The following is a 144,179-nucleotide window of genomic DNA, read 5'->3' on the forward strand; positions in this document are numbered from 1 at the left end:
AGTTTTGCTGTGCGCATCTGTATTTAATGAGGATGTGGCCCTAAACTATCACCGGGGGCCAAGGGAACCAGCTGTACAAGAGCTTTTGGTACCCAGAGCTGACTGTGATAAGCTACAGATGTCTTTCATTTGTCTCATTAAATAATTTCTCCAAGGTAGTAATCAAAAGCAGTAAACAAAACTTCTTGTTTTTATTATTCTGCTACAGTACTAAGGGACCAGAAATGTGAAGAAAAATCAGTGTGGGGAAAAAAACCCAACCCCTTTGTGACTTGAAAAGTTGGCCTTTTAACCTGTATTTTCAACAGGGAGCTTTAGCGAGGCTTTGGTGCTGGCGGATCCTTGTGCCGTCGCTGATCTGCCCACCGGGCACGAGAGAGGCAAAAACCTCTGCAGGCTTGTAGCTTTTGAAACTGGTTTGACTCCTAGTTTACAAAGTGCAGCTTAGCGTTACACACAGCGTTAAAGGGGGTGTGCGTGGAACACTTGACGCTACAAGCTGCAAGCGGGAACTGGGAGCTGTATCGCTATGGGAGCGTTTCTGCGTGTTCCTTATCTGACCTCAGGGCGGTTTCTCTGCAGAGATTGGATGGAAAGCAGCAGGCGGGCTGTTCACTGCCTTGGGTTTGGGTGCTTTCTAGTAGCATTTTGTGGTGCTGCGTATGCTGGAATCGCAGTGTTTGGATTCCTAAAACTCAGGGAACGGCTGTTCTGGGCTTACACTTGATCAGCTTTCCTGTTTCTGAGTCAACTTAAAATTCATGACTCGCCCTTGTTCAGAAATGGTTTTTAGAACATACACATGGGCAGTTGACCCAAATGTAAAAACACAGATGTGTTGTTTCTGAGCAAACAAGGCATTTTCTTTGAGGGTATATTATCTTCACTGAGAAGCAGCTTTACTGTAGGAGAGAACCGATCAGCTGGATACCAGCTCATTCCATAGCCCCTCTGGCTGGTACTGCCTGGAAATGCTCACCTGTAACAGAGCTGGTTCCGTGGATTATAAAATCCCCTGTTGACTTAATGGTGTAATCCGCATTCCTAAATAAATCTCGTTAAGGTCACTGGTGATTTTCCTTGGACAAAGATCATAGAAGACCCAGGTCTTAAGGCAGCTTTAAGGAAATCATTTAAATGTTAGATAATGATGCTCTCTTTGACTCTCTGCTTCATTCTGCAAATAGGATGCTCAGAATAGCCTGAATTGGTTTTGACCAGAATAAGCGTTTTTATAGTCAATATTTCAATTGAGAACTGTAAAACAAAATAGGTGTGGGTTTAGAATAAAATTAAACAGAGAGGAGAATTGTTGAAGCTAAAGGAGAAGCACATTTCTAACAGCTTTAAAAAAAAAAAAATCAATTTCCAGCAGTAGCAATTAGGGAATGGCCACTAGAACGTGACTCCAGGCAGAGAGTGACAGTGGATAAAGGGACCCGGGCAGTTTTTAGCTTCATCCATCCCTGAGCAGGTTATGAGAAGCTTCTCTGCGAGAGCTCAAGCCGGACCCTGATGCTGGGGCTCCTGTGGCTTTGAACAGAAATTTAAACTCAGAACGGCCCCGGCACCTGCAAAGGACACGGCTCCCAGCACCTCCAGTCCCTTGCTCATGGTCGTGCTCCATGGCTTTGTTTTCTTTTCAAAGCAGCCTCCTGTATTTTGGTCATATAGAATTACACACCGTTTGGAGCCGAGGTTGAGCTATTTGGGCCTGCCGCAGTTCAAGGAAATGCAGGACTGACCAAACACGCATCACTTCTCTACGCTTTCTCCGTGATACTTTTTGTGATCACTTAGTAGAAAAAGACTCTTAATGATGTGAATTTGCAGTGATTTAAATTAAGAAAAAAAATCCCGAGAGTTGTCTCTCGTGATTAAAGAGGCTATAAATCAAAGCGTGCAGGAAACTTTCGAAATCTTGGCTTTCTGCGTAGGTTCTTTGATCTTTAAATGCAGATGTTCAGGCTGGTGCCACAGCAGGGCCCGGCATCAGCTGACACCTGAGCCCGTGTCACCTTTTCTAGGTGGGTTTGGCACCCTCCAGCCCCTGCCCCGAGCTGGGGGTGCTGCCCCCAGCCCCCTGTGCACCCCCTTGGGCTTGGGCTTCAGTGGCACTTCATGGCTTCTTATCTTCTTTGCGCTGGTTTTGCCTCTTGAGGTGTAAGAGTCTCTCTGATCTTCAGCAAACTGATCACACCAGGGAAGCAGTTGTTAAATTTCAGCAGCCTCCATAGCTGGAAAACTTGTAAAGTATTTTAATCAAATAGGTCCCACTGATCCAAGCGCCTGTTGTTGCAAAATAATAGAAACGGCGCAGTGCTGAACACACATATTGTGTTTTATGCTTCACCAAAGTAAAATAAATGACATGTTCTGTGTAAGCAGGTAATAACATCTCCCAAACAGAAGAGTTCCTGTGTTAATCATATTTGACTCTCTCCCTGGCTTGCTTCCTTCTCCTGACCAAGAAAGCAGGTTGCTGAAATTGTGACAAATGCTTGCACACTTCATGAAATAAAAATTGTATTCAATCTTTTTCCCCAGTCTGCTGTGCCAAGAATGCTTCAAATGAATTCTATGGCCATGTTTGTAGGCTTCCTCCATCAAAACTTTTTAATGGAATTCCATTTAAACTCATCTCTAATATGTGTCTTGTTCTTTCTCTTTCCTTTGCACAGTATAATGGATTCTTTAAGCTTTGAAAGTGAGTTGTTGTGGCCTAAAGTAACAAATCAGTTTTGGAATGCATGCTGTCTGTTGTAAATGATTTGGGGGTAATAAATTTTCTGGTACAAAGCAATAGGCAGAGTTTTCATAATGTTGAACAGTTTAGACTTGTCTTGAAGGGAACAATGTCGCTAAAGCAATGCGCTGGTTCCAACTATTTGTTATTACAAAAGGCAGGTTTTTTTTCCTTAAGGTAGAATCCTCATCAGATTTCATGCTTTGCTGTAACTTGTTTTATTTCATATATTAGACAAATAAAAATATTTGAGCATAGTTGTGTATCTTTTACATCTTTCAATGTAAACTTTTTTTTTAGGCTACTTAGGAAAGCTTATACATGTTACCCTTTCTGCTAAAAGCCCTTTAAAGCTGATGTGATTACTCTTGGAACTTCTGATATGCTACATTGGAACCTTGGAAAGTGAAGATTAAGGCAGCAGTGCAGAAGCTGCATGTGTTACCTTAAATTTAACATGATTTTTTTTTCAGCACTCAGCAGGTTCTCTCCTTGAACCATAACACAGATGGTGATTTCTACAACTCCCTTACAGGCAAATGTGGGAAACTGACTGCTGGGTGCTCCCAAGTTAGAACTGGGTTTTGCGAAGCCTAGATGTGCAATAACTATCAATAGGCAAGACTCTTTCACTTTTCCACGCCAGTCTCTGTCTCGCTGGTTCTGGGTGTTACACAAGCCACACGAAGCCTGGAGTCTTGGTCCGAGCACCCAGTTTTAGTGACCGCAGTGCAGGAAAAATGAACCTTCTTAATATCCAGCAGCCCTGAGAGGAACTTTCCTGACACTTTCCCTTCCCTGCAGCCTTTCGTGCTGCGATACTGCAGGGTGCCGGCCCAGGGGGACACAGTCGAGGTCCCTCCTTTGTACAAACAAGACAAAACGAGTTTAGGGTTCTCTTGTGTTGGGTGCTCGCGTCATGAGTCCTGGTGTTATTCTCACTTATCTACAGTCTTGGTCTTCTAATTTCCCTTCTACATCCAAAACCTTAATGGGACTGACTCCACCAGATGAGAAGTAGCAACTGTAAGCCGAAGCCACTGAGATAAAGCAAGCGTTTGACACAAAAACCTCCAATTAATAGTAGGGAGTTGTTTAACGATATTTTACCAGGTGTTTACAAAGCCACTAAGTTGTTGTTGAGAGAAAAGACTTGTGATGTGCTGGTTTTTCCCTTTAAAGTGCAGAGAAATCCTGAGCTGAAAGGGAAACGAAAGCGGCTGCCAAAAGGCTGATGCTAGTGAACAGTGTTTGGATGCCTGCCGGGGCAGAACAAGGAGGCAGGAGCAATATGGGGCCAGTGAGAATGAAGTCGACTCCCTTTTTCCAGAGAGCAATAGGAAAAAAATGAATTCTGTTCATACTTTAGTCTGATACTACAGTACTGCTGTTGAATCATTGACAGTCCGGACAGGTAGGTCATAATTCCCAGCAGGAAAAATAGATGATGTGTTGGTGTAGTGGGGCAGTGGACTTGTTGTTCTAATGGGAAACAGCAATGGTGCTAAAAAATTGAGAATAATGTAGTGCCTTTAGATGCTACACATCCACAAGCATTCAAAGAGTTAAGCAAGGAAGTCTGTGACCTGTTATTATTGGGGAAAGGGATGTAGTTTCCTGAATCTCACACCCCACCACCCAGCTCTGGGAAAACTGGGAAATGCTGGAGTTGCACCAGGACTTTATATTAAAAATACACAAACTGAATGACAAAAGAAACTGTAGACCTGCTAGATGGAGCACGTGACAGACAAAATACATGATTTACGTATTCGAATAGATGTGTCAGCCAATGAATGTGGCTTCAAGGAAAATCACACTGAGGTATGAGCTTTGGATGTTCTAACAAGCTTTGTTATTCAGGTATCTTGTAGGAAATACCAGTTTGTTCTGGGTAGGATGTTCCTTGGTTCAATTGGAACAATGGAATGAATTCATGCATTCCAGAGGGATTAAAATCTGCTCAAATGAGACATTTGACTATAAACTGGGAAGTAATAATTGAGCGAATGGGTTCCTAAAGCAATCGTCCTGGACTTGACCCGTGCTGCTTTGTTTTTATCATTAATCTAGAAAGAAAAGGAATGACACTGAGACACGTTTGCTAGAGCTGGTTCCCGAGAGCCATTCCAGCCACTTTGAGACCAGGCCTGTAACTGTGAAAGCAGCTCATGGTTCGCTGGCAGTTGCATTAGGTTCCCCGTAAAAGACAATTTTAAAGAAAATGTCACTGTCCTGACATTATATCTTTCACTGATCATGAAACTGAAATTTGTCTGGGAAGCTCACTGATTAAACGGAACGGTGAGACCTCCGTCAGTCACGGCAGCAGTTGTGCGACCAGTGTCCTCTGGTGACAGCCGCATCTGCTGGTATTGTGCTGGGTTTACCATCGAAGGGTTGCGTAGGGAGGCTCTTCACTGGGGATGGACAAGAGCAGCTGGTTCATAGGGATGGGAAAGCTCAGGAATATCTCCATCAAAAGGATCTGACAATCGTCCTCTTTTTTGGTATGCTTCCCTGTTTGTGGTCTGGCATGGGGACAGCGGAGTGACTGCTCACCGGAGTGATCTTTCCCTTTTTCTAGGATGAGTTTTGTTTTCTCCATGGCCTGTTATTCCTAGGAGGGAAAATAAGTGTCGGTGAGGGCAGGAGTGAGTCTGACCGGGAGGAACGTGGCTGCTGTGCGGTGCGGGTGAGGTTGTATCACCCTGCCGGGGACGTCCAACTCATTGTCACCGGGGGCCGCATCAGCCTCGCGGTTGCCTTCAAAGGGCCGAATGTAATTTTAGGACTATGTAAATGTAACTACTCCTACAAAACGAGTTGGACACCTCTGTGCCACGCCAAGGGGAGCTGGGAGGTATAAGTTGGGGAACGAGCTGTTGGAGAGCAGTGTAGGGGAAAGGGAGCTGGGGGTCCTGGGGACAGCAGGGTGACCATGAGCCAGCACTGGGCCCTTGTGGCCAGGAAGGGCAATGGGACCTGGGGGGGATTAGAAGGGGTTGTTCAGTAGGTCAGAGAGGTTCTCCTGCCCCTCTACTCTGCCCTGGTGAGGCCGCATCTGGAATATTGTGTCCAGTTCTGGGCCCCTCAGTTCCAGCAGGACAGGGAACTGCTGGAGAGAGTCCAGCGCAGCCACAAAGATGCTGACGGGAGTGGAGCATCTCCCGTGTGAGGAAAGGCTGAGGAGCTGGGGCTCTGGAGCTGGAGAAGAGGAGGCTGAGGGGTGACCTCATTCATGGGGATCAATATGGAAAGGGAGAGTGTCAGGAGGATGGAGCCAGGCTCTTCTGGGTGACAACCAGTGATAGGACAAGGGGCAATGGGTGCAAACTGGAACACGGGAGGTTCCACTTAAATATGAGAAGAAACTTCTTCCCAGTGGGAGTGCCAGAGCCTGGCCCAGGCTGCCCAGGGAGGTTGTGGAGTCTCCTTCTCTGCAGACATTCCAACCCGCCTGGACACCTTCCTGTGTAACCTCATCTGGGTGTTCCTGCTCCGGCGGGGGGATTGGACTGGGTGAGCTTTCAAGGTCCCTTCCGATCCCTGACATTCTGGGATTCCTCACCTGCTGCCCTTCCCTCTTCTTCCTCCTCATCCCCCACCACAGATCCCAGAAGATGCTGCCCCAGGAATGGGACACTTGCTGCTTCTCTCTGAGAGAAGTGGACATGTCTCAGTGTGAAGGGAGAAGGGACTCAACCTGCCATGCGCATCCCAGGGTCTGCATTTGCAGGGAGTTGGATTTACTCTTGGAATTGTCTCTCTCTGGGCCCAGGTCTCTGTGTCCTTCAGTCCTTTTTCCCCCTCTCACAGCCCCAGGAGCTGTATGGCCACTCAGGAAATTAACTTACTTATTGATCTTGCTGAAGGCCTAGGGATGTAATTCTGTCTTTATTACATCAGATTTTAGAAGCTATTTTTGAACAGTGGCAAAAGCATAAAAGTCACAGGAAAAGAAAAAGCTTGCAAAAAAAAAAAAAAAAAAAAAGCAGCAGCCATCTATTATGTCTCAGCCCCAGGTTTGTGGAGATAATCAAATCAGCACACACACATGAGGAAGAGAGAGAAGATTTTAGCAACTTTAGGAGCTTTCTATCAGCAAACCTAATATCAAAATCAATTTACAATCTTCAATTTTTCCTCATTTCAGCTCATAGGAAGAAGTACATGGTTCATTCTGCAGTTTTTTATCTCCTCAGCCTATTTTCAGAACTACTAATCTTGATCTTTCCCGTTTGTAGCCAAAAAACCTGGCTTGGCAGCTCATGATGTTTTCCATGAAATTGCTGAAGGTGTTCCCATAACAGCCCGTGCTGATTGTCGTACAGCAAACGTCGTCCTCTTTTCCCAGGAACACCAGTGGAATGTATGACTCCCACAAACGGCCTCAGCTAAAACGTGCCCTAAATCTGCAACAATCAAATGTAAAACAATTAAGATAGATCAATTGGGTTATATCATGAGAAAAACGAATAATGCTGATATGTTCGTTGCAATTTATACTCTTGACTTTTTTCCCAAGTTTCCAGGATCTTGTAGTGAGAATTTCTAATATCTAAAGCAAGCAGTGTACTGCAGACGTATGATTTTGCTGGGACAAGTGTGCTAGAATGCTGTTAGAAGTAGCTATTTGTCAATTAAACTAGTTTGATGAGGTAAAATGAGAGCAGCGGTTCATAAAAGAAAAAATGACTGAGTGCTCTACTTGGATTTCCTACTGACTTCGAGGTAAACTCAGGTCATCATTTAATCAGATAAAGAGATCAAGACATATAAAATGGAATTTTCTTGAGGATTTTGTTTTCCAAACTTATTCTAGGTTTCTTGCAGTACCTTCTTCTATGCCCAGGAACTAAAGTTAGGTCTGGCTCAAATAAAGGAAGCATCATAAAATGTTTTCATCACGTAGCAATTAAAATTTACTTTGACAAGGCAGAAAATGTTGACGGGGCTCACAAGAAATGAAAGAACAAGGTGTAGTGCTGGTGACGAGTTGAGGTTTTCTTTGTCTTTATTGAATCACCAATAAATACATGTGCTACCCCAATAGGTAAAGGATTCCAACCTTGCTATAATGTAGCTTCAATTTCTCACTCTCAGGAGGGAGAAAAAGCCGGACAGTCTGTCAAGCTGGCATTTCTGTTTCCATGTTTTCCTTATCACCAAGTCAAAAATGTATTTTTTTTCACCTATACCTACCTGCAACTTTATGTAGCACAACCAGCCTTTCATGCATTTAAGAGGAGTAGAGGTGTCATGCTAATGAAATTTCCTTTTTCTGCCTTTTGAAGGGCAATTTAAATTGTCTCCCTGCAGCATGGTTTGCATTAGCGATGCTGAAATGTGTGCCTGTGATACAGTAAATGGTTCCAGTGTAGGAGTGAAGGTATTTCTTTCCTCAAGACTGAACAGCGATTTATTTTTTTTTTCTTATTGAAATACAAATTGCCATGTCTGTTTAAATCTGAAGTGTGGGCTGTTCTTATTAGCACCTCTGGCTTGAAGCCTTTTCATATTCAAATGAACATTAAGTGTCTCTAGGATTAGACATCAGTTGCATTTTAAAAGAATGGGCTGAAGAGCCTCTTTCAGCTGCTTATTGTGCACTTGAGACTATATTAAGTATGCTCATTTTTAAACCGTATTTCATCATCTTCTGATATTTTGGAAGAGAAGCAGGAAAAGACAGATGAAATGTAAGCCTTGTGTTAGCTTATATGGATTATCCTGCGTTTTGATGTTGCCTTTTGGCCAAATATTTCAAGAATTGAGCAGGAGTGGCTACTTCATTTAAGGATTGTCTTTTTAAAGCTGTTGATTGTCTTTTTAAAGTTATCGATGCTGTCCACTTGGCTTTAGAGAAGAGGCTATCTGCAAATTGATATTTGATGCCTGACTGGCGTCTTTATAGATTTTTCTAAGTGTATGTTTGCACATTAAATAAGTTTTTTCTCTTCTCAAAACACAGGCAGTGTGGCTTTAAAAGGCAGGATTCTGAAACCGCATTCGGTGTGTGATTCTGGAGGCCACCAGCAGCGCTGGGACCAACTATTTGATTAAACGCTTCAAGAAAGCTTGCAGGTGCGCAATAGCTTCATGCATTACAGTTATATATGGTCTACATACAGTGCAGAGAAAGTTGGGGCTACGGAAGCCCCTAAAAATGTCAACTTACTCCACGTTTTTGGATGAAGTGTATCATTGTGACCCTGTGATTTAAGGGTCTTTGAATACCAGCAACCCTTCAGAGGATTTGGAGCACAAACATGCCATGCAAAGAGTTTCTAGTTGTGTCCTTTTCCTACCCAAATCTGTTGAACGTTCGTCACCTTTAATCTTTAATTTCAAAATTAGCGTACGTGTTAGAAATGTTTTCAAGGAATCGCTCTTCTTCCATTAGCGCTGAACTTTTTGTACTCCCCAGACTTTAGAAAAAGCAGCTCTGTCCTGCTAATAGCATTCGTTATAAAGCAGCCAAAGAAAACTGTGTGAATTAGAAGGGAAACTTAATCAAATGCAGTGACTTCCCTTTTGCGTGCAAGGTTTTTTTTCCAAATAAAGCAAGGTCAAAGTGAAGTGGCTGCTGTTTTCCTGTAGATGCTACTCAGACAAAATTCTGTTGGAAATGAGTTTCCCTGTTAGTGGATTGTTTCTTTGCCAATGCTTGAAATATTTCACCAAATACCTTTCAAGTAACCATAAAACATCATTTTACCATGATGACTCTGAGGCAAGCTGGAGAATAGAGATACAAACCTTTGAAAATCAGCACACGCTATTCCTGTTTTCCCATTTCCTGGGCTCTTATTATTTATTTTCTCCTGGGGAAATGTTTCTCATTTAGGGGAACGTCCCCACTGAGGGTTCTTCACTGCTCCCATCAGCTTCACCAGCTCACACAGGTGGCTCTAACAGCTGCTGCTTCTCCTGGACCAGCAGGTCAGGGAGGTTGTTCCTGCCCCTTACTCTGCCCTGGTGAGGCCACATCTGCAAAACTGGGTCCAGTTCTGGGCTCCCCAGTTTAAGAAGGACAAGGAATTACTGGAGGGAGTCCAGTGGAGGGACACAAAGGTGCTGAGGGGTCTGGATCGTCTTATGAGGAGAGACTGAGAGAGCTGGGGCTGTTCAGCCGGAGAAGAGAAGCTGAGAGAGGTCTGATCAATGGGAGCAATATCTGCAGGGTGGATGTCAGAGGATGGAGCAGACTCTGCTCAGTGGTGCCCAACGCCAGGGTGAGGGGCAACGGGCACAGACTGAAACACAGGAGGGTCCATCTGAACATGAGGAGAAACTTCTTTGCTGGGAGGTGCCAGAGCCTGGACCAGGCTGCCCAGAGCGGGTGTGGAGTCTCCTTCTCTGAGACTTTCAAGTCCGCCTGGACCGACCTGTGTGATCTGCTCTGGTGACCCTGCGTGAGCAGGGGTCGGACTGGGGGATCTACAGAGGTCCCTTCAACCCCACCAATCTGTGGTTTTGTGATTTCCTGCCCCAGCCGCCCGTGGTTGCCCAGCAGCACTGCCCGGGTCCCTGTCTCATCAGGGCAGCGGCACAAGGAGCAAGACGTGGCTGGGAAGCCTGGACAACATCTGAGATGATAAAGATACAACAGTGTTTTTCTAACAGCCTGGTGATGTGTCCTGGGAAGGCTGGGAACAGGGTTGAAAGAGTCGGTTGATAAACTCTGGGTGGTGTGTCCGCTTCGAGTGGTTTAAGCAGTGCAATAGAGATGACGCTTGTGATACAGCATCGCAAACATGTGAGTTCCAGAGATGAGGATCTATTAGATAACAATCCTAAACTAATTGTCTGTTCCTAGTACATCCTCTCCCAAAACTACTCAACACTTGCTTCTGGCTATCTTTAGAGACTGAATATTGTGCTGGTTGGGGTTGTAGTGTGAGAAAGCACAGTTAGAAAGTACCGGGAGGAGAGACAGAGCTGCTTTCCCTACTGATGGCATTGCGTTAACTGGGAGAACAGATCTGCAGCAGAAATATGATACTTTTCTAAGTCATTGGAGGAAAAATATCCCAACGAATGTTCTTGTTATTTTGAGAGCAATTATGTGGTTTAAGCACTGAAAAATCTGTCGTTATCTCTCTGCCAAGAGCATGTGCTTTAATATCACAGAACTGGTGGTAGTTGGACGTGTCGCGTGTATGAACATTTTTCTTGTTAAAGGATAGGCAGCTTGTACTTCCAGAGGACTGGAAGGAGAGAGTAAAAAACAAAAAAAGTGGAGCTATGCACGTGTACACCCTGAGCTGCTGCTGACAAAATTCCTTCTTATCTGATATTGCCTGCATCTCCTCATTAAGATGTTTTGAAAACCATTCTTTTCTTCCCACTTTTTAAAGTTATGTCATAATCTTATCCAGAGGTTCCTTGGAAATAAGGTCTGAAGTGTCACTAGGTGGCTGCAGAAGATGAGATAGAGGTGGCGTTGTGATTCGGGACCAGCAATTTCCAGTAACCTGACTGGGCTCTGGTCGCAACCAAACCCCTTAAAACTGGAAAACCGGGAGACTGGAAAGGAACTACAGGGTTTACAGGACTGTCAAATTGAAGCAAAACATTATTTGAGATCCTAGCACATCTTCTGGTTTCACCAGGAATTGCAAAGAGCTGCTTTTGCAGAAGGGGAAGCAAGGAAAAAAAGGAAAGGAGGAAACCGACCTCCTAATATTGGTTTTAAAAGCAAGGCTCGGGTTCAAACCTTGGGCAGAGGTTCATGTCAGTTCTTTATCTAAACCAGTTCACCTAATCCTGGTTATAAGCTCTTCCCTCTCCCGGAGGCGGGAGCTGCTCTGTAGCCAAAGGGAAGAATCTTCCCAGTTAAAAAATTCCAAGGAACTTGCCTCAGCTGGCTACAGTTCTTGGAAGATTTTTTTTGCCTCTGTTTGAGATTTCACTGACACTTTTCACTGAAGCCTTTTAAATTTCTCTTTCTTTTTAAATTTTTTTTTAATGCCTCTCACAGGTTTTAAGGGACTCTTCAGTCTTTTGGGTTTGGACCCCTGATATTTTCAGCTTTCCTAGTTGCTTCTTTGCCCCAAGAACTCCCACAGCTTGTGCTGTAGATATTCTGTGCAAAGGCACCTACCTTGAGTGCTTTAGTGACCTTGCAATTTATTGGTGGACTCTGGTAAACTCTTATTTGTGTAATTCATGGGAAACACTAAATGAAAAGGGTGCTGTAGATTATTTTCTTTCCCGTACAGCACCCTGCCCTGAAAAAAACAATAGAAGTGAAGCATTTATAGAAAAACTATCCATCTGTCCAAACACAGCTCAGCTTTTTGTCCAAAGGCTATTTTATGGAATTTGGTGCTGAGTGTTTGTCCGTGCACCTGTGGTTGCACACAAGGACACTTTTTCTTCCTTAGATAAATATTTATACAGGAGATACTTGCACTTAATACTGCTTATTTTAATTTTGTTGTAGTGAAAATATTACTATTGAAATAGACCAGGAGAGAAATATGATGCAGCTCATCCATACATAGCAGGTCCATCTGCTGCTTGAGATTTAACGTGTTTTACAATCCAGAGGAGCCTGAAGCTTTGGGCTGCGGACGCGATCTCACCGTGGGAGAGGTTGGGGAGCCACAAGGTGCTGAGCAGGTCACGGCTCCTCTCGGTTGTTCCTTCGGCGCTGCCGCAGTGTAGAAAATCAGAAATTAAAAAAAATCTTTATTCCTCTGGTTGCTTTTATTACAGAAATCTTATTAGATCCCTTCTAGGGATAAAGGACGTTCTTCAAATAAATGAGTTGTAGACGGAGTTTGGCCTGATTTTTAATGAGAGATTATATAACAGCAAAGTGAAATTTGGATAAATTTCACTTCGGTGCTTTAAAATTGAATTGCTAAACCAAAAGAAAATCTGTACTAGAAGAAACCTTAAATTCTGTGATCTGGTTTTGGCGGTTTGGAAAGTTCTGTTTCATTTGCAATTTCACTGTAATATGGTTTATCAGGACATAGGTGAATTTTCTTGCACTGCTTTGCTTTGTGAATTAGGTGATTCTCTGGTTGTGCAGAATTAAGTGTATTGCAAATAATTGAAGTCCTTTTTATTGTAGTGCAGTGTTAATTCTTGGAAATGCAAACCAAATTGCATATCTAACAGTATAATACTTTTGTTGGGAATAAAGCAACCTCCGTACCATTATAAAGTATCAATGCTTAATGATTATTTCTTTTACGTTCCATGAATTTCTCATTTTTTTCATTGCTACTCGAGCCTGTATCCAGTTTAGTCTAAATATCTAACCTGCTATTCCCGTATAGCAGCCTGCTTGTAAGCAATTCTTAACCTTTTCTGTTGCTGTCAGCTCTGAGTGCTCCTCCTGCAGTGATGAGAAACCTTCTTCACCCTTGAAGAACGGCCCACGCTCCCAAATAATGTATCGAGATGAAAGGGAAGAGCCTGAGCGGCGTGTCCGAGCGGCTCTTTGATCTCCCTGTCGCCAGGCGAACAGGTGAAACACACTCTGGTTGGGGCAGGGGGCTCTGCAGACTTCACACAGAAAGGAAAACACCTTCTGGATAGTGCGCGGGATGGAAAATGGAGAAAATAAGATGTGCTAAGGGAAGAAAAAGAAAGTGTGTTAGCCAAGCAGCTGTTAATTAATTGGCCAGCCAGCCCTAGGGTATGTGTGTGTGTAGGTATTTACGTATCTGTGTATCCAAAAGATATATAGATTTCTTTGACGAGAAAAACATTGCTTTTCTTGAACTACACTGTCAGAAAACAGAACATTCAGAGTGTAACCTGAGATGGCAACAAACGGCAAAATGATGGAAAGGTCTCAACTTGAGGTGCTATCTGGCTTCATTTTGGAACCGTGCTGTATGTACGAGTTTAGATTTCAGTAACTGATTGAGGAATGTTATTTGAAGACACAGCAGAAGCTTCTGGTGGTCAGCCCACCCAAAAGGCACACAGCTATTGCTTCACATGATGTTGAATTCGTGCTGTGGTAGCTTGTGCATGAAGTGATTCCAGAGTATTTTATGAATATTAGGGTGGTTTGCATGGTTAAAATGTGTGATGTGTCAAGGACATAGACATTGTTTCACTTGACAGTTGGTGTCAGCACTAAGATATGGAGTCTTGTCAAACCCTCCCAACATTGAAACTCTTCAAATTATTGGACTTAAATTTAAACCTGAGTGGTATGGTCAAGGTGATGGGCAGGAAACCACGTATCCTGGTTCCAGGCTCCTCATCTAAAGTGCAGGCTTATGTGGCTTTGAGAGAGACTTGGAATTATCGTTCTTTAAAATTGCAACTGGCCAAACGCGTGAACCAAACAGATCTGGCGGAGCATTTGGCAGGCAATTTGCCAGCTTCCCTTTCTGTTGTCTCCTATAATGTGGGAAAACCAGGGTTTCATTCCCTGTACAGACCCCAGACTGCAAGCTTCTCCATCTTGAGTTATGTGCAGGGGAGGCAGAATTCTGTTTTTTCCCCCAAACCTATTTGACGGAGGCTGTCTCACTTCTATCCATTGTGAAGTGCTGGTTACACTGACAGGGAGCGAATAATAATTTTAGTGTAATGAATACATGCTGATAGACAGATAAATCTTTTTCTAGGATTTTTGCATACTTAAAAATCTGGCCCCGCTCCCATTGCATTGAGAGCAGATGAGATGCCTTCAAGATTAGTCCCATATTAATGACTATAGAACATTATGTCATATAGATGTATAACAAAAGATTGTGTCATATAGGTGCTAAAAACCCCACGGTTACCTTCCTAAGGCAGTGTTTAAAAACCTGTTGGTTCAGCAGATCTTACACCAGCATAAACAACTTTTTTCTGCTCTCTAAAACGCTTGCATTACTGAAATGCTGATTGATTTCTGCTGCGCTATTGTCCAACGTACGACCTTCAGAAAACATCGGGTGAGATTGTTTTCCCACGACTTCTTTTGAAGTAGTTACAAAATGTAGAGATGAAACGAGATATTGTCAAATGCAATTTAAATAGATTCTGCCTGCTCCCTAATGAAAGGGACACGGTTTATGGTCTCGGGGGAGACAGAAGCATTTGGGCAGTATTTGTGAGCAATATCCGAAGCATCAAATAGCCAAAAGCCAGTCAGAATGACTCAGCCCATCGGTGGTTCTTCCAGCTCAACGTACAACAGATACCCTAAAGCAAAGTGGTTTTGTATAAATGTATTTGTTAACGTTTTCTGTGCACTCAGGCACACAAAAGAGAAGATTGATTTCTAGAAGGGCTTCAATGTATAGTTATATATAAGATTAGTGTTCGTGATGGATGCCTCCAGAATATTGATATCACGTTACTCTCTCCATCAATCACATTTTTGCAACTACTTTGAAAATGAAGGGCTACCAATTAAAATGACAAATAGGGGGTAAACAAGTCTTAGGGGAGGTTGCTGTGGAGCTGATCGGGTAAGAGCAAGTGGCGTGAAGTTTGGATCCGTTGTGGACCCGGGGTTTGCACTGTGGTGGCACCAGGGACTGGAGGTTCGGGGACTCTTGTGTCGAGTTTGAGATACCGCATCCGTGAACTGAGCATCAGACAGGACAAGTGAGGGACTTTAGTGGTTGCAAACCTTTAGGCCACTCTTTGCAACCCTTCAGAATATGTTTCGTAATACTAAGCCATTTAATTTCTGCAAGAAATTCTCTCAACTCGAATCCTGTTAACCTCCTTTGTTGTGGAAATGATCAGGGACTGCCTTATTGGAATCATCCAGACAGCTGCTAGCAACTGCCTGTCATCTCTTGTAAAGTTGATATTGGCAAGAAATAATTGAATTTCATGTATTTTACTACATAATTGCAACAAAAAAACCCCAAACCCAACACCCTACCTTAAAAGATGGGGGAGGGCAGAGAAGGTGCATAATTGAAGAGACAATCCCTGTCTCACACATGTAGTGACAAGCTCTACGAAATTTTTATTGCCATAATTACTGTATCCTGCTGATCAAGAATAATTATCATCACCATAGCAACTTCATATGGGAAGAGGGGTTGGGGGTGGGATGGTTCAACACGCTCGCTTGGTGTGGTTTTGTGTGTCTGTGTGCGCCTCAAAATATTAACGCTCACGCTCCACGTTTGGTTTGGCTTCCATAGCAGGTAAGGAAATAGGGGATGTTGCACCAGCATAAAAGTCCAACCGTGGTGAACACACTTGTGCTTTAGAGTTTGGAAGCACAGAGCCTGAAGCATCTGGATTCGCCTCTGCATGTGCTGCCCTTCCACTCATTGCCATAGACAAAATGACATTCTGTGCATATCACTAATTAAGGGGTAGGAGGGACTGAGCTGACTTTTTTTCTTGCTGTGCATCTATACTAGATGCCTCGATAATGACATTCATGTACCTTTATTTATGTATTTGGCCAGTGTTTGCTGTTTCGAAACCTTCTGCCCTCATGGTTTCTTACAGCATGCAGTGCGTGTTGATTTTTGCGTTTCTTCTTTCAATAGCATTTCACCTATGCAGTGATGATACTGTTCCAAAAGTGCTTTTCAGACTCTCTTAAAATGAAAAATAACATTTTGAGGAATACCAGGTGACATGGACATTTGTGATCCATTTTCAAAAACTAGTCTTTAGTTTTATTCTTGTCATATAACACACAAAACAGCCATTTTAATGGCTTTAATAGATGCTGAAAATAGTTCATGAAGTTAAGTTTATGCTATGTGAGTTTATAAAGAGGACTTACGATATTCCAGCACATCAATATACCTTCACCGAAGTTTCCAAATTCCTCGAATCAAGAGTTAAGGTGACACAGACCTAATGTTTTGGAGGAACTAGAAAAATAGTTTTAAGACACATGACGCTAAATCTTTCCAGTCCTGCAGGCATAGTCAGTTGGACTAGTTCACTTAGAATAACTCCTTGTGAGGAAGGACTGGGACGATGGCATTGTTTGGCATTCTGAAAATCTAAATTCCGAGATTTTGTCCGTGTGGGTTGCAGGTTTCTGAGGCTTCCTTAATGACACCGGATTGCATGGGGCAGCGATTTATTGGTGGCTGTGAAGGAGCTTTTTCCCTCTTGCTCAGAGAAAGGCTCTCCCTTTTTGCGCCGATACACCTGCCCGCAGGCCCACGTGAAACTGCGGCAGTTTTGATACCATGGACCAAATTCTTTTGGGCAGGTGGTGAATGGCATCATCTCGCCAGTCTGAAACATGGACCATTTGTAGATCTGGTTCAGTAGATTTGTCATTGCAACCTGCTGTGATGATTCCAAAGCATCTCTCTGTGATGGCAGAATCTGAGCAATGTACCCGCTGTGTCCAGGTGTGCGTGAAAGGGTGAGTTAGGGCAGCACTGCAGGAGTTGCTCATTTTAAGAGTTCGTTGTTTTCTTTTCTGCCTTGTTTCTTCACCCTCTCGATTTGTAAAGAAAGATGTGGTTTGAGGTACGTATCTACCCCGAGAGATCAAGCGTGCCTTGTTTCTGGACTCACTTTCATAGCTTGTCTTGGGGAAGGCGAAATATGGTATGTAACTCTTAGTCCAATAGCTGATAAGTGAAAGGAATGTTTTAGAAGGATTTTTGAAAGCAGTGATTTTTCAGAAGTCTGCAGTAAGAACAGGCCAGGTCTTCATGGTCCTTCTTTGTTATGCTGCCGTGAACCTGACTCCAAGCTCCCAGCTCTTAAGTGCTTGGAACACAGGGTATTTTTAGTCGGCCCACTGGAACATTGCATTAGGTATTGACTTTTTTCTTAATTTTAAAGCATCTATGTACGTGTGGCCCAGTGTCCTCCTCCTCCTTCCTCTGGTTCCTTGGCGATGCCCGTATCTCTGAGAGGCGAGGCTCAGTGGACAGTGTTCTTTCGCTGCTGGCGTCCTTTCTGTCTCCAGTCTCTGTCTGAGGGTGTCCCCTTGTCCCACTAACAAATACTCCTACAAGCCACGAGTTGGACGGGGGATGTAGGCACCAAGAGGGACGTCCTCAGGAGTGGGAATCTGCTAAAGCTCAGATAAAAGCGACGGGGCAGAGCTTCTGTATCCATCATTTCTCAGCTGTTCATTCCTTCTCCCCAATATGTTCTTTTCCTGCCCTCAGTCCTGAAGAAGCAACAACATGGGGAGCGAAGATGACCAAAAAGATGGCAACACTCAAATCCGGTAACCGTTCAGCACCGAGCACCCACCCGCTGTTACCAGCCCACCTCCCCTTGCTCTGCTTCCTGAGACTTATTGGCAAATAATAATTTGCAGACCGTCAGGATTCAGACTCCTGGTTCTTTTTCTGGCACCCAGTTCTGCGGCCAAGAAATGACTGGTGGGACTGATTCAAAATTGTACTGTTCTCCAATGCCCATTAAAATCTTTCATCTCCTGCTCAGTTAATTTTCATTGTACTGCTTCCAAGTTTGCGCGGCCTTTAGGGCATTTTAGTGTTTGATTTTTTGGGGAGTCCCCTGTGTGCGGTTCGCTGTCGGGAGCAGCGGCTGGGCCACGATGCGCATGTGCTGCCCAGAAATGCCGTTTGCAGCCTGGAGGTGCCGCTGGTCGGACAGGACGGGCCTGAGCACCCCAGCTCGAAACACCGAGTGTCTACGGCAGTGCTCTGCTTTTGCCATTTTAAGCAATGAAAGAGCTCTTGTGTTCCGTCGCGATACAGGTTGCTATAAAACGGGAGTTAACAGCTTGAAAAGCTTGAAACAAACACCATTTTCATCAGAAAATTTGAAAGCAGTTGCTTCTTCTAAGGGCTGTTTTCCTGTCAAGACATAAAAATATAGTTACTGGAGAAGACAAGGTGAGCCATGGGCTGCTTTCTTTATATTAAGGGTCTTATTTGTATATGAAACAGTGTCCTGTGGAAGTTTGGGTGCTCTGAACATAAAGTATCTTTAGCATCTTTCTTATTTGAGGAGAGACTGAGAGAGCTGGGGCTGTTCAGCTGGAGAAGAGAAGCTGAGAGGGATCTGATCAATGGGATCGATATCTCATTGTCAAGAGGATGGACCAGACTCTGCTCAGTGGTGCCCAACGCCAGGGTGAGGGGCAACGGGCACAGACCGAAACACAGGAGGCTCCATCTGAACATGAGCAGAAACTTCTTTGCTGGGAGGTGCCAGAGCCTGGACCAGGCTGCCCAGAGCGGGTGTGGAGTCTCCTTCTCTGAGACATTCAAACCCGCCTGGCCCGACCTGTGTGATCTGCTCTGGTGACCCTGCGTGAGCAGGGGTTGGGCTGGGGGATCTACAGAGGTCCCTTCAACCCAACCAGCCTGGGATTCCCGATTCAGTTTTGATAAAAGAGTTAGTTCTGATACTTAAGACTGTTCTCTCTCCAGTCCAGGAAAATATCTATAAGGACAAAGTTAGGATCACTTATTATCTCTGTTACTCATTACAGGAGCATCTGCTCATTACCACACGCAGTTTGCTGTACGAGCGTCCCTGCTCGCCAACGCTGGTATCGCATCACCGGGGCGGGCTGTCCGCTGGGCTGGAGCGGTTTCTGCGGCACGTGAAGTTACTGAATCGAGTTCGGAGGGTTTGAAAGGAGCTGTGAAAACACGGGCAGAGCCGTGGGGCGCAGGCCAGGCCGGCGGGATGGGCGTCGGGGAGCGAGACGTGGGGACGTGGATCCGCACCGGCCCTCCCGCTCCTGTCCTGCAGTCACAGGAAGCAATTTCTACATTTAGCTACTGTGTCTCTGACAAATCATTAATGGTTTCGCTTCTGGTTTTTGTAAGTAATGTGGCTAGGAGCTGACACAGTTTTGAATGGGAATTATTCTTGTTTCTGCACTTTGTCTTGGTTTTCTATTTGTTGTTCTAACTACCGGGCACTAGAATGACAGCAGGAATTGTCTACAGAGTGTGACCAAATATCACATAATTAAGCAATTTGACATTGGAATGCAGAAAACAAAAAGTAACAGTAAAAGACTGGTCTAGATTTCATCTGCTCAAAGTAATAATAAAGACATCAGCAGGGAAATCAGTCATGCACATATATTATTTGTGTGCACTTAAGTTGGACAGATAGGATAATGGATGTGGTATACACCAGATGTTACATTTCCTGAAAATAGATATGTTAAAGGAGCTCACAAGTGGTTGTCAATGCCCCTTTCATTACCCCATCAGTCTAAATTTATCCAGTTGAAATAAACATCTTAGTTTGTCTGAACTTGGGCTTCACCTTTAAATTTTCTGTGCTACTTTTATGTGCGCAAGAAAATAGTTAATAAACTCTGCCATGCCATGTCATACTGTTTCTTAAATCCTCTAAGAGGTTAAAAAGATAGCAACTTTCTTGAAATCTCTTTTTAAAACAAGAGCAACAGCCAGATAGGCACAGAAGTGTTAAAATATTGGCAAGGCCCACGTTTGCACAATATTTTTATCTCGTGCATCACGACATGCGGAAATAATGTTCTCAACTGCACGGATACCCAGCTCGCAGGTGTAGTTATGTCTGCACAGAAATGGCTGTTACAAGTAAGTCATTTGCAGAAATTCCTACTGCGAGTATACACGGATCTGGAGCAGTTAGATTTTCACAGGGTGGTTTGTTTTGTTTTTCTGTGGAGCTTGCGCTGGAAAATTTCACTGTGTCTTTGATGCTGTGTATGAGGATAAATCTCCTGCCGAGCTGGTTTTTTTAGGTACCTTTTCTGTTTCGTAAATCGAGTGCAGCTGAAACAGGCTTCAGCGGTGGCTGGCGTGGTACATTGTGTCGTGTTGGTGGGACCACGTAGTCCCTTCCCAACCCAGTTATTAATGGTCGGGGCTCTGTCTGCCCCGTATGGTTCAGTACGGTCGTCACAGAGCGTGACACAATGTCCGTGTGTTATCTTCTCTGGCTCTTCATATAAAACTAGTTCCTACATAGGTAAGTTCTTAGAGAGAAATGGACAAAAAGACATAATCCTCATTCCCAGAAGGAAGTGTAGAAGGGACTGAGTTGGAGAGAAACAGATCATTCAGATAAATACATTTTTGAGGAAAACGTTGTCTTTTAGAGTCCATTAATAAAGAATTGGGTTATAGTATTCTGGAATGTAGCACTGAGCAGTTGAGAGGGGCTTCTTCATAAAACCATTTAGGTTGGAAAATTCCTTAAAGATCAACAAGTCCAACCATTAATGGACTTTGAAACTAGACAGTCTTTTGTTGAAGTTTAGCACACACAAAAAAATCGAATTGTTTTTAGATATAATTTCTTAAAAGGAATGAGAATAAATTCTTCCGAAAGGACAGGCAATCTTAAAGGTAAAAACCACTCCATAATGTGTTAAAATCTCCAGCACTTCCAGGAGATTGCGATCTCCTGATTCAACATGTATCTCTGGAAGTCACTGTTCCTCTATACAATCAGACACTTCAAGGGCAAGTAACCAAAGTTTGTGTTTAGTGGCACCAGATTTGACAGTTACCAAGGTGGTAGGTGACCGTGCTTTTGCATACAGTTAAAAAAAAATTAAAAATCCACATAATTGAAGAAGAAATAACAAGGTGTGCACACCTTCGGCATTATGTGAACACCAACCCAGTGCACAGGGTGCTGGAAACACTGGTGCTTGCACAGGGAGTTGTGCAAAAAGTTGTGCCTTAAACTGTATAGTTGCTCCTTTATGTAATTTATTCAGTAAAAGTGAGTTTCAGGCTTTCACAGCTGAACATACTCATTTCCTATGGTGCCCGTTATCCCACTGAACATAGTGAGACCGCGTTAATTTCTATGAACACAAGGTCCGACCTCAAATGTGGAGATCCTTCCAGTCTCATCTGGGTGAGGGAAGGAATTTGTGTTTCTGTTGACCATTGTTTTCAACACCAGGGTTCCTTTATTAAAAAAGCTGGCCAAGAGGGGCAGTAAGCTTAGCTTATTTGACCTTCTGAGGAATGGTCTTCTCAGCATTTAATCTGGTAAGGACTGGCCTGCCGCTGACATCAGACTGATGGGACATGCAGTACTTGGACATTATTTCCATGTGTTTGATGTCTGGATGGCATTCAACCCTAGTCCGAGGAAAAAAGTGCCGTTAGAGCTGAATGCTGGTGATGTTGGTGTTATCAGGGTCTTCCAGGATGCTGAGAAGCATTTCACTGAAATAAGGAATAGGGTCTGAATAAAGGAGAGCACTGGAAAAGGACATAGGTTGGAGCTGGACGGGGCCTTTGGAGTGTGTGGAATGCACTCGTCAGCGGTTATTTTTGTGCCAATCGGTTAGATAAGTGTTACTGTTTACATACCAATTTGCTCTGTTATTGAATAATTTCTGGAGTAACCAGGGCAACAGTTCCATCATGCGGTAAATTCGTTACTCCAGAGATACACATCTTCATAAAGGAACTTCATATCATCAGGTTATGTAGACGCTTGGAAAACTTGCAGCATTTCTTAGACAGGAGACAAGTCTAGTAAATAAATAAAATCATCCCAGACTTAAGGCTTGGCCACAACCTATGTGTGGTATAAAAAGTACTCCCCCTGACTAGGCTGGGGTTTGGATCTAGTTTAAACATCTGCTTAATAAAAACAAGCTCCTGGATTTCTTTGCTGCTGCTTCCATTTATATATATCTGAGCAGAAGCACCCAGGCAAGATAAAACTTTCCGTGGGATGGGCATAACAAACGAGAGGAAGATTTTTCTTTTAAACCATTATAAAGCCCACGGTACGGGACGAGGGGAAAGTCAGCAGGACTTCTGAACTTTGGTTTTTCATGGAATAAATGAACTCTGGTGCCAGTAAAATCAAATTTTGGTTACTTGCCCTTGAAGCATCCGATTTTCTAGAGCGATGGTGACTTCCAGAGATACGTATTGAATCAGGAGATTACATTCTGAAAGTGCTGGAGATTTTAGCTCTTGATTCATTTCTACAGCAAAACCCAGAAGTTTGGCACAACCCTTTTCCTTGCTATTTTGATTTTTTTTTTTTTTTTTAGAAAGAAAAGCAAAGCCAAAGACATGGCAGGAGAGCAGATTTGACCTGAAGAGTATTAATAAAGATGCAGGTCTGTAGTTGGAAAAAAATTGGCTGCGCAAGTCAGGGTGAGAAACGCTGCAGCTGGAGAAGTTTGTAGGTCAGGGGATTTAATTTATCTTAATTCAAGGTGGCAATGAATGGTGGACTTGGTTTAGATTTTGTGCTGGAGCTTTTGTGTTGATGTGTGACCCGTCTAAAAGCGTGTGCCATGGCAGCCACAGCTCCGTGTGCGGATCCCTGTTCAATCCCTCACTGACGTACCGTAGATAGATATCTCCCAGACAGCTGCAGCTTGATTTCAGTGTATCAAAGCAAATTAGCAAACTACTTATATTAAAGAGATAAGCCACTTAATAGGTCTAAGCCTTTTTTTTTTTTTCCTATGTGTGATAATTCTGGAAGTCAAAAGCTTTTATAAAATTAGTGAAAGAACTTAATGATTGAAAGCAAGCACTTTTTGTAGCGTGTACAGTGCATAGCATGGTGGGATGCTGAAAACATTTCAATAGGTGTCCTCACATATGGCAATATAGGCAATATTCTGTCCAAGTGAAAAAAGGTAGGAAACAGGAACATAAAAGCTAAAACCAAGAGATTCAAGAGGCCAAATTCTATGCAATCTGTGAAGAAATATGTCTGCAAAATCTTCAGAGCCAAAGAGAATGGGGAGGCAGCTCTGTAATTACTCCAATCAGATAGTATGCCAACAAAAAAGGAACAATTAGTGATGTTTCCCAGTCAGTAGGTATTTCTCCTTAACTGGGTGATCTATTGCAGAGATATGTAATTAGGACCTCATAATAATAGGTTTGGGAACTCTATCCCTGTCAAAAAGGGAAGAAAATCCATCCTATTGATAATTGCAGGTTTCTCTGTGTCTCAGTTCTTTCCATCCTCCTTTTCTGCTCATCAGATTCTTTAAGCGTACCTGGCCTTTTGCTCACCATATTTTAGTGCAAGTCAGTGAACATGTTCATAGATGGCATTCAATGAGTTAATAAAAAAGAGGCTGTTAGCCATATAATTCAGAGAGAGAACTTCCTACCTTGTAAAGTGTGAATAAATAGAAGCAAAACGAAAAAAAAAAAAAGAAAAAAAAGAACCAACCTGTGATAATTTTGAAAGTCCTGTTTGGTGTCCTTTAAATGTTATTTTTTTCATATCAACATTACTTTTTGATAAGCCAAGCAGTGCCGTAGGTCCCAGGGCGTTCCAATGGCAGCAATGCTCCATCGGGGCCATTCGCCTGTGTGCTGGGTAGGAAACTGTCCCGCGCTTCAGACCGCAAGGTTTCTTGCAGATATAAAGAAAATATTTTCTCTGATCTCTTGCCGTCTTACCAAATGCTTTGGTTAAACATGCAGTGCTACCAGTGAAATATTCCTTCGGCAAAAATGTAACAAGATTTCAAGTAGAAAGTAGAAACCCCGGACCCAGTTGGGGCACAGCCAAAGACTCCATAATTGCGTGTAAATTAGCGACATGATGGCAGATATTTCATTGCTTGAAAAAAAGAAATCCTGAGTGACAGGTGACATTGGCCATACAAGAAGTGTCTTGAAGCCCGCTGTGAACAGGCACACACGGAAAGAACACCGTACGTGATTTTTACAGGCTGGATGTCAACAGAGCTGACAACTTTAGCAACCGAATGTGTCAGTTTGTAACGATCTGTAAATGCTGGGATAAGAGTGATGCAGGTCTCTCAAGTTGTTGGCTTCTGTCGTGTTTGAGCATTGTGGCTAGGACTCTGTCTTTACCGGGATTTCACAATTAAATCTCCAGGTTAAAAACCCAGAAGGATGATTGTGATTGCTGGGAAGGAAGAACAACCATTCCACTGTGCTAGACCCAATGGCAGGACTGAACTTTATGGCATCTTCAGTCATTCTTGAGCTCAGACAGACACACCGTTGAAAAAATTGACTTCTAGAAGGAAAATTTTGTCTTCTCGCTGCAAAAATACCTCGCCCCCCCAAAAGTTACACAGCCTGGCACTGGTATTCTTTTGGAGGAAATGGCTCCTGCTGCACATTGCTGAGTACTTGATGGGCATCAGTTGTGAGCAGGCAGGTTTACACGTGCTTCTGTTGGGGTTCTCGGCACCAACTAGGTGTTGGTTCTTGTTTTTTGGAGGAGTTCTTCCAATAGTGCTCATGAGAGATGGGCCTGAATGCACCAGTTTCACACCCGAATTAATCCAGTGTTGATGATGTGCAACTGGTGAAGTGTGGTGAGTTGTGCGTGCCTTAGTGACACCTCTACGCTCGTTGCCTGCAACTCCACCTCCTCCCAAACCGCTCTTTGGGTGGCACTTTGTTTTAGTGGTTCGCAGTAGCTGCCGCTTTATTTGTTTCAATAATCCTGATCTTAATAATCAGCTGAGACCCATGTATGACCTAGGTAGGTCTCACCGTGACCTGGGTGGTAGGAGGCGCTCCCAGGTGTGAATCTGCTGCTCTGGGCAGTGCTAACGGTGAGTGTGGGCTGCTCACCAAACGTTGTCCGCTCTAACACTGGTGGAACAGTGATTGTTCACTTCTCTTGGCATTCATGGAGAAAGGTGTCAGAGGAAGCCATTCGTGGGGCACGGGTCGTGTCTGGGCTACAAGTCCCCTGAGCTGGGCTGGGTATTCTTGAGCACCATCTGCTGGTTCTGTTATTGGAATATCAATAGATATTGGTGAGAGCGTGTGTTGTTTGCCTGCGTCTAAAACCTTGGCTGCGTGGCATATGCAGCTTTCCCAAGTGAAACCAAGTTAGTAAAATCTGTAGCTGCTTGCATTGTAAACTAGAAATCTGACTTCGTTACTTGAAGGGGAGCAAGACAGAATGACAGAATGTCAGAATCACAGAATCCCAGGCTGGTTGGGTTGAAGGGACCTTCGTAGGTCTCCCAGCCCAACCCCTGCTCACGCAGGGTCACCAGAGCAGATCACACAGGTCGGTCCAGGCGGGTTTGAACGTCTCAGAGAAGGAGACTCCACACCCGCTCTGGGCAGCCTGGTCCAGGCTCTGGCACCTCCCAGCAAAGAAGTTTCTCCTCATGTTCAGATGGACCCTCCTGTGTTTCAGTCTGTGCCCGTTGCCCCTCACCCTGGCGTTGGGCACCACTGAACAGAGTCTGGTCCATCCTCTTGACAATGAGATATTGATCCCATTGATCAGATCCCTCTCAGCTGCTCTTCTCCAGCTGAACAGCCCCAGCTCTCTCAGTCTCTCCTCATATAAGAAAGATGCTCCAGACCCCTCAGCATCTTTGTGTCCCTCCGCTGGACTCTCTCCAGTAATTCCTTGTCCTTCTTAAACTGAGGAGCCCAGAACTGGACCCTCCCTTTGCATTACACTTACCAGCAAGTTCCTTCCTTTCCCAGAAATAACATCTCACTTTTGCTTTATGAGGATGACATGAAGCTGCCTTTAAATAAATAAATGAAAACCTCAAGCAATGTCACTCGTAGAGCCAATAGTCAATTTTCACTTTTGCAGACCCACAGACAACTGGTAGCGCAAGGGACCTCAGGAGGCCACGTACTGTTCTTTCAGAAGATCGGTCTTCATTTTCAGCCTGGCTGCGAGATCATGAGCAAAACAAGGGGTTTCCCGCACGACCTCCCGCGTTAGGAGCCGAAAGCGGCTGCTGCACAGTGACCCATTCTGCCGGGGCGGCGGGTTTGCCTCTTGGGTGCTGGAACCGCAGCGCATCTTACTGCTGTTTTACTTGATAAAATCCCTTCTGTAGCACCGATTGCAAAACGTGCGGGCAATTCTGCGTTCCCCGTTGTATTTATTCACATCATCCGGTCTATTTTATATCTGTTGTGCAATCTTCTTACTGAAGAGTAACGACTGACATTACATTTCTGCATCTAGAAAACAGGTATGAGATACAGGCTGATCTGTCTAAAGGATATTATTGGCCATTATAACTTGCTTCCCTCTTTTTAATGTGCTAGTAATAACAATATGTAATGAAAGGGAATAGATATTTTCAGTCTTCTGATTTGCCATTGACTTGGGTTTATCCCAATGTGTTCTTTTAACTAGCAGTGTCATCTGTCGTCATCTGAAATATTTTTTCACTTTACAGAACAAGCAAATGAGTGAGTCTGTTTTCTAATGCTAATATAGGAGAGCTTGTTAAAGAAGATACTAGCATTAAAACAAAAATCAGCTTTCCAAAAATATAAAGAACAAGATAGACTTCCAACCACATGCAGTCTTTTTCCTGGAAATATCTGTTACCAATAAAAGATTTTTAAATTGCCTCCTAAAATAAGTCACCCAAAGTATAACAAAAGTTGTATTCAAGTTACACAAAGTGGCAGATAAAAATAGAGAAGGGATTTTTATTCATAAATTAATTTGCTGTTTGTTTCTCTTACCTTTACATTAGGAAAGAGGCTGTTAGTCCAAAGCCAGTGGCTGGCAGCAGTTTCCAGGTATTAGACGTCCTGTTATGTGTCCCAATAACAAGGATTTTCCTTTGGGGGGCCTCCATTCCCAGAGAAGTACATGGTTGCACTGGACACTTAAAAAATATGATTTCAGATAAGTATAGCAATGGAGACTCAACGGTACTCTAATATCCAGTAGCACTGAGATCGTTGCTGCCTGAAAGCAGTTCAGGACTTCCTAAATTTGTTCAAATAAGTAAGCATCATCTTTCAGAAAATTACCTACAGAATTCAATATAGATAATTAGAAGACAGATCGTATAAACAGTATAATAGTGTACCTTTCATCCCTATAATCTTTGTCCCTCCGGTGTTCTTAGATAAATGACTCGAAAAGAACATAACCTGACTAAAATATTTTCGGAGAGAACCAGGATCTTTGTTCCGAGGGCTATTTCTTCCTCTTTTTTTTCCCCTTTTCTTTTGTCACTAAAAAAAACCAGTAAGCCAAGAATTTTATTCTTCTGAATTCCCAAACTTCTTGCTATGGATGTAGTTTCTTCTGTTACTACAGGATAACGATCTGTACTTGCTGTCCCACTGTCAGCAGCAGCGCTGAAGTTCTGCAGCCCCCGGAAAGAATGTTTTGCCATCTCGCTCCAGCACTCATACTTTCTTTCTCCAAACAGCAAAATGGCTCGTTCGAAGATGCTGCACGTTCAAGTGTGTTCGTTTTGGTGTCGAATTTTTTCCTTCTGAATTATTCGTGGTCTCACAAAACCGATCTGACTAGTAGTTCCGCTTGCAAATTCAGTTCCACCTAATGATGTATTGACCTTTGCTTTTCTGTGTCTACCCACACATTTATCTCATACACAAACTGGCCCATTCTGCCTTCTGACTTTGGGATTAGACTTAGTAGGTTAATTCTAGTGGTTCTTCTTGACTGGAAGATCTTGCACTGATGGTGTCTCGTAACAGCTCACAAGGAAATTCTGGGAGGAACGTTTGGCAATGAACAGAGTGTGAAAGGGAGTGGAAAGATCCAACAGAGTTCAAAGAAAGAATAAGGTGGTTACAGCTCATTCAAGTTCAGCTTGAACTGTCTGTCACCTTCTGGTTTCTGTTTGTTGTGTACTCTCTTCTTCTCTTTTTCCCTGGTTTAATGTAAAAGTTGCATTACCTGCAGAAAATAATGCAGAGGTGTTTATAGAGAAGATGCTCTGATAAAAATCTAATCAACAGTTTGTCATCATTTCCTTCAGCTCTTACTTAAGCCTTACAAGTGCACTACTCCAAATAAAACATGCTGTGGTAAAGTTCTCTTCTGACATACCATCATAACGTTTAGTTAATTGTAACACAATAAGGAAATCTTATAGGAAATCTATAGAACAACAAAGAAATCTATAGGACATGTAATCTTGGAGTACTGGGGAAACGCTTTCTAACACCCCGTTGGATGAAGGTGTTTTTAATCTGTTTTCACATCGGCTGTACAAGCAGAAACTGAGTTAATATAAATGTTGCTTGTTAAAATGGAGCTCATGTGTCAAATCTTGCTGTGGCACAGGGAAAACCATCTTCCAACTCCAATGGATACTTCATTCTTGTAGCCCAGCTGACTTTGGTGCTATTTTCTAGGGAGAAACAGAGGAGAAAAATGCAAAATTTGCAGACAGAGAACTAATGCAAAGCAACGCTGGAAGCCTCAAGGCAGACAGCAGCTGTAAAAAGCCTGTGACCTTGCTGGTTTTTTGAGTTTTTCTGCTCTTGCTTCTGTGCAGGGTCTTCCACTTCCACTCGTCCATTTTTTCCTTTTGACTTCTCAAGACAAACTCTGGAAGGACTCTGATCTTTTTGTGGCTGGATCTGATTTTTTGTGTGTGCCAATACCACGTATATGGAATGACTCGCAACACGATAAGAAACCCACCGGTGTGGGGGTGAGCTGTAGAGAAAGCTGCTGACATCAAAGAAGGGTTTGTAGACCTCAAGTTTCACAGGTCAGGCACTTTTGTGCTGTCGCTTCTGGATGTCACGCACTGAAGTTTGCAGCGGAAATAGCTGCCGTGAAACGTCCCCAGACCCTCGTGTCTTGTTGGAACTGCAGAGTGGATGTTATGGTAGAGTTAATGTTGCACATGCATTGAGGCTCAAGAATTAGGTGTACTCCCTGCTGCTTCTCCTCAAAAGAGAACATGTAGCAACTGATAGTCTTTCCTAGCTATTGATGGAATCCCAGAATGTCAGGGGTTGGAAGGGACCTCGAAAGCTCATCCAGTGCAATCCCCCCGCCGGAGCAGGAACACCCAGATGAGGTTACACAGGAAGGTGTCCAGGCGGGTTGGAATGTCTGCAGAGAAGGAGACTCCACAACCTCCCTGGGCAGCCTGGGCCAGGCTCTGGCACCCTCACCATGAAGAAGTTTCTTCTCATCTTTAAGTGGAACCTCCTGTGTTCCAGTTTGCACCCATTGCCCCTTGTCCTATCACTGGCTGTCACCCAGAAGAGCCTGGCTCCATCCTCCTGACACTCCCCCTTTCCATATTGATCCCCATGAATGAGGTCACCCCTCAGTCTCCTCTTCTCCAGCTCCAGAGCCCCAGCTCCTCAGCCTTTCCTCACACGGGAGATGCTCCACTCCCTGCAGCATCTTCGTGGCTGCGCTGGACTCTCTCCAGCAGTTCCCTGTCGTTCTGGAACTGAGGGGCCCAGAACTGGACACAATATTCCAGATGCGAATGTTATTGTCCTTGCTGCCCAACGTTTCTTAAAGGTGAAAGTATTTACTGCAAAGTGAACATAGAATCACAGAACGGTTTGTGTTGAAGGGACCTTCCCAGCTCCCCCAGTGCCCCCCCTGCCCTGAGCAGGGACATCTGCACCAGCTCAGGTTGCTCAGAGCCCCGTCCAGCCTGGCCTGGGATGTCTCCAGGTATGGTTCAGCCACCACCTCTCTGGCCAACCTGGGCCAGGCTCTCAGCACCCTCAGGGCCAACAATTTCCTCTTCATGTCCAGCCTGAATCTCCCTCCTTTGGTTTAAAACCATCACCCCTTGTCCTATCGCAGCAGGCCTGGCTGAAAAGTCTTCTCCCACCACCTATATGCAACTATAGACAAAATAACGGCAAGTGCAATAATTATAGCTGCCGGTGTACTTCAGGTTGTCAGGTGCCAGCTATGGAGTTTTGTCAATGCCAAACTCTTTGTTTACACAAAAAAAGAAAATAAATAAAGAAATATTTGTGTGAATTTTAACCTGAACCTCTGAAACAATTAAGTAGAGCTGAACAAGTTCATAAAACAAAGACTAATGACATGTCCCCCGCACAGCTTGGCTGCGTGCCCCCATTGATTGACTTGTAGAATGTTACAGGTGTTAAGCTGGTATTTTTCATTAGTCGCGATGAAGTATGAGACTCTCGTATCATTCCCTCTGTTCAGTTCTGCCTTATTTTGTGACTAAAGTTGACCACTCGTTACAAGAAAACGTTATTTATTTGTGCGCAGGAAAAAATCAAGGCTACTTCCCAAGTTCTAGTCCTCCCATAACACCTTGATTCCCATTACCATTCACCTTTTCGGTACATATTGCTGAAGTTTGTGTCAACTGTACAGGAAAGGCTAATCATGTAATAATGCATTTGTGGGCTAGAGGAAAATACCGGCTTCGTTTGCAACAAAAGTGTTTCTTGAATTGCTTCTCACTGTTTTCTTCCCTGTGTGAAACAAAAGTAGGTTGTGCGCACGTACCAGTTACAGTGCTCGGTTTTAGCAAAGCCTGTTCTACTGTCCACCTTAAATTTTATTAAGGATAACATGAAACAATGCTGTGGATATAACCCTGAAGGCAACTACATGTGAAGTCATTTATCACCAAAAAAAAAAAAAGTGAGGAATGTTGAAAATAAAGTCAACGTTCATAGTCGTATTTTCATTTTTTTAACCTGTAGTGCTAAAGGCATTTTCTTTGTTCTCTAAGTATTTTCCTTTCTTTTTATTCTTTATTTGTTTGATACCCAAACTGCTCCTGTATCAAAAAACAACTCAAAATTATTTCTCAAAACGTGAGAATTGTGTAAACTTAAGAATATAAAGAACCAGCCATGTTCTCATTTTCCCCTCGCCTTCTCCCAGCCAGAGATTTTGTTGCTGCCTTGTGATACATCAAAAATAAGCTCCTATGCCAAGTCTCATTTTTGTTTTTGTTTTTCATGTGGTTCTGCTTGCAGGAGTTGCTGCTGTACGTGGCTCAGTGTTAATAATGACGATATTCTCCATGTATGCGTGTCTAGTTGTGCATCCCAGGTTACTCATAAAACACGTCCTTGCCTTTAGCCTCCCAGATCCTCTCTTAGCTAAATGGAGAACTACATTTGAATCTCCTTCATATATATACATATAGTTGCCAAGTATATTCTGAACTGTGTGTGTAGAGGTAGCGTGGATGGGAGTAAATTCAATGGCAGGAGGGGGCGTAATATCGAGTTGAGTGCGGCAGGAGGGGGAAAAAACTTGTAACCTTGTGAAACTGCAGTGATTTGGTTTGAAATATGCGTGAAGAGTAAGCACGGGCACTCAGCTGCTTTTCCGAAGCGATGGCTCTTCCAGCCGGGCACGAGGTTTGAATGGAGTTTCTGCCGTGTGTGCTCCGGGGCTGGTGGGGAAGGTCCGAACCGAAACTTGGTTGTGCAGCTGTGAAGGTGGGATCGCAAATCAGAAAGGAATTGGGATTAAGATTCCAAAGGAGAAGAGTTTAATGACAACAAGCCCTCTCAAGCATTGCTACACAACTTGCAGCGATGTGCACACTACTATATGTGCTACTGGGCTGCTATACGAGTTGTCCCACCGTTTGGCAAGATGATTGCTGTCTACAGCTACCTGAGAGGAGGTTGGAGCATGGAGGGGGTTGGTCTCTTCTCCCAAGTAGCAAGTGATAGGACCAGAGGAAATGGCCTCAAGTTGCACCAGGGGAGGTTGAGGTTGGATCTGGGGAACAATTTCTTCCCCAAAGGGCCGTCGGGCATTGGAACAGGCTGCGCAGGGCAGTGCTGGAGTCACCATCCCTGGAGGGGTTGAAAAGGCGTTTAGGCGAGGTTCTTAGGGACTTGGGGTAGTGCCAGAGTTAGGTTAGGTTGTGGTTGGACTCGATGATCCTGAGGGTCTCTTCCAACCAAAAATGATTCTGTGATTTTAGAGCCGTGTTTTCCTGAGCCATCTCCGGCAGAGCCAGCGCGGAACAAACGTTGTGCGGCTCCGAGGAGCATCTTGGCTGTGAATCATTGTGGGAATGGAGCTCACGCACAGGAGACCCTGAAAACCTCTGGAATCGTCTCTGTTCAGGATTCCTCGGTGTGTCTGAAGAGTGTGAAAGCAGTAGCTGAAAAAGTGGTGCCTTATAGAAAGCTTAACCTGACTGTGTTCCAAGTCAAACACAATAAGTGGTAAACCTGATGGAATGCGAAAGAAATTCATACCTTAGTGAACCATAAACAGAATGGCTGATGATAAAATTTAATCAAAATGAAACTTTGCCTTCGGGATTCAGATCCAGTGTCTTTTGATGATTAGCAGGATTATCAAATGTAGATGCTCTGTTGAATACCATAATGTTGTCATGTTGCACTCTATGGAACATCAATGCCAGAAACAATTTAACACCTGCACATAAATCATTTTGCAATTATCTTTTGGGAATTATTTTATCTTAATCTTTTTATTTTGTTCCAAATAAAATTAGAGAGGAACACTGAAAGATGACACTAGGTGAAAGAGAGGAAGGATAGGAGCACTGTCAGGTTATATAAACTAAGCTAAATGTCTGTTTTCCATTATTTAATTTTTAGATTGACATGCAGCTTTGGCTAAGGATTGTAAAACAGAATTGGTTTTTGTGTATGTGCATATAGTTAATTAAATGAAACTTTTAGCAACAGCAATATTGAAAATATATGTTCTGCACACCTTAGCATTAAGAAGAGGGGTATTAAGAGTGGAAAACCTTGAGCCTGTTGATCCTCCTTTCCCTAAAGCAAAACAGCCAGAAGTTACAAAAAAACTGTTCTCTGATCAGGGAGCAGAAAAGAGACAAACTTAATTCTTCCTAACGTTAAGAAGAGCTGGGGGTATAAAACCCCGTGCGATAAGCGCAGGAGAAGCGCCCCGGGTAACCTTTCAAAGTGGTGCTGAGTGAGGCATTGATGTTAATGGCAACTCTGCGGCTAAATCCCGTACGCAGTCCTTTGAAAGCCTAACTCCTGATTTGGGAAGGATATAATGATGGGCCGGATTTACAGAACTCTGGAAGATGGAAATAAATTAGTACATTTCAGTGCACTTTGATTATCTTTCAGTATTTGACCGGCTTTGTTTCGGCAGCGTTTTGAAAGCGAATTCTTGAAACCTTGTTGCAAGCAACTTTATTTTCTGCTCTGAATAATCACTTTGTGGTAAAATCTACAAGTGTTTAATAGTCACATTAATGATAAGAAAGCAAACCGGAAAAGCAACGATGTAGATGTTGCTTTATATTAGGCCCGAAAGAATGACAAAGTGCCTCATTCTGAAAGCGTCAATAAATAGCAGAACAAACTCTGCCCCAACATATTTTAATGCATGCTCACGGAAACAGATTTAACACCAGCAAGTGGCTTTTTTATTTATAGAAATTCTCCGTAGCTTTCGGTACCTATTTTCAATAGGCAGGTTTTCCGCGGAGTGTGAGCGGCTGCACAGAGGGAAGGGGACTGGCTGTATCCCAAAGAGAAGGGAAAAACTGAGCCTTGGGGACAATTGCCCTTTGAAAAAGAAAAGGAAAAAAATTTCTCTGGCCTGCTTACTGATCTTCAAATGGTGGAATGGTGAAATTAGCTAAGAAATGCTGTGAGTTCTTTGAATGAAACGTTCTCTCTGGAAGTGAAGAGGAATAGCCCTCCGTGGCTGCCACAGCCTTTATCTTGAGACTGTATTTCCAGTTGTCAAAATTTGACCAAGCTTAGAAATTCTCTAAGGTGAAAATAACTACGCAACTCTTGTGCCGTTCAATGATTGATTTTGTTATTATTTCTTCCTGGAATATTTCCATACAAATGCCTCAGTCTTGTCTGGGAAGAATTAAATATTTCTGCTCATGTTAAAAGCTTAAATTGAGACATTTCAGCATGTCTGAACTTCGAAGAAGACATTTTTTTAAGGCGAATGGTAAGAAGAGTTTTGGTGTAAACATTTGGCAGGCTTGACAAAGTTGTGTTTAGAAAACATTCACTTAACGTGTCTCTGTTGGGTCTATACAGAGTTCTAGCAAAGCCACACACTGAGCAATGACATTTTAAAAAACGCAGAATAGTTTGTTGGATGCATATAATTTATATCAATTTATATAAATATAATTTTCCCCAACATTGGACACTTCTAAGATTCAGCAGGACAGGGTGCTGGGCCACTTGTCTAGACTGGGCTTTTCGCAAAAAAGGTTGGACCGGATGATCCTTGAGGTCCCTTCCAACCTGGTGTTCTATAGTTCTCTAATTCTATGAGTAGAAGCTATGCTACGGACTAAACAAAAAAAAGATCCTACTGTTTTATTTTGGGTTCTTGGGATTTTAAAGTATGTTTAGATTCTGTGTTTGTAAAGTCTGTCCAGCCCTGTGATGGACGTGGCTGGAATTGTCCGTGTGTCCTCGCTCCCCAGCTTGCTGCTGGGCAGGTTCCAGCCGCTCTTCTTTGCAGCAATGGCTTTCGACTCCTAGTGAGGTGCAAAGATTGATGTTTCTATGTGTTCAGACTCTGAGAAGGGATTCAGTGCTTGAGACCAGCAAAAAAAGGAAGCTTTAAGGAAGGCCATTGTAGTACCGAGTCAACGTGTTATGGAATGAAACATAAAAATTCAACCAAAATCGTCAGAAGTGTAAAAAAAAAAAAAGGTTAATATCTCTTATTTAAGAAAATTAAGTGGGTTTTTCTTGCGCGTGTGTTGGGGGGTGGTGGTGGTGGTTTTTCTCTTTTTTTTTTCTTTTTTTTCTTTTTTGTAATTTGTTTTTAAGTGACACGATAAGAATGTCGTGATTGCCAGCGCAGGCTGAACAGTCAGTGACCAGCCCCTCTTGTTACTTGTCTCCACACCCCTCTTGGGAAGGGGATTGAAGCATCTACTGAGCATTTTTCCTTAGATCCCTCATGGAAATATTGTAACGCTGAGAACTAAAGATTGGGTGACCTCCTTATATAGAAAATTTAATGTACACCTAATTTACTTACTCTGTGCCTTCACCATATAATACGTCTGTGGCAGTAAAATTCAATGTAAAAAGAAGGGAGAGTGTATTAATATAGTTCATAATAGTGATACTCTTTGGTCAGTTTTAGATTTTGAAATGAGTATAACATTGACCTAACAACTATTAACATAGCTTATGCAAATCTATGATGAGTGATGGAAATATCATACCATGCTCAGTATAAAGTAAGAACAGAGCAAAGCCTTTAAATTTGAAATGGGGATTAAATTGAAGAACATGCTCTGTACCCATGGAATTTCGTTGCTCCAAATTTTTCTATATCCCACTAGGATTTTGACAATTTCTTAGTTTATTACAAAAATGCCTAGACTGGACTTCTAGCGTGGGTTTCATTGTCAAGATTTGATTTCCCCACCATCATTTACATCTTCACTAAACTTTAGGGCCACTGTAGTACAGAAAAATGGTGGTTTAGGTTTGAAGGATGTCTGCCTGACCTCTGGAATATCTTGGAACAGAACTTGGAGTAGACCAGATTTTAAACCACCAGATGAAACCGGAACATCGGAGGCAGTAGTACGTGTTCTCTTAATGTTTTTGATGAAAGCTTTCTCCTGAGCTCCCAGTTTGCAGAATTGCGGTTTTGATTCCAGTTTCCCCTTGTGAAGGGTTCAGACACTTCTCATGGTGACTGTGGCTACAGCCACGTCTGCTCCACCCGCTGGAAAGAACTGAAAAGGTGAGGGAAGAGAGAAAAAAGAATAGAAAATAATCTCCTCTTGATAACAAAGGGAAATGTTAGAATGTAAAGCCAATTTTGAAAATGTTGATCTAATTGCTTGTCTAAAAAGTGGTCATCATAGACAACTGATTCATGAGATGTTGTATAAGTGGTCTCCCAGGTAGCCATTGGATGAAGTGTTTGGGTTTTTTATTAGGTTGGGATGAGGTTTTTTGGTCTATTATTAGAACAAAGTAAATTACACAGAAAAAAACATGTACAATCGTGACTGTCCTGTTTCTGTTTTTATGCAGTTCTTGAAAGATGTTCTAGTCAAGTAATGTGTAAGTTAGTTGCCAGGACTCCAAACAAATAAGCATTTTTCTCTGTTTTCAGCTAGTATGTGCCTGTTTTACTGCTTAATTATTTTTCCAATCAAATAGCAGACAAACTCATACTGAAATAACATTATGAAACAATGAAGAAAAGTTTCGGCTAGTTAAGCTGCAAGGTTTCAGCACCAGTTAGACCCTGTTTCCAGTTTAAGAGTGTTTGGATCGGAGAGGTGGGCGAGTAGCGGTAGCGACTTCTTAAGTACTCAGTGAAGTTTTAGATGCCTGGAGTTTTGTTGGAAATGACACGACATCGCTTTAAAGCCTTTCATGGAGGTGATTTTCCCGTAGCTGGTGGTCTCTTGTTGAAATCGGCGGATAATTGGGGGCTACCATTTGGGAGGTTGTTGTTCAAGCTGGGTATTTCAGTGCGCTTCTAATTGCAGTGGTATTTCTGCCACAAATATCAAAGTTGAGAGTTGGGGAAAGTTTCTTGGCATTTGTTTAGATTTCATTGACTTTAATATACAAGTTGTTCTTATTTTATAGCTGGAAATGAAGGCATAGGAATATCGCTCAGTATCATTCATGGAAATGACTCTTGCTGGACAAAAGGAACACTAGGGAAGTCACCTACCAGATGAGCAGCAGAACTCTGTGCCTGTGCTGAGGTGTGAGCCCGACCCTGTGTTCGTGTGTTGCGCTTGGATCCAGCAGCTGTTGTGGTTCAGGCTCAGGTTTATGAACCCAACCGTCAGTTCTCACTCTGCGTTCTGTGCCGCGGCCAAAGGCTGCGGGCTCCTCTTGACATACCAGCCCTGCAGAGCCGTGTCCTCGGGCAGCGCTGGAGTGTGTTTGTCCTGATTTAGCAGGTATGTGAGGCAGCGGCCGAGCGGTGAAGGGCTCTCCAGAGCTCGAGTGTTGTACAGAGGAGATGGAGTGACCTCGCTTCGCGGTTCACCAGGACACAGAATCCCAGAATGTCAGGGGTTGGAAGGGACCTCGAAAGCTCATCCAGTGCAATCCCCCCACCGGAGCAGGAACACCCAGATGAGGTTACACAGGAAGGTGTCCAGGCGGGTTGGAATGTCTGCAGAGAAGGAGACTCCACAGCCTCCCTGGGCAGCCTGGGCCAGGCTCTGGCACTCCCACTGGGAAGAAGTTTCTTCTCATATTTAAGTGGAACCTCCTGTGTTCCAGTTTGCACCCATTGCCCCTTGTCCTATCACTGGTTGTCACCCAGAAGAGCCTGGCTCCATCCTCCTGACACTCCCCCTTTTCATATTGATCCCCATGAATGAGGTCACCCCTCAGCCTCCTCTTCTCCAGCTCCAGAGCCCCAGCTCCTCAGCCTTTCCTCACACGGGAGATGCTCCACTCCCTTCAGCATCTTGGTGACTGCGCTGGACTCTCTCCAGCAGTTCCCTGTCCTTCTGGAACTGAGGGGCCCAGAACTGGACACAATATTCCAGATGCGGTCTCACCAGGGCAGAGTAGATGGGCAGGAGAACGTCTCTGACCTACTGACCACCCCCATTCTAATCCATCCCAGGTACCATTCCCTTTCCTGCCCACAAGAGCCCAGTGCTGGCTCATGGTCATCCTGCTGTCTCCAGGACCCCCAGGACACCGTGCTGGACACAGAGCTGCTTTTGCAGACTTCCTAGAAAACCCATTGGGGACCTACCAGACTTGTTTTGTGGCTGGTACCTGCCTCCCGAGACAACTGGTCCAAGGTCTGCCCTACTTTATTATAGGACGTTACCATTTGTCAGCTCCTCCAGCCTAAGATTTTTGCTGAGAATGTAGAAGGGGAAGGGAAAAGATCATGTAAAACATTCACCGCATGAACTGAAAGCTTTAAAACTAGTAATGATCCTCTACCTGTGCTATCTGGTGTCTAAGAAAAGTTGTATCAGTGTGTGCACAGGCCATGGAAAGTAGCTATAAAATATCGCTGTCTGCACTTGGGTTTTTTCCTGTGTGTTTTGCTTCAGGCAAGTGGGTACATTAAGAGAACCACAGAAAATTATACATAGTAGATAGGATACATTAGGTTCTCAAATGATTAACACTAAAGGCATTTTAAAGTGTTAGTTTCCAACTTAAGGAAAAATTTAAGTGAATTGCATGTAAAATATCTCCATGTTTATTCCAGGCTGAAGTGTAAAAATGCACTTCTTGAAAAAGAAAGCTCGACTGAACTGCTTTCGTTTATCATATCTGTGAGAGCGTATCACCTTTCATTCTTTCTTTCTCTTTTCCTAGGAGAAAACAGAAGGAAAAGCCTTGATTGCAGGTTAAGTTAAATATCGTGTATCCTCTAACTGTTGCACCAAATTGTTTCTTATGTACTTATTGCATTTACTTTGAATCCGAAGCCTGGAGGTTTAACTTTGGATGCCTTGAAATGAAAGTACACTTTGGTGATGAAGAAGGCATTTGCCTTCGGGTTGGGAAAAACTTAAACTCACATCATCGCGGCATGATTAGAGCTCGTATGTACTGCTGACCCAGGGGCATGCGTCAACAGGCAGGAGTCGGCAAAGACAATAACTTCATTCACTTGCTTTGGAGAATGCAGTTATGAAAAGGTGAAAATCCCTCTAACAAGAATAATAAAGGTCGTAATTATTAAGAAATCAAAGGATAAAAATATTTGGGAGCGTCATCGCAGTGCTTGCAGTATTCAGTGTCTGAGGTGTGTGCAATGACATAAAAAGAAATTATTTTAATCAATACAAAATTAAAGGTCAGTCTTAGGAGTGAGACTCAGTTTAAGGGCATTATACCGTGCTTACAGGCTTGCGGAGTTTGCATTTCAATTAACCAGTATGTCTGAAGAATCAGGCTTTTGAACTGCAGAATCTAAATCCTTGTTCCAATTATTAAAAGCGGTCAGTTCAGCCTTTTTAGCTTTTCAAGGAGGGACCAGTTTTTTGTCTGGTGGCTGTGTTCACACTTTCTGGCCCTCTCCCTAGCCAGGCTAATTAGCCAAAGTAACAACACTGTGTTATTTCCACAGTAGAGTCGAATCGTTGGGATAATTTCTAGGCCCAATTCTGTATACGTAGTACATACCTATGTACTGCCCTTATTCTTTTTCTGTTCCTTCCTCTTTCTTTCCTTCCCAGCAGTTTCTAGCAAGCTTTAGAACAGCTGGAGGTGGATGGTGATGCATCTCTTCCCTATCAGCAGGGTGAAGGTGACTTCTTGATTTTCAAATACCTCCTGTGCCGGCTATGCAGAGCAGTGAGCCCGCAGAAACACCGCACTTCATTACTAAACTTAAACTGATTTTCATACGGTTGGTTGCTGTAGGTATATCTTTAGCATCTTTCTTATATGAGGAGAGACTGAGAGAGCTGGGGCTCTTTCAGCCGGAGAAGAGAAGCTGAGAGGGATCTGATCAATGGGATCAATATCTCATTGTCAAGAGGATGGACCAGACTCTGCTCAGTGGTGCCCAACGCCAGGGTGAGGGGCAACGGGCACAGACTGAAACACAGGAGGGTCCATCTGAACATGAGCAGAAACTTCTTTGCTGGGAGGTGCCAGAGCCTGGACCAGGCTGCCCAGAGCGGGTGTGGAGTCTCCTTCTCTGAGACATTCAAACCCGCCTGGCCCGACCTGTGTGATCTGCTCTGGTGACCCTGCGTGAGCAGGGGTTGGGCTGGGGGATCTACAGAGGTCCCTGCAACCCAACCAGCCTGGGATTCTGTGATTCTGTATGTTGGCGTATTTCCTTTTTATGTGCATAAGATGTGTGTAGATCCCCATCATGAAGGGCATGATGTGATATGAAATCCTTAGGTCTTTACACCAAGCACTTTTAGAGTGTGTTTTGGGATTGAAAAGTGCTCTTTGGAAAGAATACAATTCTCGCTGGTGCAACTAAGGAATGGCTGCGCGTTCCATGTATAAATGCACTAACAGATCTGCATAATGCCTTCAACACACATCTGTTTTTATGCTCAGTGATTAGGAATTGGTCTTGTAGTTTTAGGTGCCTCTATAAATGAGAACATGCAGTTTATAACTTCTAAAACTTCCTTGAACACAGTTTAAGGGTATCTTATCAACAACTTTACAATTAAGAAAACATACCCCTCATTTGATTTGCTGGTTAAATACTCAGTAGTTGGTCTTTCGACCAGAAGAATAATGGGGATTTTTTTTTTTTTTTTTTTTTTTTTAATTCAATGGTACACATCTCTACCTTTCAACAAATTGGAATAGACCAACCTTCAGGTACCTTTGTAGAAAACCAGTAAAGATGATAGTCCAGTGCTTTTTACTGTAAAATAAATGCTTCCAGTTTGTTCTTTGTGTGTGGAAAAGGGACAGCGAAACTATAACAGAGGCATCCTGAATAGTGAAGGAATGACGGCTCGGCACAAAACTTCTCAAGATGCAACAAATGAGAATAATAATACTGATCCTTTCTAATCCAGACTTAAAATTTTCAGAGAGAGGTTCGAGTGAATGCGGTGCAGAGGTGTCTCGGTGGAGAACTCGTGAGCTCCCAACGCTGAGCGTGCGCTTTGCTGTCCCTGTCTGCCTGTGGGGATCTCCAGAGACCTCACCAAACGCCTTTTGAAAGAGGGAAAAAGAAATACCAGTTAGATGCTCTACAAGTATTTTTGCTGGGGTAAAGCTAGAGTACGCAGTCACGCTTGTGAATTGCCCAGTTAGTGTTTACAAAGGCATAAGTGAGCTGAAGTTGATTAGTAGTAATTTAAGGTGAGTTCAAACTCAAGCCTAGCAATACAAGTGATGAAAAGGGAATAAGTCTTGGGTCTTCCGTGGGGAAATTGATTAGCGAAGGAGAAGGATGCTGAAGTTTGATCTCTGTAGATGAAATATCTTACTGTAGCAAATAATTCCCTCTTCAGAGGAAAACGCAGCAGTAGCTGTTCAGTCCACCAGTAGCTGCTAGTCTTGGGGTTAATTTCCATGGGGAATACACTTATATATTATACTGTGGACAATTTTGTCATAAAAATCTCCCTCATTTGTCTTTGTCTTGTTACGCAGTTGGCCTTGGCATCCCCCGTGCTGAGCTCCGTTCTGCCCTGTGCTGCACCGCGTTGGTTGTTCCCCGGGGAGCTGTGGGTGCATCTCCCAGCACAGCAGAGCTGTCCGGGTGTCCGCTGCCTTCTTACCTGCCTGGGCCTCAGCCACGCTCATTTCCAGGGTATTTTAATTTCTCAAGTCAGATCTTTGCCCTCTGTTTTGAGGTTCTGTCCTTTGGAATTCATCCCCACCCCAGACGGACCTGTCTTTTAGGCTCCGTTCTCCATAAGGGGCTGTGAGGCCCTGTCGTGAACCAGGAGTGGATTTTATTTCCTCTGCATTTTGCTAGGAGAATACGATGATGACAGCAGCTCCATAAGACTGTGGCTACCTGGGCACCCTGACTGATACTGTTTGTCTCGCTGTCACTGCGGGTACCTCATTCCGCAGATGCAGAAGACGGTAATTTTCTTGCAGGTTGTTCATATTAAATAGTTGTCTTTCAAAGACGCCTAATGTCTTCAATCTGGGAGGCCATTTCGAACAAACCAGCACGCCTCACCAAACCCCGGGGTGTTTTGGCTCCTCTGCGGATCATCTCCCTGGCCAGTGGTGCCGTGTCCACTGTCTGCTATGGGCAGTTGTCTCTGTTTCAGTCGGATGTGTTTAGTTCTTGCTTTTCCCAGCTGAAGGGAACCTTTGAGGAGAAGTGTGTACGACTAGCCTTGGCTAGGCATGTAAAAATAAAAATATGCTTCTGCTTTGCATTCACTGGGGCTGTCAATGAGTGACCTGCATCAAAAGCAACTTATAGTAGCTTTATTGGAGCAGATCAAGTGGGTGTTTTCTTCTGCTGGAAAGAATGAACTGATGCACAGCTTTCTCTTTCAGAAAGTTCTTACTTTTATAACTTACCCAAGAGTCTTTAAAGTGCTCCCGATTATTTTTCCTTCAGTTTGGTGTCACGGAGAGCTCCTTCAACCAGGAGTTGTTCTTGGTCCCACGCGATGGAGCAGAATCCTGTGGCACAGACCCCCCTGCTGCGGGGCCACGTTTGCTGGACGTAACATTGGCGCACAGCGTGGAAATAGTGACAGTGATCTGTAAGATCCAGGTTGGAAATAAACCCATAAATTTGGAAGCTTTCTATTACCTTTAACTAGTAAAAGTGCATCATGCAGAACCTGAGGTATAAATCCTGTTGCTATACAATAGCGTCTTATGTATTTCTCCAGGGTTTTTATTTGTGCACTGGGAAGATTAATGGCATATCTCTGTGTCTCTGTGAGGGTTAGGAACCATAAATGAGCTGGAGAAATAAAAAGCAGAGTTGTGGAGAGAAGGTGGGTTTTGGTGCCTCTGCTCGGATAGCCCGGTGTGCTCATACAGGGGAATTTCACTGATTTTTCTGCCAGTCTTTGATGCAATGAATGTTTCTTGTCATGGAGAAAAATATACTCTGCCCCCATCTTAGCCAAATACAAAAATTTGCCAGCAGGTGGCATGCAAAGGGTGCTGTTGCTGGTGGCTTTTTGCTTTGGTGGGGTTTTCCCTTACAAGTAAAATAAAATAGAAACAGGAGCTTAAAAGATGGTGAAGTGAGAAATGCCCTCTTTGCTGAAAGACTGGTGATTACTGCTTTGCCATCAATAAGGAAAACAGGCCTGCCTTCCTTCTCCCTCCAAAACAGCGTTACAAAGCACTTTCCCATTTTGGGTGTCTCTCTGGAGCCCGCGTCCGTCTGTCCGTGAGGCCTGTTCCCGCTCGGGCTGTTGGCGGCAGCGCTGGCGAGAGTGACACAAAATACAAGGCACTTTGTTTTGTGGTGTCATTCCGAATTTTCCTGTGACAACAGGTCAACAGGCTGGCCCGCTGCCATTGGGAAACTACATTTGGGTGAAAGAAATACTATTTTTTGTTTGTGGCCTTATTACAAACGTCTGGGTTTAAGAAACTTCTGCTTCTCCCACATTAGCGCTCTGGACAAATCTTGAACCACCTTTGTGGCAAGGCCTAACAAACGCTGTCACTTTGACCTAATCCACTTTTCTGCACAGCTGTGCTAAAGTCACCTTTAGTTTTATCACATTTTAATGCAAACAAGGCCGGAAGGCTGCTTGTTTGGACTGAAGAAGCTGTGACAATTCCTCTGAATGGGAACTTCAGTAACTGGGAAGAAAAATGTGACAGGGAGCTTTATCACTGCATTGTACACAACAATCTGAAAATTATTGCTTCTTTCGGGGCCTATTCTCTTCCTGAGGCCGAGCACAGCCTATGCTAAGCAGCTAGACAGAACTTTGAATAGTTTGCCAGGCCTAAAGACAGATTTTAATTCTATTGTTTGTGGGTATCCCTGACTTTCCTAAGAGGATTCAAAGACAGGCTTCAGAACAAGGCAGCTGACATAAGACTTTGGCCAATCTTTAAGATTCAAATAGCCAAGGCGCCTTTCCTCACTGCTCCAAAATTGGTCGAACTCCAACGATGTTTGCTTTCAAAATTTGTCAAGTTCATTCAAAACTAAGTGAACTCGCAAAACATGCTTTGTTAAGCCTTTTAAAAACAGTTTGCATAACCACTAATTTCCTGTAACAGTGTGAATAAAGCAGGGAGGAAAGTTTTTTTTTTTTCTTTTTAAAACTTTAAATTGCCATAGTCAGAGGAGCTTTTCAGAAATTATACATGTAAACATTTACCAAATATGGGCAAATATTTATATAGGCATAGGTCATGTTTGTGCTAATTTTTTTTATACTTCAAGTAAATTCCAAGTGAAACTGGACGAGTACTTAAATGTTGAAAAGCTTTATCACAGACTTCGATAAAGCTATTACAAACTGAATATTCAAAGTATTTGTGGAACAGTGTTGAATGAATCCTTCTTGAGGCTACAGAGTAAAATGTAGGTACTGGGAAATAAGGGATTTGATCTCCTAGGAGACAGCAAACTGGGGTGAACTGGGATTGCGGTCGCTGAGCTGCAAAGTGCAACCAGTGCCGCTCCAGGAGCTCCCGGACCCACCTGTCCTGCTGGAAAATGTTCCATGAAAACTGCTCAGGAGCTGCACATCTTCGGCTCGTGCTGTGAAATGGTTTATAGAGATAGGAACGCACCACTTTGGCACAAATATTAGCAATATAACTGTACTTAGCTGATACTAACTCCTGGCAGATGGAAACACATCGGGGATGCTTTATAACAGTGTGGACAAATACCTGTAGCTGAGACCTGCCTCCCTCTTAATGCAAGCACTTGCCAGTGGACACGAGGTCAAGGACCAAAATGTTCCCTGTCCCCGTGACAGCTCAGCGCTTGCTGAGGAAAAAATGACCGGAAGATAAGATTTGTGCAGGCTTTTCTCTCCTCCCTCCCACCCCTGTTCCTAACATTGCAAACCATGCTGAATAGTGGCAGCACCAAAAATCAAAAGTGATCTGCTGTCAAACAGAAAGGGTGGCATCTCTTTTTTGTAACCCTGTCTGCTGGAAAATAAAGAGCTGTCAGATTCTGTCACTTTTCTTTAAAGATAATCCGCAGATTATGCAGCGGCTGTCAAATATCTCACTGTGAAAAGGTGATTTATTGCTTTTTTTAAGGGAATATGTATTTTGAACTTTTGTAGTCTGTAAGAACAGCAACACTACAGCAGCATGATTGTCCCGGTTGTTTGCAGAAGCCAGGTACTTTTTGGGATGCGCAGGAGACCGCGGGCTGGTCTGGAACCCCGCGGGTGCCTCTGCCCCTGCCAAAGGGAAAATCACAGAATCCCAAATGTCAGGGGTTGGAAGGGACCTCAAGAGCTCATCCAGCCCAATCCCCCCGCTGGGGCAGGAACACCCAGATGAGGTTACAGAGGAAGGTGTCCAGGCGGGTTGGAATGTCTGCAGAGAAGGAGACTCCACAACCTCCCTGGGCAGCCTGGGCCAGGCTCTGGCACTCCCACTGGGAAGAAGTTTCTTCTCATATTCAAGTGGAACCTCCTGTGTTCTCTGGGAATTGCATGCGCTTCAGCCCTGCCTAAGATGTATGTTAAACTGCAAGACTGCTTTCAATATATTTGAAATGCAATTAGAATTTTCTCTAATGGTTATAATTTCTATGCTAAGACTTGTCTGCAGCACTGCAGCGGCTGCTTTGTAAATGCCTTTCAGCTCTTTCCATTAGATCCTTTGTATCTTCTTACCACTTTCCCTAATATTTTCTCATCACCTGTTTGAGACAGCACATCCTTAACTTTCCACCTGGTAAAAAAAAATATATATTAAACTGTCTGCTAATTACTTGCAGGGTAGCTCAGGTATTTATGAAGTGTAGAAATTGAAGTCTGGGAACCTACAAACCCCTATGTCCTTATGCAGGAATTTCAGGTTGTTCTCACCTTAGCACTGCCATCCATTTATAACCAGGCCCTTTCCAGGGAAGGAAAAAACAAATGATCTTTCTCTTCCCCCTTCCATACCTGCCCGCCTTATGCGGACAGTAATGATACTGTGTGAGTTGGTAAATCCTGAAGCTTTGGTCTGCTCCTGTACTCAGCGAGACTCTAATGGGTCTGGTTATACCCACAAGAGCTCTACACTCAAACCACTGTCATGGGCTCCAGCGCAAGATAATTAACCACAAAGTGAGTTATATGTCCCAGGCTGCAAACGTAATGAAAATCAAGGTCAGTTGCCCTGGTGGAGGAGACAGGAGGAGTCCGTATTGGGCTCCCCACTCTCTTTAAGATGGTAGTTTTTAATAGTTAGTAAAATTATCTCTTTACAAAATAAATTTTTATATCTGTTGACTTATTACGAAGTAATGAGTGGTCTTCATGCCAATTTTTAATTTGATATTTTCCTTCAGATTCTTCATAACCCACTGGAGCTAGACTGCAGAAAAAGGAAGAATAAAATTCTTCTGATTCATTAGTAGATAATATACCAGCAATTTGAACTTATCCCCAGGATTCTAGGGATGTAGAGGGAATTTCTGATAAATCTCAGTGGTTCAGGGGAACGAGTAGATCTGTGGGCAGTGCCAGAGCTGCTGCTGAAGGTCTTTCTTTGATGTCTTGTAGGTAAGGCCTGGGGGTTTTGGCCAAAACCAGAAGGATAACAGAAGTTGCATCCAATGATATTTGAGATTTGAGGCAGATCAGATAAGAGAAGCATCTGTATGTGTTGTATCAACAAGAAAACTCCATTTAATTAGAGGTCATGATCTTTTTATTTGTATTTTGTTAGGGATTATGTTTTAGATTTCATTGCATTAATATTATCAAAGGGAAAAAAATAGCCACTGCCTACGTAGTTACAATCTAACACATATAAACGTGTTATTTTTCAAATTGCTAGTCGGTCATGATATTCCTGAAGATGAGCGATGCGCTCTGCAACTCTCACTGGAATACCAGAAGCAACGATCTTGCTTGGGGTCAGGCGAAATTAATTTTTTGTTTAGAGGCTGAAATATTCTCAGTCCTGTGCTCTGTGCAACTCCAAATGAATGACCCAGAAATTCATCTTCGGAGGGTGGAAGGAGACAGCAGACAGCGCGTCAGCCGCTGCTGTGTTAACAAACAAAGCCAGCAAAAGCAGGAGGACGGGCGACTCGCAGGGTTGTAGCAGCTCTGCTTCATGAAACACCTCCGCGGTGCTGCCACAAAGCAATTATTTCATTCATCCTGCTTGTTGAGACTGAGGGTGGCTGAGACCTTGTTCGTTTTCTGCGAAGCTTTTCGGGTGCCGTTGTGTCAGTTCTGTGCTGGGTGGTGTGTGGAACTCCGGCAAAATACGCTTTTCTGAGATATGGGCAATACTGTGTCACAGCACGTGTGTCTGCACGTTGGCAGACGCCTAAGATGTGCTCCGATTGCCTGAATAATCTTTATGCTGTCTTCCTTGTCGTAGATCTTCCCTCCAGCAGATTAAAATGAGGTCTATCTTAGCTACTTTGGCCATGGCTGGAGAGGAGCACGGAAAAAAATTTGCAATTTTTGTCCGTCTCTCTCCAGAAGCTGCAGTTCCAAGGGAGACCTCTCAAATGAACAGCAGAGCTTGGCCTGCTTAACACCTCCCCCAATCCAAGAAGCTGCTTATCTGAAACACATGATCAAAAGGAATTATTGCTTGGATGAGTCAATAAAAGCACATCGTGATAGCCCTGCTTGCTAGGAGAAGCTGTCAGGTATTTTCCGTTGTCTGCTGTACCCACCAGTGCGTGACCGGCCCTGGGTTTGTCCATCATGCTGAGGAGCTCTGCCAACCACGACGCTTGTGCTGCTCCACTCTTCCCACCTGGTACCCTTGCACAAGGGTAAATTGGATCTCCTGTCCAAGCTTGCAGAGCAGTTTGGTTGCTCAGAACAAGCGAGAAATAAAAACCCGCTTGCTTTCTTAATGTTGTGAACTGCCTGGAGGGAAGCATGGGGTTTTTCAGTAAAACGAGATGTGAGATTTCTGTGCGCTGGAACGCGTTGCTTTTCCAAATTAGCATTTTTCCATAGTATCATTCTGTCTATCTGGGGGTCCATTAGGCTTTTGAAGTTATGGGTGGAACCTCCATTGCAGAGCAGAGGCTGAGTACACGAGGATGGTGGCAGAACCCCCAAATTAATAGACAGGTCAGTAAGAGGAATGAGCATCATCTGGGTCATTAATGTATGAGAGGACTGTAGTGAGCAGCACCCCATGCGTAAGGGAATATGTACAGTTAAAACCTCTCCTGTCACAGGTCTTGTGTGCTTTTACCAGGGTCTTAAAGATGCCATGAACAAAATGAAGCGGCCTGAACACAATAAAGTGAGCTAAGGAATAGAACTGTAAATCAGGACAAGTTAAGAGGAAAAGAGTTCAGTCTGGATTGCAGAGCCATTACCGTGCCCGTTTTTTTGCAACTTTCTTCCTTCCCGGCAGATGAAGAACACGAGCAACTTCTTGGCTCGTGGTACTGCTGCTTTTACCGTTACGGAATGGCTCCGCTCTGAGATTCGTGCCGTTGTCTTTCCATCTCTCGCAGCCTTTCTCACTAATTCTGCTTTATCTCCGGCATCTCCTCCCTTCGCTGCTGTACCACCGGGAAGAGTGAGCATGTTTGCTTTGCCCATTGCCCCTTTCCTCTGTCCCAGGTAGGTGGGTTATCCCACGCCCGGCAGACCCATCTTATCCCTCACTCACAATCCACACTGGCCCTTGTGCATTTTTCCCCCCCTAGATCCAACATTGCAGCCTTACTGCGCTGGCAAGCTCTCGCTTTTTACTGTCTGAATGCCCTTATCTATTTCATATTCTCCTCATCTCCAAATGTATCAGCTAATTCTGCTTCTTCCCGCCCACTTTTGCCCTGTTCATATTTTATATTTCCCCCGCTCCCCATCTCCTTGTCCCAGCAGGAGCATCCGCTTTTCTCTGTCGTGGCAAAGAATCTGCCTTTGATTTCCTTTTGCTTTGAGGTGCTCCCATTACACCAGAGTTTTCTCAGGTGCTTCAATCACACATTAGTACTGTAACAACTGACGTGATGAGCAAAACTCCTGGTTTTGACCCAGCATCACTGTTGCTTTCCATCCACAACCTGTTTCTCCAGTTAGGCCCCTCTGCACCCGTCTGCTCTTCATTTGGGAAACACGACCCATGCACAAGTGGCCTCTTCCCAGCCCCTTCCACAGAGAGATTTGGAATAAAATGCCAATTTGAAGATAGGTAGGTAGGTAGGTAGCTGACTAAGAACATTTACACTGTTCACCATGAATGTGGCATAAATACGTCTGTAGCTATTCAATTCAATCCCTCCATGCGCTTACACCTGACTTTGAGATTTTAAACTGTCCTGAGGGGAAACTATGACCTCGTGTGTTTAGAAAAATGAGGCTGTTTGCTGCATTATAATGTACATTAAAGCCTGCTGGCTTATTCTACGTAGTTTTATTGTATTTTACAGCATATAAGCAGATGGAAACAGATGCCTTAGTTGGCTTTCCCTTCAGCCATAGTTCAGTTTCAGGCCACTGTGCTGGTCTATCAGCCGTAGGATCCCATGCTACATGAAACGTTCTCTACACGTGCAATAGATTGTTCCCTGGAGAGTGAGAAACTACACTCAGTAGCTATTGGACTGTACGATGTTCTTTGCTCATCTCCTAATATTTGAATAGAAATGAAACCATGACTGTACATCTTGCCTTCATTCCATATTTGACTTTTAGAGATGAAAGTGTGGAGGTGTTGGGGTGATCGTGAACATTATTAGTGACAAATGCAGCCCTGGCAGGTGGCTAAATGCTGATCAAGGCGGGTTTTGGAAACACTTTTGCAGAATATTCGAGGAACCAAACATGAACTCTTTACTGAATTGGCCAGGAGTTCTTGTGGGAAACTTTTTGTTGATGAACTCTGTTCCGATACTATTGTATACTCACTTACTTCAACTCTTTATGCTTCTGTTGAAAATAAGTAGCATGTTTTTCCCACAGTTTGGAAATTTAGTTCCATCTAGTATGTCTTATTCTTCTATCATTGATTCATGGCCTGGAATCCATGGGCAAAAAAATTTCCCTTCAATAAGTGATGTAATTTAGTTATCACCAAAAAAAAAACCTGTCACAAAAGTGATAGCTAGATGCAAGTCACAGAGGGATAAATACTAACATTCGCACTGTTTTCTTTTGTTGAATTTGCTTAATGCTTTTTAGTGTGGCTAAATCTTCTTACCTTTAGTTGGACACAACTAACCCATGGCTGAAGTGACCTACAATATGGTGTACTGACAGAGTTAGCTTTTAAAACCCTGTGTTTAGTGGTTTAAGAAGCGTTTTAATAGATATACAACAGTTCGATCTCAGAAGGCGCTCATCTGTTCTTCAGTTATCTGTTAAAGTTTTTAAAGTAGGGTTGTGATACATATGCTTCCTTTAAAGCTTAAAAAGAAAAGAATGGTGTGCCTGGGACTTTTCTGAAGAAAAATTGAAGCTTTTAATGAATAACGTAAAAATTAATTTGAAATTTCAAATAAAATTGTGTTACATCATGTCGTTAAACTATGTTTTCTCCACGTACTGAGAAACTGGAATGAAGCTGTTTTGCTCAAGGTCTTCTGTCGTAATGGGAGCCGTATTTTGCCTGTCATCTCCATTACAACAAGCGATTAGATTTGCATGTCAAGTGAAAGATTATTTTTTTTCTATATAAAACACAGAAAATAAATGGAAAATTAGGCTGATAATGCCTAGTAAACGGGGCATGAAGAACTGGATGATCTTCATCTCTCTTGGCCTTCGTGGGCTGGATTGCTACATCTCCACTGTCTGCACCGAGAGGGCAAGTGGAACTTGTCGTATTAGCCTGTTCTTGCTTTGCTTTGGTCTTTTTGCTTTTAACTTTTGAAAGCTCAGGGTGAAGCAGTGTCTGAGGGAAGTGGTCTTGTTGGAGAGTTGTTGGAGGGGTTTTTTCCTGCGGATCTGTCTGTCTCCGCACCGCGCACTTGTGTGGTAGTTGCACAGTGTAACCGGAGATTAATATTCTGGAAACCACAATTTATGATAGCTGCGATCGCACAAGTATCAGCTGACGGTACTGTGTCACGTTTTATTTCAAAGAAGTAGCGGTAACAATGGCTTATAGTAATAACAGTAATGCTGCTTCCCCCGGGGAGAGGCAGAGAATGCTATCTTGCCACATGATCTCATTTCTTTTAAGCTTTGCACTAACCGCTGACATATCGCATAAATGCCTCCTTTATTACCTGCCAGTGATTGTCTTCTGTGTTGGGAACGGCCCCCGGAACCCACGTCCACATGCCAGCAAAGTGCTTCGCTTACCCCATGTGAATTTGTCTCTGTCTGGCGCTCCGGGAGGCCCCTCGATACACCTGAGCATCCCGACGAACTCGGGGAGCCCAAATTACAGGGGCTGTGAAAGGCCTTTGTTCAGGTGCCTCGGCGCAGCGGGGACTGGGAGCTGGCACAACCCGGGGCTGTGTTTCTCTATTTGCCAAGTAAGTAATTTGCCATTTTAGTGAGGGGTTGGGCTTTTTTTAAGTCGTGTCCAGCTAGTAATGTAGCCTGGCCACACATCTCCGCAAGGATTCTGGTTCTTATCTTTTCAGTTGCTTTTAAACAAAAGCAGCATTCAGTCACATCACTTCCCTTATCAGCTTGCTAGCAGATAAAATAGTTATTTTTCAAATTGCCTCTCTCTTTCCAGTTCTAAATAGACCTATGTAGATACTTTTCAGTCATTTTAGTCCGTAGATACTTGTTTCACATAAGCAAGAATACACATTCTATTTTATACAACTATTCACTCAAACTCCATTCCCATTTGATCAAAGCACATTCTCTTTCATTATATTCTGCTTGAATCTGTTCTGTCCAGCCCTGCTTAAACTAAATGCAGGGGAGAAAGTAGCGTACGAGCCAGATTGACCCGTTTTCCCCAGCGGTGAATGCCAGTCTACAACACACGCACCTACTCAGACTAGTACGTCACTGCTGGAGTTGGCAGATGGTACCTTTTACCTTCGGGTTTTTTCCTTTATTTTTCTGCGATGTACTATTTTGAAAAGGCTGCTAATTTTTAGGGACTCTGAATATAGCAAAGGACTGAGCTCTTCTGTGAGTTTGCACTTTGCAGATAAATATGTTGATGAGTGGTAATAAACACAGCAATGGCAATAGCAAACACGAGATGGACATGTCCTTCTCCCTGTTCCTGCTCTTCCAGCCAAGCAAGCTGATGTCAAAATATTCTGTTAGCAGCGCTGGAGCTCCACTGTCTTTTCTCCAGGCTGTAATTCTCCATGAGCTATTTGGATGGCAAACCAAGCAAGCTAAACAGCGCGGTACCACTAAAAGGATAAATTGTCCCGATGCTACTTTTTAACATTTTGGGATAAAGCTTTCAAGGACGTATTTTTCCCTCAACATTATACCCATTGTAACTCTCTCTGTATAATCTCTTCCTGCTGAAATTAGGACCAAAGATGCACTTGTGTGCTGTAGTTTCAACTGCATAAATATCTGCTTCACTTCTGTTGCTGCTGCTCAAGCTGTCTAAACAACGGCTGTGAAGGATGGTAACAACTAGCATGGAATAGCCCTGGGAAAGTATAATAATGCAAACTTAGGATGGGGGCGAGGGAAATTGTCTTATTTTCTTTTCTTCAGAAACATGAACTTACTTCCCACATTTGTTTGCTTTAGTTTGCTGATTTGCCAGGTGCACGGATCCAGTAGGCCAGGGCGCACCCAAGACATTTGCCTGGATGGTTTTCTTTCCTTTTACATTGCTCTTCAGATCCTGTTGCATAAATTAACACGTCATTTTCCCACATTTGGTAATACAGAGTTAGCGGTTAACATGGTTTCATTCTCTTTTGCGCTAGTGTTGAATCAACAGTGTTCAGTGTTGGGTCGGAAGCGGGTCTCAAATTTGATGAGTTTCATCAGTTACCGCATATTCATGTTCTGTTGTGTGTGAAACAATCTCCGTTTCTTACTGTTTGCTCACAACTGTGATGGCAGAGAGTTCTTAAGTCTGCAGTTTGTACTTTAGTTTGGTAGCTGTATAGATTTTTAAAGAAAATGTTTGCATGCTCTTAGCAAATCTCAGTTTTGCACTGACCAACCAGTAAGCTTTTTTGTTTGGTCCAAGTCCTGCGAAGAGTAAATACCACAAATTATCCCCACAGTGTGGGAATTGTTCTGTCGTTCAATCTGTGCAGAAATAGAGATGAGCATAAATCACGAAGAATGGCACTTCCAAACACAGCGTCAGCAGGGCCGGCCGTCACAGGCAGGTTTTGGTTCAGTGATTTCAGAGAGGGGCCGAAAGCCAGGACTTCCAATTAGTTTTGGGAAAGAAACTGAAGCTCTCTTGGTTTTATCTAAAATTCTGTTAATTTGCACTCTGAAGTGCACATAAAGGACAGCTGATTTTTACGCGGCTGGCTTTTCTTGTTTCAGCCCTTAGTGGTACTTCGCATTTATAAATGCTGTGAACCGATGTAAGTATTGTCAGCATTTAAAGCGACGGCAGCGCAGTTCCGTAGCAGAGGACGTGTCCCTTCCCCGGAGCCTTCGCTGGCCTCGCAGCGCTGGACGAACAGCTGGAAGATCAGAGCGTCTGTCCCTTTAGCTTTCAAAACGAATTTTCATTCAGTAGTGGCTAAAGCTGGTGGACAGATGGCTTCAAAAAGCCCTTTAACTAATACGTGTTGCCAGCCCTACATCCTCTCTTCTGTTAAACGTTTCATTCATTATGCAGTTTGAAGAAACGGTGAGAGCCAGCTCTTTCTGCCAGTGTCACCCCTGCGCGGAACTCCCCCTCCGTTCCAAAGAGCTGTCAAGAGGCATTTTTCTTCGAAAGGGGCAGCAATCTGAGTCTTGCCACAATCGGCCTCTGCAGAGGACGGGCCTCGCGTTCAGCCAGAGCGCTAGCGATCGCTGAGATGCATTGAAAAAACAGAAGAAATAAGAGGAGAGAAAAATCTCCGAGGGTGTTTCCCTCAAACAGCTTCGTTAGATGGAGAGTGTCGTACAGACTTTACAGATCCAGCTCAGTGTGCGCAAAGCGAGCGCCTCAGATGCCGCGCGGGTTACCAGCCAACGAGGGAAAAGAGAAATGAAAATGACACTGCAGCTTTTCCATCCTACAGGAGCTTCCTAATGGCTTTGAGTAATTAGAGGCTGCAGAGCAAAAGTGGCTATTTTTCATTCCAAGTCCCATTTTAATTCAGCTCCAAGTCACCTGTTGGTGGAAAAGGAGAAACAACCAGCTGTTGGTTCTGCGTCTGTGAAGTGTCCGAATTTTTTCCTTGAAAAATGCCAGGAATGAGAGCTGCTCGGGGCTGCAGGACCGTGGGCTCTCCAGATGCTCTCAATGGCCGGGAGGGACCCACACTGTGTTTCACTTGAGGGCAAAGCAGTCATGAAAACTTGTCGTGAGGATGTGCTAATTTGAACTGAAGTGCTAAAAGATTTTCCTGGTCTGTTCAACTCCGAATAACCTGGGACAGAAGGTGGGGCTGTGGAAGGACCAGGTTTGGGGCTCTGGTCTCCATCAGGCACCCAGGCCCATGAGGTGGCTGTCCCAGTTTCTTGAGGAGGTCACTGGATTCACCAGGACTCTGCTGCCACACACGGGAAGGAAAAATTACTGATTCTATCCTAAGAAGGAACGAGAACCGCGTTTCCCTCATATGTTCCTTCTCCTTTCCCATATGCACGATTGGTGTGGTTTGTGCTTTCTTCATAACACGGTAGCCCCGCGTCCTTTCTTTTAACTGACATAGAAGCAGCTGAGAAGGAAAGAAAAAAACACACTCTGAGTTCTGAAATTCTCTGTGTTTGATCTCTTTTCTGTTGATTTTTCTGTTAAATATAAAACGTTTTTAAAGGAACTTCAGTCATTCAGAGCAAATGGAAATTGAGACAGGAAGAACGAATACATTTCTCATGTCAAAGTACATCTCAAACTCCTTTAAATTCAAGGAATTTAAAGCATCCTGGTTTTCCAGCTGCCTGGTATGAGGAGAAAGGATAGGAATTTTCTCCAATCATAATAATATTTCCTTAAGTTGCAAGAATTTTTTTAAGTGTTTACAAATCCGAGTCACTTAACAACTGCTCCCATGAAGAACTCTGAACAGTTCGATATCACTAGTGCAGAGATTTTGAATACATGTGAAAAGTAGTTCAGCAGATTGATTCTGACTCCAGTCATGACTTGCAATTAACCTCGCTGAAATTTTGGCACATGGGACTCTACAGAGACAACGAATGTATTTTCTGCGGAACTTTGCTTTGTCTGGTTGAGCACTTCCCTTCTTCTAGCAATCAGCGTTGGGTCCTTGAGCACCAAATTTATGCTTCTATAGGTGTCACAAAATGTAGAACTTAAATCTAAGGCTTTATACATCACTTATTTTAGAGGAGATGTGTATATGTGTTCTCCACTGATGAATTTATCCATCTTTCCTGGGTGTTTTAATGAATATATAAAAAACGACCAACTCCTTGGCCCAAACAGAATGAACCTTGATTAGTATTTGTGTGCTCAAGGAAATAAATAGCCAAACTATCCAAACAGCCTGTTCGTCATGGAGGAGCACAAGCCCGGCCAGAAGCGTTCTGATCAAGCAAACTGTGAACATCAGCGGCAACAACAGCAGGTTGGAGTACAGCAGCGTGATTTGAACGCATCAGTCGCCACAGAGTTGTTCTCTGCCCAGTCCTTTAGGTAGGGAAAATACAGAAATTTTGGGGAGACTGGGGGACAGAGATGCCAGAAGAAAACGTTCAGAGGAAAGGAGGGAGAACCCGAGATACTCTGAGGGGACTCCAACATCCTGCACCGTGATTTGGGGCGATGTTTCCAGCACCAAGAGAACGGGGAGAACCTGAGGTGTAACCCACAACCCTGCACCAGGACCTGCTGGGCTCTTTTCCATCGCCTCTCCTGTGGGAAATTCATAAAATTGGATGTATCTGTGATTAGAGTGTTTTGGTGTCCAAAGCCATTTAGTCTTCGCGCTTTATTTTGGTCTCAAACAGTGGAACGGGAGAAATGACGAACCAACAGAGTAATTCCACAGAGACCGCAAGCAGCACCGTGGACATCTCACAGATGCTGTTGCGATTCGACAGAATTATTAGTTACTGGTTAAAGACTTCAGCGAAACCAGCAAGGGTGTGCCGAGGGGGAAATCTGAAAATATTTAAAGATGTTGAAAAAAGGGTAGCAACCCACACAACCCATGGAATTCAAGAAAGGCTTCTCTGTCTTGTCACAAGCTAATGGTTTTTTGCCTCTGCTGAAACTCAAAGTTGTCAGTGTGATCTGTGAAGATGGGATGTATCCATTCCTCCTGTCCCTGGGAATCTTCTGTGCTGCAAACCGGCTTAAGTCTGAGTCTAAGATGCAATTTGGGCAACAAGCAGAAGGAGGTGCCTGTTATTGAAATGCATGTGGCCAGTGAGATCAAAAGGTGTTTTTAATGGTCTCACAAGTGACAGGGTGAATAGGGAGCGATGTCGCCAAGGAGCCATCGGAAGGGGCAGTTCCAAAGGACTCAGTCACTCCCTGTTCCTGGATTAAATCACAACAGATGAAAGACAATGAAATCCAAGAAAAGGCTGAAATGTTTAAATGTTGGAAGATAAGCTGTTATGAGCCAAATCCTGCATTTCAAAACACCCTGACAGAATCTGAATTTACTTTAGTTCACAACAGCATTAGTCAAGGATTTTATCCGTGTCTCAAAGGACAGCCTCAGAATTTGAGCTGAAATGCCTTGGAAAGCTCAGTTCCAGGACGGACAATAACTGTGACATGACCATCTGTGCCAGTTTGGTCTGCAAAAATTGAGTTGGAAAATCCAAAGAGCTTCTTACCCTGTTTGAATACTTTGGCTGCTGTATTCAAACTCACAAGCACAGAAGGAGAGTTAAATGATTTTTTTTTTAATGCTTCCGTGTGAGACTACATCAAATACATGGGTCTACATCACACCAGAGCACAGTCCAAATCACTCTTGATTAATTAGAAAATGAGATTCTGGCACATCCGTATGACAGGACGTACCAGAAGTACGTGATCCAGTATGAGTGTCTTGCCTGCAATCATTAAGCCGTGTTTAGGTGGACACAAGGGCCGTGCAGAACGAAATCCCCGCGCTTGGTCTCGATGTAGCGATGGTTCTTCAGTGCTGATCAGCATGACCTTCGCCATTGTAGAGAATACTCATGGTTTTCCTACGCAGTCTTATGTCAGAGGTGCATTTCGCTGAGGAGGGGTTTTCTTTGGTTGGTTTGTCTTCAGGCAGTGTCTTTCTACTAAAGAATTCTGTAACCTGAACAAATAGTCTAACAGGAGTCAGTTGATTGTGGTTATACCCTACTTGTCACCACTCTTCCCGCACAGGCATACAGATCTTCCTTTTACCTGCTTTATAACAAAGTTTTCATTTAAAAACTGAAACACCCACCCTGCAAATCCTATTTGTGATGCTTTATAGCTTTGAGAATGAGGCAATGTGCTCTAAATCATGAAATAATAGGGCCCCCACAAATTGCAAGCCTAAGTAGTGTAATTATCATGTAATTGTAATGACATTTGGCTACATGGATTCAGCTGCCCTGAAAAATACACGCCTTGATGTCTACCATTGTAGACAACTACCATTGTAATGTAGTTTTTAACTCCATGTGTTTTGTAGGGATCTGAGTTTTGGGGGTTTATTTTTCCATTATTGCGTCATTAACTGTATTAGAGCATCACTTGATTGTGTTCCTTAACTGTTCAAACTTGTGTGTGATTTCAGTGCACTTAGTTGAGTTGAACTACCCATGCGTTGATAACCAGTTGTAAGGATGGACTATGGAGGTATTCCAAATACCCCACAGAAGAACAGAATAAAAGTGTTTACTCTCCTATGTTGATATGAATTCCCCTTGAAGGAAGAAAATTATCTCATTACGTTAGAATCTGATAGGAGGATGTGCTCAATGTAATACATTAATGTACCTTATAATAGATGTTCTTGGAATCTAAGGAACCATTTAAAGTCTGATATACTTGTAAATATCCAGTCTTTCAGTAAACCTAAATAAACTGGCAGCATAGTCTGACCTAGCACGCTTAAAAGCAGAATGCTTTCCTTAACTACGTTGAGTTGATGCCAAATATTTCCAGAAAGTACAAAAAGGAGAAAAATCTTTTCCAGGAGAATCGCTTGTGTAGGAGTGCACACGCTGCAGTGTGGGTGCGTTGCTGTGTGGGATTAAGTGTTGTTCTAGATCTGTCAGGTGCCAGCATCTCATATGCGAGTGACTTATTTTAGCAATAAGGAGCAGGTGTATCATTTGCATGATCATAAATCTCACTGGGAGGGTTAAAAGTTATTTGGATGCTCAAACTTACTATGACACAGTGAAGTTGTAGTGTTTCTTTGCTTGGAAAGTATAGGAACAATTATACGATTATTTTAATTGAGTGTCTCATTTAAGCAAGTATGAAATGCTAATGTATGAACTGACTCCATCTCTGTTCATCGTTTCATACTGCGTAAATCCAGTTCATAACTTCAGCAAGATGCATGTCAGACAACAGAAAAGAATTTCAGGAGTCCTGTCCCTGGCAAAGCAAAGACAGATCTTGGTAACAAAAGCAAGCTGGTTAATGACAAGCTTCCAATAATTAACATTCTTGAACAACCTATTGAGGAACGACGTGAATGGGCAGATCTGTAGCCAATTCCATAATGACTTCTTGTTTATGTAGCTACATCAGCTTTTAGAAGATCTGGGACAATTCTGGCGCATAATTGATTCAGATATGATGTATTGGATGCAAAGAGCAGATTTGCCTTACGGGACTGAATTTACCTGGTTCTGTGTAATCCCGCAGTAATGCTGAGATGGTACTAGTGAGAATAAAGAAGTAAGAGTAGGAACCAGTGCATGGAAGACAGAGGTACTGGTGTGGAGAGTAGAAGGGAATGGAGAAGAATCACACTCGTCAATGAAATCTCTGCATGGATTGGTACCCGTTCCTTTTGTTTTCTGTTTGTCAGCAGGAAAAGCTTACTTTCAATAGCTTTTTTGCTTGTTAGACTTTTAATGTGTCTTCGAACAAGGTAAATGATCTAAAACTTGTTTAACATCTTGAGGGGCGAGAAGCACCTTCTTTCCCTTCGGTCGCAGCACACCAGAGTGAAGGGCAGCTCTGGATTATGTGTGTTGACTGAACTGGAAAAGAACAGCCTTGGTTTAATAAATAAATAAGATAAAATTACGATTCCCTGAAACACTGGGGTAACCTGACAGCTGTGCTTGCGTTTAGTGTCAAACTTAGAACTCCATACCGCAGGTATGTGCTGTGTGCCAGAAGAACTGTTACTTCCTGAGATCTGGACCATGGATTCGACTCCGATGTGGAGTTTGGGTTTCTGTGAGGAAGATTCTACCATTCTTAACATACAAGGCTAAATTTACTACAGCTGCACGCCACCACTAGTTGTAAGAGGAAAATTTCATTGTCTGCTGAAATCCTGTGTACATTTTTAGATACTTAGAGGTCGAAGTAGCTATAGATATGATATAGCCATATGAAGTAAACTGTAAGACCTACTGAGTATTTTGTTCTGGTATTGAATATCCTTCTGAGAAGCAGAAAAATCTGTCTAACTCTATTTTGACTGTTGCTTTTGTTTGAAACCAACCCTCCTCCAAAGGTGACTAAAAGCCCACGCAAGTATAAATCTCTGGTCAGTACAGCTTGTGGATGCTACCAGTTTTCCTCCTGAGAGTGCCGTTATTGAGCAGAAATCCAAAGCTGACTGAGATGTCAATGACAGCAAGAACTCCCATGGATTAACCCCAGCATCCAGAAATTGTGGTTTGTTTTTCTCGTGAAAACAATGTGTTTTTGATGAAGGTAGATCTCTTGGGATAATAGGAAACGGGCTTTGGGGAGCAGTACTGAAGAACAGTGTGTCCTGGGCTTTTGCAGTGGAAAGTATTGCAAGTTTGGGTTGGGTCATCCATGTGTCCCGTATCCATTATAAAGCGTGGTATATTTGTTTCTGCAGCTTATTACAATACACTAATGGGACACAGCTTTCTTTGTAGCAACCCAAATTCCACGTTCTTGTCCTTTTGATTGGATTAATGTAAAACCGTCAGGTTTTATGTAATAAGAAAGAAAATTATATTCCTCAGTAGAGGGAGGTGTGCTGGCTTCAAGAGTGGTAGAGCTACCGAAGGGCCCTGTCCAAGTCTCTCCACAAAGGCTGAGGAGTTTTATCTCCTTGTTGGGTCTGTTGCAGCTTCTACACTCGGGCGGGCTGGTCCGCAGCTTTCTCCAGGGGCTGCGATGCCGACTGTCAGCGCCTTGTGACAGGTCGCAGGGAGGCTTCGTCACAGCCTGGCGTTCGCTCTCTCGAACCAACACGGAATTAATGGCTGTATAATGTGCCTCCTGACACGCGGTGCTGGTTACCGCTGCACGACGTGGGTTCCTGGGGGTGTTATTGCGAGAGAATTGCAGCGAGGAGCAGCCGGCGTGCTCCTGATGGGCAGCAATGAGCTTGCCAGGGTTGCGGCAAAGGTTGCTTGGTGTCAGGTGCTGAACGTTGAAATGCATGTGTGTGTGTGTGAGAAATAGGGATTCTGACTGCAAAACACAACACTGTGCAACTCCCCCAAATTACAAGTGGAGCTGAGTTTCACGGATTTTCTTAATGAGGTAGCCGACTCTGTTCAGTGGTGCCCAACGCCAGGGTGAGGGGCAACGGGCACAGACTGAAACACAGGAGGCTCCATCTGAACGTGAGCAGAAACTTCTTTGCTGGGAGGTGCCAGAGCCTGGACCAGGCTGCCCAGAGCGGGTGTGGAGTCTCCTTCTCTGAGACATTCAAACCCGCCTGGACCGACCTGTGTGATCTGCTCTGGTGACCCTGCGTGAGCAGGGGTTGGGCTGGGGGATCTACAGAGGTCCCTGCAACCCAACCAGCCTGGGATTCTGTGTGTCTCAAGTTCTTGAACACAAAAATCACACCCCCGGTCCCGTTCTCTTGCTAGTGGTGTTTATTTATCCAGTAGTGCCACTGGATGTGGTGAGCCTGACCAGATTTTACGTGGTGATTCTGCCCACAAATCCTTTCGGAGGGTTTGAATCAGATAGCAGCAATAATAGTTACTATAGAATGTGTCTAATTGGAAAGCATTGTGCCAGAATACCTGTCCTAAGGCGGCGTAAATGTCTTCGTTGCTGCTGGTGTTCCAGAGCACTTGTAATGCGTGGCCTGGCTGAAACGGGAGCTCGGCGCGGAAAACTGCTCACAAGAAAGAGCTTGTTGGCTGCATTTCCCTGCGAGGAACTCCAAGGTGCCTTTGTAATGTAACCCTTTTTTAATGACAGAAATTGAGTCAAAGTTTCGCGAGCCACCGAGGTTAACCAAGATGCCACTTAAATATAACTGTAGTTTGTGTTATCTGTAACTGAAGAAGGTCATGGGATCTGTCGTTTGCGGCGGGAGTTTGCAGTGCCAACAAATTAGCATCAAAAGCCCACGCTTGGCAGACAGAACAACTTCTCAAGAGAGCTGCGAACGGAGAGGAACAGCCTCCCTCGAGCTTGTGATCTTACTGTCATTTATTACAACAGCCCCGCTCTTGGTGCCAACCCGAATGCGCTTGAGAAGCTGTCGGCAGAGCCTCGGGAAGCCAAGGGCAGCGGTGCCAGCGCGGCCGGTGGGAATCGGGGCCGCGGGAAGCGCCGGGCTCGGCGGGGCGGCTCACGGCCGCTCGCACACATCTCGCCTCTTTGTGCTTTGAGGATGAGGAAGGCAAGAACGGGATAAGCCTGGAGAAAAAAAGGACTTCTGAGAGGGTAGAAAAGAAAACCAATTTACTTGGAGAGCAATGAATTTAAGTGCTTTTGCCCGTTCTTAACAAGACTGGCAAAGAAGGAGAAAAAAGGGAGAAAGCAAAGTCTCCTTCTTCCCCTCCCCCTTGCAAAATCCTACATGCCCTTTTGGCAGAGATCCATTATTCGCTTAATGTGTCCTGCTGAAATCAATTCACATGTCAGGATTTGGAGAGCTAGAACAAAATTTGTTTGCTGATCCCATCCACAGATCACTCAAGAGGATTCATAAAGGTTAGTAAAAAAAAAAAGAAAACACACAAACCCACATCCAATTTACTATGTAATGCAATGCATTAGAAAATGACAGATTTGAATAGGGAGGAGAAAAAGTCTGATTGTACAAACCAGTTGGCTTAAAGTCTGCGAGCACCTTCAAGAACATGCAATTACACAAAGGAGGATTTGCCTCCTTTGGCAATTGCACAAACTGCCCTCTTGATAGCGCAGGCGCTGCTGAGCAGAGGTGAGGGCTGTGGGAGCACGTCCCCGGGGCTGGGGACAGCCGGGGACCCGCACAGGGGCTGCCCGGTGCCAGGAGGGGACGCCGAGTGTGGACCAGAGCGGCGGCAGGAGCAGCTCCCTGGTGCGGGGCTGGTGATCCCAGCCACAGCCGGCTCCATCTGCCCGGCGTCCGCGGGCCTTGGAGTGCTCCCGTCTCCAGATTTCCGTGTGTGCAGGAATTGTCCCATCACACACCCCATCGGGCAGGTGGGGAGTTTTGTCCTCCAGCTGCTCGTCTTCACAGACTTGAGGCAACCTGTGGAATTACTCCTTTCTTGGAATACCCTGTTGTCTGTCTGCACGGACACTTTCAACTCATGTAAAACACACTGGCATAAAGCTAACCTTTTGTGTTGTAAAACTTGAAGGGGGGCACACTTAAGGCTGAACATAAGCCAGTGTGTGCCCAGGTAGCCAAAAAGGCCACCAGCATCCTGGCATGCATCATAGTAGTGTGACCAGCAGGCCCAGGGCAGTGACAATCACCTGTGCTGGGCACTGGGGAGGCTCCATCTCAAATCCTGGGGTCAGTTTTGGGCCCCTCAGGACAAAAAAAGGCCTTGAGGTGCTGGAGCGAGTTGAGAGAAGGGAACGGAGCTGGGGAAGGGGCTGGAGCACAAGTGTGATGGAGCGGCTGAGGGAGCTGGGGGTTCAGCTGGAGAACAGGAGCTGAGGGGAGACCTTCTGATCTCTGAACTGCCTGAAAGGAGCTTGGAGCCAGGGGGGGTCGGGCTCTGCTCCCCAGGAACCAGCGCCAGGACCAGAGGAAACGGCCCCAAGTTGCGCCAGGGGAGGTTGAGGTTGGATCTGGGGAACAATTTCTTCCCCAAAGGGCTGTGGGGCATTGGAACAGGCTGCCCAGGGCGGTGCTGGAGTCACCATCCCTGGAGGGGCTGGACAGATGGAGATGAGGTTCTCAGGGATATGGGGTAGTGCCCAAGTTAGGTCATGGCTGGACTCGATGATCATGAGGGTCTCTTCCAACCACAATGATTCTGTGATTCTATGTGGTGAAGAGAAAAACAAAGATTTGGTCCAAGTGTCCACAACTGTCCGCTAAGGAGAAGTGCTCAAGATGCAGGTGTGAGCTGGCCTGGCCATGGCGTGCTCTTTTGTCTGCTCATGTGCTGAGAGAGTTTCTTTATGCTGTTGCAACAGGTACAAGCAGGACCTTGCTTTTTAAAATTATCCTTAATTAAAATACGATTAACTGCATTAAACAGAAAGCGGCTTTCTCTAATCTTACATTTGAGTTAAAAGGATCACTATAAATGTTAGTGAGCGGAGTGCTCAGTGATGTGTAAGCTCAACTAACAACACCCATCGTGCTTTCTGAGGTTCACACGGTTGCAGCTTCATACAAAATACTCGATTGGGAGAGTAGAATTGTACTTATTCTAGCTGAAGATCACAGCAATTACATTAACCTGCTCATGGACTGATGAGCTGGTTTATAGCCTCCCTGTATGTAGTTCCTCTGGTAAATAGTGTGGGGCATGATGTCACGCTTGCTTCAAGCAATTTGTTGAGTTGTAAATATCCGTAATCAATTCCTGTGACTGAATCCTGTGACCTTGGGTGTACTCCATGACTGTGCTGACTTTAATGTATTTTCTAGCCTCAGCAGAAGTACTTTTAGCTGCCCTTTCCCATTAACTTCCTATCTCACTAATAAAATACTGAGAATTATATTCACCACTTCTGCCAATTTTAACCGGAAACTATTCTGACCAAGGAATATTTCACGTTGCCCGTTGATGTCTCCTGCTAGCCCTTGGGTGGATCGGCAGCCGCCTCCTCGGCCTTTTCCTAAAGCCAGATACACTTCGCAGCCCAGGGTCACTTGACCACAGTTTCAAACTTGAATTTAAGGGCCTTTTTTTTTTTTTTTTTTATGCCCAAAGCAGCACAGGGGACGTGATCTCTGTCTGTGTGAGAGGGTTTATTGTGAGACTCTTCCAGCTTGAAAACTTCCTTCTTCGAGTCCAGGGCCTCCTTCCTGCCTCTCCTCCCCTCCACCAAATTCGCATGCAGACACTTTTGAAAACGATTAGTGTTTGTTTCCAGTTGATCATCGCTTAAAGCAGGAAAAAATACTTTATAGAATTGTTTTTTTAAATAGGTTTTTGAAGGGTGGTTTTGGGGAGGATGATTGAGGACAGGACACAACAACGTATGTGACAGGAAGGAACAGATGAGGTTCTTAGGGACATGGTTTAGAGGTGGACTTGGCAATGTGGGGTTAACAGTTGGGCTCGATGATCTTAAAGGTCTTTTCCAACCAAAGTGATTCTGTGATATTTGCACTCAGAGTTTTTTTTTCCTGACGTGTGAGATGGTTCCAGTGATCCAGGCCTGCATCCTATCGACTGAATTGCGTTCGCATGGATCGTGGCTCAGAACCCCGCGCAGGGCAGCGGAGTGGCCGGGCTGCCCGACCCGGGGCTGTTGCAGCGCCAGGACCTGCACCCTGGGTTTGCAGGAAGGGCGAGAGCCGGGGAGCAGAGTGTGATCTTCCAAAACCTCTCTTGCTGTCTTTCTGTAATGACACGGGAAATCACTGCGTATTTGTTTTTTCTTCTAGACTTAGAGTGTAGGCGCAGTCAGGAGCAGATGCAGCCTTGTGGGACTCCAGATCTCCCTCATCCCCACGGAGATTTTGCACTTGTAATTCTCATTTCTGGGCTTTAACTCTCCAGCTGGTTACAGCAAAAACCCTCATTGCTTCACAACATCTCGGTGAGAACTCGATGTTGCAAACTTGTCTGTCATCTTCCCCCTGTACTGCTGTACTTGCGTCTCCAGGCCTCCCAGCAATTGAATTTCAAGTTCTTGGCACCGTAGGGTTCAGCAGATGCATCAGGCTCGTTTTTGTGTTTTGAACGTGATGGGCAAATCGGCAGCTCTGGGGCTCACTGTGCTGAGAGATGTGGGTGTGTGGGTGGCAAGGAACTGGCAGCAAAGGCTGACAAAGTTGTTGGGAAGTTTGTTCCCTAGGATCTGAACCTCAGATAAATAGTACATGCTGGCTGTAATTTAAATTCGATCAATATTCAGTTAAAAAATAAATAGAAAGCTTTTTAGATCGGTGATGTAAGGGAATGTTGGTTCAAGGAAGTAATTACATATTATGTAGAAAAAGTCAATTTAAGTTCTCAATAATTTACTTAAGTGATTTACTTGACTGATGTGTTGTCTTGACCCAATAGGGCAGAGTAACAGACACTAAGTTATGGCAAAGTTCCAGCAAAACCAGCCGTTGTTACTGTCCGACATAAATCATCAGCTACTGCCGCGTTCCAGGTGTACACAGGTGCTATTTAAAAAAAGAAAAAAAGTGATAAATTTTATGTTTGTAAACATAACTCTGTCAAAACTAATCCTGTTCCTGGCAGATGAAGATGTTATCCATACCTCTTGGTGAGGCAATAGGCACTTTCAGGAAATAAAGTTCCTAGTGTATAATTAGCTGAAAGCGGCAGTCCGTGGGGCAGGGGGTCTGCGCTGGTTTTGAGCCAGATGATGAAACCCTGAGTGAATCACCGCTGTGTTGGGTACATGTGCTGGGCTGCTGAGCTTCGTCTTGAACTGCATTAAAAGAGCAGCACCGAGTCCCATACACTCCTTCAGATATATGAGACCAAGCGAAATCTGAATTTAATCTGCTGCTCAGTTACACTGGAATGTCTGCCAGTATTCCTGGGTACGGTTGCGAAGGTACAATCCAACAAGTTTAAAAACTTCAAGCAACCCATTAGTCACCTGTTACGCATTTGTTTCCCTGTTTTACAATTATTCTCTGGAGTGTTTGCAGCAGCAGCGCCGGGGTTATGGCTCCTCTCTGCTTCCGAAGGGCCGTCCCTGCGCCATCGGGATGGGCAGCGTCAGATGTGGGCATCAGGTTTGGAACACATTTTTCTACGGGCATTTCTAAAGCTCTGATTATACTATGAAATAAAATTTAAAAAAAGAAAAGCCAAAAAAACCCCAAACAAACCCCCCCACCAAAACTCACTTCTCAGTTGTACTCTCTTGAAAATTAACCTTGCATTGGAATATAATTAAACCAGTGCTATTTTAGCATTAGCACCAGTATTTGTGATCTCCCTTCAGCTCCCAGGGACCGAAGTTCAGCAGCTCTAGAAAGAATCTCTGGAAGCAGCAGAAAGCTCAGGCCCGAGGAGGAAAAGCAGGCGTGTGGTAGCTGGGCATGGTGGTGCTGAGCAGCGGAGTACAGGTGCATTATTCGTTTAAAAATACGATTTTGCAATCATAACGTGAAAATGCCTATTAAACGTAATCAAACTGGGGGCATGTACAACCCAGTGAGCCACTTCGGAGAGGGGAAGATAACAAATGTTAGAATATTTTAGAATGTAGAAAATACAGCAACTAGTGATTTTCCACATGTATTCTTCCGGTAATCGGTAGCTTAAAATGTCTTGAGCTTGGTTATGTAACTACATCATTAGATTAATGTTTGGGACCTATTTACTGTGACAGGAAAACAATGCACCTGTGGTCTATTGTGGGCTGGTTTTATATTTCAAACTCCGATGGTAAATGTGGTTGATAAACTTGCAGTTAAATTAACATGATAGCCCTGGAACAGTAGTAGTATTTTGTGTTTTACAGATGAGAAAAGGTGTTGAAATTAGTTCTCAAGGAATTAACCTGAACTTCAGTCCTTTCAGGTCTTCAGTCTCTTCATAAAGCCTATAAATACCACAGACAGGGCTTATGTCATTAGTCTCTTAATGCTATAAACATTTAATGAAGTTAAATTTGAAGTACAACACATTGTAAAATCGATCCGACCTTGCTGGGGAAACGAAGGGAAGAAAATTGTTTGAGTCATTTGGAAAACAAATGAAGAATTATATTCACTTAACTTTGAGGTGGATGAAAAACGATGACCAGGACAGGCAGAGCCGTTGTGTGTCAAAGGAAAGGTGGGATGGGGAGCAGAAACCTCTCGCAGTGTTGGATGCGCCCGACGTACATCGACACCACCGTCAGCAGCTGTGTGTCGGATATATCTAAATATCCCCCTGAAGTCACCTTTGTGGAACAGCAAAGCGAGTATTCTGGCAATACTCGAAGTAAAATACAGCTGTTCCATCACTAAGCATAGCTACAGTAAAAATCATGTGGAGCAGGATGGGAGAAGGTGGCGCATTTGAAGAACATTGGTACTTCCACTGGTGGATGTAGGAAAAGTTGGAATAACTCTGACATTTAGCACAGAATAGCAGGCAAACAGTTTACTCCATGGCTTTGACTATCTTAAGTGAATAAGTTTAAATAGATCTGGTAAGTCAAGATCTCTGGGTTGTTCAGGGTTTTTTTGCTTTGATAATTATTTCCTTAATAGTCAGTCTCATTGGCAGAAGGTAGTATGCTACTTTGTGTAAATCTCTTGGAAATATTTCATATAGTCATATTCTTAATTTGCTCACTGTTTCTCTTTTTACCTTCTAAGTGTGCAGTTAACTCAGTTTCTTTCCAGACCAGATTAAAGAAATCCCAGTAAATCCAAGGATTGTTGCAATAATGAAGAAAACACGTAAACTGTAGTACAATGTTTAAAAGATCATTATGACTGTTTGGAAGTGCTAAAGCATTGGTGGTTTGGGTTTTTTTTTTTTTCTGGTGGGGGTTTGGTTTGGGTTTTTGTTTGTTTGGGGGGGGCGTTGTTTGTTTGCTTGGGATTTTTTTTGTTGTGTTTTTGTTTTTTCAGTTTGTTGGCAGGGAAGATGAAGCTCCAGCTGGACCTATGCTGGTGCCCATGTCTTTTGCTGATTTTATAGGTCGAAGGGTACTGCATGGCTGTAAGGCTTCTGTTGTTTACCCAGCATACACATTTCATTCTCGCTACCAGTAATAAGACACAAATGCTTCCCTATAATTGACTTTCTAAGGAATATATTGGAGCGTGAGGTTCTCTCACCTTCTGCTGAAGTGGGAGCAAAGGACTTTACTGGCAGCCAAAGCAGTTGCCTGGCATGGTTTAACAGCACCCAGTGTCTCCTCAAAGTGCTAAGTGGGAAGAAAAGAAAGAAATAAAAATAAATAAAACCCTCTGAGCAAAGGTTTACTGTGTAAAAATCTAAGAGAATGAGCAGGAAAAGTGAAGGGGCAACGGACATGCTAAAATGCTGCAGACAACAAGCCGCTCAGAGGAAAGTGTATTTGTTCTTTCTTTTTAAAACTCGTTATTTATTTTCTCTATTCTTCAGGCCTAAAGTCTCACTAATGAATTCCAGGGGGATTTTTTGAATCATGGTGATATCATGGGTTAAACCCCTTCTCTACTTTTTGAATGTAAATTCCTTTTGACATTCTTACTTATTGCGGAGCACTGACTTCTTTCCGACAACAAAACCAAGCGCTATTTGGTTTTGCATAGTTAACATTTTGCTAATGGGTAGCTGAGATTCTCTCAGCGGCTCAACAACATTTTCCGCAGCCCGCTGGCGTTGTTGTAGCAACTGGTGGCTGATCTGTGAATAAAGCAGATGTCATTGTGGCGGGATAAAGGGGGAATAATCTATCACCCGGCCACTGCCGCCCCTGCCCAAACAAGTCATCAAAATGACAACTTTGGTGTCTGGTCATTAATTAAGGTCTGCGTATCAGCTAATCCCGGTGTGATAAACCAGCGTTAGGTTATAAACGCGAAGGATTTCTCAGCCCCTCACCATGGCCTTTCTCATGGGGGAAGCGCCGCGCGGATGTGCCGCGGCACGGACGGTTTGCCAGCTTCCCTTGAGGCTTTGATGGATTTTCCACTTTCAGCCAAGCTGGTCTGGCCTAAATAAACACAATATATGTTCCGGGAAGTTTTTTTCTTTATCGTTTAATCTTAATTCAGCTCATGGCGCTTGCAACTAAAGATGGGCAAGCGTCAAAATATTCTGACTGGTACCCAAGCCGAGTACAAAGGGAGAGACAGAAGCAGATAAATTGCCTTTCTAACTTCTCAGAAAGGCTTTAATCCATTTATTTATTTATTTATTTATTTTTAGCTTCTATTCTAACTCTCACAATTTGTACTTACTCGGTACAACTAACCCGAGTGAGTCACCTCGCATTCCCCTCTTTTGGTGGCAGAAAATACAGCGCGGTTTAGCGCTGTCCTATTAAAGGCTTTCCGTTAGAATATTTGTTAACGTTTGAAATGCTTTCAGTGACGCAGCATCACAGCAAGGTGTCCCTGCTTCATGGAGACTCTCAGAATTTGCGTTGAGTACCAGTTTGCTGGAGGTTTGTTCCCCCTGCGGCACTGTCGTCCACATCTTTTGACTTGGAAAGTCCGCTCCCCGCTCCCTCCTCCGCCTCACATCTTTGTTAATCATTTGACTTCAGGAGACAAAACACGAGACCAGGTTTGTGCCATTTCCCTGGTGCATGACTCATACTTAATGTGCAGTCTGTATTAATTACTGTGTGCTCAGCATTTAATGAGGTTGAGGAGACGGAGTCTCCTCGCTTCGGCTCTACACAAAACGCAGCAAACCTCCTACACGCGGTGAATACGTTTCCGAAGCGCTAAAATCTGGGTATGCGTTTTATAAATGGAGAAAATCAGGCATTGCTTGAGTTCCTTAAAACAGGGTGGCAAAAGCTGAGAAATCTGGGCCGTCGTCCTAACTCTGTCGCAGGCTTTTCCTTTGTGCCGCTGGCCACCCCTCGTGGGCTTTGTGTCTCCTGGTTTCCTCTCTGGTTTGGGGATAATCGCGGCCAACTGGGGCCAGACTCAGCGCACAACGTTTCTACAACTTGACACCATTATAGAAAACCAAAAGGAATTATCCTGATTTTTTTTTTTAATATATGAAAAAACATTTTTTGGTGATAAATTATATATCTCCCGCTCCTGTGTGATGGCATTATGGCCTAACGCTACTACCCGTACTTTATCTTCTCTGTCCTTCATTACCTTCTTTCTCAAGGCGCCAGGTATTTAGTATCCTCTGTAGTTTAAACCAGCTCAGATCAAATTTAAATAATTTCAAAATAACCGATATGTTGACAGATATGATGCCCACAGTGCATATTTCTGTGGGACTGCGTGCAGAAGAAAAGTTGCTGGGAAAGAAATTAAGCGTGAGAAACAACTCACAAAACAGATTTCTTGCTGCTTCGATGGAGTGGACGTTTGGAGTTGGCTTGACCCAAATGAAATTGCACTATGAGCTGTGGAACACCAGGCAGCCTCAGCTTGGGCTCTAATATGAGCATTTTAGCCAAGTCCCTTCTGTGTTCCCTGGTAGACTCAGCAGAGTGCTTTAATGTGTTGAATTTTTCCGGGGTTTTCCTTTCTATGTGTTTTTTCTTCTATTTTCCAAAGCAGTTCTGGGCTGTACCCTATCTGTAATAGGCCACTGGTTTCTTTATCTGTCTCCTAGTTACACCAGTTCTTGTCTGATGAGCGGCTTTTCTCTGACCGCACTAAAACCCCGTCTGTTGGAGTCTGGGAGAAATTACTTTTCTGCAAGATCCTGTTGCCATCACTTGGAGAATCTCTGTGCTCCACTGCTGAGAATGAGTCAAAGTACATGACAGTAAAATGTAATCTGGGGGACAATACCAGAAACCTCTCTAATGCCTTTGGATTTAATTTATTCTGTAAGTTCTATGGGGCCAAAAATAAGTTTTGGGGGTTTATTGCATTGAGGTGCTAATAGTGTTATGGCATTTGTGGCCTCTTAGCGTGTAAACAATGAAAGGATTTCAGGATAAAAGAAGAAATGGTATAGAGGATCCAGGAGGGAATCTGCCAAGCTGATTTGTAAAATCTTAATAGTTAAAGCAGCATTTGCTGACATTGGATGAGTGGAGCAAGCTTGATACCATTGAGATAATAAAAAAAAATAGTGACTGGGAAGGGGTTGTGAACAAGGAGTAAATGTGATTAACTGATAATATCAAGCACTATGTATGATACAGCTGTTGTGAAGTCGCATTTAAATTGGCGAGTCCACCTGATGAACGAAACCCAGCGCTGTCTCTTTGAAGTTTTAGCTACAATTTCCTAAGTTCAGGCGATTGGAGAACACCTCTGCTGGTCCCCTCCGCTTAGCTTTGGTTTCAGTAACCATCAGTGCAGCTTTCTCAGTAATATTGAGAGGGTGAGTCAAGAGAACACGGTGTATTGGCTGACTGCAGGAATTCCATATTTCTTGTATTGGTCTGAAAAATTAAAGGTATGCTGCGAGAGGATGAATGGGATTTTTCGTGTGTGTGTGTTGAGTGTCCTCCTCCTCTGTTGTATCGCAGCCCCACACACAGACGGAAAATCAAGACACACGAGCCCTCAGTGACTGGGAATAGATGGGAGAGCTTATAAACACCCCAGGGGAGCTAAAACTCCAGGTGCTTGGGAGGGAATAAAATCACAAGCACGTGCACGCTGGTGAAGGTGGGAAAGTGAAGTGCTGCAGGAACAGAAGGTTGTTGCATGACGTGTTGCTCCCAACAAAAAAAAACGTGTGCATTCTCGTAAATTAGAGTTGCACGGGGTTTTCTGTGCTGGTAGGATCAGGATTGTGATGTGCTGCTAGTGAATTGTTTGTATCCGCAACCACAAAATCAGCCATGGATCTGCTATGATAAGTGTGCTTTGAGTGTAGGGAAAGGATGCAAGTGAGCATAGGAAACAAAAACTAAGGTTAAATATCTGTGCTAAGAGAGTTTGGCTATGTCTCAATAATCATAGGTAAGTGGTGCGATATTTTTTTATATACCATTCTCTCTGCCTCATTTTTTGGTTGTTTTTTGTGCACGCACAATCCTGGAAACATTCCTTTAAGGTAAATATAATCTCATCTTCTCCCAGAGACACCAAAGCTCTTCACAAAGCAGGTGTCTTTCCTAACGACTGTGATGCAGTGGCTTGGCTAAGAAAAATACAAGATCAGGGTAAGGAATTACATGAACCTGAGAGCACCGGTAGTAGATATTCTGTGTTAAATGTAGAAACATGGTTTCTCTGGGACTTGCTTCTGACCTCCCAATTGCGAATTACATGATGTGTGCTATTGATGAATATGTGATTATGTAATAACAAAAAAAAAAAAAGGAAAAATCAGTAATTTCATAAAAATCCCAAGCATCAAAAGAAGCTGTTAAGGGTTTACAGCATCACCTCTGGTATCACAAAGTTCCGATACCCTTCTTCAGACACCTGGAGTCCTTTAGATCCAAGTACAACTCTTCATCATTTTGACTTAATCATATGTTTTTAATTATTTGTTTCCAGAGGAAGGTTTCCCTGAATTTGTGTTCAAGACTAAACTACCCTCCTTTGAGGAATCATTTTGACCAGCAGAACGTGAACTGGGTTAGCAAATTAGGTCACTTGTCACGGTGACAACTGAGATAACCGTGCATCAAGGGAGAGTGGTTTGGAGTCTGGATGAGCTTCATCACCTGAAGTTCTGCTGTGTGGTAGAGTTGCTGTACTTGGCTCAATTTTGGGCAGTTTTGGGACGTTGAAGCCTGGCTCGGGCTGTGCCCGTGGTGGTTGACAGCAGCAGCATCTGCCGGGTTTGGCCAGCCCTGGCTCAGCACGTCAGTCACCGCCGCCGCAGTTTGGTCCTTCCACCAACAGTGGACTCGGAGAACTTCTTCTTCAGTTGCCTTCTTGGGGTTACAAGTCAGGAGCGGGAGGCCGTAGTGGTCAATACACTCATTTTGGATGTTCACAGTGCCTGTTTTCTGCTCTCTGTTATACTGACAAATGTAAAAATGTTGTCAGAAATACTTATGCTGAGTCTTCATCGGAGCATGTGCCCCCCGCCTGCAGCCTGTGATGGTTCTGCAGTCAGCAAATTGCTTTTTAAGTGTGGTCAGTTAAGAACAGTTTTCTAATCCACAAGGTAGTTCATTAAGAGCCTTCTATAATTTAGTACTTGTCCATTATTTCCCTTTGCTAAGTAACTGTGTACCCTTACAATAACTTTACCAGATGAGCCACTTAAGAGTATGTTTTAAGGATGTTTTCAGTTTAATTATCGCTGTCAAAAGACATATCTCCATTAGGTTTGTGCATACATGGCAAAGAAAGCTTAATCATTGACTGATTCATGTTTTATGTAGGTGGTTCGAGTATTCAAGCTACTCGTTACTCAGGTTAGTTGTCCTTTTGAAAAGGCCGAGAGGTTAAATCCTTAAAACTTGCTTAGGAATCTCAAGGCAGAAGTGCTGAATTTCCATGAATCGGGGTTTTGCTATCAAATGAGTGAATTTTCATAAATAACAGCTTCCCAGCTTGCAATTAATTATGCTCGTTCTCTTACTCCTCTTCCTGAACGTGTGTTTTCTTTGAAAGCCTCAGTTAGGTTATGAATGTGGCCGGCGATCCCGCGCGTCCCTTGGCGAGCAGAGATGAAAAGATGTATTTTCTTTCGAGAGCTGTATTGTTCTGCACTTGTGTGCATTTCACTCCATTGTGTGGCTCCTCGTCGCGTAAAAACAGAGCTCTTCTATCCCCCAGCACAAAGAACAAACTGTTGTCGGGGGGAGGAATATCTACAAAATCGTAAATCTTTGTCCTTCTCCTGTTTATTCTTTGTGCCGTTCAAGCCCGTTTGGAGAATGAGCAATTAACTCCCGACTCACGGCAGATTCTGATGGGCCAGATTCCTCCTGTCTAAGATGACACGGCCAAATTCCCAAATACTTTCTAGTCGAATGCAGCATTTGGTTTGCCTTGCTCTTCAATTCATACTTCCCAAACTGGGATTCCGGTTATTGAACAAATGGACATTTTCTCTAATCAGTGCACTGATTGTCAGCAGTATTGTAAAATATAGGGAAAATGTGTACCAAATTAATGTCATTGCGCATCCAGTTCTTTATTATTGTGAGTAAAACTGTTTAAAGATATTTGTCCTTCAGTAGTTAATCTGCTAGCTGTACATTGCACATCACTGCATACTGAAATATACAGGAAGCAGGAGTTTTACAGATTACTTTTCTATGATAAAAACATGCTGCAGAAGTAATAATTTGTAAAATAACTCTAATCAGTGAAGAAAACACACTTTTGACTATGATGTGGTATCCACTAAGTAAAAAACCAATACATACTTTGGGGGGGTATGTTCCAAAATTAAATGTTAGACCTGACTTATTTAGCCATGATGTAGCGTTGTAATTAACGTCCATACTGTACGTACTTCATTGCATTTTATGTCTCGTCAATTCTTGATGTGCGGAATTTAGAAGGACTAAAGGTAGCGACTTAATCACCCCACAAAATTGCTTCTGTATTGCTTTATATTGACAAGTCGTAAGTTTGAAAGTAAATCATGTTAATCATTTTACTTTGATATCTCGTGCTGGTGTCCGAACTTCATGAGAATTCTATTTTATGTTAAGTGGCAGGTCTGCAAAAGAATGGCATATTTAATCCGAATTATGCATTGCTAGGATCAGATACTGTATGGGCGTGTGTTCTTACATCAATAACATGTATACAAGAAGTGAGTTAAAAAACCCCACCGTGCCACATCGAGACAAGTTCTAAAAGGTTAGATCGTTACAGCGCAATTTTGCGACATCTTTTGTGATATCTCTCTTGACTTTTTCTGAATTTTTTCTCTGTTTTCGCAGTCTTAGCGGGGGGGAGTTTTACCTCAGAAAGATCAATGGACGTGAGATATTAATATATCTGTGTCGTCTGCTCCTCGTGAGACCTGCAGTTAGCAAGAGGAGCCGGTGAGAAGCTCTTGCATGCGGGTTGGGGGCCGGTGCCTTTCCCGATGCTGCTCGTCGCCTCGGTAAAGGCATCAGGTCCTGGAGTCTGGAAGGTCCATCCCACCCAGAACATGCCAGAGCATCGGCAGCACTGGGCCATATTTCTTCCCCAACAAAAAGCGACATAAAATCAGATTTTTTCCCTTTGATGGGTCACAAAGGAGTCAGGCAGGAGGAACGGAAAGATTCTAAAATCAGAGGAATATCTGCCACTCGAATATCTGGAGAAATTAGCAGTGATAAAAAGGAAATACCACGAAGGGAATGCAAAATGGCTTAGCTGGGGTCTGAAAAACAAGGGAGCCGTCTTTAAGTGTGCCTGGATGGTTTTCTGCATTTTTGAGCTCTCTGGCCTTTTGCGGGGAAAGAATAATGTAAATGCCAAAAAGAGCTGGACAAAAAGTAAGCTTTGTATCCTGTCTATGAGAATCAGACGATGTGTGTCATGCTAGTTTTTACAGTCATAGTCTACAGTCTTCCACTGATTAAAATCAAATTTGACAGTAACACAATATAGAGGTTTAACTGACAGCACACACAGCACATTTGCGAGTCATAACGCCACCATTTAATGACTGACGCATGTGGGAAGCTAATTCGGATATTTTTTTTTTTTTCCTTGAATGGGATAAATGAGCATCCAGTGAATACCAATCACGAATTCAAGCCGTGTGACAAAATTGATGCTACATACCCTGTTCTTGTTTTGCATATTCTGCAGATTGAGCTGCAGGAAAAGAGCCGGTTTGTACCCACATCCGGAGAGACGTTCATTCTGCTTTCTGCTCATCCACCCGCTGCAGCTGAACGTGTCCAGCTTGCTGCTGGTGTGTCCACAAACCCGTTACCCTTTCTCTGTTAAATAGCCTAAGAGTTACAAATTGTATGCCTGTTTTGAGAAAAACTACAGGTTGAACAAGCAGACGTAGTATAAATAAAATATTTATATAAAAATAGTCTCTTACAAAATATACTCTCTTATCCTATGGTCGATTTTTTCCAAAAGATGGAAGTTTGTCTGGATTTTCTTATTTTTAGGCATATTCCAAACAGGATTTTATTAATGCTTCTTTCTTTAATTGAAGAAAAAAAAATCTAAACTGGTAAAGATTTGTAACCTCTACCGCTTGACTTTTGTTCCAGACAACTAGCAGCAAACAGGAGAGGGAAAACAAAACAAACCAACCAAACAAACGAAAAACACAAAACCAAAACCAACAGCGTGTTTGTGTATGTACATATCTATAAAGATGCCAGCTTTTGTACTTAAACATCCAGTACTGTAGAACATATCCTGCAAGTCCAACTAATAGAAATATCCTAGTTAAGAATAATATGTACAGCTCCAGTTTCTGCTTGCTGTTTCTACAAAATTATTCCACAAAGAAAGCCAGCTATCTACTTTAATTGCAGAATAGTTCCAAAAACGTTGGGTAGAGTTCTTTTTAATTAAATAAATTAATATTAGTTTTATCTGAATAAATTGTTAAATATTGCTATTATTATGCCCAAGTGTCCCAAATCCCTGTGCTAAAATCCGCAGCACACGCACGCACACGGAACAGGCGGATGAAGCCGAGTCCACAGAGCCCTCCGGCGGTTCCGCTCGTGTCTGGAGGGAAGCGCAGGAGCAGCAGGAGCTTTTCCCGAGTGCAGGCGCCCAAATCGGCGTCACCCCCGCGCTCCCGTGGGCCGCTCGTGCCGGGGCACTGTCCGTCCCAGCCCCCGCAAAGCCCCTTTTTGAGGATTTCTCCCCTACCCCTCCCTGCTCCTCACTCAGGAAGGTTTTTGACCATCTTTGTTCCAAACCGGGAGTGGGTTGCCAGGCTCAGAGCTGTTTCCCTGGCCGGTGTCTCTTCACAGGGCAGTCAGTGCTGCTTGCATTAACCAAGGTGAGCTTTTTCTCTCTGTTTTGTGGCTCGGGGTGGGGTCGGTTTGCTTTTATCTCTTGGCTGACTTTCCTAAGAGTCCGCGCCGTGTATCCACATAAGCAACGAGAAGAAAAGAGAGGGCTCCGTTCGTCAGCGTTTCTTCTGGGAGAGCAGGTCCTTCCTACAGCCTCGTGTGGGTCTGCTGAGTGCACGTGCAAATGTATCCCGGGCCAGGGGGGTGTCAGCCCAGCCGCATCCTCACTTACAGGTATAAACCTCTGTTCTTTCGCTGCACGTGTTGCACTTCACGTAGCAGCACCAGTGGAATTTGCAGTTGCACTGCCAGACGCGGGAGTACTGGTGCGTGTTGTAACCCCGGCCGCAGCACATCAGGTCGCAGCCGTTGGACTGCTGGGCTGTCTTGTTGCACATCCGTCCCTGCGTCCCCACGCTGCCGGTCACGGGGTCTTCTTCACAATAATTGGGAGATTTTTCTATGTACACTAAATCCGTATCCATGGGTTTGCGATAGGAGAGCGGCTTCTTGATTTTGAGGAAGGTCGGGCGTTTGTTGCGACTTGCTCTCACGGGTTCGACTTGAACGGCTTCGTTGTATTTGTCCTTAAGGATGTAGCCCAGCTCCCGGAATTTGGGCAGGGTTGTCCAGCATGTTTTAGTGGTACAGGATCCTGAGACCCCGTGGCACTTACACTCCAACTTCATGTTTTCTTCCAGAATCTGTATTTGGAAGAACAAAGAATGATGCATTAATACAAGCCAGAGCCTCTTCAAAAAACACAGGGTTGTTTGATGCATGTTGAGTGACAGTCACGGATGGATTTGCTTTCCAGTGTGAGTTGCCACCACACTCAAGCCACATTCCCACAAAAGCTTTGCTTGCCTGGTGATGCTGTTGTCCCAGGCAGCAAATGCTCCAGTGTCAACAGGGTTCTGCCTCCAAAGCTGATTCCCCATTTGCACTTTGAGTTAAACAGAGAAGATATTATAACTTTGTCTCGTTTCACAGCCCACAGACCAAGGGTAAAACGGGACCCTCCTTAACCACGGCTTTTCTGCATTTGCATTTGCAGTACGGTCCTACAGTGCTTCAGGTTTGCTATTGTGGCAGTTTTTGGGAGATGGCAGCGAAATTAGGAACTGGCAGAAAATCACACCTTTCCATGAAATGCCGCATGAAGAACACTTTGAAAGTTCAACAAAAACTTGGTTTTTGTAAATAGAGGTTCAAAAATAATCTGCAGTTCAATTCTTGCACCTGAAAATGGTATAAGCTGGTGCAAGATGTGAACAAGCAGGTAAACTCTATCAACTCTTATCCTCCTGTTGCTCTCACACTGATCGACAGTGTAGAGCAGATGATCGTTTATTCATACAGGCATCATCTGTTCTAAATGTTGCAAGGTAATGCTCCAATTTAGAAATCTAAGTATTATTTTGACATACCATAGTCTTAAGTTCTTCGCACTTTTTAAGAGGCTTTGAAGTGTTTTGCCTCCTCTCATGTGGATACCGTAGCATACAAAATGCCCCAGCTGCTCGGCAAGAAAACTAGGTCTGTCTTAAAGCATAAAGGATAAGAGTAAAGATGAGGAATTGGTTTCATGTTTTGTCATCAGTTCTTGTTAAAAGTTTCTACCTCTTAATACTGTAATGGCATCTCGAACACCTCAACACCATGGCTTGCTCCACCTCTCTCGTGTTCTCTTCTTTGTAGGTGCCTCTCATGCTTACGCCTGAGTTGTCACTACTTTCCTTGTGAAGATCAAAAACTTCATCTTTTCTTCAACCTTCACATCCCTGGAAACTTTATTTTTGTATCTTCTCCTTTCTGCTGTTTGCTCACCAAGCCAGTCTTTGCCAAATAAAACTGGGGACCAGCTTAGTCCTGCTGTCTGTCCTGAGCCCTATAACTGACCTCACTTACCAGCTACATTGCCTCAATTCTAGAAAACATACCTAATTCCAGCAATTAATTTCCCACTGGTCTTCGCTTGAAAGAGAACAGAATAATTTTGATGATTAAATTCTGCCTAACCTGGCAGATCCCAGCGGTAGAAAGCCCGGCCAGGGGGATTATCTGGGCTCAGGGAGTGGCCACATCATTTTTTCCCTGAGAAACCCCAGCTGATCTGTGCAGCTCCAAACCTGGGCAAGCTGGAGGGAGGTCAGGGATAGGGAAATTTGAATTAACCCTTTGCTAGAACCACCCCCTTCAGTTCTGGAGGGTTGGGAAACGTACCACGCAGGCCCCGTGCCGAAAATGGCCGCGTGCGCTGGAGGAGCCCGGTCCAGCTCGAGGCTGGACATGCGTTGGGATGAACTGGGGTGGGAGGAGAAGGGGCACATCTGCAGTGGTGCACTAACATGGACAAACGGAGCTCCGTCCTGTCCCTGGCAGCCTTAGAACACATAATTTAAGGGCTGCGCGTAGTGGTTTATTCTGATACCTTTTGGTCTTGATGCTGTTCCCGTGTCACCCAGGCACAGTCGTTGCGGTTGCCTGACCTTGGGGTAGTTTGTAGCTGCTGCTTTACTCGCTCTTGTTCCTCTGCCCCTTTTCAGTGAAGACTGGGATTTCAGAGGCATTAAAATAGCTTTATTTGTATTTTTGTCTATGGGTAAAGTGTCAGCACGTGTGGTCTGAAGGCAGGATTAAAACCCCTAGAAAGTGTAGGTCCAAGATTTTGACAGATGTGAACTTAGCATATTTTGTGCTACTGTTTTTAAGTTAGACTTTCATGTAAACTAATGACTGCTCTAAAACTTAGATGTGAGAAACTTTTATATTCAGATCTACATCTCACCTTGCAGTTCTGCTCAAGCTTTGCCTTACGTTTGACATTATCTTGTTATCTTGAGTTTCCCTCTCAGCCGCTGCATACTTCTTTTATTGCTCACTCATTCATAAGGTAGTACACTTAGAAGATAGATGAGGAGATGGAAAAGGAGTTATAGCACAGAAACCGGAAAAATAACATAAATTCTTTTAGCCTCGTTTGTAACTTTTTAAAAGCGCTCTTTTAAAATTTGAAACTAGCCAGGGTTACATTTCTCAGCCCTAATTCAATCACTGCTCTTGTTCAAGTGGCTGGCCTTATATCCTGGTACCCTGTTCAAACTTGCAAGAAAATATTTCTAACTCACCTTCCATCAGGAGCTCCCAAATTGACTTGAAACATTTATTCAAAATACATCATGGCTTAGTGTCATCTCTCCACGTAGGGCTTTTTTCCTGAAGTGTAAATAGCCTAAATTGCCTTTTGGTGTGTTTCATTAAGATCCCGTTCAGAGCCAGCGGTCTCCGGGAGAAGGGGCAGAGCTGAGCCCGCGGTGGGGGCAGCTCAGCAGCCGGGCGGCCTCGTCTCAGTCACAGAATCACACAACAGTTTGGGTTGGAAGGGCCCTTCCCAGCTCCCCCAGTGCCCCCCCTGCCCTGAGCAGGGACATCTGCACCAGCTCAGGTTGCTCAGAGCCCCGTCCAGCCTGGCCTGGGATGTCTCCAGGGATGGTTCAGCCACCACCTCTCTGGGAACCTGGGCCAGGCTCTCACCACCCTCAGGGCCAACAATTTCCTCTTCATATCCAGCCTAAATCTCCCTCCTTTAGTTTAAAACCATCACCCCATGTCCTATCACAACAGGCCCTGCTGAAAAGTCTGTCCCCATCTTTCTTATGGGCCCCTTTTAAGCACAGAAAGGCTGCAATAAGGTCTCCCCGGAGCTTCTCTTCTCCAGCTGGACACCCCGGCTCTCTCAGCCTGTCCTCCCAGCAGAGCTGTTCCAGCCTCGGATCGTTTCTGGGGCTCCTCTGGCCCCTCTCCAGCAGGTCCACGTGTGTCCTGTGCTGAGGACAGAGCTGGACCAGCACTGCACGGGGGGCTCACAGAGCGGGCTGGAGGGACAGGGTCACAGGCTGGTCTCCTGCTCTGGGTGACACGATGCCAACCAGAACGAGCTGCTGGTTCTCTGGTCTCAGCCAATGCTGGGCACGAGTGGTTAGGATAAAAAGGTCTGGGTTTGTCTGAACGTGAGAAGTTTGAGCAATATTGGTTGAGACAAAGTCCTAGGGGGTGGTTCTTAGATGACCAAAAAGGCTTGGAGGGGGTTGGGAGGAGGCAGAGAGATGAGAAAGAATTTTGTCTTTTAATGCCATGCCATATTTATTGTTCTCATTTTTTTGTGGAGATAGCACTTCCTAATATTTACTGGCTAATGCTCCTTTTTCTCTTTGCGCTTGTTGGGGGTGTGTTTCCATACGCTCTGCTAAAATTGCTCCACCATATCTGCTTAATTTGGGTCCACTGCACTCTGCAGCTGAACTTTCCCTTCCAGTTCTGCCATTTCTAACCCACCTTTCAGTCCCAAGCCCTTTTGTTGGTTCTGCTCTTGTATATATTTCCTCCTTGCTGGTGCTGGCTTTCAGTGTGGTGTTCTGCAAATTCAGCCAGAGATGAATTGGCTCTATAGCCTTTAGAAAATAGGCTACATGTAACTTGAACCGTCCATACTCAGCAAAAGCAATAGTGATTTGATAGTTTTATTGTACTGTGGTATCAGGTGCTTGGACTATTTGGTTTGCATTAAAATACGTGGATGGTGGTATTTTAATACCGTTATGTTATTCTAGTTGTCTCTGATAAATCAGTGCCTTTATAAATTCAAGAAGATAGTTGAAAAGAGAAGGAAGAAAATAAAATAGGGGATTCTTTGGGTAGGGACAGGAGGCCTCGGTCTTTTCCTTGGTTTCTGTGAACCAAAAGAAGTGCTCTATCCCTTAAATACTCGGTCTCTGTTAAAACCAGAAAGCATTCTTCACCTTTCAAGATCAGGATTTGTTTCTTTGAAGGTATTAGCCAGCAGCTCACATTTTTTACATTAGATTGAAACTTTATATATGTTATAGACCAACTTTTCCTAAAATGCAAGAGCCTGAAGGGCACAAAATTTAAACCCTAGGTCCCGTTTCTTACCAAACAATCATATCCAGCTCTGTCAGCCATGGAAAGTAAATCTGTATGCACCAGTGAATGCTCTGAACTGGATTAAATGCGAACAAAGAGCTGGAGTTCTTTTAGCTTTGTCCACTTTTTCTTTGAGCTCCTACAGTAAACTGTCAGTACTTGTTTTTCTCTCTCTTTCCCCCTTGCCATTAGCCTCTGGGAAATAGTTTGTGTGCGGAGAACTCGTGCTGGCTCTCTCTAGTGATGTTATCTGCAGATATAGTACCTTTGGGCACTGCCATTAGGAATTAACGTGTTTTTTCTTCACCTTGAGTTTTGCAGAGAATGCGTGGGGTGCGTCATGTGAGGGTGGCGAGCGGCGGCTCTGGAGAGCCCGGCGGCCCCGGCGCTGCTCAGGCTGGTCCCAGCACCACGGTCCTGCCGGGGGCCGGTGCCGGGAGCGGGACCCGGCTGGGGAACCCTGAGCCAACCTCCTGCTGCCCAGTGACACCAGCAGAAAGCGCTGGCTGGTGCAGCTTGGCGCTGGAGTGGTATTTGTGTACGAGAGCTGCTGCGTTGTGCCCTCGGGGTGGTGGGACGGGGGCTGCGGGTCTGGGGTCCTGGCAAACGGAGAGGTCGTTACAGAATCACAGAATCCCAGAATGTCAGGGGTTGGAAGGGACCTCGAAAGCTCATCCAGCCCAATCTCCCCGCCGGAGCAGGAACACCCAGATGAGGTTACACAGGAAGGTGTCCAGGCGGGTTGGAATGTCTGCAGAGAAGGAGACTCCACAACCTCCCTGGGCAGCCTGGGCCAGGCTCTGGCACCCTCACCATGAAGAAGCTTCTTCTCATCTTTAAGTGGAACCTCCTGTGTTCCAGTTTGCACCCATTGCCCCTTGTCCTGTCACTGGTTGTCACCCAGAAGAGCCTGGCTCCATCCTCCTGACACTCCCCCTTTCCATATTGATCCCCATGAATGAGGTCACCCCTCAGTCTCCTCTTCTCCAGCTCCAGAGCCCCAGCTCCTCAGCCTTTCCTCACACGGGAGATGCTCCACTCCCTGCAGCATCTTCGTGGCTGCTCTGGACTCTCTCCAGCAGTTCCCTGTCCTGCTGGAACTGAGGGCCCCAGAACTGGACACAATATTCCAGATGAGGTCTCACCAGGGCAGAGCAGAGGGGCAGGAGAACCTCTCTCAACCTACTGACCACTCCCCTTCTAATCCCCGCCAGGTTCCATTGGCCTTCCTGGCCACAAGGGCACAGGGGCACAGTGCTGGTGTGCTCCCAAACACGCGTCACCTTTGTGCGGTGGGTTTTCTCAGCTGTCTTTCTGTTACCGAGTTAGTCAGTGGTGCGTTACCTTCCAGCAGCTAAAGTCAGAATGCATCTGCCAGGGCTGGCTGGGACCCCCGTGCCCACACACCTGGGGTCAGGTACCACACAGCCCTGGGGTTGCTCACCAGGACTCCAAAGCACGCGACACTAAAGCTGTCCTGAAGGCCTTACAGTGTGAAATACAGTGACCGTGGCACCTCCAGTGCGTTCTCCTGCCCCTAAAGGACTCCTGCAGAAACTCAATCCTGCCTGCCAGCCATCGCACCTGAGGCCAGGGACCCTTCACTGCCCCATCAGACTTAACTCCGACTCCAGCCTGTGATGCAGATGTAATTAGTGAGACAACAGACACTTGGCTCCTACCCCACCAAGGCCATAATCTTTCCTAATTTTGTCTGACATCAGCTCGTCTGGGTCAGGAAATACCTGTCTCCTACAAGCGCCTGCACACATACCTTACTATAGGTCAAAGAGAACTCAACTGTTGGCAAAACAAGAATGAAATTTTTCACACCGGAGAAGAGCACGGCAGGGCTTGGAGAGCGGCCACAGCATTTCTGTGGGCTGGGGAGGGCAACGGACAGATGCAAACCTGCCCCTCTCAGCCTGCGGCAGATGGGGATTGCTGATTTATATTACTTTCGGAGGCAATTGCAGCTATAAGACAGAGCTTCTCAAACTCCAGGAGTGATGTTAGAGATATAGTTTTGGCTTTTGAAGAAGGATTCATTGAGTACAAATATTGTTTTAAGGTAATATAATAAAGCTGTTTCACATTTAGTCTCTCAATAAATTATTTGAGAACCAAATAATTTCTAGTGCAACTGGCAGTGAGGTCTAGGGTGACAGTAGGCATCGAGAAGCGCGGTGGATGTAAGGTTGATTTCACAAGCAGTACAAGGACAATGTCTAATTAAAATGACTGGGAAATGACTCTGCCACTTGTTTTATTCACATGTGACAGTGATCTCCAAAGGATGCCGCTGTTTTGAGTAACTTGTGGGACCATCTTAACACCAGAGCTCTGAAACTTGAGGAAAGTATCATAGGAATAAGTCCTGGCGCTTTTTGATCAGAAAACAAAAATGAGCATGAGAGAACATAAAAGAAGAAACACTGCTGTTGAAGACAAACACTATGAAATCTTTCAGAAATGTGAGAAAGAGCATAATAAAAAAGTACGCAAATGCAAGTTTGAAGTTAGCAAAGGCATGTCTAAACAGAAGAGATTATTTCCCATCAGGGGATGTTCACTAACTGTATTAATAGAGCTGTTGTAAAATGTGTTCTGTAGAAACATAACATATTTGGCATTGATATCCTATGGCAAGCTAACTGTGGATGAGCTTGGAACTGATTACATCCCATATTAAGAGTGATTCATTCCAGACAGTCTTTCAAATTTCGGTTGGACATATTATGAAGCCCTTATTAAGCACAGCCAAAAGAGGGGGTTTTTTCTCATGTTTTTGGTTAGTAAATCTGTGCAAAGGAATAATATTCGAAGTCAGTATCAAACAAATCTGATACGCTGAGCACTGTGAGCTGTGACTATCCTAGAAATACTACGACCCCTGGCAGGTTGAACCATTACAATAAATTTTTTGTTTCAAATGAAAAATGGCTGGGAAATCACCACAGCGTGTGACCTGCATCAATCAGATCCCCATTGCACTTCCCTCGGAATAGGCATCTAAAGAAAATCAGGCAACATGCTGGTCTGAGGACTAATTATGAAGACAGCCAAGAGAATGCTGGAAACATCACAGATGGGCAATATTTCCCAATACCACCATCTACCTTCAATAACAGGTAACCTGTTTGAAAGAGCAGAAACACTTTTACCAGATTCTAACTTATGATACCCTTCAAAATGAAGACTTCAGAAATGTCGTGCTCTGATAAGTTTAACCTTTTCTGTACTGTTTCTGAATTTTCCCTATGCTGCCGCAAAGCAGGAGGTTCCTTACATTTCTCATACGCATTTTTTAATAGAGTTTCATAATTATTTGTATACTTTCTGCCCTGAAATATTAGTTGTCCTTTACTTTGGCTTTATAAAATATTGGACTGCATGCAGCAATTATTTTCTAAATGCAGTTTCTACTTCCACAATATATCAAATGAGTAAACAAAAAAATAGTAGTATTTCAGTGTGGTCACAGTACTCATGCATTGTTGTCAGCACACGCTAACTGGTTGAGATGTTCTTCCCTTTCCCTGGGTAATCCGTATGGTTTAAATGAGAGGATGGAAGACCCAAGTACCTTTCATTCAATGACCAGCACTGTGTGGAACAGCAGATGAACACAGAAGTCTGAGAGTAAGGCCAGAAAAGCTGAGAGGAATGCAGCAAAAAATATTTTCTCCTGCATATTTTTCTTATACTTCTGATAACCTTCCTGACTTGCCATGTACTAAATCAATTTATCACCACTTCTGAGACCAAAAAAACAAAAAAGTGGCAGAAAATAAATGTCACAGGATGCTTATTTTTGAAGAATAGTTTGACTTAGGATAAAAAGGACATTGCTGTTTTTAAAAAAAGAGATTTAATGAAGTAGATTCTCACACCACCTAATAATGCTCTTCTCAAACCCTAAGGCATGATGGCCCTTGGCTTTTTTCATAGGAACTGCTATGTGAAGTAAAACGAGGTGGTGTAAAACTGCAGCTTTCTGTTGCTGACGAGTCCTTCTAGGAGAACACCTGATGTCCCACCGGAGCTGCTCCCAGCACAAACCTCTGCCAAAACCCTCTCTTGTTTGCAGAAGCAGCTCTGGAGGTGGATTCCAGGTACGTGGCTCAGAGGCTGGATCTGGCTTGCTCATTCCTCAGTACTTTTCTCAGACAGCTCTGCAAATCTAATAATGGCCCAAGAAAGTCAAATAAGGTTCTTAAGTTTTTATTTATCTTCATCGAGATGCTGCCTGCGGAGATAGCGGGCGTGATGTGGCAACCCCTGATGTTAACGGCTCAGCGCAATCTGATGCCCAATCAAGAGGACTGATAGAGGCAGAAATGCAGACAGCCGCGTCCGTCCCTCCTCGGAGCAGCTCCCATGCCAGGTCTTCTCCCTCTCTTTCCCATCATATCTGATAACAGTCTGCGGGATTCCTCGCCTTCTGACATCTCTCGTGAGCACATTCCTGTTTTCCCCAGAGGGAAAGTACCTGCACCCTCGTCTCTCCCTCTCTGGTCAACAAAATGGAAATCGAAACCATTAATTCATGAGCTGGAACCGTGAGCTTCAGGTTGAGTTTCACATACTCCAAGGGGATGTGGTGGTGACAAAGTTTTCTGTGTAATATCAAACACAAACCCGTCTGACTCACCCTCCCTCCTGTTGGCAGAAATTCCTGTTGTGAAGCTTTTCTCGACTGTGAACTGCCAAACTCATGCTCAGGTACGTTTTGTATCAGTAAATAGTCTGCAAGGACCATGTTCCTCCTGTCTGGGCTGGGACTTTCTCTTTGCCGAGTTCTCATGACAAAAGCTCTGTACGTGAACGTTGGTTCACTGCGGGGGTCCTGCTGTGGTGGTTCTTCGGTACATCTGTCCCCAAGACTGGTCTGACTTGCGTTTTGGTTTTGTGAATTTTTCTATTTAAAAGCCAGGCAAATATCTTAACAGAAAAAAAAAAATCAGAATAATTTGAAAACATAACTGTCCATGTGTTTGATAAACTACTTGTTTTTAAAAAATAACTCTTGGGAGACCCATTATCACCTAGATTAGACTGCATCAACACAGTGCCAAGTAAGTGTCATCATGTAGGAAGTTTAAAGATCAGTCATAGAAAGGAACTTGGAAAAAATAGTTCTGAAAAAAAATGGTTTCTTTTAATGTGCTTTCACCTTCTATTATTGGAATATAGCTGAATTGTCTTAAAGACATTCAACATGTTGTTTTATGCTCTGTATTTGTTTAAGTGAAAGTGTGATTTCCCGGCCTCTTACTGAAGTGGGATTGTGAGATTAAGGGAAAATTTATCTAGGATCGTTATTTGCTGCTGTCCAAGCAGAGCTGACACTGTGGATATGATGGATTTTAGCTTGTGAAATACTGAATAGTCTTGTTGTCTGGCCTACCTGGGCACTTTGCACAATGAAGCTAAAATAGACTGGAAAGGGGAATGGTGCTACAGAATTACAGAGTTGTTGGTTATATTATCTAGTTTACCTTCCTATCACGACATAAGTTTTCTACCATACATATCTTCCTCTCCAAAAAGATACTGGATGGCATGTTCATGCCAGAAGTGAATAAAAGATGATAATGAAGGAGTTTTGAAAATGAAGCAGCAATGTGGTGTTCACTGACACCAAGACAATTTACAAAGAAAATGAGATTTTCTGGATTTGGACATGTTACCAACATAACATTTCTTCTTAAATCGTCTCTACCTTCCTTACATTCTGGTCACAAATTAAAAATCACTCCAAAATACTGATACTTCTAAAACCTGTGCGGTATTTTGCCGTGTATTAAAGAAATAACAAATGTCCATTGTCAAAAATGCCATTATCACTAATCCCTACTTCAGTCTAGCAGCTCGGTCCTGCAGTCAATGTATGGATCAGAGTATCGAAGTCAATGAAATCTTTACTGAGTGATGTCCGCCAGTCTTGACCTTTTCAAAGTCAGTATAATTCTTCTGGCATCCTATGTCCAGCGTGTCTGGTTTTAGTCCTGATTTTGGGACAGTGATCTTCATCTGTACTCTGGGCTTCTAAATGTCGGTGCATCGACACTGTCGTTCAAATGCAGGATAGAGCGTTTAAAAAAAAAAGTGATGTGCTTGTAGTTAATACTTTAGCTTGCTATTTCTGAATAAATTGGAAGTACTCCCAGATAAGACGATCTAAACTTCTTTGCGCTCCTCAGTTTGGGAGCAGAATGAGTTAAAGCCTCGGGGGTTATTCAGGCAGGGATGTCGTTGGGCCGTGTCACGGAGCCTGAGTCACTCTTCACGTGAAAAAAAAAGGAGGGAAAGCAGGAAATGACACGACTGGAATTCATCCTCGTCACAGCTCACGTACACAGAGCGGGGAACGGGGCAGGTTTGACTCATCCCCACTAAACTTCACCTTCCGTGTCGCTCTCCCCACTGGTGGGGAAGGACTCGAATGACATGCTGCTGGCTTTGGGTAGGAAAGAACTGGGAGCAACCAGGTAGAGAATTCTGACAAATGCTTTAGCTGTCGGGAGAAAAGTTTCCAAAGAGTGATGGAAACCAAAAGAACAGTCTTACTCGTTCCAGACAACTTATCAGAAAACACCTCTTGTGCTAAACTAATAAAGCCAGGTACTGGCAGGAGTACTAGTTGCAAAATAATATCACTTCATATTGCTTCCAAACATTTTTAACCAATAGCCACCCACAGCTAATAATAGGTTCATTTAGTTGCGTACCAAACTATGAGAGTTAGCCCTTAGGTACTCAGCAAATAATACTATGCAAGGCATGTTTCTCATGCTGAAAAACGTATATAATTTTAGTTCTCCAAACCAGTAGTTTTAGCAAACAAAGAATATTTCTCCTTTCTTTGGAACTTTCAGGTGATTTCAAAGTACTTCTACCTTAATTTTTCCGTACTGCCTGTAAAAAAATGCGATATTTCTTAGCTTAACTTCATGAACTCCTTCTGAAGGACAAGGTGTCTTCACGTTTGATTCACAGAGAGACATCTTAAAGACTCAATCCTGACACCTCACGTACTGTTCACAACTTGTCCCCATCGCCCGTTCAGCAGGAACGAGCACCGGCGCTGTCTCAGACTCGCTGCCGTTCCCTCCGGTCACACTACTGCTGCAAAACACAATTCCGTGATTCTATTTTGCAAAAATAACATGACCTGGCCTGTGGCAGAGGCTTCCAGCCCATTGCCAAGGATGGTGGTTGTACCCTGGCTGGGATATCACCGGGTTGACGCGTCGAGCAACAGCTGCTCAAGAAAGTGATAGATATTCTTGACGTTTGAAGAGACATTTCCCATTACTTCTCCAGCTAATCAGCATTTTAGTTATCATAAGGCAAACATTTGATCACAATAATAACACATTGTGTTTTGTGATCATATTTCCACGCGCTCTGTGCTTACAATGCAAAATAGTCACATTAGCATAAAGTAACATGATTTTGGTGTTAATTGTACTATTCTTGTGAGAATCCTTATTCCACAAGGACGACTTTCAAATTAAGTTTTACACAGAAGAGTTTTCCCCCTCCAGTTGCAGTTGGGACAATAGATCCACACTTCCATGTTTTCAAATAGCTTAGGAGAGATAAGATCCGACCAGCGGAGCCTATCTCTGTAGCCCAGCAGCTGCCAAGATCAGCACGCCCGTATCCAGGCCAAGAATTTTAACAAGGATCTTCTGGCCTGTTGTCAATGAAAATTTCCCCCTATACAGAAGAAAGTGGAATTTACTAATTTTGTGCATAATGCCTGGTGCAGTCTAAGCAAACCTCTCTGGGTTTCTCTCTTGCTTACCTGGCTTATTGGATTTTCTCCTTTTCATTCTAACAGGTATCTTAAGCAATAGTTGAAGCTTTTGCCTTACAGGTGAGCCATCACGTATCGACAGGAATTCACCTTTAAGGTGCAGCACACTGATGCACGTAATTCCCCTCGGTCAGCTCACATAGCTGTTCCTTTTTGTTGATAGATCTACCTGTTCACTACTTATAGATGAGTTATGTAGCAACATGCTACAATACCAGTACTAGTTCCTCTTTATAAGCCATGTATAAATGAGTCTTGATATCAGGATCCCTGTTTTTAAGAAAGGGTTAAGCAGTTGCTCTAGATCTTTAGCTCAGAAGGTCATAGGATGCCTGTAATAGCCTCTAAGCACCAGTTTCACCAGTACATAAACCTATCAATAAAAGAAACTGTGCATGTCTGTAGCATGCGTTTAATGTCTTAATCAGATACTAATTTTATACATTTCTCTTTAAGGGGAATCTTATATAAAATGTAACTGTATGGAATAGAATTACAATAAAATCTCAATGCTAAGGTACCGCTTAGTGTAGTTATTTAAATCTAGAATTTTCTGGCAACTATTTCAAGATTTCGATTACACCTTTTAGCCTAAATTTGCTCCAGCTATAGTAAGGCAGACTTCTCAGGTGGATTTCTGAGAAAAAAAAGCCCAAGTACTCACTTGGTGTCTGCCTCCCTTCTGCCTTCCTATTGTCCCATTGGTAATGGCTACACCTTTTTAGTAATTTCAACCACCTATGACAAAGGGTAGACGTTCTGAAGAAACTCCTGTGACACAAAAGACCACAGGGAGGATACAGATCTGTAAATACTCCAGGAGATGGCGCGAAGGCGAGTGCTGTTGGAGCCCGGGCAGTGCACAAAGCGGTGGCCATCACCGGTAAGACATGCTCTTGCAGGAGAGCATCTCCTCTCTTTCATTGCTTACGTTTCCTGAAGCTTTTCTCTTTTAACCAAGGTTTTAATCCAAGCCTTTTGGACACATATTCTAGACTCCTTATTGGTCTTCTTTATTTACATGCTATTGTGTCACCTCAGTAGTTAATTGTTTTATGACTGCGGGATTTATATACCCAAAAATAGCAGTATATGTTATGACTCAATTAAGATCTCACGTGGGAAGAGCCCTGTAAGAGAATACATGGTTGTGCTCATAATTGTGTGTGGTCTTATATTTAATATGGGATCTGGGATGCTCAAGGCAAGGCTGGATTCCTTAGTGTCGGCCACCGGCTGACGCTACCAGGAGGACCTGTTGCTAGGACGTGGTTTAGTGCCAGAGTGAGGTTGTGGTTGGACTCTATGATCTTAAAGATCTCTTCCAACCAAAATGATTCTATGGTTCTAGAGCACTAGCAATAGATGTTGGCTTAGAACTTACCTGCATTCTGTGAATAGGATCATAGAATCAGAGAATGGTTTTGGGTGGAAGGACCTTCAAAGCTCATCCAGTGCCACCTGTGCCATAAGCAGGGACATCTTCACCCAGCTCAGGTTGCTCAGAGCCCTGTCCACTTTCCTTCTGTTTGTCCCAGAGGACCAAATGTAGTCCATTAGGTGCAGCTCATTTTTAAGTACCAGAAGGCTCAGGGTCATTTCAATAACCAGTTCTAACGCAAATTAATACTAGTGCCTTTTGGCACTAATTGGGCAAGCAGAGCCAAGCATCCTCTGCAATTACCTGAAAGCCTTATCCTTTAATAGATCCATTCTACATTCTTCCAGTACCAAAACAGGCCTTGTTTGTGTCCTTGGAATAAAAGGTCGTTCTTTATATAATCGATTTTTTAATTGTTTACTTCAAAATACCTGGAAATGGTTTCCATTAAAGCAAAAGTCCGTCCCATTTGTACAGCAAATGCTAGCAATTATTGCTTTTGGTGGGCGTTCAGGGCTCCATGACTTCAGCTTTCTGCCACCAAGTGTCTAAGAAAGTATTTGAACCAAACCTTGCTTTAACTTACGTCCTTACCAAAATCTCTGTTATATATTGTTCCAAATGTCTCTGCTTAGCCCAGGTAACTGAGCTCATGTTACTGACTCATCATTGCAAGGCTCTCGGGAATGTTCCGGGAGATACTTTCAGCCCAGATTCTACAAGATCCCAGTTTCTGTCCCTGTTGACACACATTGTAGCAGAGATTCACCCACACAAACCTAGATTTACGTACGGAACGGGTGCACCTTGTCAGAGGTGTAATGAACGAGACTGCACAGTGCAAGATCCCCAGCATAATTCAGTGTAAACTGCATGTGTAGTATAAGCACTGCCTGTTTGTGCATTGAAAATGTTCTCAGCGAACAGCCTGACCTAGCCATTAGTTTCCTGCTAACTTGGCCAATACCCGTCTTCTGTCGGGTTTTGCTAAAATTGCTAAAATACAGAGATGGAAGTATCTGGTTCTATGCATGGAAATCAGTCTTAGGTTTGGAAACCTAAATTTGAAGTGTGACAAGTGTCCTCTGGGGAATACAGGAGAAGCAGAACTGCTCATCAGTTATTTCTGAAAATTTTGCAACAACTTTGGCCTAAATTTAGGTATGAAGCTCGAAAATTTTGGATTCTGATTTAATTTCTCAATAAAACATCAAAAAGCACAGGTTAATAGAAATACCACAAGGCAAAACAGCCATGCTCATGGGTCAGAGTTAACACTAATAGGGCTGGTTTCTCTTTCTTACGATATTTATTATATGATCAGCATAAGCTTTACAGTACCCAAACATAGCACATATTTGCTTTGGAGTGATTAAGCTTTGCGATAGCTGCATTTCTTTCAAATCAGTAATGTTTTTTGGAAATGAGGGGTTTCATTCTGTAACAGCAGAGATGCTGAAGCCTCTACCAAGGGTCCCGTCCAGTGGGAGAACTGAACAATCGATAACACCAACTATTTTCGTCTAGGTGATGTTCCCCTCTGAGCACGGAATGCCAAGTGTGTGCCCTTGTTGCTAACTGTCCAAAGAGAAAAATTGAATTAAATTAGAAAATGTCCAGAACTGTGACCCAGCCGGTGGCTTTGCTGAGCAAGTACATCACTATAGCAAACATCTGATTATTTCAGTTGTAAAAGGTGCATGATATTAAATTTGGAATTTGAGATCTTTGTTATTTATTAACAGGCCCTGGCCCTCAGTCTCGGCTGTCTTTGTCAGCAGCATGACAGATTGTCAGCTCTAGTAATCATACACATGAAATGCATGTTTTGCTCATAATGCCAGAATCCTCTAAAATTGCGACTGCAGGTAAGTGATAGCATTTATCATTCCCTAATCTTCAGCGTAAATCAGGAATTCAGTTTTCAACCACATAAGATATAGGAGGGAGTTGAAAGCCAAACTACAAGTAGGACCATGTATCACAATTTCTGATTAGCTGAAAGTGGAGGACAAGTGGAATGAAAATTCATTCTTGCGGATTACAGTTCTTGTGCAGTCCAATTCCCTCTCATAATTTAGACTAACATTAATGTTTGCGTTATCTTTCCTCTGGGCTGTTGAGAAGATGCAGAGCTTGTCTGTCAGGTTTGGTCTTGTTTTAAGACTATTATCTAAAAAAAAAAAGTAGGAAAGCCATAAAGTGGAACTTTGATCCTTTCAAATCCAAACAAAATACTGTAAGAGTGCACAGGACGCATATTTTTCTTCACACCTAGGAAGTTGCCCGGCAGAGCCTTGTTGTGCGCTGCAAACACTCAGCAGGGCTGGGATTTTTGGGAGAGCTCAGCTGCGTCCTGCGGTCCCACCAACCTCAATGGGAGTTTGCCCATCGAGCGAACTGGACTTCCTCCAAAACCAGTGCTCGGCCTTTCTGGATACCCTGCTGCCCCCCAGCAAATGTGTGATGATGAAGTTGCCGGGAAAGACTTTGTTGCGTCTAAGGCTCCTTTTTCAATGGTGTGGAACTAGAGCTGCAGTGCCAGCCCCGGGCTGGAGCGCTCAGGGAGGAGGAGGCTCCGCAGCCCAGGAGCTGCAGGGTGGGACAGGACTGGGTTCACCTCGCAGAACGGGCGATAACTGGACCCAGGTCCCTGGGTGGACACTCCTCTTTGCCTGTATCTCACAGCCACGTCAGTGAGATTTTTCAGGAGTGGTTTTTACGTATTCCATCTGGTCACAGTGAGGCACAAGCCACATGTATAAATCTTCTTCTAAACCTTCTCCATCTGCTCAGTTTAATCTAAGCAGAATATTGTACAGCTTAATTAAGCAAGCCAGCTACCAGGACATTGTACACAAGCATACTTGGTACACCTAACACCGGATTTTCTGGACGTTACTTAGCATTTTAGCAGTGGAGCCACACTTTTGATTTGTTAAGACTACTGTTGCTTTGCAAGTGCTGTGTGTGGCTTTGGCTGGAGGTCGTTTGTGTGGTGTTTTGGGGATGGTTCTCTCCATGGGAGTTGTGCCACTGCTCTGCCCCGTTCTCCACTGCCAGGCTTCACATTAACGTGTCTGCAACCTCATCTGCCAGGGGTCTAAACCGCTGCGGGTGAAGTCTGTCAAAATTGCTACTGCCACTATCAACAAGGGGCACCTGCCTGCCCACAGACTGAGCTCCCCATCTTAGAATCACAGAATTGTTTTGGTTGGAAAAGCGCAAGGTGTTGGAAAAGATCACGGAGTCCAACCATTAACACATGTCCCTGAGAACCTCATCTCCGGTCTGTCCAGCCCCTCCAGGGATGGTGACTCCAGCACTGCCCTGGGCAGCCTGTTCCAATGCCCCACAGCCCTTTGGGGAAGAAATTGTTCCCCACATCCAACCTCAGCCTCCCCTGGCGCAACTTGGGGCCATTTCCTCTGGTCCTGGCGCTGGTTCCTGGGGAGCAGAGCCCGGCCCCCCCTGGCTCCAAGCTCCTTTCAGGCAGGTCAGAGATCAGAAGGTCTCCCCTCAGCTCCTGTTCTCCAGCTGAACCCCCAGCTCCCTCAGCCGCTCCCATCACACTTGTGCTCCAGCCCCTTCCCCAGCTCCGTTCCCTTCTCTCAACTCGCTCCAGCACCTCAAGGCCTTTCTTGGTGTGAGGGGCCCAAAACTGAACACATGGTCACACAGGAGGCCTTTTCCTGGTCTCTTATCAGCCAGACCAGAAACCTGGAAAGGGCTCAGTCCCTTGTGTGCGGCAGGGGCAGCACTGGGCTGAGCGTTGTGCTCGTTGCTCTTACGCATGCAACACGTCTGTTGATGACGGAGATCCAAGTGATGGAGTGTTAAGGGGAGCTGGATGTCAACAAACAAGCTCTTGAGCAAGTGGCATCACAACTAGTCCTGGGTGCGCTTTTCAGAGTCCCTCACAGGAACTTGTAACTAGAAGTGCAAAGTTACTCCTGAAAAACGCTTTCCAGCTTCAGGCCGCTCTAAATGAGGAATGTACCACAGCTGTGGCTGTTTCACAAGTAGTTATATCTGCCAGTAAAGACCATAATAATTAGTCGGCTTTGTCTTTAGGAGCATCCCTAACATTAAGAAACAAAAGTTTCTGAATAAAAAATCAGCAGTATTTCTGTTTAAAACCATTGGGAAACGTTAAGTGCAATTGCAAGGGCACTGTTAAGTTCTGAACTCCAAGAAACATGCGGCGTTGCTGCTGATACTCTAATATTGCTGGCTTGCTGGTGCCAGGAGCGTCAGGGCAGGCTCACCCAGCCCGCTCTGCTCGGAGCTGGGCTCCCAGACTCTCTGGAGTCTATGGTAATTTTCAGCAGCTCCAGACACAGGCGAGCTTTATTCTGGTGTGCGTGTGCCATTAGGAGCATTCTTTGTGACGGAGCTGAGAGGCAGCTGAACGCAGGTCCATGGTTTTGGTTGCAGCTGGGCAGCTGTGCTGCGGCAGAGCTCGCTCAGGGACAGGTTACAGCTGGTGCGTGTGGGAGGAATGTGCTCCCATGCGCCCCGCGTCCCCCTGGCACACCGGCTGCCCCCTGCGAGCACGGGCTTGCCAAGCAGCACGTTTCCCCAGTCGTCTTCTGGAAACAGAGCTCCTACCCGGAGCTGCCGGGGTCCCTGGGACCCTCCCTCGGGGGCCGCGAGCCCGTGAGCTGCCTCCTCCCCACGGCCATAGGGCACACAGGGATAGCGCCGTGTTCTCGCGTGCTTCCAGGCTTATTCAGGCAGAACCGTTAAATCTCCAGTGTTTCATGCCTATGTTCAGAAAAATTATAAATGTTAAATTGTTCGGCAGCCTCTTTGATTAGCCTTGTCTGTTTTATAACAACGCGCTAGATGCTTGCGACCTTTCAAGTGGTTCATCTGCAAGAGCTTGTGTTCTGTGCTGCTTCTTGTTGTCAGGCTAATAGGCTATTTAAAGTAAAAGGTATCCTGAATGAAGCAGAAATAGCTGTCTTCTCTGGAGGACAGTTAAATTCCTGCAGTGGTGTGGTACCGCAGGCTCTGCGAGAACTGGAAGAAGTTCAGGAAAGTTTTATGGCAGCAATCTCCTTCGGAGGTCAGAGATGCCAGCAAGTGAAGGGCTGAGTGTCAGAAGTGTAGGGAATACACGGAATACCTTAGGAAAACTCCTCAACTCCTTACTTTCCAAATACGGGTGTTTCACTCCAACATTATTACGGTTTTCCCTGAAGGGTAAAATACTAAACACTTCAGTCTTTTATGATCATTGCACGGTCCACTTCAGAAACACCTTCTGATTTCTCATAGCAGCTCTGTTAGGCACGTGCTGCGCTTCTCTGAGCCTGAGAGCTGCAAGGGAAAACCGAGCTGCTGCAGATTCCGAGGATGAAGACACATTGCAAAGTTAGTACGCCTAGGTATGCCTCCAAAGAGAAGCACTGAATAAAAATCCACCTTGATGTGCTCTTGAATTGCAAAAGCCTTCTAATGCAGCCGGTGCCCATGATTTATAACAATGACTCATAATATTGCATTATACTTAATATGATGTAACGCTGATGCAAGATGCCATTCGTGGAATTTCAATGTCATGGACATAAAGAGAGGAGAGAGCAAGCTGGTCATGTACCTTGCCATGCTGTCAAAATGAGAAGTTTACAGCCAAAATATGTAGAACCTTTCAGTACCTACTTCGCTATTTTTTTTTTTAAGCGGGATAACTTGGAAAATAACATTTCTATTTCCTGGAGTATAAATATCTCGCAGACATATGTTATTGTGTTACTTACAGTAATTTAATTAACTTTGCACTTGAGAAGACAGATTTGCTAACAGGCGATTCAGTCTTGCAATTATAACCCCTCACATGGAAGTTTGCAGGGCAAATCAGGATTATGCCTTTAAATTAATGCAAGCTTTATCTCTCTTTTCTGACGCAGCCGTTATGAATTCTCCTCCTGTTCTCCCTGTCCTGCTTGCTTCTTCCTGCAGTGAATCAGCATTTCAGGAAATACTAATTCAAAGAGGAAAGACACCCTAAACTCTGATTCTGGAGGTCAGAAATAGCTGCTCTCCGGTGGGTTTGACAAATGATGTGAGGCTCCTGGGGCTGCTTGGGGCCGGTTTTGTGGGGTGTACGTGACCCCTGTTCTGAACTCTGCCCCTTCCCCTCCAAGTAGCCTGGGAACTTTGAAGTTGTGCCCGTGAGCTGCAGAGCCGAGTCCTGGTGCTTCGTCCCAAGTGAGAGAGAGAAACAGCGAGTTAGAGAGAGCCCTGTCCTTCAGCAGTAAAGAAAATGATGCTGAGGGGTCTGGGGCATCTTTGTGATGAGGAGAGACTGAGAGAGCTGGGGCTGTTCCGCCAGAGAAAAGAAGCTGAGAGGGATCTGATCAATGGGATCAGTATCTCGGGGTGGGTGTCAGAGGATGGACCAGACTCTGTTCAGTGGTGCCCAACGCCAGGGTGAGGGGCAACGGGCACAGACTGAAACACAGGAGGGTCCATCTGAACATGAGGAGAAACTTCTTTGCTGGGAGGTGCCAGAGCCTGGACCAGGCTGCCCAGAGCGGGTGTGGAGTCTCCTTCTCTGAGACATTCAAACCCGCCTGGACCGACCTGTGTGATCTGCTCTGGTGACCCTGCGTGAGCAGGGGTTGGGCTGGGGGATCTACAGAGGTCCCTGCAACCCCAACCAGGCTGGGATTCTGTGAAAAGTGTTACTCGCTCCACGCAAGCAGCAGAGACATGGTGGGTGCTCAGCTTATTCTGCAGGAGCCGTTGGCATTGCTGGTGATCGTTCACCGTGTGGGAGCAGCTGGAAATGGAGATGGTTTGCACTCACCGATCTCAGGTGGGAGGCTTCTCGCTGCACCCGGGGTGTGCACACGAGTATTTGTCAAGCATTGCTCTAGCCAGGCTGCTCAGGAAAGGGAATAGCAGCGTGGATGTTCTCCATCTGTGACCTCTAAAATCCTCCACATCTGACACAGTCAATTTTTGTTTGCTTCTAGAAAGAGCTGACAGATGCATGTACTGTTGCCCTGCCAGAGTCATGTATTCAGTAGATTCAGAGAGACTGTTGTTGGCACCGCAGAAAGCAGAGAGACACCTGCCTAGGTAAAACAAGGCTGTGAGAAGGTAGGAAGTCTTTAAGTCTTCTTCACGGCAAGGGTTGGGAAGCACTGGAATGGGCTGCCCAGGGCAGTGGTGGAGTCACCATCCCTGGAGGGGTTGGACAGACGCAGAGATGAGGTTCTCAGGGACATTGGGTAGTGCCAGGGGTGGGTTATATTTGGACTCAATGATCTTAACGGTCTCTTCCAACCAAAATGATTCTGTGATTCTATGATTCTATGAAATGAGATCTCCAAAAGTCGATCAGGCTTTTCCTGGTGGTTGTCTGATGGTTTATACCATGCAGTGCTACTTATGCCCAGTTTCCCCAGTAAGCCGAGCAGGCCTGCATGCTGCAGTGCAAAGTCTGTCATCCCTTGCTCGCCAAGATGGAACAGATTAATTTACTAGTGATTCTTAAGAAGACAACCAGATGATAATATATGTGTGATTTACTGGAGCCGCAGCTGGTATCATCCCAAAGAAGGACCTTTCCACAGGAGTGAGCACAGCACATGGTGCAGTTTCACATGGCAAGACCAGAGAAGTGGAGAGGACTGGCTTTTGAACAGCGGAGCGGTGCCTACAGGTGAAGACAACAAATCAATAAGAATTGAACATCCAGTTTATTTTTGGAAGCCCAGTAGGTGCCAGTCTGTCTCCTAGGTACATAAATATCATCAAAAACCTAGCCATGGGCAAGTAAAACTAGACAAGAATTTGTAGCCCAGAGGAAAGCCACCAAGAGTAGATGTGTGGAGGCTGATAAGATCCATATTGCTCCAAAAGGGAGAGTACCACCTCAAAACAAGACAGTCTTTGTTGTGAAATGGTTAGGTTGTGAGAGACCTAGCTTGCCAAATACCCGTAATGGCCTCCCGCTGCCAATTGTCTTTAAATACTGTGATCTTCCACATAAGAGCAAAGCCTGAAAGGAATCTCTCTAGCAAAAACATCGTTTATTCATTCTCTACAGGATGGTGGAGGAACATGCCTCTTCTCAGCCATGTTACTCTTTCCCCTGAAGATTTCAAACAGAGATTTGTTCGAACAAAGATCGGTAATTTTGCTCTGTAAGGGATGCAGGAAGAAGCGTAGAAATATCTCTAGATCAGAACAGTTCCTGAGCCTGCTGGAGAAATGGCAGATTGCCAGAGATAGGCCGCACTGCTGTTCTCCCAGATAACAATGCGCAGAGCTGGATCTTCCAGGATCATCTTTTAGGACAGCAAATTGTGCCCGCGGAGGTGAGAAATACAAGGAGCTCGTGTCCTCGAGGCGAGGCCGCTGAGCACTTTGCCTTCCCAGCCAGCTCCAGGGCTCGGATCCTCCTCCTCTACCCAAGGTCCATACCTGGGTGAGAACACATCCAAGAAATGCAACTTCTTTTTTTTTGTCTAAATCTTTGGCCCTTGTAAGCGAAACAACTTCCTAAGACAGTTCCATCTCTGTTTGCAGTCCTCTATGGGCTGGTGTGTCCTTTCTTGGGAATCTTTTACTGCCAGCACCTATCAAATAAAAGTAGCTTTCCCGCAAAGGCGAAGCTCCTCTGCTATTTTTTATTGCAGTGGAGTTGTGTTTGTAGAGCAGAGCAGACTTGCCTTGGTGTTTTACCAAGCTTTTCAGTATGCACTTGAATGCCAGCAGAAGCCAAGTAATAAAGATACTGAACCTCAGATCATTTGATTAGCAAAATATTAATGGTTAGTCCTTGAGTTATTCTCAGAATTCATTGTTAATTTTGCTAGTGTTTTGAAGTACCGTGTTTGCACCAGAGAGGCAGACATGGGCGCTGGGGGTGGTAGGCAGAGGAAAAACAATAATCTGAACTATAAAACTACTACGGTAGAATTAAATAAAAGTTAGGCTTTAGTTTGGAGTGGAAATGGCTTTTCTTCGATGCCATCTGCTTGGCTCCAGCATAAGTGGAAATGTCTCAGAGCCTACAGGTAATTACCACAACAAAAACAGTATCCACAAATTAACTGCAGTTCCTAACTTCCTTCTCCCATTTGCTTCTAAGTCACACTAACATCATGCTAAAATCAGCACTAATGCACGGACAGTGGAGAAGGTAAAACGGAGAGCTAAGAAAGCAAGAGGATTTACATGAATTCTGTCCGATGTGGTCAGCAGAACGGTAGCTCCCGGCTGGAAAGCAGAGCTGGGCTGTACCCGTGTGCGGCTCTGCGAGGAGCACCAGACATCCTACCCGGCGTAAATCCGAGCCCTGCAGCACCCAGCCTGCTCCGCAGGGCTCTGAGGAGCACGGGGCAGCTCGCAGACAACCAGAAAACTGCCCGAGCGCAGCAAACGGCAGCAAACCCAGGGGCCCGGCGCCCGGGATCCCCGGGACGTGTGTGCTGGAAGCGGCTGAATCCCCGACCTCCCCAGCGGCTCCACAGCTGCTCCCAGCTCCCAAAGACCGGGCAGTCCTGCTGTGCAAAGTGATAAACCAAAGCCCTATCCTGGTGTGACAGTGAGTCAGTCCGTGGCCTTTTTGCTAAAGTATTTTTCTCCTCGTAGAGGTTGTTCTCACACAAAGAGCAAGGTTTAAACAGTCGGGTGAAAGTGATCCCTTTTCAAATGAGTGAGAAGTTCATGTCTGAACCTGACGCGAATCCCGTTCACCCACACAGTAGCAGGCGAGCTCTTGATCACAAGTACCATTTGACTCTCCAGATAAAACGTTTGCTTTTTTTTCTTTTTACAGCTGTAAAGAGTAACTTTTAGACAAATATTTGACAGACAGATGGCCCAACAAGCTTGTATAATTTGCAGAGGTGCCTACTTGCCTACTGTAAAGGCGGTTACGTTAAATCTGGCTGTACCTCTGCCGCGCGGCGCGTGATGGAACCCCTGGGACGTGGGATGCGGTCCTTACCTTCCGCCCGGCCTCGTTGTTGTGCAGGTTCATGAGCGTCCGCGCGTTTTGCTTAATCTCCCGGGCATCCACAAACACTTTGGCGAAGCCGATCCCGTATCGGATGTCGGCAGAGCAGCCTCCCCATTTCCAGCCTTCCTCTTTGTGGTACTGTCCCTGTTTCTCTTTGTCGCAGCCGCAGTCGCTCAGGTTGCCCTGCGTGCAGGCGGCCGTGATTGCATGTGCCACCCCAGCCGCGATGATGGCGTACGTGAACGCCGCTTCCCGGCTACCTGGAATTCAAACGGGGCCGTGAATACGTGATACGATACGGTGACATTAGTTAGGAAAAGACAGGCAAGTTCCTGCAGCGCAAACATCGAGGCTATTATTAGAAGCGCTGTAAATCTGCAGGCATAAGCGGGTCTCCGCTCTTCTAATTATTGATTTTTGTGGACGTTCGCTCTCTAAAATGATAGCTTTCCATGAAGGAGTAGGAGATAAAGTGTTATTTAGGCAACTTCATATATACGTTTTCAGATGGTATTAAAAGAAGTCAGGCTAAACTTTTTATAGCAAAAGGGTAGGGTGGCAAATGCTCTAGCTCACAATGAAAGAAAGAAAAAGAAAAGAGATGGAATTGAGGGTGAAACTGCTAAAACAACCGTGTCGAACTTTTTAAAAAGTCAGCTGAGAAATGGGATTTTATTTAGAAATGTAATTCTTCACTAAACTGTATTTTTACAGGAAAACAACCTCTGTTATAAATCTTGTTCTGAGAATATTTTAACTGAATTGGAACATTTTTTTCATATTGTAGGTGTCACAAAGTTTTCAACACTGACATTTGTTCAGACTTGATGAAATAAGTTTGGGGTTAATTTCAAAATTCCTCGTGGGATGGAAAAAAAAATCCTGACCTGTTGTAGGTACCATGACAAAAGCAAAGTGAAATAACAGCCTCACCAGAGGGCTGTGAGGAAGAGCTTACGCCAATATTATTTTGTGCAATATGGCTCTAATGACGGGCTTCTCTTTGTTTGGGGTGGGGCTCGCCTTAAATCTATGATTTCATTTTCCTTGAAGCTTTCTTGCGTTCTGGTGTGTGGATTTCCCACGTGTGGTTCCTACGGGATCTGCGAGACTTTCGGAACCAGTTCTGCATCTCCAGAGCCTGAAGAGCTTTGCAGAGGTTGCCCGTGTGTATCAAACAGCCCTGTAAAAATTCTTGGATCTCCCAAACTAAGAACTTAGTCCCTCTCTTACTTCTCCAATGACCAAATGTACCTTTGCATCAACAGGAGCGGAATCAGGCTCTTAATTAGTTGAGGGCAGATGGGAAGATGAGCTTCCCTTCTCCAAACACCCGCCAGTTGAGTCCTGACAGACCTCAGCTGCTGGCGAGAGTTTATTGTACATGAAACAAGCACATTTCTGCTGTTTATTGGATTTCACAAAAATATAATCACTTTGGAAAGAAATATTACAAGCACTTCATTCTCAGCTACATCCCTTTCACATATACGATCTAGATTTCTGCACTTGTCACTAAATGGTTATTTTAATGAAAAATATTCGCTTCCTTATGGCAAGGAACTAAAATGGAAAGCAAGATGACATAATCAAAATCTCTTAATAGGCAATTGGGTGCCCTTTTATTAGCATAGGCAATATTCCCATTGATACTGCTGTGCACTGTGTTTGTTAAGGAACTTGTAGACAAGTATCAGACTTCCTCAAAGGATTTCTTGTTTCCTCTTACGTAAAAAAAGGAAAATCAGATGAAGCTTTGTAGGACTTATTATGAAAATCCGAACGTAGGATAGAAATCCCGGGCTTTAGGTGCATTGGGAGTCCCAGTGAACCCAGCAGCACCAGCCAGGGCGCCTTGCTGGTCCCTCCTCCAGCTTCCACTCAACAACATCCTCACTATTTTCAGTACAACACCATGAAAAATGCACCGATGAACAGGGGAAGGCACAATAAGAATTCCCAGTTTCCCTGCTCAGAGGGGAGCAATGCATCACACCAGGTTTCTGTTTCGTGGGGCATCATCAAAAAGATATTTTGAGTTGAAATTTGCGTCTTGTTCTGTGTTTCCTTTGGTTGGATGATTTCTGATCTAGCACAAGTTGTTCTCAATTTCTGGAATGAAAAACACTGGGAGATCATTTTAATCTGACGCACTCAACACTGTAAAGACTAAGCAGCTCTTTTGCTTCTTACAGGGGAGAAAAATGCAATGTAGAGAGTATAAAACTAGCACAAGCAAAATCAGAATCCAATGTCAAGCTTGATCATAAAATATATTACAAAAATTAAGTTATTTTGTAAGTTTGTCTTGTTTGGGGGAAAGGTTTAGCAGCTTTTTAAAACGAAAGTTAGGAGATTACAAGGTAAACAAAGCAAGTGTCTGGAGGAATTGATCCGGGTAGGAAGCACCTTGGCATTTGTGCGGTATTGATAAAGTGGCACAGGCTTGTCATGTCTGCACCAAACTATCCCTGTTCTCCAGAAGTTATTCACTCGTTTAAGCTTCGTTACCCTTGTCTGGCTGATGGAAACGTCAGCGTACGGGCTGGAGGAAGCTCGTTCGTTTTGAGCCTCTTCGGTGACAGTGACACCAAACCAGCGCAGTGGGGTTTTTGTATCCAAATGGGATAACATGACCACGTGTGCTTTCCTGCCACTTTTAAATAGCGGATACTTCTCCTCCGCTGATTTCACAGGCAGCTGAAAGGCCTGGAGGATCTCACTGATTTATCAGGGTGCTCGGGCAGCTGCTCCTCGCAGGCGACCGTTGGTTTGCTCTGGGCTTCTGCTGATGCTGGAGGGCGGGCAGGCCAAGGAATTACTGCTCCAAACTCAGCCTAAACTACAAAGTGTAACCTCATCAACTCCACGTTCCCAAAGACAAACAATTTGGGAAATGAGCTGATATGATCCTCCCTTATTTTCTTTCTCGTTTACTTCTCAGCCTACACTTTTTATGTGCATCTGACAGCCAACTTAGACCTGCGCCTTATTTTCCTGGAAGTTTAGTAGTAAAAAATTCAACATCAGCATTAGAAGAAGGTCAGGCTTTGATATCAACACAATACCAAGACTCTCTCATATTTACTTTAAGCTGAAACTGTAGCATCACAAATTACTTCATAGATGGGAACAGCACTTCTAGTTTGGGAGGACAAAGGAAGATAATAATGCAGGAGATCAGGTCCCAAATATACGGTGAGGAGAGAGTAAAGGGAACAGGACTGGCAGCACCACACCACACCATGTGAAACACTTTGGCTGATGACCAGAATAAGCAAACCACTTATTTCCTAGCAAAAATGGGTAGTCAGTAGGCTGATGGTAACGTCAAAGGTGTCACTCTTGTGTATAACCGAAAGGGTGAGGGAAACCCTCGTCTGCAGTCGTTACTGTCCCTACATGGCTGAAAAGATCAGACAGTGAACTGGGATGTTTTCAGCAGTGGCATCAGAAAAGACCTTTTGAAGCAAGTTTAACTGAAATGTGCTTATTGGTGTGAGCTGCTTAAACTGTCTCTTGAACAATCTTCTGAACCATGTGCTGGAAGTGTTGGGTGGAGACCAAGGAATTAACTCTTCTTGCACTCGGTTCCCACTGAATCCATTCTTAAACTGCAACTGGACTTAAATCTATGATTAAAAAAAAAAAATTGAAAAAAGTGAAAAATTAATGTAAAAATGCATATAATTAACAGAGCGGCTGATTTTTGTGGAAGATTGGTGCAAGTCATGATGCAGATGCTGGGACAACTTAGGTTTTTGTGGAGCTTTTTCCAGCCAGTGGCATGCAATGCTACACACAAAACCGCTTGTGATGAGTAAACTGGTATAAGCAAGAACGACGGCTCCCTGAGAACTACCTAAGTTGTGGAGAAAGGTGGAGAGTTCGCTGTACACGTGCAAGAGTTGCAAGCCGTCGTTTCAGCTCCCAAACGACACATTCTTCTCGTTGTCTGGAACCAGCAAAGGCAAAACGCACCCCGCGATGTGTATGAACACGGAGGCTTTTCCTCTCTGCCCTTTCTATTTTTTCTGGACTTAAATAAGGTGTGCGGCATTTTGCAGCTCGGTTTGCTTTGATGGCAGATAGCTTGGCGTCCGTGGCTTCCAGGATTTCTGCAGCTCCGCTCTGCTGGTGCGAGTTGCCCTCCGAAGCGCTGCGGTTCTGCCTTGCGACCCTTCGCATGAGAATCCCAAAGTGGCGCTGACTTCGGGAGCTCTGCACAGCCAACCCCCACCGCCGCGTCAGATGTCATCAAGGGAAGCACTAAGATTATCACGAGTAAGTGAAAACATAAATATTACCGGCACAGGTGGCTCTCCTAACACTGAGTGTAATTATATACAACTCACGCGTAGCTCGGAGCGTTAATCCTGCAAACACTCACATATCTTTGCTCACGTGTAAATGTTTGTGGGGCCGGGCTTTGGCTGATCTGCCTCTGTATCAGCTGCAAAGAGCAGTCTACATTCTGCTTTTAATTTAGCTAACTTCAGGGGTTTTTAAGTTTAATCTTCAAATTTGAGCAGTTTGTAAAAAGCTGCATTCACACCGATTAGAAATGAGAACTTAGTTTTAAAAAGCAGCACAAGAACTTGATGTTGCATGTGAAACAAGACCTAAGCCTGCGAGATCCGGAGCGGATTTACTCGCAGGAAGTCGGTAGGTGCTCCGCAGTTTGGTACCTCTAGGGATCTAAGTGTGTTTCTAAATATTTTGGCCCACCCTGTCAGCCCCCCCATAAATTGACTAAGCTGTGAAATAAAAAAGACAAATTTCTATTTATCTCACTGGAAAACATGGGTTGTATTTTCAGCTATTTAAAGGCAAAAGGTCAGAGGGGGAGTTATCTGCAGTGACATGAGCTGAAATATGATTGTGAAAATATAAAGATGGAAAATACAACGCACCTTGCCAATTATGTGCCATAGCTAACATTACTTCCCATTTCTCTATAGAGGTCGTAACTCATAGCTTGGAAAAACGAAGAACAGAACTCATCCTCTGCCTACTTTGGGGTGTGCCTCCTCCTTTCTTGGTAGAATATGGTCTTGCAGGTTTTTTATTTTTATCCTTCTTTAATCTAGCATGTGTGATTAATTAAAATGGTAGCTTAAAAAAATCTCTGAAGTACCCCCCTCTTAATTTTCTTCCCCCTTCCCTAATGGTTCAGAGTTTTGCAGGGTTTGGTGCCTGAAAATATTGTACTGACTTGAAACGAAAATGACAGCGCTCTATAAATTGGCAGCATGCTCTTTGCAAGGGTTAGTACCAATAAATAAAATAAGTAGAGTTGCTCTAAGAGGCATTTGAGACTTTGAGGGGTTTAGTCACTGCCCACTCTCATGAGCTACAGTTTGTTTCATCAGCACGTGAAATTGTCGGAGAGGAAACACTCCAGGTATAGTGACTATTTTTGAAAATACCCTCTTAAACGTATAAAGTTACTAGTCAAGGCATGCGCGTTACCAAAATCACAGCCGGTATTTTGGGGTTCAAAGAGCAGTTTCCCCCTTTCAGAGGGCTCCGATCCCCCCGCCCCACACCTTGCTTCCCAAACCCGCCTTCTGACCCGCGATGGAGACAGCGCTTCTGCCTTTCCGACAAACGCAGTCTCTTTGTGCCTCTGAAACATGTACTCACAAGACACATCCCAAGGCAGGTATGAAAACCTCCTGATGGGAATTCCAACTGCAGTGACCTTGGGGCAATGTTTTATCTCACTGTGACAGTCCCTGCTGGAAAAGATTGACTTCTTGGCATAAGGCAACGTGCTGGGTTTTTGGTGTTTGGGCCATATTTCAGCCCGGTCTCTCTTTTGCCTGCAAATAACTGTTCTTGTGCAAGAGACTGACATTAAAAACTGGGTGTAAGGGCTGTAAGCAACACAGAAGTGCAAATCCTGAGCCTGCTTGAGTAGATAGCAAGGCTCCTGTTAATTACAATATTTCTTTTCTGTGTATCTCAGGGATTTGTGACACTGCTGGTTCAGAAAACGGAGTATTTATCAGTCTAACTTTTGACCACACTGAATAGCACAGCGGCACTTAGAACCTAGTTTCCCACAGACTTGTGCAGGTTACTTCCACGCAGTATAAAACTAGCAAGCATTTTCATTATGATCTACCTGTGGTTGTTTACTTAGTCTGCTATTTTGTAATTCGAAGAATCAGACTTCAAAAGCTGGCACAAGAGGCTATACTACTGCTTAAAATCAGAAGTCTCTAGGAAATTATTGAAGATAAAAACCTTTCTTCAATACACCTGTACTGGAATGTTTTCAAAAGTGATTGTCTTTAACACTGTGACAAAATGAAGTTTTACCGTATTATTATTTTTCGACCAGGTAGGAGAATGAGCTGGATCTTGTAACAGCAGAAGAGACAGTTCCTGATTGCTGCCGAACAAGCTGTCAGAGTTGGGCTTGTCGCACAGTTGTCATTTGTTTCAATAGGTAAGAGGGGGAATGTCCCCTCTTTACACCGTTGAAAGCATAGAGGAAAAGTTTCTTTTAATATATGGAAAATAAATCGCTGCTAAATTCAGTCCAGTGAGCAGCGTAGAGCTGATGGTGTATCGTACAAAGGAAAGCCAACAGCCTCTTCTGTTTTAATGAGTATTTCTAGCGATCCGCAGGGCGCAGGCGCCGTGCACACCACCCCACGGTGCTCACTTGACCTGCTGTGCTCAGGAGTTTTGAGACCAGTTTGTCCGTGTGGATTCCTGTTTCGATTTCGGCTTTCCTTGCTCACATGAGTCATGCCCGATGGATGAAGGTATCACCGTGATTATAGTGAAACATTTTTCAGTGTAAAAGAAACCAAAGAACTGATGGATTTTAGTAAGACCAGGATGAAAACCTGGCTGAAACCAGTTTTTCCGTAATGCTGTTCAGGGACCACCACACAGCCCTCGGCGATTCCCTCCGTCCTCTCCCGTGCAGGGTCCGTGGCAGCATCCACGAGGCTGTAGCACCTTTTTTTTCATAGATGGGCATGGAAACGAGCTTCCGCTTTGCTGTGTCACTTTATAGAGATGCAGTCAAACACTTTGTGTTATTTTTACTTTGCAAGTCTCGTTTACCAGTGGCAGTGCTGCTCAGTTGCGACAAGAGGACATAGTTTTAATTTGTGCTCTATGGTGCTGTCCTCTAGATACCATGAAAGGTTTGCATGTCCTAAAGCAATTATCTGAGGTAGTTACTCCTTGGCCCGTGATTATCACAAAGAGCAGCGTTACTGTGGGGCACCAGTTCAGGAGGTCGCACGCTGCAAAATGGGCTGCGGGTCACAGCACCCGCTCTTGCTGTGACCCATCAGAGCCCAAATCTGATTTTCAGGTCCTACCAAAGGCATCTCTGGTCGCTCAGGTGTTGACGCTTGAGCCACGTTTCACCTGAAGAGAGGTGGGCAGGAGGTTTTTGGCCTATGTTGCTTTGAAACCTTGGGTTTGGTTGTGGCCGTGTTCAGGAACAGAACTGCTGACCACTGAAACAAATACGTTTGGTTTTAAAAGTGTCCGTAATTGCAGCATTGCATCATCTCCACAGTTATTTTAAAATTCTCTTTGTGACTTTACATTATTAATAAGGTGACTACAGAGTTGTCTAGAAAAAAAATCCTTGTGTTGATCTTGATTGCGACTTTATCATGTCCTGTCTTAACTGCACCAAGTCCTCAGCTGGAGTAAACTGGTGTCGCTTTTACTCTGTTATTTCTCTTCATGCTATTGGCACTATTGTCACCAGTTGTCACGATAAGAGATCCACAGTGTGTCAGTAGGGGAGAATCTCTCTTTTGAAGGACAAACTAGATAAAATGACACAAGAAACGGAGAGTATATGCTTTGTACTGGTTGGAAGCATTTGACGATGAGCTGGAAACTCGGGTCTGTGATCACAAATACACCGTATGAAGCACGGATGAATTTAAGCGGTTACTAACTATAACTACAACTAAATTAGCACTGGAAGACAGATTGTATGTGACTTCGTTAAAATACAGAGGCACACATGCTACAGATTAGAACAGGAAAGTTTTGTTGTTGCTTTCCTTCTACAGGCTTCAGAGAGTGTCACCAAGTCTCGTGTCCCTGTTGCCATTTTAAAAATGGGGAAAGAGAAGCTCAGAGGAGGAAGCTCAGGGTCCCTCGGCCACAGAGTGGCAGAGCCACAGGGAAAACTTGGGCCTCCTGCATCACCCTGCAGTGTCGACATGAGAATTTAAACCATTTGGGTCCATTTGCATAATATTCATAAAACAGATTACTCGGTAAAGGTGAAAGTAAGGAAATGTGGTTTTGAAGAGATTTAGCTTGGTGTGCCGTCAAAATCCCGGGCTGGGGAATAGTTCTCAAGAATCTGTGGTATCCAAGGGAGCTGATTTGTATGGACTAACACACGCAAATCCTATTAGCATAAGAGTTACTTAAGCGCATCCTCCCGAGTGGATGTTGGACTTTGCTCGCCGCAGCGTTCAGCAGCGCGGGGGCCAGGCGGCCGTATCCCTGTCACTGGAGTCACGTCCTAATCACAGAGCAGGTGCCTTGGTGTCGCACCATGGCAGAGCAAAGCCTCTGATAACGCGGCACGAGCTCGTCCGTCCCCGCTGACGGAACCGCAACGCAAGGCAGAGCTGCCCTGCGTACGGCCGAGGTCGTAACTTTAAGGATGCAATTGGCCGGGAAATACAATCAGTCCTTGAATGCTATAAAAGGTATTATCCTAATGTATTACTTGCTGTTTGAGTAGGATTTTGTAATACATGCTGTGTCAAAGGACTGAGAACCTGGAGCTGTTGCTGCTAACTAAAAAAAGCTACAATATCTTCGCCCCATTGGCAACCTGGGTTGTTCTTGTGTACAGTAACCTTAAAATATGTCCTATGGGGTATATTGTTCTCCATGGCACGTCTCTCTCTCTTTCCCATTTAGGGCAGGGCAGACAGGCCTGATCGCCTCTTTTTGGGCACCAAATTTGACTTACGGCACGTAGGTTTTACCCTTTTTTAACGAGAGTGAAATATTGGCCTCTATTTCTCTGCATAGAGCACACCCCGCCACAGAGATCTCAGGGAAAAAGCGAGAAATGTAGGGAACAGATGCATTTTCCTTATAGCTGTAGAAAGATGAGCTGTGTCAGATATTCTACATTTCTATACATGCTGAAAGGGAGGAAGTGGAAGAGCAAGGGGACAACCCGACCAGGAGTAGTTACATTATAATATTTCCTGGCATTTTAGGGGCTGAGACACCGTGCACATCTTGCACGCATGGAAAATTCACCATTGCAGATTTCAGACCTGGGGGACTTTTATCAGCATTTGTTTTCAAATGTCACTGTATAACCTGTTTAAATTTGAAGTTTTTGCTTATTCTTTAAATGAGTTTTATAATTTGGATGCCTTTCAATACTTGAGCATGTTCCGAAACCATCGATGAATTTGCGCTATCCATCTCAGCCTCGTAATGGATAGATAGAATGTATTAAGAGTTATCACCTCAAAGACAGATCAAAGTCTACTTCCTTTAATATTGACTTTCTTTAAAAGGACCTAAATATAACCCGCTAGCTAAATAATTCAATTTTGGGAAGGGGGGGAGGAACTGAGTGCAGGTTTATACAACAGACCACAATAACTCCGCAGCTTTATGATTTCTTGGAGAAGAAGAAATGCTTCTCACATTTTCTGTTTAGGGAAATGTTACTCTTAGACTAAATGAGCCCAAACCTGTCAGCCGTCCAAATGGACTCTTCACTGACATAAGTGGCAAACATTTGCATGGATCACTGACAGGAACAGCTCAGCTCAAGGAATAGAAACAATGAGCTAATCTGAATAAATGGTCCATTTTCTGATATTTCACAATGTCGTGCAGGGTGGTTTTTACATTCCCTACTTGACTCACTCTGTTTGATTATCAAAGGTGTTGAAAGGTCGGTAACTCACACGGGGCTTTCACGTTTAGTTGTCTTGTTCTCTTTCTGGTCTTTCCTTAAATATCTCTAGGTTTTGGAAAATACACACATTGGTGTGCACACATGTGGCAAAGTATACGTTCAATTAATGCCAGGCGTTCTCGGGAGTTCCAGAGCAGAGTGGCAGGGCTGTATCTCCACATTTCGTAGGAATGCGAGGAATGAGGTACTAGGGACATGTCCTGCCCATTGATACCTGAACTGGAGCCAGCCCAGTTTAACCGCAGGGTTTCCCAGTTTGCCGGCAGCCAGGGCACAGCTGCTCAGGGCTCTGCCAGCTTCTGTCCCGAGTCACCTCTTCACATGAAACATCCATGTTTTCTATCACACTAAGCATTATTTCATGGGTTTTCAGGGTTTTTAAGACCTCAAGGCTGGAAACCGCAGATCCCAGATTCAATTTCTGGATGCAGAGTGCCGTACTGTGAGTGATTAGCTTTCAGATGCCTCTAAAAATGGGTATACCTGGTTTTTGGGAAAGACTTTTCCTCGTTCCTTGTATTTTAAGTGCTGTGAAATCAACAAACACTGAGTAAGCTCCATGATGATGTGTTTTGCAGTACAGGGGTATGAGTTTTAACCTCAGCTCTGTTTCCTCCAGTCTGACATTATTAATGCTGTTTTAGTTAAGAATTTTGATGCCTTTTGTACTGTCGCAATAACTGAAAAAACGGAAGCTGGAAATGGGATCTTCTGCCTGTTGATTGCACCAGTTTTTGTAAATGCCCTGACATCTCAAACCAGAACACCCCCGTTCCTTCTGGTGGGAGAGAGGGCAGTAGATGTGGTTGCTATAGAGTGACTATCTTATGTGGTGGAAATCTCTTACAATGAGACTGATTGCTGGACCGTAGTCCCAACAGGTACAAATGTCAGGCCAGTATCACTGTTGAGGCGTCTGCACCCCAAAAGTGTAATTCTAACCCCGCTCAGCATTCGGCTTTTGACCGCTACCCTTAACCAAACGCATTCTGCATATGAATAAGGCTGCTGTCCTGTGCACGCAGGTGCAAAATCTGTCAGAGGGGATTTGTGAGAGCAGGACAGTGAAATGCCGTGGTGGAAGCTAACGCGTGTGGCGGTGCATTCCTGACCCGCAGCAAGGGCTGGGGCAGGTGCCCGGCCACAGGTGTCCGTCACGTTGGTGACAACAGCACAGCATCCAGGTGAACGCGCTCGGGGCAGCCGTCCCGCCCCGGCTGGTCTTTCCCAACAGCTGTGCCCCGGCACTCCCTGTGCACCCCCCTTTCGGCATGGGAGCCGGGCATAGCGAGCAGAGAGGACACGTACCCACTTTGAGCTCCTTCCCGAAGACGGTCCTCTCTCCCAGGGCAGAGCAGTTCCAGCGCCCGTTGCGAAACTGGAACTGGCACTCGTTGATGCCCATCTGGGACCCTTCCCCGATGACGATAATAGCGTCGGGCCTGCTCTGGCAGATCGCCCGCTGCCGGGGGGCAAGACCCGGGATCTTGTTACAGATGATGCTGGCTCCCAGGGCCACCACAGAGGAAAAGCCCCTGCAACGACAAGACAGCGGGGTGGCTGTGGGGAGGCTGGTCCCGGAGGTGGACGCAGCCCCCGCCGCCTCCCCGCGCTGCAGGGCCCGGCTTTGGCAGGTGTCCCCGGAAAACACCCGCCTTTTCCCCTGTCGCTTCCCTCTCTCCACAGCCGAAGCCGCGATAAGGAGCAACGTGGGCTCCTGCCAAAACGGGACCCAACTTCCTCATTCGTGAATTAAATGCGTGCGGCGGCGTTGCGTGCCCGGGCCGTGCACTGGCAACGGGCTGGGAGGGTTTTCCCTCTCCCGTTGAACGGTGGGAGGGAGGGAGGGGGGACGGGGACGGCCCCCGGGCCGCGCCGCCGCCCCCGCAGCCGGGCGCACCTGGACGGGACGGGCCAGAGATGCTGCGGGACCGGAGCCGCCAGCCTCCCTCTGCCCGTTCGGTGCGGTCGGCGGCGGCTCCTCCGGCTGCGGCCCCGAGCGATTCCCGTGCGGGCGCGGAGGCCCCGAGCTGCGGGTGGCAGGTGGCGGCGGGAGGCGGCCGGGGAGCGCCGGCCGGGCTGGAGAAGAGCCGGCTGCTCCAGGGCGGCCCACGGGTGTCCCCACCCCCGGGTGGCAGCGGGCACCCCCGACCCCTCGCCGCTCCGCACATCGCCGGGGCCGCCGCCGCCTCGCCCCGCCGGAGGCTGCGCCCCCGAGGGTCGCTCAGACGTGTGGGGGCTCTACCTGTCTTCTAAGAAATAATCGTGATCACCACCATCATTTTTTTTTGAGACTTCCCGAGTTTAAATAGTAACAGGTCTGGGCAGGTTAGGCTGAGAGCGAGAGAGAGCGCGATTGTTATAAAAGAACGAGAAAAAAAAAAAAAAAAAGTTACTTACCCGATCTTGATATACACAATCCCCAGGCTCAGGAAGATGTGGAAGATCCAGCGCCTTGTTTTCCTGTTCATATTCCTTGCTTGCCGTGTCTCAGCCCCACATGCGAAACGATGCCCGCCGGCTGCCGCGGGGCCGTGAGTGCGGAGCCGCCGCGGGTCAGGGCAGCGCGGCCGCGATGGGCAGCGCCCCGCGCCCCCCGCCGCCCCCGCGGCCACTCACCATGGCCCGCTCCCGGGGCTCCGCTCCGCCTGCCCCTCTCTCCCAGATTTGTATGCCTGTCACACGGAGCGCTTTATTGCTGCCAATGTATGGGCTGCGGGATCCTCCTGAGCGCCGGCGGCTCCGGGCGCTCCCCCCAGGTTCAGTGTTAACTATCTCCCTCTCTCTTTTTTTTTTTTTTTTTTTTTTCCTCCTTTTCTCTCTTCTTCAGCTACTTGGGCGTGTTCTCCAAAGGAGGGAGTTGTCCAGCCGGGGGGGAAGAAAGGCGGGGGAGGTGGGAAGAAGGGTAACCAGAAATGGCAGACAGATCACCTGCCTGCACGGAGGCTCACAGCGATCCTCCTCGGGCGGACAGCGCGGCTCCTCCTGCGGGCACGGCCCGGGGGAAAGCGGCAGGGGCTGCGGGGGGTGTCACCGGGGGGTGCCCCCGGGGCTGGCCCCGGCGCGCCGGGCGGCATTGGGGCCGCCGCGCTCGGCCCGCACCCCGCGCTGCTCCGCACCGGGGATGCGGGGGGGAAGTTTTGACTCCGCGATAGCCGCCCGTTCGTCGGGACGGCCGAGCACCTGGGGCTCGTTTTATGCGTTTGCCCCGGCCCTGACGCTCCTCCCCTCGCTCTGCCTCCCCGTGTGTAACGTGCGGCTCCTCTCCCTCCCGGTTTCCGAGCCGAGATAAGCCGCCGCGGCGGGGCGAGCCCCGGGCAGCCCGCAGCATCCCCGGGAGCGCCGCTTTGCCCCGCACCGGGGCGGGTCCGGCGGTACCGGCAGGTGCGGAGGGGCGGCCGCCCCCCAGCCACCAGCGGGCAGCGAAAAAACCCCGCGTTGCCCAAACGCCCCGTCTGTGTCCCTGCCGTGCCCTCTCCACTTATTTTCTGATTGATCTTTCTTACGACAGAGACCGGGACGCTTGGCCGCTCGCAGGCGGCTGTCCCGCCGGGCCCTACAACGCATCAGGTGTCGGTGGGTCTTGGCCGCGCCGGCTCCGACCCCACGGGGGTGCCTTCCTGCCGCGGGGGGGGCGGCCCGGCCGAGAGGAGTATCCCAGCTCCTCGTTGCGGGAATTTACACGGATATGGTGACTATTTTATTATCCACTTAAAATATTTCAAACAGGGAGGTTACCTAAATGATAACAGGGGTGTGGTGCGGGAATTGTTCTGCTGATAGTGTTTTTCTGAAAACAGAAAAACCAATGAAAGGCCCTCAGGACCCGTCCGCTGGAAGCCCCTCTCCGGGGCAGCGAGCGGACCGGAGCGGCGGCCCGACCCCTCCGGCGCGCCCGCGCGGCCCCGCCGCTGCCCCGGACCGCCCCGGGAGCGCGGTCCGAGCGGGGCAGGCAGCCGGACCTGGCCGGGGGGCGGACGGCAGCGCTGCCAGGCCTGTCCCTGCTGAGTGCCCGGGCGGGGAGGGGGCTCCGCTCTCCCCCTCCATCGCCCAGGCTTTCCCGGTGCAGCAGATGCTTTCACATCACCTTTCCGCCGGGCAGCCTCCCCCCGCGGCCCGGGCCGTCCTTCCCGGAGACAGCCGGAGCGGCCGACCGGCCCCAGGCGCTGTGCGGAGAAGGAAATGCAATCTGGGGTGTCGGTGATGGGAGCAGCCGCCGAGCCCCGAACCCCCGAACGCACCGCGCCCCGCGGGCAGCGCCCGCCCGCAGCCGGCAGCGCGCTCTTGCTCAGGGCGACACCTGGCGGGCGCGGCGGGGCAGCGGCGGCGGGCAGCGCGGACAGGGACGGGCAGAGCGGGCAGTGATGGGCAGAGCGGGTACAGATGCACAGAGCGGGCAGCGATGGGCAGAGCGGGCAGAGATGGGCAGAGCGGGCAGTGATGGGCAGAGCGGGCAAAGTTGGGCAGAGCGGGCACAGATGCACAGAGCGGGCAGTGATGGGCAGAGCGGGCACAAATGCACAGAGCGGGCAGAGATGGGCAGAGCGGGCAGTGATGGGCAGAGCGGGCAGTGATGGGCAGAGCGAGCACAGATGCACAGAGCGGGCAGTGATGGGCAGAGCGGGTACAGATGCGCAGAGCGGGCAGTGATGGGCAGAGCGGGCAGAGATGGGCAGAGCGGGCACAGATGCACAGAGCGGGCAGTGATGGGCAGAGCGGGCAGTGATGGGCAGAGCGGGCACAGATGCACAGAGCGGGCAGTGATGGGCAGAGCGGGCAGTGATGGGCAGAGCGGGCACAGATGCACAGAGCGGGCAGAGATGCACAGAGCGGGCAGTGATGGGCAGAGCGGGCAGTGATGGACAGAGCGGGCAGTGATGGGCAGAGCGGGCACAAATGGGCAGAGCGGGCAGAGATGGGCAGAGCGGGCAGTGATGGGCAGAGCAGGCACAGATGGGCAGAGCGGGCAGTGATGGGCAGAGCGGGCACAGATGGGCAGAGCGGGCATAGATGCACACAGCGGGCAGTGATGGGCAGAACGGGCAGTGACAGAGCGGGCAGTGACGGGCAGAGCGGGCAGTGATGGGCAGAGCGGGCAGTGACAGAGCGGGCAGTGACGGGCAGAGCGGGCAGTGACAGAGCGGGCAGTGACAGAGCGGGCAGTGACGGGCAGAGCGGGCAGCCCCTGGCACCTGCAGGGCGGTTACGGGCACTGGGAGTAGCTGCCTCAAGTCTTCCGCAGCCTCAAGGGGCATCAAGCAGGCTCCAGTCCTGGAGCACACCCAGTGCCAGACACAAGCAGCAGGCCAGAGCACACAGCCTATACATGTCAATATACAGCAGATATTAAGAAGTAAATTCAAGGCTTAGGGCAAATCCTCCTTGGGGGGGAGGGAAACCCCCCAGAAGAGGAAAGTGCCGTTAAGAGATAGGCAGAAAGGCGTTATCCCAATTTGCATTTGTCTGTCATCTCCTTAGCTCAGCAAGGAACATGTGTGGATGCTACAAGCGAGCCCAGCCGCAGCCGTCGTGCTGGGACAGGCACCCGCGCTGGGCCCCGGTGCCACTGCCGGCTGCGGGGGGAGGCAACGGGACAGGTGTGCAGCAACCCCAGGAATTCGGACAACCCGTGTACCCTGCGCACAACCCCACACACAGCCGGTCACCTGGCTCTTGTGAGGCATATAGGCCGGCGGGATGGTCCTGCGCGCAGCATCGTTAGAGTGTAATTTTACCAGTTCTGTAAGCAAACGGGGATGTGCTCAGTGCGCTGTCCCCTTTCGTACATCAAGCGGAATTTTCCCAAGCGTCAGAACGCTCCCATCATTGGAGCCGGTCACCAAATGTATTGTGCCCGTGTGGATTTGTGAATGAAGGTTTTTATTTTTGCTCTGTATATAAGTCGGTGCAATGACACCCTGATCCGCCACTTGGGCTCCTAAGGGCTCGGGCAATCTGAAACAAGGAGCACTCAGGGACACACCTCAGTGGCATTTGTTGCTTTTTTTATTGCTCTTAGTACAATTGGTCATGTTGGTTCAATAATCCTTGAGCAGAAATAGGCACAAACAGTCTCAGGAGTCTTATCCTGAAACTAAACTTGCTGCTAAACAAATCTACCCCCAAAGTGAATCCCTGAACGCTAGAACAACTGGGAGGTCATTTTAAATTTGCTTCAGAGTTTCAGTCCATATTTCCCGCTGTAGTGATCTTGCACATAAAATACAGTCCAGGAGCTCTTTTGGCTTCATTTTTTTCTTGTGTGTGTGTGTGTTTCTGATGCTGAAGCTATAGATATTTTGTCTAATTCAAGCTCAGCAAGTCGGCTGTCTAACGCAGCACAGGGGTATGGGATAGGTCAAGGCTGAGCAAATTGTTGTCTTAGGGTTCAGTAAGAGCGGAAAATGGCAAAGCCTCTTCAGAAAATGAAGATAAATAATTTACTGGACTAATCAATGACTTTCTCTTACTCTGTTTGTTCATAAAAAAATTGTGACCCAGATATATGTGAGGGTGTGTGCGTGCGCATGTGAAGCATACATAAAATAACATTCCTGTGCAGATTACAGAGGGTAGTTTGTCTTGTTTGGCAAAGTTTCTCAAGCGTATTAATCACCGTTTTAAATGTCATAGACCTGAAATGGTCCTTCCAACCGTGTGGTTTTTCCAGTGGTCTATAGTAACTAATCTTTACCTACCACCTGGTTTACAGGGCATATATATCCAGCTTCGTTTTTTACAGTATATCTTTATTTTAATAACTTTCTAATCTCTGCATAAAAATTCAATATGAGGCATTATGATAAATTATTCTATTTCTCTTAACAGAGTACCGCAATAAGTTATAGACAAACCGGTAAATTAACACAAAACTTGGAACAACGATTAGAAATTAATGACGGAAAAGCACGAATCAGGAAGTCGCCTGTGGCAATAGAAACGAACTTGAAATTGTGCTTTTAAAAGGGTTAAAAAGACATCCCGTAAGATGTCTGCAGGTGAACATCCAGCTCTGGGCTCTTTGCAGGAGCCGCGGCGGCAGCTTTTGCTGCTCTGGGAAGCGCAATTGTCTGCATGGTCGGGAAGGGGCAGGTCTGTCCCCAGCACCTTCCCCTGACTCTACAAGACAGAACCCTCATGCAGAGCGAATACTTTTATTCCAGATATGATCTGTTCACTCTCACCTTTTACTACCCATTTCTTTATTTAGCAGCAGCAACTTTCTTCTGAACAAAGACTGGGCCCAAGCTACACCCTTGGGCCATCCATCACTTGTGGCCACAATGGTGTTTCTATTGTTAATTGTTTGTCGGGGTTGCTTTTTGGCATTAAGCAGCGCAATGATTTAGTACGCTGGCTAATGAGCTCTGAAACTGTATTCTCAAAATAAATTAGGTTAAAAAAACGCCAAACTTTGAAAAGTCTGTTGGTCTCTCTGGACTTTGGGACTCCATCACAAAACCACAACTGGATCCAATAGTTCCCTCTGGCTAAAGAGATTCACGGCTGCTCCTGGTCTCTGCAGGGACGTGGGCTGGTGAAGCTCAGTAAGGAAGTTTGCACAGCATCTGTCTGCTCAGTGTGTGGTTCTGGTCAAGGTTATTAATGTCTCGTTTTTCATAAACGTAAAGAAATACAAAAACTACACCCATGCAAAATGAAAAAGAAAGGTTGTCTGGCTTTCTTTTTTTTTTTTTTTTAAGATGGCCTCTGATAACATGAATTCACAAAGGAGTGTGTGGTTAAAAGCCCATTTTGTAACTAGATCCTGGATGCACATACCATCAATACTCTGGCTCGCTTTTATCAGGCTAATCATAGCTGCACTGTTTTGTTGTCAAAACATCTGCAAATTCAGACTAGAGAGTCCTTTCAGTAGCAAAAATGTGAGGTTAATATACCAACACTCCTTGTATTAAGAATCTCCTGCCTCTTAAAAGGATGTTTAAAAAATACAATAAATAAATAAATAATATTTGCAAAGCCATTTAATTTCCCGGGCTCTTCTTGGCCCACTCTGCAATGTATCACATCATCAGCAACCGCAGTAACTTCTCGGTTTACAGATGTATTTGTGGGGCTGAAAAACGAGCGATAAACAGCTCGCCGCAGAGTTTCTCTCTGCGAGGAGTAGCTGACATCAGGAGCCGCGGCAGGTCAGGGCTCGGGAAGGGCGAGACCGCGCCGCCGGACCGCGGTGGGCTTCCAGGACGCCTTGTCTGGTTTGGGACACTTGCGGCAACAAAAAGGTGACACGCGCCCTGCGATTGATCAGCGCGGTGATGTAAACGGGTGGCTGGCAAGCTCAGGGTGGGTCTGAGACCCCCGGAGCAGGTTTGCACCCTTTCGGAGGGAAGCTTGGATGCCCAGGTCCCTCTGAGATGAGCTCCAGGTGGGGCCCATCCAGGCCGTTAGTGCAAGCCTAGGCAAACGTGTGCTGGGAGCTAATTACCTGCAGCTTCATCTCGTTCCATCCAGCTTCATCCCAGCCTGTGTAGCTGGTGGGCTCGGAGTGTTACAGGAGCTGGATGAGGAGCTGGTTGACTAGAAGCCAGTAGGAGACTTGTGGTAAGGAAGGACTTGCTTTGTTTGGATGATTTAGGAATCTGCTGTCCGTGATTTGGAAGATACAGGTGTTCTGTGTCAGTCTGGTGCAGGGCTGTGTCTGTGTGACCGCCTGGGCAGTCAGTCCTCTGCTGTAGCCTCTGAAGCATCTCCTGGCTTTTGGGGCTGGACACAGCCGAAGGTGCTCCTGAAACCAAGGTCTGTGTGTCCAGGGTTTCTCTGGGTTTGGCTTTACTCAGGCTTTTTAATCTAACTACAGATGAAGGAACGCTTTACGTTAAAGCTAAAGCAATGTGTTGATGAGGCTGTCCTAGGCCTGTTTCTGGGGCAAAATTGTAGGTTTTGGGTTTGAGCTGAGGAGGTCTCTCCATGTGGAGACATGATCATCAGTCCTATTGAGTGTTAAAAACCACAGGCGGGAGAACTTGGAGGTTGTTCATGTGCTGTTTTGAAAATGCTTTGATCTCTTTTCTGCGCTGCAGTTAGGTTATGGTTGGATTCAATGATCTTAAGAGTCTCTCCCAAGCAAAGCGATCCTCTGGTCCGGAGGAGCAGGTCACCGACTGCGGCTGCACCCTCTTGGTTCGCCGGGCTCCTGCGGGCACATCCGTGCTCACACCAGGCCTGGTCTGGGGCTCTGTTCCAAAATGTGCTCGGGCTTAACCCCGCCTGTGGCTGCAGCTTGTGCCCCCCAGGTACCACCTGGCTTGGAGTTTGGACCCTGCACTTGCCGAACATACCAGAGAAGGAGCTAATGATTAATATACATGAAGTAAATTGCTCTCTCAAACGGCAATCCTTGGTCAGCATCGACAGCAGAGTCGGAGAACCAGACTTCTTTTTGTCGGTCGTTTTGAGCCAAGTACATGAATCCCGCCGGTCTGCAGCGTCTGTTCCCTCAAGCAATGTGCAAGTGTTACCATTGCACATCACACAGATGCCTCCAGTTCTACAATGGCTCGGGTTTTTTTCTCTTTCTACCTTTTGTCCCCTGACAGGTATAAACGCAGCTATTTATTCACAGGGATGCTGGTTTTGGTTTTGGTTTGGTTTTTTTTTTTTTGAACCTGTACAGCTTCTTTGGGAGACTCTTCTCATTCAACCCCATAACAAGTTACTTGTTACAAACACACTGGGAAATATGTTGCATTTGCAAAAAATAATATTCCGCAGCTATCACAATGTGCACTTAGGCAAATACTTTTTTTGCCTTTTTTTTTTTTTTTTTTTAAATAAAGACCTGACATTTCCTTTACACATTTATTAATGGACGCAGAGGTGAAAAGATGAGCGGTTAAAGCGGATTATTTGTTGCCAAAGAAAGGTCTTAAACACAATGGATCTAATCCAGTAAGTATGATACAGTCTTCCAGACAGTGCAAGAACCAGAGAGCTACAGATGGTGATAAAATAAGGTATTTCCAAAGCCACAGGATTCCCCCCAGGTCTGCAGAGAGACGGGGCAGCAACGGCACGTGTAGAAGGAAGAGAGCTGGGTGGCAGAACTGGGTGTGAGACGTGCGTTTCTGCTGGTGGTATCGAATCGAGGAGCCCTGCTGGTGCGTCTCCTGGTGACAAAGCCTGGTGGGTACCAGCAAGGTGCTGGGCTCTGACGGGTGCTCACAGCGCCGGGGCAGGGAGCGAGGAGGAGGAGGAGGACGCAGAGCAGACGTGACGCGAGCCGTTAGCGGGGCGCGCTGCCCGTGAGCGCGGTGATGTGCGGAGCGGATGGCGCGTGTGGCTGGGTGGGGAACGGCGCCGGGGACAACAAGGGTGGTGGCCGTTCCCCGAATGCGCGCAGGGCGGAGTCACAAAGCTGTGCACGGGACGGGGTAACAAATAGCGTGAGGAAATCACGTGGGGATCAGGGGAAGCAAACTCGTGTTCACGGCAGGAAGGAGAGAAAGGGTGGAGAGAGTGGAATGATGGGGAGGGAGGCACAGAGAGACACGGGTCTGCTTTTGGTTCTGACAAAGGTTGACCTTGGACTAACACACATTTATAACTCTGAAAATCAGCAGAAGACATTTTGAGATTATTACTACTAGTGATGAGATTAGTATCACTATAATTACAGCTATAACAATAGAACTCAAAACCTTTCTTTCTCCAAAATGAAGCTTCCCTTTTTTCCCCTTTCTATTCAAAGATTTGAGATGCACAAGGCTGGTGTCAAGGTGTCACTAGAGATGTACAAGGCCGTGGTGATATCATGGTGTGAGAGAGAGTTATGAGCAAGGCACATAAACTTTATGAAATATTGTAATTTTTTCCCCTTCCGTTTTAGCCATTGCCTCAACTGTAACCATTAAGCTGGTCTTAAAATAGCACTGCAGGTTAAAAAAAAAAAGGGGAAAAGTACTGAACTAGATTTTGTTTTCCAGCCAAGTTTGTTCAAATGGCTTTTGCTAATAAGAGAGCTTTGGGGGAAATCTGTGAACCCTAAGAAAGGGTATTGTATTGCACGTATCAGGGCTTTTATCAATAATTTCCCATCTCCTTGCAGAGCCAGGAACTTTTCCCTATCTACCTACACAGAGATATATTTTATGTCAAGATGTAAGGCAAAATAGGCATGCATTCTATACTTAATTTAAAATTATGTAAACAATATTAACTACGCTGTCAAAAATGTGTTCATGGAAAACGCTTGACTAAGCTAATTCATGTTTTTGGAAGAGTTGCTTGTACAGGCACCCAGAGCACACCTGGTTACCACGGGCCTGGTGAGCCCCATGGCCTCCAGTGATACATCTCCAAACAGGAATTGTGGAGTAAAGAAATCAAAGGTATCAAACATATAATTGTGAGCCGTTGGGGGTCTAATGATCCAGAAGAGAACGGGATCGAGTCCGAGCATGTACTTGGTATGGTTGGGAAGATGTAACGTGGAGGCAGATCAGCACCAGGCTGGGTTGCTGGGGGCGGTTCTCCTGGCCCCGCGTTCTCCTGGCCCCGCTGCCTTCAGCAGAGCTGCCTGGCCGAAGCCAGACGAACAGACTTGGCATCGGGACGCTCAAGTTTCTTTATGCTGCATCAGCAACATCGCCCTGTCCTCCGGCCGCAGCTCCCGTGCGGCCACTCAGGTGTCACCCAGACCAGAGGTGGGTCACCTCTGATGGCCAGGTGAGGACACTCAGCAGCTTAACTATTGGTTCTAGTGTCCGTCTGCCAAAACTGTTAATTTTTCTAATAAGCTTTATGTGTGGGTCCAACACTGCCATAGTCACCGAGGTTAAGCAAAATGTTTGGTGTCTGTTCTGTGAGCTGGGAGGTGACTGCCAGACCTGACCTTCAACTTGCGGTTCAGGTTGGAACAACTTCCCATCCGTGTTCTCGCCGCTGTGGTTGGAGTGAGCGCCCTGGTCGGTAAAGGTGTTTGCTGTGCCGAGGAGACACCAGCAAACTCAGCCCTTACTGGAGTGTTGCTGGGAAGCACTGGGGAGCCATGGCCAGGGGTGTGTAAGTGCAAACACCAACTCTTCAGACATCTCAGGTGTCTACGCTCTTGTGAAATTACTGCCTCATGGAACAGAGAGTCAGGGCCATTTGAAAGGTGTCAGCACGGTACTCGGAATGAGCAGAGGGCACAGGTGGAAAGGCTCCCTGGGAGGTTTTGTACATATGATAATGAGTGTGTGGTAGGAGAAGACTTTGATGATTCCATCTTCCACAGATCGCTGTGATTGCAAGCCAGGGCTTCTTGACAGTGATATATTTCCATCTATTGCAGTAGGTTGCCTTTCTGCAGTATCATCCAGAAATGCAGAAGAAAAAGTCCCATCCCCAAAAAACATTATGATCTAAGTAGATGATGAGGCTGGAAGACACAAGAGTGAAAAGGAAACCGTGCTCATCGGTATGGTGAGTGGCTGCTGTGGCTGTAGAAGGGTGAAGAGCTTTTGCAAGTGCTCATAGGGAGCTCTGAGTGGGAATTCAGCACCAGAAAGAAGAAACTTCCTTGGAAATATGATGTAGAGGGATAAAGGCCATTGGAGTGGGCCAGCCACAGGGCAGCTCCTTGTTAGCGAACAAGTGTGTCATGAAGGGCCTTGAAAGCAAAATCAAGTGGCTTAATGCTTGATGCGGAAGAGGAAATGTTGGAAGAGGGATGTGAAAGGAGGAGTGTCCGTCAGAACGCCGGTGAGGGAAGGAGCCTTGGGTCGCTGCGAGCAAAGCAGGAGCAGCCTGGCAGCCTCATCCAGGGTCAGACGGTGGGGGTTTGACCGCGAGGATCCTTGGGAAAGGCTGTCATTTCTTTGGACACCGCACAGAAAATCTTCAAGAGAATTAAACCTCATTTGGAGGAGAGGATTCATAAACTGGGCCTCAGGAGAGAGATCAGAGGCCACGATGGTTGCGGGGTGACTGACGCACGTAGCCACACCATCAGTAATGAAGGAAAGTGGGTTTTATGGAGGATGTGCAGGAGCCTTGCTCTAGCCAGGAAGAACCTGAGTTATAAGTAGAGATCTCCCTACAGAAATGTACTAATGCTTTAATTTGGATAGAAGGGCCAGGTCTGGAGTCGAGCAGTAAAACAGGAGGTATCCCTGCAGAGGCGGTCATTGAGTTTGTGCATTCAGAGGAGTTTGGGGTTTTGGGGTTTTTTTTTTTTTGGTGGGTGGTTTTTTCACGGAAATGAGATGGTGGGAAGAAAAGAGACCAAGACCTGTCCAAGGCTGGTGAAGAAGACTACTTAGCAAACATGCTGAGTGAGTGCCAGGGGGCAGAGTGAGAACAAGATCTCAAGCAGAGCGTGGTCAGCAGCGCTGTAAATAAATGAAGAAGGATAAAGAGGAAGCGTCTGGCAGAAATCTTGGTAAGATGAAGATGGGAGAGACCTTGACCACAGACGTTTCAGTAAGACGTGAAGGGCAGAAACTCTCGGAGGAACCAGGACACCATAAGCAGCAGTGAACTCCAGGGTGGAACAGTGTCTGGAAGGACAAGAGGGAAATCCAGGGCCTTTAGGTACATTGTAAGAAAGGAGAGGCTAAAGGATGTCAGTGAAGGGGAAATCACAGAATTCAAGGTTATATGAGAAGAGTTGGGGATAATTAGAATTAAAGGGGATGGAGGAAACTGAGATGGCATGGAGATACTGTTGGAAGGGGGAACAGACCAGCGCCTACCACAGAGGTGAGTAAAACCAGTCAGGTCGTGTTTCCTGGGAGAACAGGGGGGCAGCGGAAGAAAGTGGTTGAGGAATGAGAAGTTGCATCAGCCAGATATACTTCAGATCCAGCTGGGCCTTCCAGCTACTTACTTAGGAAGGTGACGGTATTTAAAAATAGAGAGAATGAATTTGCTGCTGTGTTAATAGCTTTGAGGGGGAAAAAAAAAAAGTGAAATGAAGTCAGTAGGGCAGAGTCTGGGAAGGGAGTCTAGACCGGACTGAAATGAAGCTTGAAAGCAAATGAGCAATTTCCAAATTGAGAAAAGGACAGGGAGGAGAGGTCTGCGAACAGAGGAAAGGAAAACTAATTGGATTACGTGGATGAGCAGTGACCAGAGTGGGGATTTGCACAGTGGGGAGGTGAGGAAGAGCAGCGCCAGGGAAAAACACAGATTAACCATGTCAGAGTGACTGAGTGAAACCGGAGCTGCGGGTCACTTGAAGGCACAAGGATACAGAGGTGTCCATGTAAGAAACTGGTTGGGTTGTCACGTCGGAACCTGACACCACCAGGAGTGGATGTGGGAATCCAGGAGGAGGAGAAAGAGCTTTGGCTCAGGCAGGGAGGAGGAGGAGGATGGGGAGAGGCTGGGCGAGAGGAAGGGCTTGGAAGCAGCAGGAACAGGAGGGATCCCTGAGCACCTGCACCACGTCCGCGCCTGATGCGGGAAGCTCGGAGAATGGAAGATGTTGGGAAGGGGAAGAGAGCGGAGGTGAGATCCCGAGAGCCGGAGGAGCCGCGGGCGCCCGGGGTGAGCACACGGAGCCCAGGAACGGCCGGGAGGGGGAAGAGATGCAGGGCTGGCCCTAAAAACAGGTGGAGGCGAGGGGTCGGTGCGGCCGGGTGGAGAGGGTGGCGTGCCAGGAGCACAGGGACTCCATCCAGGGCTGTCAAAGGAAGGGATGAGGAGCACGGGGGGAAGAGGATAGGCTTGGCATGGAAAATGGGCAAAGGTAAGGAAGATAACAGGGCCAGAGGCTGCTGTGGACAAAGGGCGAGGTCGGAGCAATGGCTGGTGGCAGACGGATGCGTGTACAAAAACAGAAAACAAGAGGCAGCTCTTGCCTGCGGTTTCTAGGTACGGTGTTTGGCTGCCTGCAATCAGAAGTGATTGATTACAGAATTAGGCTTGTGCTATTTTGGCCCTGTGACTTCAGATGCTGTAATCTGCGTGCGCTTATCCTTGCCGCGAGGATAACTCTTCAGGACAGGGATGCTGCTGGGGAGACATGGCAGAAAGCTTTTCCCCAAACTGCGTGTGTAATCCTGCCCCTCCTCTCATCAATCACCGAGCTAATATAAAACTGGCAGTGCGCTTCCTGTGAGAGTGTTGTGAATTTTCAAAGGCAAAGTGCACTATTGTTTAATAGCCAATTATTCACTGGCATTGATAAACAGGCTCTGCTTGCGATTACTGCAGCAATTACTCACTCTCCTAATTTAGACATGAGGAAAAATTAATTTAAGCTTCCAGTTGATCATTTATATTTTTGGCTTTTGTAATACACAGCGCAGCACACTGAAAACAACTCCACCATAAAGGAAACCGATCTGTTCAAAGTGATAACGTGTTTTACTCTCGTTCTGTCGCTGAGCGAGGCACGACCGAGTCCAAGCTGAAGGGCTGGGCTGAAGGTGGGTTTTTTATGCTTTGGGGACATAAAAATACGAAAATCGTTGTGTTAAACTTTAAATTAAAAACAGAGGGGAGGGATGTTACTGTGGTCAGGAGGGAACTCCATGTACAGCTAAACAAGCAAATAAAATAGTAGGAAGTTTAAGTAATTTGACCTCGCCTTACCCTCAGACCACCCTTCGAGTGCTGACGGACCCGGCTCCAAACAGCAGACACCCGAGACGCTCGTGGGGGAAAACGCGAGGATGCTGGCTGCCCAGCGCAGGGGGATGGAAAACCGCTAGCAGTTCTAGTAATGGTAAGTTGCAACCATCATATTTACTCTTTCTCATCATTCGGGAGCAGTGAAATGGAAAGGCATCCATGTAACGTCAGAACAGGGAAATTTATTTTCTTATTAAAATTACCCCTCAGATGGGCTCTCTGTTGCAGAGAGCACAAGAATGTAGTGGTGACCGTCAGGTCGGGTCCTCGATACCCGAGCGCAGGCAGCGCCCCAGAAGCGGCTTCTCCGTTTTCTCCCGGGAGCGGCAGACAGGGCCTCGCGCTCCACGTGCAGCTCCCGTCACCCCTGCGGCTTCGTCTGCCACATCCTGGCTGATTTACCCCAGATGGTGCCGCTGCAGCGAGGTTTTTGTGTTCGGGTGCACCGCGGAGCCTGGATGACCACAGACGTGTTTTGAGGGTCCAGCCGCCGCTGTCGCCAGCCCGGGGGGCGGGTGGGGTGAAGGGGACGAGGCTGCGGCAGCGCTGGTCTGCAGAGCAGGCTTGGGGGAAATAACTGGTTGGAAAAAAGAAAGGTGGCAAAATGTTGTCGCCGCTCAGAAAATGACGTGGCAGCTGGGAGCATTTAGCTGAGGCTGAACACCGAGGTTGGCTCATTAACAAAAATTTGAATATTGTTTCAACTGGGAGACAGAACGAGGCCTTTACTCTTTCCTCCTTCAGTGCAGTGAATAATTAGCAGCAGATCATTATCACTAATTGTTTGCCTGGGCAGGTGCACCCGGGGTTCTGAGCTTCAGGCTTTGCTCCAGGCGTGGAGTGGCCGCGCAAGCCCTGATGTTATAACTGGGCTGCTCCAAAGAAAGAAAACTATCATTTGGAGTTCATTTTATCAGAGACTATCGTGCACGCTCAGGAACTGTGTAATTCAGTTGCCCTGCTTGGCCAAAGGCTGAGTAGTTTTTAAAGTTTATTTCCTGTCTTTATAGCAACTGTCTGTCCCTTTATTTATTTTCACTGAAAGCTACTGGTGTGCTAAAAATAATTTTTGGAGCAATTCTTGTTGCAGATTGTATAACAATCGCAGGCTGAAGTCGGAGCAGTGGGGAAGTGCAAGATGCCTCCTTGGCCAATCTCTTCTTATGAACTTCCCTAATTTTTATTATTTTATGTTCCGAGCTGAGGCATTTTTCTGTTCCTCACAGTTGAGAAGAGCTGACGGCTCGCATTGTTGTTACCTTGAAAGGGCAGTTATCGCGGTTAATCCACCCTCCAAGGTTTTTCCTCAGGATAATGATTATTTCGGTGATTCATCTTGCAGACCCTGCCCTTCCTTATTCGCGCAAAATATCCTACTCCCTGCAATATTCCTGGGTCAGGCTCGTGCCGCACATGTGATTTCCTCTCGGGCACGCCGACACAAGATGGATTTGGAGGTCACCGCAGGCGGCTCCGGGTGTCGCTCGGGGACGTTATCGAGGGTGAGGGTTTGCGGGTGACGCGGTGGCGGGTGTCGAGTTCACGGGTGTCCCGCGCGGGGCGGGGAATGGTGCCGCGGTTGTTGTGCTGGAAAATTTCACCACTCCTGTCTTCAGTGGAAAACATTATCACCAGCACATCCTGGCATGTAATTCGCCTCATTTATTATTGTCTCGCGTTGGCGTAATGCTTATGGTGCATTTCTAAGGTACTTAAAAGAGGGTTGTGGTTTTTCTAGGAAACATAACTCACGGGGGACAGGGGAGGGAGAATCCTGAGAGTTTTTGGCACAAATTGAGTCAAATTTTACTGAACGTGAAAAACGCAACCCATGCAGGCTTTAACAGGAGATCTGCGGGGACGGGAACGTGCCCGACAGGCAGGATTAGCACTGGGGAGACCTGGGCTCCGCCGTCGCTGCCAGCGTGCTCGGCGGGCTGCCGTGCATCCCGTGCTTCCCAGTTTGGATGCAAACCACCACGTTTTGTAGCAGGAAGACGTCACCCAACTCTCACATAAGCTGTCTGATCTGCTGTTCCTTTAGAAGGCACAGAAGCTGGACGAAAGCCAGTGGTGCCACCAGAAAGGGTTGGTCAGAAGCTTGGTTCTCGGTTTGGATTTGGTGTGTGGCTATTTTGCTGTTATTTTGTGTGTTTTGTTCTGGTTTTCCCTGCAGCCCACCCGCCGTGCTGGAACAGCCACCCCACGGCTCCTTGGTGCTGCTGGCTGCGGCGTCACTGCGAAATGCAGCCAGCGCGTCCCTCGTCTCGGGTGGTCAGCACCCGAATTCGTGAGACTGGTTACGCAGCGTCAGGTCTGGGACTTCCAGGTACGATGGGAAATGCAGATTAGCAGGGAAATCTTATGCAGCGCTGCTTTTAGCTGAGACCAGCAGAACCTGGCGGCAGTTCGGTGGCAAGCTGCGGCCACCAAGTTCACTTGGTTTTTTACTTTAGCCGCTTTGGAAGAAATCAAAGCGTTTTAATAAAGGCTCTGAGGGAACAGAGGAAAATAAGGGAGAAAACCACGAGCTTTGAATTTCATCTTCCTTGTACACTGAGTGTGTAAGATGAAGGTGGCAACAGCTGTGGCTGCTCCTGCGGCGCTTTCAAGGGCTGCGAGTTGGTTGTGGCCAGTTCAGCAGCAACGTGCCTGCTCGTACTGAGAGAGAAACTGGGGCTTTACTCGGATTGTACTTTTGCAGATTCACCGGTGGCCTGGCAGGATGTTTTAACGTCACCGTACCACTGTGCCCCCGCTGCAGAGCGCGTTTCCCGTGACCCTTTCGCACACAGGCGGAGCGCGATACCCGTCTCCAAACATGGGTGTATCGCTCTCGGTATCAAGAAATGAGCCCCAGCGCACCCAGTGTTGACACACGCCGGGTGAAAACCTGAAAACCTGCACCGGTACCGGCCGTAACAAATGGGTAACGTGTTCCCGGGGCGGCGTGAGCAGCGTCCTGCGGCCAGCGGTAAATCCTGGGGGTGTGAAAAGCCCCCAGCTGTTGGGTGAGGTGATGCAGTGATCGGTCTATGGGGCCTTTATGGGACAGAAGTGGGTTCCTTGTGATCGATGTTACTATTTTCAATACCAAATTAATTTTGTACATGATGGTAGTCTTACTGCCCTTCATTATATGGTACGTAGTTATGACCCCTTTTATTCAAAACCACCAGGAATATTAGAGTGATTTTTATTCTGATATTTCCTTGAAAAAATTAACATAAACAGTGACCACAATGATTTGTTTTGAAAATTCTCCCACAAGCCTACGCTTACATTTACAGTTTCTTTGAATGTGTAACACGGACGGTTCAAAGCACTGGGCTTTAGTGGCAGAACAAAGATTCAATCTGTTGCTACTTCACTGACAGCAAAAGGTGTTAAATACTTCAAACTGGCTTCGGGGTGTCTAAAATTTCTATTTTTTGGCGCAGTTGTTCTGGAGCAACACTTCAGAGAGCAGTTCCCTGGGCAAGTAAGGGGTTTTTTTCAATGCCTGAAGTACCAAAATCAGTTTCTTTTGGTTGTACAGTGTTAAAATGAAACCACTCGAGTTGCGCAGGTACATCTTGTACAGGTTTGCTCAGGTTTTTACTACTGTACGATGAAAATACCCAAGCACTGACCCTGACTGTGGGCTGGCGCCTGAGCAGACACACAAACCACCACCAAAGAACAGATCCAGTAAATGTTATATGCAGTAAAGAGTCTAAAAATCTGAGGGGAGGGAATGGGAGAGGTATATCCACCCCAGTTTAGGTGTAGGCAGCAGAGAAAATAGTTTTGTTTGGTCACCTGTCCCATGGTAGGTAACAGTTCTCAAACTGCTCAGCTGGAATTTTGATTAAGCTCTCAAAGATGCATATTAAAAGAAGGTACATATTAATTTTATGTCATGTATCAGATAAACACTTGGAAAGATTTCGTATGTAACTGTCGCATGAATTCAGGATGGAAATCCATATCGGGGTTTCTTTTAAAAGCTTGGCCGACCATTAGCAGAAATGTGGAAACTCAACACATCACCTCTGGAAAAATGGCATTTGTGAGTTATATTCTCAGAAGACTAAAAATAGCCGTCTGTTTGCTTTTCTTTAGGAAGTGGCTGACTGCAACACTCCCTTACCAACCATAAAAAAGAATTTACATAAAAGACGGTGATGCAAACCCTTATCTAATTAGCCTATCTCCTGAGGTCATCCGTGGTGGGGAAGAAATGGTGGCGTTTTCAAAGGCTTTTGGCCATCGTCCCCAACCATGAACCACAGCTGAGGAAACATGAAGGCACAAACCCATTACCTACCGACAAATATTACAAATCTGGTTCTTGAACCTACACTAGAATCTCAATTGTTAATCATCCATAACGTAGCACTCAGAGTGAAACTATTTTATGCATGCAGTCATTTAATAGTACTTAGTGATAAGCTGTCTAAAGGGCAGGGTATTTTTCCGGGTGTACCGGGCTCCGCATCTTTAATCACTTTGCTGAACGAGATTGAGAAGAGTCTGAACTTCCATTTCTATTCAGTTCTGGCTTGTTTTCTAACTTTTATTGTAGGAAAAACAGTTGTCATGGCTTATCTGTCGGACAACGAATACGTTTGGTGCTGGAAAGTTACCGTCTGTTGCTTGTACCGCATCTACCAGTGGCACAGTCACAGCGGGGAATGGGCAAGAGGTGAGGTAATACACCTGGGGTGTTTTTTCTCTTCCATTAAAAATGAAATTTAAAGCCCCAATCTGTCTTGCAATATTCACACCCTCTAGTTTTGGCTTTTACAGACAGTATGGGGTCGTTCTGTAAAAGTGTGTAAAGGTGCCAGTCACTCCATTTTTCCTAATATCTGCATAGAACGAAAAGTTCTCTCTTACACCGAAATCCTTAGATATTCAGGTTGCTGATGACCCTTCTTTTTTTTTTTTTTTTCTTTTCAGAGCCTAATTTAAACCACTGTAGAAAAAAAAAACATTGCATCAAGGATATGCAAATATTTGGCTTCCTGATCTGTTTGAAAATAAAAACAGAAAGGAACAAAGAAGCGTGGCAGTTTGTATGACAGTTCATTTTTCTTCTGCTATTGAAGGCTCTTTGCAAAGGACAGTTCTAGTGTCATCCAGTCAAAGAATTTGTACTGGATCTAAGCAGCATTTGATTATTTATTTATTATTTATTTATGGTTGGACTTGATGATTTTAAGGGTCTCTTCCAACCTAAATGATTCTGTGATTCTATGACTTTCTGTTACTGATTTTGCCGGAGGAAACTTAGTTTGGATCACACAGTGATCAGCCCAGTCCTGCTGTCCATAATCCCGTCAGCACTTTGGACTTCGATTTCCAAAAATAAAAATTACATTAGTTCCTGGACACTGGCATTCACACTAGTCACCCTCAAACTAATAAACGCTCTTCAGGAGCAGCTTAGATTTGCCTGCTGTCACAGTCATATATAAATGCAGCCTTAAAATACGCGGGATATCCGTCTGTGAGTCAACAGTGAGATGAATTGGCAGAGAAGGCGGAAAGCTTTGTGTACAGCTGTGCTACATCTGGAACCAGAAATGGACTCTGAATTTCACAGGACCACGGTGCTGCTCCGAAAACCAAAGGAAAGGGAGTGGGGCAAGATCAGGGAGGGAATTTGGGTTTCTGTATTTTAAGAGAAGTTGACTGGAAAACTCCTGTGCTGCCCCTACTTGAAATCCAACAGTCTGCGGTTGCTGAATGAGATTTGAAGGGCAAGCAGCGCAGTGGATGTTTGGTAATCTTTGGAAGGAACTTCTTGGCTGCGTTTCAGAATTTCTGAAACACAAAGGAGCGCACTGAATCAGAGTAATCCAGTGGGGACACCGGTCCAGCCGGGGCTGAAAGGCACAACAGAAAACAGGTATTTTACTAAGAGTAAGAACTTCATCGCACACCTGAGAAATGGTTTTTAAAATGTCTTTGAGAATCTCATATGGTCTAATTCACCTCTCTATGATTAATCTAACAATGCTGTATAATTAACTCTGTGTTTGGTGGTTACCAACGGGGATCTTGCTGTTCTTGGCCAGGGTGAGCAGACGCAGCCGAGCTCCTCGGGACCCGTCCCGGCACCGGGGGGCAGCGGGACCCCCAGCACCTTTCGGCACCTCCGCCTTCCCGCGGCTTGGCTGCTGCTCCGCCAACAAGCCTTTCCCAGCTGTGAGTAGATTTAAAAATACATAAATTGCTAATGTTTATTAATCTCTCATCTAATGATTATCTTAATATGTTGAGTTACATAGTAATGAGTTAGCTGTTCACCTCCTTTCAATCACTTCAAATGTACTTGGGCCTGAAGTGAAATCCTGCGCAGGATTTCCATCGACTTCAGCTGCAACAGGGTGTAGACGTGTCTGTTCCTGCCGAAGGACGACGGCTTCCCTGCAAGTCAGCCACCTAACATCTCTACAATAGTTTTTATGTACTTCATTGCAAGTTTTTGTCAGCTGAAACTTTTTAACGGCATCCTAACAAGAATCATATTTTTTTGCATTTGCACCCTTCAGATTTTGTATAGTTAACTATTAATTATAAGACTTATTCTCATGCCTAATGCTCCAACTGCTTTAATTACTTTTAGTTTTTTCCCACTGGTCTGTTTAGGTTGGTCATACCTCTTTCAGCCGTCAAAGCACCAGAAATGTGATCTATAAATCGGTGCGGGGCTGTTGTACGGGAACAGCCTCTCCGGTGTTGCTGTGCGGAATAAAAACAGGAGTGGGACGGAGCGGGGAGCAGCAGACACGCTGCTCCGGCCACCGCCGAACAGGGACACCAGCCGGACGCGTTGGCTTCGCTAATTTGCGCTGCAGCTGCGTGTGACTTGAAACAGTAAGAGGAAAAGGAAACACTCTGCGTTTGTTCAAAACACGAAGAACTGAGGCGCTTGCTGCGTGCTGGCTGCGCGTTGGTTTCTGCAGCGATGCATCACCCGGGTCATTACAGCGTGTGCCAGCTGATGAGGAAACGGTCACGGTGGGATTACATCAGTCTCCAAAAACAGCCTCGCTCTTTTTTTGTCAAAGAAATATTGAGGAAAGTCCTTGACTGTGCTTGTTTTGGCATAAGATAAACTTTAGTTTTATGCACCAGGCCCTAATAGCATCAGCCGTGGCTTAATGGGGCAGAATGTTAGTCGTGACTATCGGCTCTTTGTCATTGTACAAATTTCTCATTGTAGGGGTTGGGAAGTTCAAACTACACCTCTTCTTCTTCCTTATCCCTCCTCATTTTAAGGAGCTACCACAGGAGGAGACCCTTAGAAAGATTCCAGATGTGAATCAGGTTTGGTGTGTGACGGCATTTCGGGACATGGGGTTTGGTTCACCACCTTCACCCAGCAACTGATGGGTCGTTGTCGGGAGTACTGAGACCACAGGCCCCTCCAAAGGTAACGTGTTAAGGGGTGTGCGATATGTAAGGTGATGTATAAAGGGAGCACTCAACTCCCTTGCAGAGCTGGGACTTGCAATTCCATGATTTAATCTTTCTCTCTGGTTTTATGCTGTGCTGGGTTTAACTAATCAGCTCAACATTGTTTATATAGGAGAGTTTTAATGTCAAATGAAGTATTTTTTCAGTAACGTTCCCCTATTTCAGAAAGGACCTTTTTGGCCACCAAAAATACAGTCCTTAGTAGCATTATATGACTTGTAATAGCTTTTTTTTGAAGATCACTTCGATGTAACAGGCTGGAATAGAAGTGTCTTATTTTCCAATGCACATAAGCCCTCTTCACTGCAGGGGTTTTAAGTGTCTGAAACAAACTAGTATAAAAACCAATACCATTTAAGACCATCTATACAATAAATCTGATTTCTTGTGTTGCAACAAAACATACATTGGTATCTGATGCTTCCAGTAGCGCCTGTCATGACTCATCTTCACAAAACTATGTTGTTAAATACACAACTAAGTTGGCTTTAGTCAAGAAAGTGGATTTTGGCCTCATCTGCTGGACCCCTTAAGGCTTAGCAGAGGTCTGAAGGCCACACCACACACTGATGCCTCTAGAATTGAGAGACTTCCATTGTCTTTTGGGAGTCTCAGCTGAAGCCACTAATACTCAGCTGAGCTTGTCCCACTTGGCTGTTTTGATCAGTGTATTTGAGACTTTTTTCTTTTTAACTTGTGTATGTCAGGTGTATTGTAATTTCCTTGGTAAATCCAAAAGATAAACTACCTATTACCAAGTCCAGTGTGCTTTTGGCATAAGGACAACATGACATTTCAGATGACCACAGTACCGCATCTGGCAATCAAGGAATCTAACTAGAACAAGAAAATTCTAGGTGTGTGTTGCTAACCTGTCTATATACATTTGATAGCTAAGGGGTAATTTCCTGACATCTGTTCTCACAGGTTGGGAGGAGGCTGGATACAGAAGCGCAGATTAAAACTTAACAGGTCAGAACGCAAACCCCTCTCCTGGTTTTTGGAGGTAGGTAAAGCTGCTCTATGTGCCTGCGGTGGCAGCTGTTCCCTGGGAGCTCCATTAGCTTCTGCATAGCACTAAGTATAGAAAACAACAGCAGCAACTCTTGCCTGCCACAATCCCAGCTATCAGCACAAGGCAGGATAGAGGGGAGGAGAATTTTTAATGCACACAGTTAATATACCATGAACACGGCACAAGTGCCACAGTCCCCTTTGGAAGCAGAATGACGTTTACTAGTAGTTTTGTCTTGCAGAAAAAGCTCAGCAGGTCTCGGGTCTCACGCTACCAGGATTTCGGAGCGCGCCTTCCTGCACGGAAAGGCACCAAACAGCAATAATTCTCCAGGGATGTGGATCTGTGCTGAAGCTATATTCTATTTTTGGAGCTCTACTGGAACGTTTCCAAGACCACCGTGACACAATTACTTCACTCTGGGTGGTAAACATGTCTCTGCTGTTACTGCAAACTTTTCTGTGCTGTTTGCTGTGCATTCTTTAACCGCTCGCTTTTTGGAAGGGTTCTTGCCATGTTCTCACCTCATCCTTGGGACCCCTCTGAATATACATGTGGAAAAAAGCAAACAAACCCTGTGCTTTGCTGAGCTTATGCCATTTACTAGGTGGAGCTCAGAGATAAGTCAAGGTAAGGAATAATCTGATGAGACGAGACTGCTAAACCACAGCATCATTCCTTTCTAGTTTGAGCCTTATCACTTAATCAAGCTGCTTCCAATTACAGGGAAATAAATGACTGTACCTGTTCTAAGCAAGAGTCAGCAGTGGAGACGCGGGAGTCAAGGGTTAGCACCCTGAAAGGGAAGCACTAATTAACCATTTTTAAAAAATTAACTGAGCATTACTGCCACCTTCTATGAAGACAGGATGATGGCCACTCGCTATCGCGCAAGAGGGGCTGGATTTAAGGTGGCAGATGTGACACTGCAGTAGGTCTCTGCAGTAGCTGCTTACAACAATACTCTGAAAACATATGGAGACATTAATCCAAAAATTCACATACTTTTGCCTAAGCTACACAGGATTCTGTGAAGGCGGCTTCTGGTTTTAACTTTAAAAAAAAAAATCTGGCTCTGATAGTAATGTTGACATTTATATACCTTCAGTCAGAAACTAAGAAACTAGAAGTTTCATCTAGTTGCTGTTTTCTAAGGCATAAAGAAACCCAGCAGCACCGAGATAAAATATCAAATGTTATTGCAACAGAAAGTCAGAAACAGGCGCATCAAGTCTAAAACTTGCGTATTACTCCAAACTTAACATAAAACTCATTTGCATTCCTTTCCTTTTTATTTCACAAAAGGGGCTTTACAAATGTGGCAGGTACAATGGGAGTATCACAGATTGTCTTTTATAAGCATACTCCTTATAAAAATGCTAAGTCTATTAAAGTCTTTAAGATGTTTTGTACTGCTAAAATAAAATGTATTGGAATGTTTCTCTGTCTGAATCTTATTTGTGGATACCTCACCTTGCAAAAACCAAGGTGTAGTTAAGACTAGTGCAAAAAACAAGGCATAGTTAAGTCTAGTAGAACAAACCTTCTTAAACTCTAGATTTATGTGCAGCGGTTTAAACTTGTGCTCAGAACCCAGCTCTGGAGTAAGCAGAGTTCCTGCACACTCAGCAGCAGTGTCGCAAACATGGATTCCACCCCTAATGAGGTCTTGTACCAAAGCTCTTTAACAAAGGTCATAGTGCTAGAAATATCTTTAGTTAACACTAGACTAATTGGTTAACACTAATTCTAGTTAACACTATAATTTTTGTGACATGGTCTTCACTTTATTTCATTAACGTGGGCACAGTTTTCCTGCCAAATTCACTTATTTTGGAGAAAGTGAAGTCTATTCACTGTAAGAGCTGCACAAAATGCTATATTTTATTAGCTAAATCAAATGTCTACAATTAAATTCATACAGTATGTTCACTATATGCATCATTATAATATCTATAATTCTGTCTTATTGGCAAAAGTGCATATAGTAGCTGGTGTAGGTGTAACATTTTAATGCCACAAGGTGCTGAGCAGTTAAAATAAATCCTGTGTATCCCAAAGCACAGGGTGTCCAGCTGAAGCCCTACCAGAACTATTGCTGTAGCAGAGTGCAATTACTTTAAAAATTATTGACTGCTTTTAAAAATACTATTCCATGACAGACAAACCGTGCAATTATTCATTTTTAACTGAGTGAAAACTCTCCTGCAAGACCACAGATAACCCATGACTGAGAGCTTGTTTTATCCGGGGTGCTGAGAAACCACCGGCTTTTGGGGAGCTGTAAGCTGATCCTTCTGGGGAAGGAAAACATCAGTTTTTTTCACTTGAAATGCACAAAGCCAAACGAAGATGTATCATAGCGACCTGGTTAAATTGTGTACCCAACTGAATCTTAAAGAATTGCAAGCCGCCTCCAGCCTAATCACAGGGAACTCGATCTTACTCTTGAGGGAGCTGCCTCCTGCTTCCAGGGTATCACTGATGTCACCAAAATGGCAAATACACCCTCAAACGCAGCATTTCACCATCCTGAACTCCAGCTAGTAGTGCTATGCTCAAGTCTGGTATCAAGTTTGCCAATACACCGGATAAGCCTCAATGTGCTTAGAAATATCTTGTCCTTTCTCTTCACGTACCAAAGCTGCAGAGGTTGGGATGGAGCCAAACCGGTCCTGGTGTTATAATAAAGCCCTAAGAAAGGCAGCAGGTTGTATAGTTACCTCCTTGTGAGCAAAATCCCTGCCCTAAAACTATGCAACCTACTACCTCTTCCTAGGAGCCCAACGCTTCCTTCTGCAGTTCTTCTCCCCGAGCAGCTGCTCTGCCGAGGCAGTTTGAGCTCAGCTTTTGGTCTTCTGCCTCCTGCGCACACGCTGCGAGCCTGGCCTTAACAGTCTGGGCTTAAATACTCAGCAACAGCTCCATTTTTCACTCTGACCTACTATGCTAAACTTTTCAGTCCCAAAAAGCTTTTTCCTGCTTTGCTCCGTTACTAGAGCAAGATGCTAGCTGGTCACTCTAGCGCAGAAGCGGTTAGACTGGGTACACCTAGGACATCAGGAGGAAAGAGAACACAACGAGCTTAAAATGTCGTCTTATAAAAACAGTAATCACCTCAGAGAAAAATTACAGTTCTGGATCCTGGACAGTCACATTTCATAGCTTTACATGCCCCCTCCCCCCTCCCAAAAAGGTGAGGGGTCAGTTTTGACCATTCAACACTTTAATTTTGTATTATGTTAAGTCTCACTTGCTAGAAAAGCTGGAGAAAAATAAGCAGATTTCTTAATAAAGTATAATTGTTTTTCCTCCAACTTTCACTAAGCAGTTGGAGGCATGGAATTTTAACGCATTACAGGAATTAGGGTCTCAAAACAGCTTAGGTCATAAAGTACAAGTTTGAGCTACCTGTATTTTTACATCCAAACCCAAACGGTTTTAAAATAATTCCTACTCTATGGGGTCTTCCACTCTGTCTAGTAACATATGCATTTTTGACATCCAGTCAGCACTGTGCCACTCACCTTGAAAGAAAAGTCATATTAGTCAAATGTATCGTTTGGGGGTTGCACCATTCACACTGGTTGTTAATCCTGCAAATCCTGTCACTGATTAATCCGATACTTTACAACCCAAAATCTGACAGAACTGGTTTTACTCAATGCAGACACAAATGACTGCAAAGCACCGCAGTTTGTTTTACTCCGCAGGGAAGGCAATAGATTGTATAGTTATCTCCTGAACAGGGTAAAATAACTACCCTACAACTATACAATCTACTACCTCACTCTGACAGAGAAGCACATACTTCAGCAAAGAGCTTAATTAGCTAATCATCATTTCATTCTAAAGGATATTGGATACTTCAGTTACAATGCTAAACAACACAACTGGGACATCAGTAATTTGTATTTCATTACCACACCATACACATATCGGAATCAATCTGTTCTTAATTTTTCACTTGTTAAAGGAGAAGAATTAAGGTAGATGACAGCTTAGCTTCTCTAAGAATTAGAAAACTCTAATTACCCACAGGTGTTACAGAAATATTTTCTATAATAAGCATTACAAGTGCAGCCATTCAGTAGAATCTGACATTGAGTTTAAAACTGAAAAGTTTCCATTGTTGATTTTCTGCTGCTTTAGGAAAGACAGTAGATTGTATAGTTATCTCCCAGTTGTGGGTATGACCCTAAAACTATACAACCTACTACCTCATCCCACAGCACAGGCATCTTCCGAGGTGATGAGGAAAGGGTCGCTTTAGTGAAGTGAGGCAAGCTGCAGACAGCATTTACAGTATAAAATACTAATAACAGAAAAAACATCCCCCTTACTCCCCCCAGTCATACAATAAAGTTACAGATTCCTCAATTTCAAAATTTTACCAACTGCTTGGGTCTTAATCCATTTCATCTTTAGACATTTAGCGAGTTGGAGTAGTCATAGCAACTACAGTCATTAAACTTCTCTGTTAAAGTACTAGTCGTGTTCCACAGATGTAACCTCTCATCTGAAATTAGAAGAAAAGTCTATCAGAAACATCGTATGCAGACCTAAATATCTTCGTCTTTAGAATTCCAAAATAAAATCTACGATCTTAGCTATGCAATCAATGTAAATGGGTCAGTATGATACCCTAATATTTATAATTCTGATGAAATCAATATTATTACAGTGACTTTTTTCAGCTATCATAACAATAGCTCGAAATCATGTACTGTCCAAAGTAGTATTTTGTGCTTCTGTTAGTAATAAATTACATAAAGTCCCGTGCACAGGGATTCTTTCATTATAAACAACAACTCATTAAGATTATGGCCTATACCCTGACATTTAATTGTTAAACTGTCTTACTGAAAGGCCACTTAAAACAGACATTGTTTTCAGATCAGAACCAAGTGGGTTTTTCTAACTGCTCCTGATATAACCTTAAAGCAAATTTCTACATGAACACAGCTTAAGGTGATCTTGAAGTAAGAAGTCTGAGAATACTGAAATGAAAATACTTGCCAGACAGATGTGTGACTGACAGTCCCCTTCTTGGCAAGGACCCCTCGAGAACAGAGCTGGAATGGAAAACTGAGTGTTTAGTCAAGGGAATTTCTAAGATAGTTGAAAATGTTTACAGAAATGCAGTTTTTAAAACATTAACTACACGTTTTACTAGTACTTCATCCCAATTCTAAACAGAGGATTTCAGAGCACTCTTCAAACAAAGCCTTGATAGAACACGAGCACCCTGATGCATGTTAACGTCCTTGCCAAAAACCACAACGCGTGACCCGATGCATTAATATACAAAAGGATGACGTGATGCCTTCAACAGAGGAAAAAAAAAAAAAAATACTTTCCAGCTCCCTCAATGCTCTACTCCAGAATCCTTTCTACAAATATCGATGACAAATTTTGGTGAAACACTTGTAAAAATCTTGCTTGTAATTGGTATTATTTGCTGTTGTTAACTCACACACCTACAAGAATATACACTTTAGTGTGCACAGATGGACTCGAGCAGTTGGTCCTGATGCCTAAACCAGAAATAAATTGGAGCAGCAGCGCTGGGACAATGTCAAACTGTGAAGAAGCAGTTGGCAAAGTCACACCTTCCGAAGGAGCTCGGGCTGAGGTCCTTTCAGTCCCTGTTCCCACACCGAAACCTTCTCCAGTTGAGCAGAATTCAGGTGAAGAACCATTTATTGATGGGCAGCTGGCTGCAGAGAGCCCGCTCGCTATCGTCACTTTGTCACTTAGTGACTCCAGGGAGTTAATGACATCCCAGATGTTCAGTTTCAGACGGAACTTTAAGCTGATTTTTCTCTGATGTACTGAAAATGTTTTAAGCGCTTTGAGAAACTGAATCAGTGTTACAACACAAATGCTCATGTCAAAAATATAAAATATGTAAGACAACACTTCTGAATTTCCTTTTTTAAAATTAAGGGCCCAAGGACTGTAATAAACCCAGAAACCAATTGCCTTTCACCACCAAGAGTTAGTTATAAACCTGACCAACCTGACATGTATCAAACAGCTTTCATTTTTATTTCCATTGACAGCAGGACTTCCCAATCAAGTTCTGTTATCAGAAATTCTGAATCCTTTTTAGTGCCACCACTAGATTTTCCTGTTCAGCACTTGCAGCTCCTCAATCCGTAAGAATCTGTCTCCTTTCACCTGCCTGAAACAAGAGCCTTTCATCTAATCACAGGTCTGGATGGGCTGTTACTTAAGGTAAAAAAAAAGTCCTTGAAAAAATACTATTACTTGCTTTAACTGTTACCTTGTGCTTATATAGAGTAGTCTGGCTCGAGATCATAAAATACACATAGGACATGAAGAAAACCTCAATCTGTAACAAATACAACTTATGAAAGATCATCAGGTATCCCGTCTTCTAACTATTGCAGAAAAGCGATTTTATTGATGTTACATCATTTGGGTATCATTTCTTATTAATTCCAGAAGGGTATAAAATTAAAATAATTAAAATTCAAGTCAAAATCTTCTTTTGGAAGAAGTTCAGACTACCTTTTGGGTTTGGTTTTACTGTGTATTCATGCAAAGTCTAGCAAATGAGCATTCTGCTTTCTATTAATCCTGCGCTTTGGGAAGTTTCTAACTTGTGGGTTATTTCTAATAGGTTTTTAAAACTCTATCAACCCACACTGCACCGTCCTTTGTGGAAGGCGACGTGCCGGCTCTCCTCGCACCGCTGCTGTAATTGTAATTGGTATTATTTGGCTGTTGTTAACTCACACACCTACAAGAATATACACTTCAGTGTGCACAGATGGACACGAGCAGTTGGTCCTGATGCCTAAGCCAGAAATAAATTGGAGCAGCGGTGCCACCACACGTGAGGGTTTTCTTGCAGAGACGCCCACGTTCAGTGTGTCTGAGGGACGATGCTCCCGGCACAGCCTCTCCCCGCCTGGTGTGCACTCATCGCAAGTGAAGCTGCTGTTGGGGACATCCCTAAACACCGTGCTGCTGTCACACCTCAGCGCAGCACACAAGTTTTGGGGTTATTGGCCTGTGTATTCTCCAGCAAGAAACATTTAGACTACGATGAGACTTTAAGCTTTGAACAAATACACAGTTAATTTGCTTTCCTTGTTAAAAGGAGTTCAAAGTGCTATTTTTCCAGTTACCGTGTATTTGTATTTTAAACCCCAAAGCAGTGAAGAAAACGACACCAACCCTGGACCTGGGTGACTTTCACCCAGCACCAAAGACAAACGTGTTGGCTGCCAAACATGACTTCACTGAGCCGCCCACGGAGGCTCCAGCTCCTCGCAGCTTTCGCCACACGATGGAGCTCCAGGGTTTACAACACCGACACCAATTCCTCACAGTTCTACCCCAAGATTTCAGCAGCACCCCCTGCACCGGGACTTTTAAGTCCCACAGAATCTTTCGGTGAGGGAATTCCAAAGTAGCCACGCATTCTGTGTCCCCAGGCTCAGGTTTTTTCGTGCCATGGGGGTTTTTTTGTTTGACTCGTGAGGACTGGAGGGAGAAGAAGGGAGCCACGTGATTAATGCAAACCTAATTGTCCTTCGTATTGCTTCCCCTCGCTTCGCTCAGCTGCCTACCTCCTCACACCTCGTCACTTCTTCCAAAGGAGGCTCAGTAAGATCACATTGTTACTGACGCGGAAGTTTTAATGTGAATTAAAAACTTTTCTATATTCAGAGTTTTGGACTGTAGCTTCCTTTGTATTAATAAAAACTCTTGTTAGAGTCTTGGTCCTAATTAGTGTCCAAGAGAACTGACAGCAGCAGAAGCTAAATGAGCTCCATTGTTCTGAAGTTTGCTTTGCAGGGTTTCCTTCTAAACCTGTAAGTTTAATACTTCTGACGTGGTCCTAAACTGCCCAGAAAAAAACCCTCAAGAATTGACATGTTCTTGTTTAATAGAACACAGTATAACACAAGCTATTCTCCAATCTGAGAAATAGCTCAAAGGGTGGTTATGATTTTTATTCGTTACTCCGCTGATGGAACAAGATGTGCATTTGTGGAAACAACGAAAGTCCTGTGTCATCTCAGTGTGATGCTAAAAGACAAACACTTTGTTCTCCCAGGTATTTTATCAATTTTGCAGCACAGAAGAAACCACCTAAAACTGAGGGTGAGTTTGTAGGAGCAATAGTTCTACAAACTGTGCTTTACTGACACCTACTATACACAGTGTGGAGGTAAACAGATGTTTCCTCTAGTGCTTAAATTCAGCTTTAGAAGTTCAGTGGATAGAATTAAGCCTAACAGAAAAGTCAAAGCTGTAAGTTAAAAATCGAGGTGAAGATTAAGACTAAACCAATCAGAGGTTGGGGTTTTGTTTGTATCGTTTTGTTTTATGGGGGGTTTTTTTGTTTTTGTTTTATTTCGTGCCAAGCAAATTCACCTGCCCTGAAAACAGGCGCTGAGCAAGAAAGCAAAAATTCTTTCCTCAGAATGTAACACCTGCCAGCTGAAGTCCAGGCACCTTTTTAAGACTCCCCTGCTTATGCCCAAAAACTTAAATTTTAATCCCTTTATTTGGACATCCTCATCCATTTAGCAGCAATACACTGAAGTGTAAATCACACCACTTGTTTGAACTGGCAAATTTTAGAAAGAAAAGGAGCACAAGCACTTCCAGCATCCAAGGCTACGCAAATTATAGATGTGTTTCAACTCTGAGCACCAGCAGGACCAAAGTTCACACAACTCCACTGGGATATGTATCCACTATGGTATTTCTTGGAACTTTTCACACAGCAGCGTAAGACTAATACCACTGACTGTCATCAATAATGTCTTGAGGCAGTGTCTCAATTGGAAATACCAGAATTTTTACCAAATCTATATCCCACTTCCATTTAACAGCCTCAATGCAAACTGTTCTGTGTTTAAGTAATTATAACACAACTGTTTTGCCACATTTGCAATTAGTATGTTTGATTTTGACTTCTTTTTCTAACCATATAGC

The 144,179-nt window shown here is 45.1% G+C and overlaps 1 protein-coding gene across 1 annotated transcript; it reads right to left on the minus strand.

Annotated features, from left to right (window-relative positions):
• Positions 1 to 77,249: 77,249 nt before the first annotated feature.
• On the minus strand, positions 77,250 to 113,598 carry WNT7A (Wnt family member 7A). The gene is made up of 4 exons (XM_065642564.1): positions 113,528 to 113,598; positions 112,436 to 112,662; positions 101,155 to 101,426; positions 77,250 to 77,729 (listed from the first exon to the last, which is right to left on the minus strand). Exons 1-4 carry the CDS (start codon positions 113,596 to 113,598, stop codon positions 77,250 to 77,252), a joined length of 1,050 nt encoding a protein of 349 aa, XP_065498636.1.
• Positions 113,599 to 144,179: the final 30,581 nt, after the last annotated feature.

Source organism: Caloenas nicobarica, chromosome 11 (genome assembly GCF_036013445.1).
Source record: "Caloenas nicobarica isolate bCalNic1 chromosome 11, bCalNic1.hap1, whole genome shotgun sequence".
NCBI classification, from domain to species: Eukaryota; Metazoa; Chordata; class Aves; order Columbiformes; family Columbidae; genus Caloenas; species Caloenas nicobarica.

Coding starts and splice junctions, on each gene's coding strand:
- WNT7A (XM_065642564.1), bottom strand. CDS start 113,598: ATGAACAGGAAAACAAGGCGCTGGATCTTCCACATCTTCCTGAGCCTG. Junction 112,663..113,527: donor ATTGTGTATATCAAGATCGG/GTAAGTAACTTT, acceptor TTGTCGTTGCAG/GGGCTTTTCCTCTGTGGTGG. Junction 77,730..101,154: donor ACAACGAGGCCGGGCGGAAG/GTAAGGACCGCA, acceptor TTCCAAATACAG/ATTCTGGAAGAAAACATGAA.